The sequence below is a fragment of the Pan paniscus genome, chromosome 4, assembly GCF_029289425.2.
Source record: "Pan paniscus chromosome 4, NHGRI_mPanPan1-v2.0_pri, whole genome shotgun sequence".
Taxonomy (NCBI): Eukaryota; Metazoa; Chordata; class Mammalia; order Primates; family Hominidae; genus Pan; species Pan paniscus.
In genome coordinates, this window is record NC_073253.2 from 128,155,569 (window position 1) to 128,289,448 (window position 133,880).

Sequence of the window (133,880 nt, forward strand, 5' to 3'; positions counted from 1 at the left end):
TTCATAATAGACAAAAAGTGGAAACGACCTAAATGGCCACCAACAGATTAATGAATAAATAAAATCTGGTATATCTATACAATGGAATATTATTCAGCCATAAAAAGAAATGAAGTGCCGACATGTACTACAACGTGTGGACCTCGAGAACATTATGCTAAGTGAAAGAAAACAGACAAAACCCCACGTATTATTCCATGTATATGAAATGTCCAGAATGGGCAAATCCACAGAGAAAGAAGGGATGAGAAGTGACTATTAAATGGTACGAGGCCTCTTTGGGTGATGACAGAAATGTTCATCTCTAGGCCCCACCTCTAGATAGTGGGATAATTATAAAATCTTGTGACTAGGCTGGGTGTGGTGGCTCAAGCCTGAAATCCCAGCACTTTGGGAGGCTGAGGCATGAAGACTGCTTGAACACAGGAGTTTGAGACCAGCCTGGGCAACATAATGAGATGCTGTCCCTATTTAAAAAAATTTTTTTTAATCTTGTGACTATACTAAAGATAACTGAATTTACACTTTTTTTTTTTTTTTTGAGAGAGTTTCACCCTGTTGCCCAGGCTGGAGTGCAGTGGCACGGTCTCGGCTCACTGCAGCCTCTCCCTCCCAGGTTCAAGCGATTCTCCTCCCTCAGCCTCTGGAGTAGCTGGGATGACAGGTGCCTGCCACCATGCCCAGTTAATTTTTTTGTATTTTTAGTAGAGACTGGGTTTCACCATGCTGGCCAGGCTGGTCTTGAACTCCTGGCTTCAAGTGATGCGCCAGCCTCAGCCTCCCAAAGCGCCAGGATTACAGGTATGAGCCACCGTGCAGGGCCTACACTTTTTTTTTTAGATGGAGTTTTGCTCTTGTTGCCCAGGCTGGAGTGCAGTGGCGCGATCTCAGCTCACTGAAACCGCCTCTCGGGTTCAAGCAATTCAATTCAAGCAATACATATATACACACACACACACAAATATATGTATGTATACATGCATACACACACACACACACACACACACTTAAGAGTTGTCATTGACATTGGCCTATTCTTTATTTTTTTGGAGACAAAGTCTCACTCTGTCGCACAGGCTGGTGCAGTGGTGCGATCTCAGCTCACTACAACCTCCGCCTCCTGGGTTCAAGTAATTCTCGTGCCTCAACCTCCCAAGAAGCCAGGATTACAGGCACGTGCCACCACACCTGGCTAATTTTTGTATTTTTAGCAGAGATGGGATTTTGCCATGTTAACCAGGCTAGTCTCGAACTCCTGGCCTCAAGCAATCCACCCAACTCAGAGTGGTGGAATTACAGGTGTGAGCCACCACACCTGGCCTGACATTGGCCCATTCTTGCTCAAGGTCTTCACATACAAAGCAAGAGATGGCTTCTAAGGGTTCTAACCACTCTGATGTTTTAAGCATGTGTCTACAAATGCAGAAAGCAAGCTCAAGTACTCTTGCACTAAATTACTAATTCAGAGCACCTTCTGCCCATAGACCTAAAGGTATCTTGCAAGCCAGGTGATCTCAGGTTTATTTGTGGGCCACAGGCTCAGATGTTAATGTGCCTGCAGATCACATGACTTTTTAAAAATTACCATTGTGTGTAAATTAGTCTACTAACCATTAAAATTAAGAATCTTGGCCGGGCACTGTGGCTCACACCTGTAATCCCAGCACTTTGGGAGGCCAAGGCGGGAGGATCACCTGAGGCCAGGAGTCCAAGACCAGCCTGGCCAACATGATGAAACCCCGTCTCTACTAAAAATTCAAAAGTTAGCTGGGCGTGGGGGTGGGCTCCTGTAATCCCAGCTACTCAGGAGGCTGAGGCAGGAGAATTGCTTGAAACCAGGAGGTGGAGGCTGCAGTAAGCCAAGACTGTACCATTGCACTCCAGCCTGGACACCCAAGAGCGAAACTCCGTCAAAAAAAAAAAAAAAAAAGAATCTTTAGCAGTAATACAAAAGGAGTCTGTTCAAAAGTATATAGCCTAGTGCTACCTGTTAACCAACTCTAATCTGATTTGATCATATCATAATGAAAATATTTACATTATCCTCAAAACCTATCAGGTCAAGGCATGTCCCAATACTGACACCCCGTTTGTATTTACATGGTAGTTCTCAGCTTCATGTTAGCAGTTTCATGAAACAATAAGAACTTTGGCAGAACTAGGTCCAGGTCCTCTTGGTGGGCAGAGTAACATCTCCCTGTATTCTATCAGTTCCTTTGACTTGGATAGGACAGATATTAGACAGCTCTTGAGGACTGCATTCCAAAGGTAGCTGCAGAAAATCAACACATTTCACAGGTGTCTCAGACTGTGCCTCTCTCCCAAATTGTGCCCATTTTCACCAGGGAGAGCTGCAGTTTATCTTATACCATTCATGATTCCACCATGCTTAGGCAGTTCAGTAATGGGAAAGAAGTATATTTGGGTTCGAGACCAGAAAGCTATTTGGGCATGGTGGCATGCGCCTGTTAGGCCCAGCTACTAAGGAGCCCAAGGCAGAAGGATCACTTGAGCCCAGGACTTTAAGACCAGGCTGGACAACACAAGAAGATTCTGTTTCTCTTTAAAAAGAGAGACAGACAGACAGACAGACAGAGAAAGCCACTGCATAGGAGGAGGAAATATATTAAATAATAGGCTGGGCACAGTGGCTCATGCCTATAATCGCAGCATTTTGGGAGGCCAAGGTGGGTGGATTACTTGAGCTCAGGGGTTTGAGACCAGCCTGGGCAACATAGCAAGACCTCGCCTCAACTTTAAAAAAAAACCAAAAAAATCAGCTGGGCATGGTGGTGCATGCCTATAGTCCCAGCTACTTGGGAAGCTGAAGTGGGAGGATTGCTTGAGCTCAAGAGATCAAGGCTGCAGTGAGCTGTGATCATGCCACTTCGCTCCAGCTTGGGAGACAGAATGAGACTCTGTCTCAAAAAAAAAAAAAAAAAAAAGGATAATAAATATATAATGTGTATACATTAGAAGTATCATGAGCCCTACCTTGCGGCAGTATCAGGCAGAGTTTACAATAAAATCGTATAAGGAAGGGACTGTTGCACTGTTCAATAGAAATATGAGCCATATATGTAGTTTAAAGTCAGTTAATAGACATATTTAAAAAGTAGGCCGGGTACAGTGGCTCACGCCTGTAATCCCAGCACTTTGGGAGGCCGAGGCAGGTGGGACACCTGAGGTCAGGAGTTTGAGACCAACCTGGCCGACATGGTGAAACCCCATCTCTACTAAGAATACAAAAAAAAATTAGCTGGGCATGATGGCAGATGCCTGTAACCCCAGCTACTTGGGGGGCTGAGGCAGGAGAATTGCTTGAACCCAGAAGGCAGAGGTTGCAGTGAGATCATGCCACTGCACTCCAGCCTGGGCAACAGAGCTAGACCCCATCTTTAAAAAAATAGTAAAAAGGGCTGGGCACAGTGGCTCATGCCTGTAACCCCAGCACTTTGGGAGGCTGAGGCTGGCGCATCACTTGAAGCCAGGAGTTCAAGACCAGCCTGGCCAGCATGGTGAAACCCAGTCTCTACTAAAAATACAAAAAAATTAGCGGGGCGTGGTGGCTCATGCCTACAATACCAACTACTTGGGAGGCTGAGATGGGAGAATCACTTGAACTCAGAAGGCAAAAGTTGCAGTGAGCCAAGATTGTGCCACTGCACTCCAGCCTGAGCAACAGAGAGACACCCTGTCTCCAAATAAATACATACATAAACGAATAAGTAAATAAAGTAGGCCAGGAATGGTGGCTCACATCTATAATCCTAGCACTTTGGGAGGCCAAGGTAGGCGGATCACCTGAGGTCAGCAGTTCAAGACCAGCCTGGCCAACATGGTGAAACCCCATCTCTACTAAAAATAGAAAAAATTAGTCAGACGTGGTGGTGGATGTTTGTGACCCCAGCTACTCAGGAGGCTGAGGCAAGAGAATTGCTTCAACCCGGGAGGTGGAGGTTGCAGTGAGCCAAGATTGTGCCACTGCACTCCAGCCTGGGCAACAGAGTAAGATGCTGTCTCAAAACTAAATAGTAAAAAGAAACAGGGGAAACTAATTTATATATTAAATATATGTAACTATTTAATATATCCAAATAGACCCAATATATCAAAATATTATTTCACCATGTAATCGATAGAGATATTTTAATTTTTTGAGATAGAGTCTTGCTATGTCACCTAGAGTTCAGTGGTGAAAACACAGCTCACTACAGGCTCATGCCACCACACCTGGTTTATTTTTATTTTTATTGTTTTAGAGACAGGGTCTCACTATATTGCCCAGGGTGGTCTTGAACTCTTGGGCTCCAGCCATCCTCCTGCCTCAGCTTCCCAAAGTGCTGGGATTACAGGCGTGAGCCACCACGCCCAGCCTACATTATTTTCTTCATATTTCATCAGTCTTTTGCCACAAAGTAATTTTTATTATGCCACTGTGCAGGTAAGGAAACTAAGACTTAGAGAGGTCAAGTTCAGCATCTCAGAACTAATACGTGGTAGAGCCTGGACTCAGATCCAGATATCTCTGACTCCAAAATCCTTGCTTGCTCATAAACTCCCATTATACTTTTTTTTTTTTTGAGAGAGGGTCTTGCTTTGTCACCCAGCTTGGAGTACAGTGGGGCAATGATGGCTCATTGCAGTCCCAACCTTCTGGGCTCAAGCAATCCTCCCATCTCAGCCACCCAAGTAGCTGGGACTACAGGCACACTCCACCATGCCCAGCTAATTTTTGTATTTTTTGTAGAGACATGGTTTCACCATATTGCCCAGGCTGGTCTCCAACTCCTGGGCTCAAGCAATGCATCCGTCTTGGTGTCCCAAAATGTATCAACAAGACAAAAACCCATATGAATCTCTTGTCAAGCATTTAAAACACTCTTCCTTGGTAGGGAACAGTGGCTCATGCCTGTAATCCCAACACTTTGGGAGGCCGAAGTGGGCAGATCACAAGGTCAGGTGTTTGAGACCAGCCTGATCAACATGGTGAAACCCTGTCTCTACTTAAAAAAAAACAAAAACAAAAACAAAAATTAGCCGGGTGTGGTGGCACATGCCTGTAGTCCCAGCTACTCAGGAGGCTGAGGCAGGAGAATCGCTTGAACCTAGGAGACGGAGGTTGCAGTGAGCCAAGACCATGCCACTGCACTCCAGTCTGGGCGACAGAGACTCCGTCTCAAAAAAAAAAATAAAAAAATACATAAATAAACATTAAAAATTAAAAAAACACGGTTCCTCATGACGAAACCAGTAGCTTGTTGTGGGCTTACTTTGGTACGGGATTTCTCAAAACAGTTGGACACACTACCAAGGCTGATGTCTCTGTTGTGACAATTTCACTCCGGCACAGCATTTGTGGGGCATTCTTTGGAAAGAGATGGGACTGCCAAGGCTTTTACGAAAAAACCCTGTCTTCCATGAAAATTCTCAAATGTGGCAGTGAGCAGATATGTTCACAGAGCGTCTGAATTCATGCACAGACAGATGCTCTGCATAGAAATTGTGACAAAGTCTACAGCCATACTACCCTGAACACGCCCGATCTCATCTGATCTCAGAAACTAAGCAGAGTCGGGCCTGGTTAGTACTTGGATGGGAGAAATTATGAATAAACTTCACAATTGCAGAACATAAAGATCTTTTATTTGCAGGGGTCGGAGATTAAAATTTGAATGTGTGAAACTGCCAATAGTTTGGTAAATACATCAGCCCACCAGCAGCCTTCAAAGGGAATTGAAACCATTTGTAAAAATCAGTGAGGTGGGCAATGTGTGGGCATGTGGGTTTTCCATGGAGGGAATAGATTTATGCTATATGCATAAATCTTTGATAAAAGACTTCAACATCTTTGAAAACTGGTAATATTTTATAGTTACAGCTCATCTCAATTTTGACTACCCACATTTTAAATGCTCAGTAGCTACACGTGACTAGTGACAACTGTATTAGACAGCACAGCTTCAGAGCATCTTAGCTGTGGGAATAATAAAAGCAGCGCTTAGTGAGAATTGACTTTGGTAGGCATTGTTCTGAGCTCTTTACAGGTATTAACTTATTAATCCTCACAACTCTATGAAGTAGGTATTATCATCCTGTTTTACAGAGAAGGAAACTGAGTTTCAGAGAGGTGAGCTTATTTGCCCAAAGTCATAGCCAAGGTAGTTTCAGATCTTGTGCTTTTAACTATTCTTCTAAACTGCCTGGGGCCTGCCTACTATTTCTTTCTCTAGTATGGTCTTAATAAGTGGTAATAAACCAAGTGCTACTCTGTTGGGAATACTTTTTATTTTGTTGGAGAAGGATCTGATAAGGTGGAGTCATGAACTCTTCAGGTCCAGGAAGTACTAAATGTGGGGCATCAACTCAGTAAATCTCCAAGATTCCTTAATCTCTACAATCCTGTTTCAGCCCTTTACAAATATTTCACAAACTGGCAATGGTCAAGGGCACGAACACAATGAAAACTTGTGATGCTAATCACTTTCTTCTCTAATCAGGCAATGATTTGCAAAGTTCACAGCACAATTTTCCTGGAGAATGATGCAATAGAAGCTGAGCATACTAGCCTTTTGACTTCAATAAACTGTGAAAACTGTTTGTCCATTTTCTAAAGGTAAAATTGAAACCCATTTTCCTACACTTAGACAAAACTTCAGATTACTTATTCCAAGTAATTTAGCCCTGCTAGTTAATATTATCTAATGAGGTAGTTTTTAATGTCAAATATGATATACAGTCGAAATGTTGGATGTTCTCCTGCCTTAGGAATACTCCTACTTTCCTTACCCAAAACTGATAGAAGGATGAGATGGAGAAATTTAAGGATGTTATCAAAGAACATGCAGCAAATTATTTGTAGGTCACAAAGGGATTGCAAATTGCTATAGACTTTTCTTACTCATTTTCTCCAAGCAGAGGTTTGGACAAGGACTTTACATGGTACTTTAACGAGCACCTCTTTTTGACTTGGAGAAGTGAGCACTTGCATTTATCTCTACTTCTTCACACTAACGTTAGAGCAAGTGAACATCAAATATACCCATGAGGACAAAGAATAAGGGAGGAGAGAACAGCAGATGAGTGTGAACAGAGTTTCAGAAGTTAGAAACTGGCTAGAAGAGTGAGCAGTTAGGAAAAAGTGAAACCTAAACCTGCTGGGGATGGGAATGTCAATGAGAAGCAAATGAGTCAGGCCTCAGACGCTGGGGAAGCTCAGGATTCATGTACCATGTATCACGCCATGTATCATGGAAAGCAGGGGGCCAGCTGTGACTGTCAGCTGAATCTTTACATGGAACAATTGGGCCCCTATGTACACTCTCATCCCAAGCAGCTAGATGACCACCCCTCTCCCAACTACAAGAGACTGGGAGTTGATTCTGTGGGAGAGTTTTAATCAAAGAAGTTCCAGGCAAATAAACTCCAGGTATGGTGGATGTTGGGGGAAGCGATACAGTATTGGGGAAAAAAGGTGAACTGTTCACTGTGAATGATGAGATCTTAGCTTGCATTGCTGGGCTCTAAAGCCACCAGTAGCTAAGTGTGTATCTTTGCCCCATCTTTTTCCCACCAGAAGATTGGATAATTCTTCTGTGGAGAAACCTGTAGAAATTGATAGGAGCTTCAAACCACAGTGCACTAACACATCTCATCTTCTGACACAGAGCTTCCAATGGCTTTTCTAGGGCCTTATAAGTAGACAACAAAAGACTTTTGAAAAAAGCTTCTACCATGAAAGGTAAAGGCCAAAATAAATAAAAATTCAAATGAATAAATGCAAGAAGAAAATTTCAAAAAAGTTGTAATTAAGAAACACTTCATTTGGATGGAACTATAAAGCCAATGAATGGGATAAGTTGTATCCTTTCATTTCACTCAATAAACTTATGTTTCTTCTCTTATTAGAACATTGCCACCCTTTCACTTCAGAGATAAGCCAAATAAGAAAAAGCCATGAAAATAAATTCCAAGTTTTTTTCACTTCTCTGCACCCCCATCTCCACTGCCATAGTCCAAAGCAGCAGCATCTTTCACCTGAACCATAACAACAGCCCCTTCAATAGGTCTCCCTGCTTCAGACTAGTCCCTGCCAAACAATACTACATAGAACATTTAGAATGATTTTTTTTTTTTTTTTTGAGACTCTGTTGCCCAGACTGGAGTGCAGTGATGTGATCACAACTTACTGCAGCCTTGACTGCCTGGGCTCAAGCAATTCCCCTACCTCAGCCTCCCAAGTTGTTGGGACCACAGATGTGTACCACCCACCTGGGAATTTTTTTTTTTTTTTTGTAGAGATGAGGTCTCCCTGTGTTGCCCAAGCTGGTGTTGAACTCCTGGGCTCAAGCAATCCACCCACTTCAGCCTCCCAAAGTGTTGGGATGACAGGCATGAGCTACCGCACCAGGCCAGAATGATCTATTTAAAAAAAAAAAAAAAGAGGCCGGGCACGGTGGCTCACGCCTGTCAACCCAGCACTTTGGGAGGCTGAGGCAGGCCTTGACCTGGGAAGTCAAGGGTGCAGTGAGTCAAAATCATGCCACTGCCCTGTACTGGTCAGTTCAAAACCAGCCTGGTCAACATGGTGAAACCCCATCTCTACTAAACATACAAAAAAATTAGCTGGGCATGGTGGCACATGCCTGTTGTCCCAGCTGCTCGGGAGGCTGAGGTAGGAGAATTGCTTGAACCCAGGAGGTGGAGGTTGCAGTGAGCCCTTATTGCGCCACTGCACTCCAGCCTGGGTGACAGAATAAGACTCTGTCTCAAAAAAAAAAAAAAAAAAAGAAAAGAAAAGAAGAGAATCCAACCATTTCAGGCCCTTGATTAAACATTCTCAATGGCTTTCTTTAGAACTTGGAATACAAATCTAATGCCTGGCCAGGCGTGGTGGCTCATGCCTATAATCTTAGCACTTTGGGAAGCTGAGGCAGGTGGGTCACTTGAGCTCAGGAGTTCGAGGCCAACTTGGCCAACATGGCAAAACTCATCTCTGCTAAAAATACAAAAATTAGCTGGGCATGGTGGCATGTGCCTGTAGTCTCAGCTACTCAGGAGGCTGAGGCAGGAGAATCACTTGAACTCGGTAGGCAGAGGTTGCAATGAGCCGAGATTGAGCCACTGCACTCCAGCCTGGGTGACAGAGTGAGACTCCATATTAAAAAACAGAAACAAAACAAACAGAAAACAACTAATGCCTGGCCAGGCGCAGTGGCTCACACCTGTAATCCCAGTACTTTGGGAGGCCGAGGCGGGTGGATCACTTGAGGCCAGAAGTTTGAGACCAGCCTGGTCAACATGTTGAAACCCGCTTTCTACTAAAAATACAAAAATTAGCCGGGCATGGTGGTTCACGCCTGTAATCCCAGCTATTTTGGGGGCCGAGGTGGGAGGATCGCTTGAACCTGGGAGGTCATGTCTGCAGTGAGTCAAAATCATGCCACTGCACTCCAGCCTGGGTGACAAAGTGAGACCCTGCCTCAATAAATACATAAATAAATCTAATGCCCTTGTGCTGGCCAACAAGGTCTGGTATCATGAGGTCTGTGTGCTCCTTCAACCTCTCCCACTCCACTTGCCATTCCACCCATTCCTTCTCCCCCCTGACATGCCAGCCACATCCAGCTCTTTCTGTTCCTAGAACACAAGGTTGTTCTCCTCTCAGGCCTTAGCCTAGAGGTTCCTGAATATGACTGCTTTTTTTTTAATTGTCTGTGTCCCCACACTGTAACAAAAGCTCCATGTGAGCAAGTATCATGTCTACCTTATTTTCCATCAGACCATCTACAAGGGTACCTGACATGTAGTGTGTGCCCAATAAATATTGAATACATTAAATCATAGTACAGAAGCCTCAGAGTTTCAAGGGAGAGGTGAAACAATGTAAAATGAAAAAAATATTGAACCATTAAGCAAACTCCATCAGGGAATATAAAAACTCTATTGATGTTAGAATCAATATTTCCCTTGGACCAAGTAGGTTTCAATGTCAAAAATTCTATTTTATCAATGTCAATATCCTGGTTGTGATATTATGCTATAGTTTTGCAAGACTGAAGGAACTGGATAAGAGATACACAGGATCTCTCTATTATTTCTTATTTCATGTAAATTTATAGTTATCTGTTTTAGTATATTATTTGGTATCTAAATTTACTAAATTATTTATATTACTTAGTATGTTATTTTAATATCTCTGCTAAAATAAAAAGTTTAAACAATTCTAATCAAAGGTAAGATCATTTAGTATTCACCCAGCCTGCTTTTGCAGTGCCACCCCAAAATGTATTCCTCTATAGAATGTTCCGCAGAAACGAATGCTCACTGATGGAACTTAGGGTCATAGAGGAAGCCTCCATAGCTGGTAGCTGATATCCTTCTCTGGGAGCTAAAAACATCAGACTGTTCTTAACCACACACAGCGCCTGGCCCATAGTCAGTGTTCAATAAATATTTATTCAATGAGCTAATTATTTGAGAAAGCCAAAATGACATCCAGGCACAGGTTGTGAACTCTTATAACACTGACTGTTATTCCAGCATGGGAAGATACCAGCATCAAAGACAGGTCTATAAATGACTGTGTACTGTTCACAAAGCCCCTATTACTCTTAAAGGAGTAAGATTCCCAAAATGTACAGTTGACACTTATCCACCTATGTCTAGTTACTCAATTCTTTGATACACAAAAATTTTTAAAAATAAAATTCTTTGATACAAATTGCATTACATACTAAGGTAGGACAAGGAAATACTCTGGTAGGCCATGTTATAAAATCCTGCTCTTTAAATAGATACTGAAACAGTCCTGGTCTTATTAACAAGCCCTTTCCAAAAATCGACTAGTAAATGTGTGGTTTGGGAAGGACAACTGTATCAGGAAGTAGCTACCCACATGAAGAGGCCCTATTTGACTTCTCAATGATGGTAAAGGATGAAGTGCCTGCATCTCCTGGTTGTGTTTATATTTTGTTTCTATTTAGAGAACAGTTAATGGGTTAAGCAGCATATTGTCTATTGTTATCCATTTAGCTAATCTACATACCTAAAATATTTTTGGGTCTTACATCCTCTAAAAGAACATCTTAAAATTTTTAATTCACTTCATTTATTACTTTATAAGTTACAATCCTTACAAAGTTAAACATTAAAATTGACTACATAAAAATTTTTTGTTTTTTAAATTTTTATTTTTCATTAAAATTGACTACATAAAGTTTTATATAAACCAAGTTCTTCTGTCTGAACATTTTTCATTCCCCTCTACCCCATGAAAGAGCAATTTTTTTTCCCACAGACTGTCTAAACTGCACTCTAAACCAAGTCCAGTAGCTGCTGCCCTTGAAGCTGATTAGCAAAACACGAAGTATTCAACATAACACGGGAGCTGATTTAAACTGATAAAGGGCAGGAAATTCAGAGCTGAAGGTAAAACCAGCTCCTGACGTACTCCATTGTTTCTTGGCATACTAAGGCACTCATCACATTAAGTGACCTCATATCTCATCTGGACTAAATACCAAAGCTGAATGCATCTATTTAAGGCAGATGTAGCTTCATCCTTAAATTTCCAGATTTAAATCACTGTTGTCCTTTCTCATTTGTTTTCTAGAGTGGCAGCTTTTATAAGAGTAACTAAAGAAAATAGGTTTCATATGGGAGAGAGAGTTGAGTGATTAGTATACCCTTCTCAATAGTGTGTAAGAGAAACTTTGAAGTTTAAATTTAAAAGATCTATCAGCCTTGACACATTACAGGAATATTAACACTGTCCTATGAGTGAGACTAGATTTACAAATAAAGTCTATGAAAAAAAATTAAATGTCAAGCTATCATTACTCACCTGTAGCATCAAAACACTATGCAAAAAAAGTTTAGGTAAGTACATTTTAGAACTTACCTGTAAGAATGCCCAAAAATTTTTCTGCCCCTGAATTTTGGCATTGACCCTAATACTTAACTTCTATCAAAATTATCCCTTCATTTTCTTTTCCAACTCCCCTGCTTTCCTCTTTTCAAAATCTTCAGATTTCAGACCACATTCACACTCAAGCACAGAACGAGGTCATGCAAAAAATAAATGGACTTTCACTCGTTGCCCAGGCTGGAGTGCAATGACACCATCTCAGCTCACTGCAACCTCCACCTCCCAGGTTCAAGTGATTCTCCTGCCTCAGCCTCCCAAGTAGCTGAGATTACGGGCACACGCCACCACGCCTGGCTAATTTTTTGAATTTTTAGTAGAGATGGGGTTTCGCCATGTTGGTCAGGCTGGTCTCGAACTCCTGACCTCAAATGATCTGCCAACCTTGGCCTCCCAAATTGCTGGGATTACAGGCATGAGCCACTGTGCCTAGCCCATTCCGGATACTTTTTTACTTTTTTTATTTTTAGAGATTGGATCTCGCTCCATCCATCGCCCAGGCTGGAGTGCAACAGCACAATCATGGCTCACTGCAGCTTCCGTCTCCCAGGCTCGTGTAATTCACCCATATCAGCCTCCAGAAGAGCTGGGACTACAGGTTGGAGCCGTCACGCCCAGCTGATTTTTTGTTGTTGTTGTTGTTGTTAAAGACAGGGGTCTCACTATATTACCCAGACTGGTCTCAAACTCCTGAACTCAAGGGGTCCTCTCACCTCAGCTTCCTTAAGTGGTAGGATTAGGCGTGAGCCACCATGCCTGGCCTTTTTTTAACTCTTAAGAATGACATAATTGGCCAGGGATGGTGGCTCATGCCTGTAACCCTACCACTTTTTTTTTTCCTTCTTCTAGATGGAGTCTCACTCTTGCCCAGGCTGGGGTGCAGTGGTGCAATATCTCGGCTCACTGCAGCCTCTGTCTCCCAGGTTCAAGCAGTTCTCCTGCCTCAGCCTCCTGAGTAGCTGGGATTACAGGCACATGCCACCATGCCCGGTTAATTTTTGTATTTTTAGTAGAGTCGGGGTTTCACCACCTGCCTCGGCCTCCCAAAGTGCTAGGATTACAGGTATGAGCCACTGCACCTGGCCAGTAACCCTACTACTTTGGGAGGGAGGCGGGAGGATCACTTTAGCCCAGGAGTTTGTGACCAACCTGGACAACGTGGTGAGACCCCATCTCTACTAAAAGTACACAAAATTAGCCAGGAGTGGTGGCACTTGCCAATAGTCCAAGCTCCCTGGGAGGCTGAAGTGGGAGGATCACCTGAGCCTGGGAGGTGGAGGCTGCAGTAAGCCAAGATCACGCAACTGCACTCCAGCCTGGGCAAGAGAGCAAGACCCTGTCTCAAAAAAAAAGAAAGAAAGAGAAAAAGAAAAGAAAATTAAAGATTATTTAAACAAATGGAAAACATCTCATGTTCATGAACTGGAAGACAACATTGTTAAGACGGCAATTCTTCCGAAACTGATCTACAGATTCAATACAATCCCTATCAAAATCCTAGCTTTTTTGCAGAAATTAATGAACTGATTCTAAAATTCATATGGTTTTGGGCGGGCACGGTGGCTCATACGTGTAATCCCAGCACTATGGGAGGCCGAGGTGGGTACATCAGTTGAGGCCAGGAGTTGGAGACCAGCCTGGCCAACATGGCAAAACCCTGTCTCTACAAAAAATACAAAAATTAGCCAGGCGTGATGGCACCTGCCTGTAATGCCAGCTACTCCAGAGGCTGAGGTGCGAGAATCGCTTGAACCTGGGAAGTGGAGCCGAGATCATGCCACTGCACTCCAGCCTGGGTGACAGAGTGAGAGAGACTGGCTCTTTAAAAAAAAAAAAAAAAAAGTGTCTATCTATCTATCTATCTATCTATCTATCTATCTATCTATCTACCTACCTACCTACCTACCTATCTATCTATCTTGACAGGACCTTGCTGTCTGTCGCCCTGGAGTACAGGCACATAATCATAGCTCACCGCAGCCTCAACCTCCTGAGCTCAAGCAATCCTCCTGCCTCAGCCTCCTGAATAGCTGTAACTACAGGTGTGCACCACCACACCCAGCTAATTTTTTAAATTTTTTATTTTTTGTAGAGATGATGTCTTACTTTGTTGCCCAGACTGGTCTCAAACTCTTGGATTCAAGCAATCCTCCTGCCTCTGGCTCCCAAAGTGCTGGGATTACAGGTGTGAGTCACCGCTCCCAGCCTGGTCAACTATTTTTTGACACGAGTACCAAAATAACTCAACAGGAGAAAAAGTCATCTTAACAAATGGTACTGAAACAACCAGATAATCACATGCAAGAGTAAGAGTTGGACCTCTACCTCATAGAGTATATAAAAATTAACTCAAAATGGATTCGAGACTTAAGTAAAAGCTAAAACTGGAAAACTCTTAGAAGAAAACATAGGGGAAAAATCTTCATGACATTGATTTTACAACCCAAAATTGGATCTGGCAATGATTCCTTGGATATGACACCAAAAGCATAGTCAAAAAATTGAAAAATAGATGTTTTAGATTTAATCAAAATTGACTACTTTTGTGCAAAGGACTATCAAGAGAGCGAAAAGGGGCTGGGTGCAGTGGCTCACACTTGTAATCCCAGCACTTTGGGAGGCTGAGGAGGGCAGATTCCTTGAGCTGAGGAGTTCAAGACCGGCCTGGTTGGCCGGGCATGGTGGCTCATGCCTGTAATCCCAGCATTTTGGGAGGCCGAGGCAGGCAGATCACAAGGTCAGGAGATCGAGACCATCCTGGCTAACACAGTGAAACCCCATCTCTACTAAAAATACAAAAAAAAAATTAGCCAGGAGTGGTGGCACTTGCCCATAGTCCCAGCTCCCTGGGAGGCTGAAGTGGGAGGATCACCTGAGCCTGGGAGGTAGAGGCTGTAGTAAGTCGAGATCATGCAACTGCACTCCAGCCTGGGCGACAGAGTGAGACTCCGTCTCAAAAAAAAAAAAAAAAAAAACCCAGCCTGGCAACATGGTGAAACCCATCTCTACACACACGCGCGTGCACACACACACACACACACACACACAGTGAAAAGGTAACCCAAAGAATAAGAAAATATATTTAAAAGTGGACAAGGCTGGATGTGGTGTCTCCCACCTGTAATCCCAGCACTATGGGAGGCTGAGGCAGGCAGATTACTTGAGGTGAGGAGTTTGAGACCAGCCTGGCCAATGTGGTGAAATCCCATCTCTACCAAAAATACAAAAATTAGCCAGGCCTGGTGGCATGCACCTGTAATCCCAGCTACTCGGGAGGCTGAGACACGAGAATTGCTTGAACCCAGGAGGTGGGGGTTGCAGTGAGCCGAGATGGCGCCACTGCATTCCAGCCTGGGTGACAGACAGAGAATGAATAGACATTTCTCCAAAGACGATACACAAATGGTCGGTAAACACATGAAGAAATACTCATCATCATCAATTATCAGGGAAATGCAAATCCAAACCACAATGAAGCTACTCTGCCTATGGAGTAACTATTCTTTTACTTTTCTAAAAGTAATAAATAAACTAAACAAAAAACCACACACACAATGAGATGCCATTTCACGGCCATTAGGATAGCTATTTTATATAATATATATATATATATTTAAAAAGCAAATAAAATTACAAGTGCTGGCTATGAGGTAGAAAAATTAGAATACTTGTAAATTGCTGGTAGAAATGTAAAATGCCACAGCCACAAAGAATTACCATGTGATCCCGCAGTTCCATTTCTAGGAATAGATCCAAATGAACTGAAAGTAGAGATTCTAACAGATATTTGTAAACCAATGTTCATAGCAGCATTATTCACAATAGCTAAAAGGTAGAAACAATTCAAGTGTCCATTGATAAACAAAATGTGGTATGAATACAATGGATTATTCCGCCTTAATGAGGAATGAAATTCTGATATATGCTACCTGAAGGAGCCTTGAAAACATTATGCTAAGTGAAGTCAGAGATAAAAGGACAAATATTGAATGATTCACTTATAGGAAGTACCTAGAACAAGCAAATTTGTAGAGCTATAATAGAATAGTGGTTACTAGAAGAAAGAAATGAAGATTTTTAAATTAATTAATTTATTTCGAGATGGAATCTAGCTCTGTCGCCCAGGCTGGAGTGCAGTGGCACGATCTCGGCTCAACGCAAGCTCCGCCTCCCAGGTTCACGCCATTCTCCTGCCTCAGCCTCCCCAATAGCTGGGACTACAGCTCATGCCACCACACCCAGCTAATCTTTGTATTTTTTGTGGAGACAGAGTTTTGCAATGTTGCCCAGACTGGGATTTTTTTCATGGGTAACTGCAAAACCCTGTCTATTGCCCAGGCTGTGAATTTTTTTTTTTTTTTTTAACTCTACATGGGTAGAGTTTCAGATTGGAATGATGAAAAAGTTCAAGATAGTAGTGATGGTTGGAAATCAATGTGAATGTACTTAATGCCACTGACTTGTATACTTAAGAATAGTTAAGATAGTAAAATGTTTATATATTTTATAATAAAATAACAAAAAGGTAACCTATAGAATGAGAAAATAGTTGAAAATTGTGTAAGAAACTTATATCTAGAATATATAACTCTTACAACTCAATAAACATAACAATTAGAAAATGGGCAAAGGATCTTAATAGACATTCTTCAAAAAAGATACACAAATGGCTAATAAGCAAATGAAGAGATGCTTAACATCATTAATTATCAAGAGAATGCAAATCAAAACCACAATGAGATACCATTTCACACCCACTTGGATAGCTAGAATAAAACAGTAAGTTCATTATACATTGTATGCTTATACCAAAATATCACATGTACCCTATAAATATGTACAACTATTATGTACCCATAGAAAATAAAAACATCCCCCAAAAGTCAGATGAGTGTTGAAAGGATGCTGAGAAATCAGAACCCTCGTGCACTGCTGGTGGGAATGTAAAATGGTGCAGCTGGTTTGGAAAACAGTCTAGCAGTTCCTCAAATGATTAAATGTAGAGTTACCATATGACCTAGCAATTCCACTCTTAGGTATGTACCCCAAAGAAATAAAACTTCTACATGAATTTTATTAGCATTATTTGTAATAGCTAAAAAATGGAAACAGCCCAAATGTCCAACCACAAATGGATAAACAAAATTTGGTATAGCCATACAACGAAATATAGTCACTAGAAAGAAGTACTGATACATGCTACAACACAGATGAACCTTGAAAACATGCTAAGTGAAAGGAGTCAGTCTATTTTATGATTCCATTCATATGAAAGTCCTGAATCAGAAACCTATGAATAAGTTCGTAGTTGCTTAGGGCTGGGAGTGGGGCAGGACAGGAAATGGGAGTAATAGCTAAAGCATATAGGGTTTCTTTTTGAGGTGATGAACATGTTCTAAAATTGATGACGGTGATGGTGTTCCATGTTTATAAATATACTATAAACCACTGAATTGTACACTTTAAATGGGTAAATTATATGGTATGTGCATATTTAATGAAGCTAAAAATAGCACCAAGAAAAGATCATTTACAAGAATAAAAAGTACTTATTACATCTAGGAGTTACTTTTGGTTTATACATCAAGGTTTTAGAAACTCAAACACAAAATCACAATATCAACCCTACCTCTGTGCCTCCAGGGCTCTCTCAAAATAGATATATTGAAAACCTACATAAAAACCCTAGCATCCACATAAGACCCAGTCAGTAACATAACCAGTCACTACTGCAAGCTTAGTAGGAACAGTTCTAAATCTATCTGGAAAAAAACCTGTGGGGGTGGAGTGGAGGGAGCTAAGCAAATCAGCAAAAACCAAACCAAAACAAAAAACCTTCCCTGGCTGCCTTTCATAAGGTCAGAGGTTTTAAATATATAAAGAAAAAAATACACTTACAAAGTCTTGTACGTAGGTTTTCTTGGAAAAACATGCAAGGCAATTTCCTTTACATGAATGGGACAAATGTTATATTGTTCTGTGTGACTCGATTGATTTATATATGCTAGTTAACAAGGAGAATTAGTATACTGTTCACCAATCACACTAAAGCAACGGAAATGGGTTAGACTGCCTACTCTCTAGTCCTAGTGAGTCTTAACTTCATGAGAATTTCGGTGACATTAGCCTCCCTTTCACTCTGAAAAAGGATCAAAAGTCGAGCTATGGCCAGCTTTTAGACACTTCCTCTCCCCCGCTAAATGATCAGCTTAAAAGCAATATTTAATAAAACACACACAAAATTTATGCCATTGACAGAAATTTATTCTTCCATTAAGACTACAGCAATCTGAATTGCCTATTTATAGCTGCAAGTCCATCCAGGATTGATGCTAATTAAGGTTTTTTCCCTATCAAGAATAAGACTCCTATGAAAAGAAAAAAATCACTCAAGGAAAAAAATGTAAAGTTCTCCACAATAATTATATTTCATTTAAATTTGGAAATAAAAAAAGGCTCTGTAGCAACAATTGATGTTATCCCTTTATCCTGATAGATGCCATAGACGGTACTAACCTACACAGGCTCCTCTTTATATAACATATGCTACATTTAGAGACTTAATATATGAAGCTTTCTCTTGAAGGCACACATAGGCACACAGTAGTTACTTTGCCAAATAGGCTCAAGGTTTTAAGAGGACCATTTGTTAACGACAGGTGCACTTTGTAGCTATCATATCTTCGTACTCTTTATAGGCAATTGAGCCATCGGGCTCAATGGTCAAAACACTCAAGGGGCTGTATTTGGCAGGTACACATGACGGTCTTGGCACTGAGGAGTCCAGCTTCTCGTAGATGATGTTCTGTACCATGGTGTGAACTGGAGAGCCATACCGGTGTCCAACTGCCCTTGGACAGTCCCCTTTACAGTATCGAGGGTTGTACCTGTGCGGAGCCACAATCCAGTTGTCCCACTTCAGCTGACTAAAGCTAAGTCTAAAGTCGTGGAGCTCACACTCATTTTGGGGAAGAAGAAATTGTTTGAAGTATTCACTCAGATTGAAGGAAGCTGGGCCCAAGGGCTTCTTCAATTCAGAACTGACAGTTTCCTGACCTCTGCGGTGACGGTGATGGGAAGATCTCCCATCCTCAGCAGCCTCTTCTCCCACAGGATAGGCAGACAGACTTCTCTCCTGGTCAGGACCCTGGGAAGGCCTCCTTTTATAGTGAAGGGAATACCAGCTGTGATAAGCCTGAGCACTTGTGTCATTCAAATATAAGATCAGTGAGGGGGACACCAGAAGAGTCATGTTAAACAAACCATTCTGTGCTGAAGGATGCTCCAGCTGGTCTTTCATGCAAGTAAAATTTATAGACATGTGAATACTTCTCTTGTTGGAGGCCACTAAAGGTTGAAGGAGGCTGGTCACATCAATCTGAATCCATTTGTGTTTCTTTCCAAATTCAAACTGTGAGTTAAAGGTAAATGAGTATGGAGCTCTGCCGAGAGTCCTGCTAGAAGACTTTGACTCCTTTATCATTAGATTGCACACACATTTGACAGCAGAGGAAAAAGAAACTGAGTTGTTGATATTGTACAGCAAGACTGACTTGAGTAAGTGTTCAACGGTAGTAATGCGATCCAGGTTAAATAGCAGTTCCACTGATGGAAGGATTCCTAAGAAGAAAAAAAATCTACCAGTAGTGCTTGAAAATGAGTCAACACAACAGGCAGTCAAGTCAAAGAATTAGTACTTCATAATATGCTTTCTCCCTTCTCTTTTCCCCACTTTCTCAAGCCTCAAAAAAAAAATGGGGGTTAATATAGAAAAGGAAGGCAATTGGTATCATTACTAATTCCCAGCAACCTTACTGGACATTTTATCTCCAGAAAGTCAGATTTGGTGGTGAATCAAAGTAACAGGGAATCACTACATTCTGAAGTTTCATTTTTATTTTTTATTTTTTTGAGACAGGGTCTCACTGTTACCCAGGCTGGAGTGCAGTGGCACCATCATGGCTCACTGCAGCCTCAACCTCCCAGGTGCAACTGATCCTCCCACCTTAGCCTCCCAAGTAGCTGGGACTACAGGCATGAGCCACCATGCCCAGCTGATTTTTTGTTTTTGTAGAGGCAAGGTCTCGCCATGTTGCCCAGACTGGTCTTGAACTTCTGGGCTCAGGCGATCCTCTCACCTCAACCTCCCAAAGTGCTGGGATCACAGGCATGAGCCACTGTGCTCAGCCTGAAGCTTCATTCTGAGTAATTTGCTCCAAACACAGAAGCAGCTGAGCTGATAAGGAAAGTAGTATTTTTCTCTTGGATAATCTCTAGAGGGAAAACCATAATAGAAACACTTATCAAGACTTATTAAGATGACATTCTAAGCCCTAGTGAAGAAAGTCAATTTAAAACAATGTAATTGGTCCTAGTTAATTTAGAACACTTGAGATTAAAAACAGATGCTCTAAAACCACTATATTAAAATAGGATATTAAGGAAGCAGATACAACTGCCCTGTTGGGTTAGAATGGTTTTAAATCAAGAGCTGGTAGATATATACTTTTTTTTTTTTTTTTTTTTTTGAGACGGAGTCTCGCTCTGTTGCCGGGCTGGAGAGCAGTGGTGCGATCTTGGCTCACTGCAACCTCTGCCTCCTGGGTTCAAGCGATTCTCCTGCCTCATCCTCCCGAGTAGCTGGGACTACAGGTATGCACCACCACACCCAGCTAATTTTTGTATTTTTAGTAGAGACGGGGTTTCACCATGTTATAATTTTTTAAAGCACCACACCTAACTGCTGAGTCAAACTGTGGACTGATACTTTGTTCTTGTAAGGGCCAACTGTTCAAAACGGGAACTTTAAGCTTTTCTCTCACAGAAAGTAACAAACAAGAGAAAAATATCCTATTTAACACATCACACCAATAGCTGTAAGAGATGTTTAAGGTCCATTTCTGGGCCAAAAGCTTGGTGGAACAGAAAGAGATGCTAACATTCTCTAGCAGCACTTCCGCTCAGCCTTGAAAGCCATTAAGTCTCTGGTGTTGCTTTAAAATTCCATCATATTAGCCCACCTTAACCAATGAGAGCGTTAGGAATAAACAATAAGCTCAAGTCCCAGATTTGTTTCAACTGGATATTGAGTTTTATGCAAAATAAAATGCAATTCAAGGAACTAGGCTCAGCTCCTTTCTGTAATTGAAATGCAGAAGTGTCTATCATCTTCCCTCCACCCAGTTAACCAATCTGCTTTTACATACCTGTTACCTGGTCTCCAGGAGCCTGCTTGTGCCGGGTACAGGGGGTGAAGAGCCGAACAGTGTTGTAGAGGTGACTTCTATTGGATTTAGGAATCCCTTCCTTGGTAGCATATGTCTTATAGAGCTTCTTCATGTAGTGCAAAGCTCTGGAGTCTGGCTGCAGCCTAGGTGACCCACCTCGCCCAACAGATAGAACTTTGAAAAGCGCAGGAAGGAGGCCAGCTCTGTCTCTCTCATCTATATGCTGCAGCAAGGACCAAGGCATAGCCCCAGATTCCAACTCAGCACTAGCAGCAATCTGAGCTTCTCCCCCAGAAGCCTGAGAACCAAGGCTAATAGGAAAACACAGCCAGGCAAAGCAGCAAAACCAAAGGAGGAATTTGTTGGGAAGTGCCATGGCTTGGGAGAACTAGTGAGGAACATATTTCTCCATGCCAGTCCTCTTCCTAAAGGCCAGGAAGAGCCTAGCTTGGTCTCTTAAATAAATTTCAGGTGTGTGGGTGGACTACGGTCACTTCTGTAATCAGGCCTCAAGTATGCCTAGCTGAAGATTTTATCAGCTCTATATCAAGCAGCTGATAACACCTTATTTAGCCAATTTGTTAATTAGATACAGATTTACTTGGTTATTTAGCTTTCCTCTCTTTTCCCCTGGCATTTACGTAAAACCTGTTACTGTTACACTACCGGACTAACTATGTAGCTGAAAGTCTAAGATAAATTGAGGAATGATCTTAAATAAAATCTCTCATTTTTTGAGAAATTTGGATTAAGATGTTCGCTAGGTGCTTGCTGAAACTTCTAAGGCATGTGGAAAAGCTAACCAATTATTCATGACGATACTCAGATCTGCTGGTATGCAACTTATGGTATTAGCTTTACTCTTCCTCTCAATTTATCCTCACGGCCTTTTCCACTTCCAGGTGTTTACAATTGTAATTATTCGCTGCATGTTAATTTGCGAATTTACAAATTTGGGTGAGAAAGTCACAACTGGCATAGAAGTTCCAGAGAGCAGAAAACCATTAGGTCTCTCAGTCCTCCCAGGTGGCTGGGTACAGAATATGTACTTGGAGTACTGGAATTGTATTTGCGATGTTCTTAAAAGAGGACATCGCCTTTAACCTTGACTTATTTTTAAATGTAACATACTGATGTCCTTACTTTGGTCTGCACACTCATCTATACATATTTTGGTTGAAAGGTTTTGGGATGTTTGCAGATGCTATAAAATAAATGAATGTTTTATTATTATTCATCCAAATGGTGGTAGAATTTGCCACAATATTTCTGTCCTTACCTGTATTTCTGTTCTTGCCTTGGAGCTGAGACCAGGCTAGACATTATGGTTTAAAAAAATGAGGCAAAGGAGCACCATGAAAAGCTGAAATGAGGGGATATCCAGCGCCACCCCGAAGGAGACTATGCTGGAAGAGTCAGCCTACACTCATAGTGCAAGATACGAAGCCAGTTTGTGCAGTACCTACATGAGAAAACTAAGGTATGTCTGCAAAATACAAGTTGACTGCCTGCCGAGCCTCCGTGGTCCGTAAGTAGTGTTATAAAACACAGCCAACTGTTGAATGAGAGCTTAGTCCTAGATAAAATATGGCCAGCAATTCCATTAACAAAACACTGACAAGACACCTCAGGGCCAGCTGTACATTGACAACAGCATCGTCAAGCAGAATGCACTTCAGGGAAAACATAGTAAGACCTCTCACCCGACTTTCCTTGCTTCTCACGTGGGGAGAAGAAAGAACTGGGGCATCGTGATTCCCCCCACCCCACGCAAACCATCTGGGGAGGACGCTGGCTGCTGTCGAGGCGGCCTCAGCATTCATCAATTGACGATTATTTGATTATTTTTGTGGCTGAAACTGACGAAACGTTTGTATTATCTCTTGGGAACGTTAACAGCCTGCCAGTGGACTCTAAAACAGAGTCCAAGAGAAGCCTTCGATGTGTGTCCCTGATTTTGGTGCTGGGGTCGCTCACGGCCTGAAAATAACGAAGCCCCCTTTGAGCTACTGGCCAAGGCCAAATAAAACCTCGTGCTCCTCTGCTGTGGGGCGGCCCGGCCTCGGGGCTCAGAGGCGCTCTGTCTACAGCTGGGAAGACTCGCAGGCCCCAACCTCCTGGCCAGCGCTGCCCCGGAGGTCGGCAGGCCCCTTCCTCGTCACCTTTTTGTTCCCTCACCCGCCTCCCGCATTCGGCCGCTTCCTGACTGGGATTCCACAGAAAAGCCGAGGGCTGAGGAGAAGTGTGAGCGCCTCCGCCTGTCCACTGTCCCCCAAAGTCAGTTCAATCCCCGACGTCCTCCGCTAGGCTCCACCCCACCGGCCCGGGCAGGGCCTCCAAGGCACCTCCCACCTACGGGTCACCCAGTCAGCCCACTTCTTTCTGGGACAAAGGCGTCATCCCTTAGAGACAGTAGGAAAATGGTATCTCCCGGAAGTTACCTCACGACCTCCAAGAGCGGCTTCCAATCTTGCCGGAAATGACGAACGAGTCAACCGGATCGGTGACTGTGGAGGGCGAGCTGAGCCCTGTGCGTGAGTGGGGTCTGGTTGTGCAGTGTTGGTGGACCCTGGGAGGCTAGGGGCGCCCCGCTGGGCTGGGAAAGGATAAGGAGTGCAGGGGCAGGAGTCTGGGGTTGGGGATGGACCCCCGCGGGGACTGCGGCGCTTCGCGAAAGCGAGCCAAGCGCCTGTCCACCCTCGGTCCTGCAGGGCCGCCGCCACAATGGGCCGCGAGTTTGGGAATCTGACGCGGATGCGGCATGTGATCAGCTACAGCTTGTCACCTTTCGAGCAGCGCGCCTATCCGCACGTCTTCACTAAAGGAATCCCCAACGTTCTGCGCCGCATTCGGGAGTCTTTCTTTCGCGTGGTGCCGCGTGAGTGCCTTGGGCCCGCGGGAGCGGGAGGCTGGACCCCAGCAGCAGCAGCAGTCACTGCGCCTCCCCTCTGAGCGCTGGCGGCCGGGCAGGCGCTCTGTAACTTGCCGTACACACCTTTCTCATTGAATATTCCTGACCGCCCTTAAGCTGGTCATATTATCCTCCCCATCTTACATGGGGAAAACTGAGCTACAGAACTGAAATGACTGGCCCAAGGTCACTCGGGTGATTCCAGCATGTTCCTCTGAGGTCATCTTTATTTAGTTCTTACCAGTGGTGAAATGCTTTGTGTTAAACGTGCAGCAGATAGTGATGATAGTTGCATGGCCTTGGATATGCTAAGAACTACTGAAGTGTATACTTTAAAGAAGACAAGAGGACTGAGACCTTTTTTTTTCTTCTATATGTCTTATATGTGTGCTCTCTGTTTACTCTCTTAATTTTTAAAGAGTTTGTAGTGTTTTATCTTATCTACACATGGGGGACTGAAGAGTTCGAGAGATCCAAGAGGAAGAATCCAGCTGCCTATGAAAATGACAAATGAGCAACGCATCCGGATGACGGTTCCCTGTCTCTGAAAGACCTTTCTCTGGAAGAGGAGTCTGCATTGTAGTGTCTCAAAGACACAATAAACTTCCTATGGTCTGCACTGTTGTGATATTACATTTTTGTGAGTAGAATCCTGTGTGACCACTAATATTCAAGTTCATGAAGCGCCCCTCCTCAGCATGAGTCTTGAAGTTTTGCCTGGTCTCGGGTTTTGGTGAAAGAGCAGGGCTCCCCCTTTGTTCCATTATCTACAAGAAAGTAGCTGCAGGTACTCCTGCAGCTAACCATTTGTGGGTGACATGGGCTATGGCGAGTGCTGGTTCTTGGCCCTCTGCTCCCATAGCAACAATAAAGTCTACTAACTATATTGTAATTAGTATGTGTCAGGGACGCTTTTATTTTTTATTTTTTGAGATGGAGTCTTGCTCTCTCACCCAGGCTGGAGTGCAGTGGTGTGATCTCGGCTCACTGCCATCTCTGCCTCCTGGGTTCAAACGATTCTCCTGTCTCAGCCTCCGAGTAGCTGGGATTACAGGTGCAGGACACCACACCTGGCTAATTTTTTGTATTTTTAGTAGAGACAGGTTTCACCATGTTGGCCAGGCTGGTCTGGAACTCCTGACCTCAGATGATCTGCGCGCCTCAGCCTCCCAAAGTGCTGGGATTACAGGTGTAAGCCATGGTGCTCTGGGCCTCAAATACTCTTCTTAGCTACACAAATGAACTGTTAAACCTCACAAGCACCTTTAACGTATCCTCATTTGGCAGATGAGGAAATGGGCACAGAGAGATTAAGTAATTTGCCAGAAATTATACAGCAGTGAATGGTGGAGTCTTGCACTAAAGTGATGCTCTTAAAACTATGCTCTATTGCAGGGGTGTCCAATCTTTTGGTTTCCCTGGGCCACACATAAAATACACTAACATTACAATAGCTGATAAGCTTTAAAAAATGGCAAAAAAAACCCTCAGCGTTTTAAGAAAGTTTACAAATTTTTGTTGGGTCGGATTCAAAGCCATCCTGGGCCGCTTGCTGCCCAGGACTGCGGTTGGACAAGCTTGCTCTACTCTCTTTCCTCCTAAGGCAGGCCTTAGCCTGAGGGGATATCAGCTATAAAACGGATGAGGTGATCTCTTAGCCTCCACAGCAGTTTTCTGTTTCTGTGCCAGGAGGCCAACAATGTTTTCAACCATATGTGGTTCATAAAGCCTCAAAGATTTACTCTGGCCCTTTATGAATAAAGTTTACCCCTGATCTAAAGCCTTTAAATTATCTTTTTGGTATTAAAGATACCATTTTCCCTTCGCCCACCGAGAGATGGTGGGGGTAGGTGTGGTTGGCAGTTTTATGCCTCTAGTTCCTTAGAGAGGCTTCTCTCTAAGCTTCGGGACATGGATCTCACCTGTGGTAGCAGGTATGTGGAATATGATGAGTTGTCATAGCTCAGTCAGTACAGTATATGATATGGGATCTGAGATCCGTTTTTAGAAACTCTTCTAAGGACTCTTCCTGCTAGCAGCAACTTTGATTCTGGGTCAGACTGTTTTTTTTTTTTTTTGAGATGGGAGTCTTGCTCTGTCACCAGGCTGGAGTTTAGTGGTGCAATCTCAGCTTACTGCAACCTCCGCCTCCCGGGCTCAAGTGATTCTCCTGCCTCAGCCTCCCAAATAGCTGGGACTACAGGCGCATACCAACACAGCCAGCTAATTTTTGTATTTTTATTTTTTTTTTAGTAGAGACGGAGTTTCACCATGTTGGCCAGGATGGTCTTGATCTCTTGACCTCGTGATCCACCTGCCTCGACCTCCCAAAGTGCTGGGATTACAGGTGTGAGCCACCGTGCCTTGCCAGACTGTATCTTTATTATCCTAATTACTGCTATTGCCTTTTAAGAATCAAAAGTTAAGATACTTCAAAACATGGCTGGATGCAGTGGCTCACACCTGTAATCCCAGCACTTTGGGAGGCTGAAGTGGATGGATCACTTGAGGTCAGGAGTTTGAGACCAGCCTGGCCAACGTGGTGAAACCCTGTCTCTACTAAAAATATAAAAATTAGCTGAGTGTGGTGGCACATGCCTATAATCCCAGCTACTCAGGAGGCTGAGGCAGAATCGCTTGAACCTGGGAGGTGGAGGTTGCAGTGAGCCAAGATTGTGCCACTGCACTCCAGCCTGGGTGACAGAGCAAGACTTCAAAACAAAACCTAAAAGATAAACTACATTGTGAGGCAGGATACGGGGAGAAGGCTGAGTCTTACAGTCTTGGGCTCGTCCTCTTAGCCCGTCACTTCCTCATTATGTGATATAGGCAAGAAACCTACTTTCATGAGCCTTAAGCTTCTCACCCATAAAATAGAAATATTATAAAGTTCTTGGGTTGTGGTGATGGTGAAATGAGTGACAAGTGTCTGGCAAGATGGTACAGGCTTAACACAGGGCAACTAACTGAGGAACTCTTCTACCTCACCCCCAAAAGACAGTCTAATTTTCCCATTTGCCTCTTTGTCCAGATTTATTCCCAGGTCTTGCAACATATTTGGGTCATAGACTTGAGAATGATGAAAACTGTGGACCCATCCTTACCTTGCATAGCTTCAAAGAGTTCACAGCCCAGAGGAGGACCACTGCTTTGAGAGGCCGTTAATGTCTTTCTCCCTCTGGTGTTTGCCCCAACCCGCCGAAGTAGACGGCCACCCTCTCCCATCTTGCTCACCTTGTTCTACACTTAGACTTTCTCCCTGGTTCTTTGACTCCTTTGGAGTGACCAGCTCAAAAGATCCAAATCCCTTTTCTCAGCCCAAACCAGGCACCAAGCCTATTCTTTTTATTCCAGGAGTGCTCTACTGAGATGACTCTGCCATAAGCCCTGTGATGTGTGGAGCTTCTGCTTTGGATGAAATTAGTCTGCTTTAAGCCTGTGTCTCATCAAAGGGCTTCCCTCTCTAAGCTTGGGGAAATGGATCTCACCTGTGTGGCAGGAGTGCTGAGGTGGTGGGTGTGTGGAATGTGGTGAGTTTTAGTAGTTCAGTGCTCCTATACATGACCTGGGATCATTTTAGGGGACATTTGCAGAAATCCTCAGCGGAGGACCTGAGTAAAACCTTTGAAGGAAAGACAGCTGCTGTGGGCTTCAGTGCTGGTAACCCATCTGGAGCTTCCAGTCCTGGGTATGGATCCCTTACCTGCTACTCTGGCACAACCACTTGCTCCATTTAACCTTTCTTTTTCCAAATGCTCCTGCCCCCACAAGCGTTTTTATCTATGGGCTGCAGAGTCTGATGAAAGGAATGCCCTTGCTCTTTTAGTTTGCAGGCAGTCCTCAAAATGCAGGCCTAAGGTAGGCCCAAAAGTCTATGCCAGTTCCAGCTAGCAAAAAAGCAAATACACTTTGACCTTTTGTTGAAATTTTACCTGGTAAAGTTTTTCCATTTCAGAGTCTTTCATCTTTTATTATGCACCTCCTGCTTAGGGACAGCAAAAAGTTTCCAATTACTGCCAACTCCTAGTGATCGACCTGGAATGTGTTTCAAACAGCTGCTCATGTAGCTATACCCTCTTTCTCCCATTTCATCCTAAGCATTTGCCTCAGAAGCATAAAATCTCTTGAGAGTTGTATCCAGAGTTACCAAGCTCTCAGCTATCAAATCTGCTTCAGTCTCATTTTCTTCTTGTAAATTAGTCATTTGAACCCCCAAACTGACAGAATAGGAGACTAAAGCCCAAAAAGGGGAAGGGCTGGCCTATGGGCAGTTGCACTCTGTAGACCCCAGGCTACTGCTTACCAGCCAAGCATTCTACCTTCTTACGGCTGCAACTGTTAAAGGCTACTTAGGCCTTTCTATTGGATGAAGGAGCATGTAGTTACGTGTATATTCACTGAGCAAAATACTTGATTGTAGAATCCATGAAATTTTTTTTTTTTTTTGATTTCAAGAAGAGGCCTTCACAGTCTCTCAAGTATGGGATGGCTGTGGACAAATACTGCCAATTCAGCTAAGTGCTGCCTGGATGTTGCTTTGAGTTTGATTTTTGCTCCATACTTAACTAAAACAACTAGCATTCACGTAGACATATGTTAAAATACTTTCCCCTTCCCCAACAGTGGTTCCTTCCACAGACAGTGACTAATGGTTTTTTCTTTTGGGGAGAGGGTGGCATACAACATAGAGGCTTGAACCAAAGGCCTCTGCAATGTTGTCACACTCATGAGGATGAATGGTCCTTTCCCCCTACACACAGAGGGGCAAGGGCTTCAAGCTCTTTCTTTCCTTGACTGTGTTATCAGCTTTACAAATTAACACCATGCTAGTTTGATCCTGCTAGAAGTGCAGGAAGGCAGAAATGGAGGATTAGGAGAATTACTCATCTTTTGGATGAACAGTTTCCAAATCCCATTTGGCACATCACTCTAGACTGGTAAAGGGGAGGCTGACACTGAGGCCACAGACCCAACTGGCTCTAGGACATCACGTTGTTCAGTCCTTTGCTTATCTAATCATTTGTGTTCTTACCCAGTGCTCACTAGGTCACCCACATAGCCACTTCCCCTCCCAGCAAAAGTTCCCAGTTTAGGCGCCTGTCTGGGATCATCCAGTATCCAAGCTTAGGGGTGAAGGGAGGGAGCAGAGAACTAGTCTCAACTGGTTCGTTGGTATATAGGTCTCTTCTCAATGTTCCTAAAGTGCATGCAGTGGCATCCCCCTCAAGGCCTGGCTCCATGATTCTGAGAGGACTAGAATCAGGACAGTCAGATCTGTGGTCACATCCTGCCCAATTCCAGCTCTGAGGTCCATCAAACCATCTGCTTCTCCCTTGGCAAGAAGCTCCCTCTGTCTGACTGGCAGCAGGGTCAGTGGCCATCCTTTTCTACCTTCAGCTGTTGTGCATCTCCTCCACGTTTTCCTGGAGTAAAGGAACAAGCAGGTTCTTATCCAAATACCCAACCTGTGAAGATGAGACGGCCCTTGGGAAGAGGTATTAGCCAAGTTTTCAGTATGATGCCCGGCAGAAAGAATTGTCTTAAGCTTATTATCCTCCCAGGTCATAGGAAGATCTAAAGTCCAATGAATCTCCTTACTCGGAATTCACAGCTTTCCCCTCAAACTTAAAATGCCCATGTCATTTCACGAGTACCCATAACTACCCATCGTTTAGATACATGTCCTCCCTTGGCCTAGAAATCTGCAGCAGTTCCTACTTAAACTGATGGATGCTTTGGGCTTTGGAGGTATCTCATCCCTATGCCTGTTGCCCTGAAGCTGCCGGAAGGAAAGGCCCCACTCAACTACTGGGAAGAAAGCCCATAATTCAAGGCTTTTAATACAGTCACTACACAAGCTCTCCCTCTGATTTAGGAGATCTTGTTACCTCCTCATCTACATGTGCTTAAAGACAAAAAGAAACCTATACTTATTCAATTCACCTGTGGGCCAAATAAGTCTCACATCCAGCCATTCCCCTGAGAGGGCGGGAGGCCAGACTTTGAACTTTCCACAGCTGGGTCTTCATTTTACTAGTGAGATAAAGAGGTGCAGATTAGGGTGACAGTCCATCTAAGCAAGTGGACGATCTGGGGAACTGTAGGCCTTGCTGAAGCATCCTCCCACAGAAAGGAGATAAGGGCCTTATCCAATTGCCTGTACACAATAGATCAGTGCTTCTTTCCTAGACAAGGCTGAAAGGGGCCAACATTATTTCTGAAGACTTCATTATTGGAATTCTATGGGAGTGATCTCACTGAGCTATTTTGGAATAGAAATGTGGCTAGTTGCCTGACCTCCCTCAATGGTTTCACGTGGCTTTCAAAGGGAAGGAAGGGCAGTGCTGACTTTTGGTAAAATGGGCGAAAGGGTCCATGCCAGCAACACAATCACTCAAAGTCCAGATGAGGGATCAGTAAATACAACGTGCCTGAAAGGTGGCCCTTGAGCACATTCCTCCGGTAGACATTAACTTATTAAATTGATTCTGATTACAAATATAAACTTTGCCCCCATCTCACCCAGTAACAATGCAAGAGTTGATGTCAGTCTATAAAAGGAAGTAGGAACTGTCCCTGGCTTTCAGGCTCCAACATCCTCCCTCTGTCAAGATGTGGCACCTCAAACTTTGTGCAGTCCTCATGATCTTCCTGTTGCTGTTGGGCCAGGTAAGGAGGGAAGGATACTTATGTGTGTGTGTGTGGAGTGTGGAGATGATAGTGGTGGTGGAACTTGAAAGCTAGATTCAGTCCTGAGGAATGGTTCCTCTGTTCTGAGTCTACAGCATCTGCGGAATGGAATGATCACTCTTCCAAGGTGTGCAGCAGGGTGTCAACACTTTCATATCTGAATGTCTTTGCCCTTACAGATAGATGGCTCCCCAATACCAGAAGTGAGTTCAGCAAAGAGAAGGCCACGGAGAATGACCCCATTTTGGAGAGGGGTTTCCCTCAGGCCTATTGGAGCCTCCTGCCGGGATGATTCTGAGTGTATCACAAGGCTATGCAGGTACTCCCTGAACCTGGGAGCAGGGTTGGGCCAGAGAGCCCTGGGAAGCTGGGCAGAGGAGTGACAAGGGGACACATGAACCTAAGAATAAAGCTGGGATGGAGGAGTTCTAGACTGAGACTAGGAGCTCCATGGAAAATCCCTTAGGAGTTAGGAGCCAAGAACAGCTCTATGTGGGTACCATGAAAGAGTGGTGCCTTTCCATTCTTCAGTCTTTCCTGAGACTGGACAGATCAAGCAAAGAGGAAGGAAATGCAGCATAGGTGGCCCTGGTCATTCCTAGACCCAGTCTTAAAAAACTACCCTTTCTTTTCCCCTAGAAAAAGACGCTGTTCCTTAAGTGTGGCCCAGGAATGATGTACATACCAGGGAAAGAAAGGACAGCAGTCACCTCCGACAATGCTCCGTTCTATGGAATATTGATTAACTGCATTTTGGCTGGAGACACCCAAGTGAAGCAATCTTGTATTTTTAATATTTAAAGGCAGATGTATGCTTTAAATTGGTCTCCATTTCTTCTTAGTATGTTGATATATGGATAAGCATAACTAAACTTGTCAATTTAGAGTTTATTTTTCTATGGATACTATTAAATGTCTCAAATTGAAATTTTAGCAGTCTGGAATTCAAGCTTTGGAGGGAAAGAAGGATTCACTTTGTATACTAAAGAAAAAAACAGCATTGCCCAATAATGTGTTAACTTCTCAATCTGGAAAGTGTAGTGAGAGCTACATAATCAATAGCTACGTAATCAACTTCAGCAAGTTCCTAAGCTGTGGCCCTGGATCCCTTCACTCCATACTCTTCAGGGAGGTGTCAAAGGTGGTCAAGCTTGGGAGGCTGAGGCAGGAGAATCACTTGAACCTGGGAGGTGGAGGTTGCAGTGAGCCAAGATCATGCCACTGCACCCCAGCCTGGGTGACATAGAGAGACTCTGTCTCAAAAAAAAAAAAAAAAAAAAAAAAAAAAAAAAAAAAAAAAAACAGATGGTCAAGCACTTGCCATCTAATGAAGCACCCAGGTTTGTCTATGGCTGTCTGAAGATAAGGCAGAACAGAGAGAAAAATCTAGTTTAATAAAGCAATGAAAGCCCAAGCCACCAAAAGCACCAAAAGAGATTTAAGATTTCTGTTGGGACAAGGTGAATTTTGACATATGCACAAGGACCCATGGCCAGCAAGTTCAGAATTTCTGTAATCAGAAAATGAGACCTCAGCTGGTGGGAACAGACTTTTAAAGAGTAGTAATGGACCTTAAGACACAAAACAGGAATTGCATGAAAAGGGCTCAGAGTTGAAGAAATATAAAGAGTACAGTGTTCAGTAACTTTAATACAGAAAATCTATTTGATATTTATTAAACTTAGTTTCTCCAACTATGGTTTGGCATTGTACAAAGCATCTTAATGACACAGTAGAGTTAAAAAGATCTTTACAAATTGAAATGTGATACCCTTGTCTCCAAATATTTTAATTACCATAAATTTGTTTAAAAATACACATTAAACGCATGTTTGACACTCTAAACTTTCTATACTCTCAATACCACAAAATACATATAATATACTATACAGATGTGGAAAAATCTAGTTAGTATATAATACTTTGCTCACCATTAACAGCTTTATCGTGTGAAATGCACATACTGACTTAGAAATCCTAGCTTTTGAGCCCCAAAGTACCTCTGAAATTGTAATGTATTGCAACAAATAAAAATCACAGTATATAATTGAAATTCTGGTTGAAAATGTCAGATGCCTAAATATTTTGGATAAAAGAAATGTAAAACAAAGATTTGGTTCATGTACAAAACAAAGGCATCCTTATCAGTCACTAACAGTACCTTTCTGCAAAATCAACAGGCTTTTAATTTATCAGTGACATTATCTCCCCTCCAAAACCCTCCCCAAATATCAAACAATTATTTACCAAATAATTTTAATTTCAAATAAAAGGATTTTCAATAAATATATAAGCATTTCCATCCTCCATATACAAAATTTCTTAAAACCATTCAAAATGGAGGCTAGATAGAAATTTTCATAACTGTGCTTACCAACCCCACAACTGGCCCTTAAAGGTGGTGCCTTTTCAGGCAATGTCAACTGGCCAGTTCTGTTGGTGAGCCCCCTACCCCCACCCCACCCATCCCAGTACTGTTGAATGCTCATGTTAATGATTTGCCAGGTGTGTGCATAAAGTTGTAAAATGGGGACACTTCTGGAACACCAACAACAAACTCAACAATATGGATGATCATGGCATTGATTTGAAAGGCAGCATTTCCAAATTGATATTTTCCAGAGAGGAACATAGCAGGTAGAAAATTCCAATGGTTAAAAGCTGAAAAGAAGTCCCACATGGAAGCAGTAAGAGGTCAAAACTGAGTATCACTAGAGTTTCTGGGTGGGAGCTTTTTTATTTTTAAGAATGGCAAGTTATGTTTAGCTGAGTAACAGTGGCAAGGAGAGGTCAATGCTGACATTCCTGAAAGTCAACTTCTTTACATGATGACTACTTAGGCTGCTATTTTAGGATACTTAAAGATCTCTAAGACTTGGATTAGACTTAACTTGAATACCTTATTCTGTGACCAAATTACATGAAAAGAAGATACATAGTTATTCTTTCCATTCCCTTTTCTGGAGACAGCAAGTTCTTTCTAATTAACCATAGGGTTCATGTGAATAGGAGCTTTGTAAGACCAGCATCCACTTTACAGACTATTAATAATTTACTTTTTGTCACTTGCTAACTTGGTTTTGGGGTCTAGAGGTCTAAAGTGAATTTCTCCATTAGCGAGTATCTGAAAGACATGCTCACAAACATGAAAAATTTGGCCTCTTCTCACTACATATTCCAAGGTATTCAATAATTATCTCTTCTATTAGTTTTACTGAATAGCAACCTTAGATGTACAGTATTATTACTGGAAAAAAAAGCCTGCCTCTTCAATACATTAATGCATAAAGCTGAAATGAAATTTATGTTCCATGTATTAGGGGATATACAGGTATGATAGGTGTCTATATGGGTTTGAAATGCTCTGGCTCCCCAAGTTACTTAGGTTTTTTAAAAAACATCATCACAAGCTGCCTAACAGTCATCCCCAGTAGATGTTCCTGGGACCCAGACACAAACTCCTATAAATCAAAATATATAATGAGGCCATACTGTTCAATTAGCAACTGGAAAATTAAAATCTTTCCCACCCTGTAAGAGCCCTACGACACTACAGAAGGGCTCAAATACATTTTAAAAGTTAATTTACTACAAATCATAGTAATTAAGCTTTAACAATCTAAAGGAATACACATTGCACCCTTGAACATTAATATTCAAGGTGTCAACAAGAAAGTGTCTTAGATCAATTTAATAAATAATGTGGAAATAGTTGCACTAAGCTAAAATACTAAACACACACATATTTGACAAACTAATTTCATGTTTTCATACATACATACATATATATAAAGTGTGTATGTGTACAGAATTTTAAGATCCAAAGTTGCATACCCTTACACCTAGAAGAGTGCACAGTGTACTCCTCCTCTATATAACTAGGCATCACTGACTGGAACAATCACTGGCTGCTCTGAAACTCCAGAGTACTGGCCTCTAGAGCCAGAACTTTCATTTATAACAAGTGCCTTTTGTAGGCTCTTGCTTCAGAATGCAAGCTCATTCATGAAGAAATGTACCAATGTTTCTGTCATTAAATACAAAATTATGCTGTCTGATCTGTCTGATTAAACCTTTAATGAAAAGAAACGAACAACAATTTTTTAAAAACTAGTGAATCTAATAAAGCCAAGTGTGTCATTCAAAGTGCAGCCCAAGTGCCTATGAATCCGCCACTGCCAGAGCTCCCAGAAACACAGGTGTCTGTGGGCTCACGCACACTGCTCTCAATTGTTTTTACACTAGAGAATTAAATAAATGGTGGTCAACCTTCTCCACTCTTCGGCAGCTATAGCTGTAAGTTTATCTGAAGTACTCACTGCATATAAAGTCACTTCTTGGCTACTTGCCCAGAAAAAGGTGGCACTGAGGCAAGGAATGGGCTGGATGCTCCCTAGCCAGACTGGAGCCTGGGCTGAGCTGTGGAAACTCCCCTGAAGGGGAATGCTTCCCACAGCCCAGCCCAGTCTGGCCCAGGCAAGACTACTGTGACAACTGCAACCACTGCAGTTGGTTCGTTGGTTGCTTGTAAAGAGTCTAATGGTGTATAGGCTGCTGCCTCCTGGCATACAAGTGTAGTCATAAAGAGCAGTCAACAGAGTAACTGTTTAAAATAGTTGTTGTTTCTATAATTAACCATATACTAAGTACAAGTCTCAGACTAAGTTTTTAGCCACTTGTCAAATTCAGTTTTAAATGCTTAGAAAACACTGAGGACACCTATTGAGGAGGGAGGGGGGAAGGTCACCTGTAAAGGAGTCCAAAGTATGTGCTGGAGCAGATGATGACAAAGACAGAACATCTAAGAAGATAGACATGGAGGAAAGGGAGTAGTATTTCCACACACTATGACATTGAAAATTCAATCATTTATGATAGGATTTTGATCCATTGCCCATTACTACCTTGTGGGAAAAATCCTCCACAATGAAAAGGTTGAAAAATTCATTCTCCAAAAATTGACACAGTTTTAAAGAGAAAATATTAGAGCAGCACCATAAACCATGCAGGAAACTCTGCTTTAACAAAATATCAGTGTGACCCCAAAAATGCTCCTGCTGCCTTTCAGGACATACAAGAGACTAGAACACAAGAACTTAGAGGTATCCCATTGGCTGTTGTTGCTGAAAGTCTGAAAGCCCAGAGGATACTTTTTCCATTTCTAAGACATCACTGCAAATTAAGGAATCCAAGTCAGAAAAATCAGAGAAGGACAAGACATAACATGTACTTGATTAACAACCATTATTTCTTACTAAATAACTATCATGATCATTGAGAAGTTGTCCTCTTATGGAAAACTGTTCCTAGAACACACTAAGATTAAGTTAGAAAGATATCAGAGGCAATTTCTCCAAGAGAAACAGGTTAAATTCAACATAATTTGTACATCTCAATCTTCAATGATATCTAAAAACAATCTGAGGTACAAAACAGTTAAGAAGCTCTATAAATATGAGGCCACAAGGACAATGAAAGTTCACTAACTTCAGAAATAAGTGTAAAAAAGTCTCAAACACAAAGGATTCACTGCACTACTGGACTTGAAACTTTTCTATCCCTTCTTTCCCCTTTCCTATTTCAAGCCTTAGCAATCATCTACAAATAGTAGGATAATCTTTTTTTCTGACTGAATGGATTCATTTTTGGAATGGGGAGAGGGACAAACTATTTTTCAAAGCAGCATTACCCAGCTGGTTAGACTAAGTCATGTACCAAAGCAATAGCTTTTCTGAAAGAACTAATCTTTATATGACCCTAAAGAAAGATTTAAAACGAAAGAATTGAACATTATTATTGTAGAAGACCAATCATGTATGGACGATCTGGTCCTAGTGTAAAACTTCATTTGTAAACAATCCATAGAGTCTTCATTTAAAGGTAAGATTTAAGGCACACCAAACATGATAGGGGCATGAAAAATAAAGTATAGAGGGTACATTTCTTATCTTAGACTTCTATATGCACCTTGTAGCAAAAGGTACTTTGATATACAACTCTTACAGAGCCAGCTTCTTTAAGCTCTACCCCTGGCTCCCCTCCCTGTCCCAAGAGCTCACACTGAATCAAGTTAGGTACACTTTTCTAGTGTGAAATTTTCTGATTCCATCAGAAACATACATCATTGAAGAGGGCCTTCATAATACAAAAGGAGTAAACAGAAGATAGGTTTAAAAAGGAGAAATTCATCATCTCTACATCAGGCATTAGAACTGTAAGCTGTATAGCAAAAGCACACACCGAAGCTCCAGCCTATTTCTGTATCAGTCACTGCATGCTCATATCAGAGCATCACAATCCAGTATGAGGGGGAAAAATCTGAAAAATAACTCTAACCGTCAAAGATAATCAATTAAAGACACATAGGCGGCAATCCTCAGGAGTTGGATCATCCTTTTTTCCACAGTAACTTATTCTGTTTCGACTAAGTGTCAAATGATTAGCAACAAAAAATAACATATGGTTTTAATAAAATCCGTAACGTTCAGGATTGTCCTTTTATGAAACCCTTCAACACGAAATGCTTCTTCTAGAAAGTTTGTCCTCCCTCTTTTGTAATGCATTAAATGCAAGCTATAGTCACCGTGTGATTGCTGTAGTGTTATTAACACACATTCACAGTTTTTGAAATAATGCATACCAAATCAGACACATTTCATAGTACATACATGTAGAATGCCATTTTCTCATATTTAAGTGATTTTTTCATGTGTAGAAGAATATCCTTAATACTAACTGTAAATTCCACAATAATAAAATTGGAGTTAAGATTTCAAATATCAGGTCAGGTAGCAGGTGTAGAAAGAATATGTCCTTATTTTAGATGAACCAATTCTTACTCTTAGAACAGCTACCACAAAAAGATATTAGGTAATAAAGCTCCCAAGGTATATAAATAAAAATGTCTACATTAAATTTATGCTAAATATTCAACAGAGTAAATTTATAGGCAGAAATAACTAAGTCTTAAACTAGCCCCAATCTGGGAACTTAAAAAAATTAAAATAAATAAAATTTCAATTCATTAGTTATGAATTGCAACTGGAATTTCAATCTTATCATAGCTCACGGAAACCATCTTATCAATGTGCTGCAGATTTAAAAGCATTTAAATAATCTTTCACATTGGAAATATTAAAGGGCCAACTGACATGATCGCTTTGGATTATCAAAAACAACAACACATGAACCAACGAGGAGAAAACTATTCCTCATTCTTAGTGTCGACTAGGTGGTATGTTATGGCAGTTTTCCTTCGTGATGTGACACAGTGTTGTGGAGAAAATCAGAGGCAACGAGAATGTGTTCAGTTCAAGATATCAACTTGGCATCCTGGCGAAGCCAGTGCAGTCCCTGCCGGGTATAACGAACTAGATCTGTCATGATGCTTGCATTAAAGATGAGAGGGCCCATTACTTTATCCAGTTCAGCAAAGAATTCTAGAAAACCAAAAACATTCATTAAATGATATATACTCTTTTGAATCACTGCTTTAAAACTATGAGTAGAGATTATAAAACAGCATTCATAAACTCAAAAAATACCTCCTCCTACACTAAAATGCTTACTGTCCATGTTTTAGAGCAAATCATTCCACAGTCTCTCAAGTTACATTTGTTCCCTAAGTCATGCAACATTTTAAACAGAATGTATGGTCAGAAATTAAGTGTTATATATAAGCAGGATTCCATGAATGGAAATGATAAATTGCTATTATGCAGTAGATATTATTAAAATGAAGATTTAATGCCATAATGTGCTATTGATTACTCAAAACATTTTGTGCATTGCTTTTGTATAAGAAGCAAGTGACACAAAAAGGAGGACGTTCTTTGCCTGTTTCCTGTAACAGCCTCTGTGAGGTTAGACACTTAAGATTATATCAAACTTTTGGCTTACAATCATATGCCATGAACCAACTGATAACTAAATCCCATGTTTTTATTTATTTTCATTTATTTTTAGACAGTCTCCCTGTCGCCCAGGCTGGAGTGCAGTGGCGCGATCTCGGTTCACTGCAACCCCGGTCTCCTGGGTTCAAGCGATTCTGCTGCCTCAGCCAAATACATAATACAAAAAAGTTTTTTTTTTTTTTTTAGTAGAGATGGGGTTTCACCATGTTGGCCAGGCTGGTCTCGAACGCCTGACCTTGGGTGATCCACTCGCCTTGGCTTCCCGAAGTGCTGAGATTACAAGGTGTGAGCCACCACACCCGGCCACAAATTATGTTTTTATAAATACAGCTTTATGTTGAATGTTGGGATTCCTAGCCTGGGCAACATAATGAGACCTTATCTCTACAAAAAGTAGAAAAATTAGCCAGGTGTGGTGGCACACATCTGTAGTCCCAGATACTCAGGAGGCTGAGGCAGGAGGATCACTTGAGCCCAAGAGGTAGATGCTGCAGTGAACTGTGACTGTGCCACAGCCTGGGTGACAGAGTAAAACCCTGTCTCAAAAAAAAAAAAAAAAAAGTTGGGATTCCACTTTTACCTTTCACCATTGCCTCTCTTTAGGGACAGGAATCTTTCATTTTCATCTGATTACCTGTTCACGCTGTAAGTATTTAAATGTACTCTGTGACAAAATGACACTTGATTGGCTAATGTAGTGTTTCTCTGTAAAGGATCTGCCTAAAGAGAAGCTGCATGCACATATTTGCTAATAACATCTACTAAATAAAATGGTGGTTATACAGTACTTTCCACTAAGGTCTTCAAAGACTTTATAATTCTCAATGTCCTTGGTTTGGGAAATAATAAACTTTTAAAGGGCAAAGCCTCAAACAACCTAATTTTAAAGAATGTTAAGAATTCTGGCCGGACATGGTGGCTCACACCTGTAATCCCAGCACTTTGGGAGGCTGAGATGGGCACATCACGAGGTCAGCAGTTCAAGACCAGCCTGGTCCACATGGTGAAACCCCATCTCTACTAAAAATACAAAAATTAGCCGGGCATGGTGGCGGGCACCTGTAATCCCAGCTACTCAGGAGGCTGAGCAGGAGAATCGCTTGAAACCGGAAGGTGGAAGCTGCAGTGAGTCGAGATCGTGCCACTGTGCTCCAGCCTGGGCAACAAAAGCGAAACTCCATCTCAAAAAAAAAAAAAAAAAAAAAAAATTCTATTCATTCCCTAGTCTCCTTTATTTCACAGGTTTCTTCCAATATACCTAAAAATCCAGTATGAGCTTGCTTTCTTATACATTAACCTTCTCAGATGTACAGATGTTTGGATGTAATCTTATGCCTATTGCCAAATTTACTGTTAACCATCCTAGGGTAGGACATATATTTTATTACTTTTATGGTATGAGCTGCATTTAATGTGCCAGAATATAAGCACATTTGTCTTAGTCCAAGAACTATTTTCAGTTTAGTTTTGTCACCAGAATCATGAGAGGTATCTTTTGACCAAATTCAGTTTCATTTATTGTTTAACTGCTAAGCAATGAAGACTATTAACAAACAGATTATCATTAACTCTAAAGTAAATAATAAAACTAAATACAGACTAAACGCTTACTTAACTAAATTATAAAAGTTCCTTCTAACAATTCCATCCCTTGAAGTTTATCCAGAAACCTACCTACCTTTTTGCTCTTTGGAAAGCTGTTCAGCTTGGTCCCAAATTTCGGTGGCATAGAGGAAGTTGGATGTGACCTGAACATAGCTGGCTGCCATCTGGTGGATCTTCTGTGGAATGGTCACTGAAGAACCACTTGCAGAAGCACTACTGGCCCCAGATGAATAATTTCCTGAATTGCCTGGTGACAGCTTTGGAGAAACAGGGGAAGGCATCCCCACAGCTTTGCTACACAACAGAAATAGGAAGCTTGTTCATATGGACATGGTAAGCATTATAAAATCAAGTACTACTAGCTCTTTCTACATGAAAGCATTTAAAATGTAAAGATTCTCTTAAACTAGATGGGTTTTCAGAGAACTACAATTTCTTCTAAATAAGTACTATAATCTTGTAATTCATAATCTTGTTATCTTAGAATCTGTAGCCTTTGTTTTAATGAATAACAACAAAACAAGAGATGGACAATAACTGAAGAAGTCATGCACCTTGTTACAGTTCAAAGACTTAAAAGCCAGATCCCCTCACTCTCTGCTCAACACTTTCCATCTGTTCGGGCATATAATTACATATTTTTTATACTGTTTTGTAGAAAGTTTGGTGGAATTCACATTTAACCTAAAAAACTGTGGTAGAAGATGGGAACATCTTTTATTGAATTCCACAATTTCTGACACTTTCCTAGTTTAACCAAATTACTCAGAGGTGACAAAGAGGTACAGCTCTCTCAAGCAACTGTAATCACCCCAAGCTTCCTGCCAATTAAATATTTCTTAGAAAACATACATGTTGAAATCTGGCAGGTTCATTTCAGGAGTACTAAAATTTGTGAAATGTTCAAGACTATGATCACACACTAAAAGAAAGGAAAAATCAAAAGTTGGGGTAAAAATAAACTTGTGTATACACATATATACATATTTTGGAGACATGCTCTGTCACCCAAGCTGGAGTGCAGTGGCGCGACCTCGACTTACTGCAACCTCCACGCCTCCCTGGTTCCAATGATTCTCCTGCCTCAGCCTCCAGAGTAGCTAGGATTACAGGCGCGCACGACACCACACCCGGCTAATTTTTATATTTTTAGCACAGATGGGGTTTCACCATGTTGGTCAGGCTGGTCTTGAACTCCTGACCTTGTGATCTGCCCACCTTGGCCTCTCAAAGTGCTGGGATTACAGGCGTGAGCTACCATGCCCGGCTTGTTTGTATTTTTATCTGCACTTTTAACATTATAAACTTATGTAAGAAAATACACACAGGACAAAGAATGTCAATTCTTATAAACATAATAACTGAACAGATACAATTTAAAAGGTTCCATGGTGTTTTTTATCCTTTGGGAGATAGGTGGGATGAAAGTGACGTGGAGATGAAGGAGAAATCACAATCATGTCATTGTTACTAAATTCTGGCAGCGCCAAGATCTGACTAAAGATAAGCCTGCTGTGATAAGTCCAAGTAACTATGGAAATCAAACTGTGAAAAGGGTTGAGTGCTAGTAAAAACTCAGATTTCTTAACAGGTGAAACGTCTCATATCTAATCTTTATGATTATGTTCATTTATATTTTCAATTCCTAAAAAATACAGAGAAAAAATTATAACTTCTAAAAATATTTTATCAGAGATGGTTTTACTTATTTAAAAAGTAGTCATCTTTCCATTTTTGGAAATTGGACCATACTCATTTCACTTTTATTGCCACAATAATATTTTACATAAAAAAATTTTACCTACCTTCCCAAGCCAGGCGATGGTGCTTGAGAATTATTGTAAGAATTCTGTGGAAAAAGTAAAATGTACTTAACAACAACAAAAACCACCACTACTTTAAGAAGTTCTAAATATATTTAAAAGCATTGGGCAAGAGCTGATCATGAGCAGCTGTAAATATTTAAGACACCAAAATACGTGTGTGTGTGTGTGTGTAAAAGTACAAAAGAAATAAATTATTAGGTGAGAGCTGGGTGTTCTGGAAGACTTCACAGAAGAGGCAAGGAAAGAATGAGTAACACATGGATAAAGGGAAGGGGGATACATCCCAGCTACTCCCAGCTACCTGGGAGTAGCTGCAGTGAGCCATGATCGTTTTTTTAAAAAACTCCCTCTTAAAAAAGGGGTGGGTGGGTGGGTAGGTGGGTGGGGAGAGGGGAGAGATGAATCATACTATGCACAAAGGCTGCAGAAAAGACAATGTATGTGCCCCATGCAGTTTGCCTAAAGCAGAGGTTTAGACAAGGAACAAGAGACCCCTTGGGGCCAGGGTAAGGAGTTTAAACTTGACCCAGCAGGCAACTACTGAAGGGTTCCAAGTCATAATCAGAGGCAGATTTTAGGAGGATTTATGTGGTACTGGCCTGAAGAAACATAGGAAAATCTTTTAGGAAACTAAGATAGTAGTCAGAAAAGGATGGTATGAAAACAAAAGACTTTTTGTTTGTTTTTGAGACAGAGTCTCTCTCTCTGTCACCAGGCTGGAGTGCAGTGGCATGACCTCGGCTCACTGCAGCCTCCGCCTCCAGGGTTCAAGCGATTCTCCTGCCTCAGCCTCCCAAGTAGCTGGGACTACAGGCGTGTGGCACCACGCCTGGCTAATTTTTGTATATTTAGTAGAGATGGGGTTTCACCATGTTGGCCAAGATGGTCTCAATCTCTTGACCTCATGATCTGCCTGCCTCAGCCTCCCAAAGTGCTGAGATTACAGGCGTGAGCCACCGAACCCGGCCGAAAACAAAAGATCATTTAAAAAGTAAATACAGCCGCTGCACATGGCTATAAGAGTTCTACAATCAGATACACGTAGATTAAAAAACTCGAAGAAACCTCAAACTTATTTGAAAAGTCCCAAACAGTAGCTCCTCCCCTGGTGTGTTTTGCATAAACATGAGGGCAGTTCTCAGATGGGGATGGGAGACTACAAATTCTGTCTCCTAGGAAACGGACCTTGTGCTTTTGCATACTTACCTTCAGGTGCTCTGTCAGTGTCTTTGAGTACTTCAGAGCATTTTCCTTCTTCAGTTTGAACAGCCTCAGGTACAGCAAAGACTCGCATCGCAGGCTAGCCAATGGAAAAGGGCGGCTTATTTACCAGGACAGCAAACTCTGGCCAGATTTGCACAGACAGCCTTTGCATTGTGCAGGAGACTGGCTCATGTGACCATGGCATAGGCCACAACATTAACCGTTAGGCAAAACCAACAGATGCGTTCTTATTGTGGTACACATCCTAGGGAGGGGAAGATGGCTAAGAAGCCTAGGACTAGGCTCTCATTATTTGCTGACATTCCAAAATCCAAACCTTATCCATAGGACACCAGCATGTCATGAAGTTTTAAAAATTACGAAGGGGTAGAATTTCCAAACCAAAGTGTAAACAATCTAAAATTAAAAAACAAAAACTAGGAAACTGAACTGCAAATATTACAAACCACAACATAGCTTATAAAGACCGTGCAGGATCATCCCTGCCTATCTCTCCAGTCACACCCACTTCTCGCTGGTCTTCTTTTAGTTCCTTGAAAGTTTCCCATTCCTTTCCACCATCCAGCCCTTGTACATGTTGTTCCCTCTAAATAGAGTAGGTCTCCCTACCCTCTACTGTTACAGTTACATATACTTTTCTTTCAAAATACTTAATTCATATGGACTTGTATGATGATTTGATTTCTGTCTTCTCACACTAGACTATATTCCATGATGAACAGGGCTGTGTTAGTCTTCTTCTTAGCTGCATTCCCAGTGTTAAACACAGTGCCAGGTAAAGTAAAGACCTGTAACAATCGAACTGATAATATCTCACTGGGATGAAGCAAACAAGTCACATCCTTTATTCTGAACAAACTATATGCTTGCTCCCTAAGGAAAAGTATATGTGAATGGAGAGAGCGGGTACCAAATGAAGAGTGTGGAAAAGTGATTATTCAAGACCATGGAGGTTTCTACTATCAGTCTCACAAAGCCAAGGCTTTCATCAAGAGGGAAATGGATCAGAGACTGACAACAACTCAAACCTTTCAGTAGGAATTTTGAGTTACTTCCTGCTTGACCCATCAGGAACAGATTTAAGACAGGATTACAGAAGTCTGATTCAAGGAAAACATTCAGAAGAGCACACACAGCACTATTTATTATAGAACTTCCTGTATCTAGCAGAGGCTAGAACACAGAAAACTCACCAAAGTACTGTGAGTCGTTTATCTGCAGCTGTAGCATCTGGTGCCAAGTAATTCTTTAGCTTCATAGTGTATCTGTTGAGTTACAATAACAAACAAATGACAAACAGAATACTTCACCTTGATCTTATGATTTCACTTGTCCTCAAAACATTAGAATTTCAAACCTAAATAAAAGCAAAAATACTCATTGAAGTATCTACTTCTCCTTTATCCAAGGACATTAAAGGATTATACACCCTCTTCAGTTTACTATATATCAGCCTCTTCCTTGATGGACCAGAGAAATAATGTTATTGCCAATGATCTGCCAAGTTTTTCCACTTACTTGATGAGATCCACCGTCTCTGAATACATAGGGAATGGGGATTTGGATTCCTGAGCATTCTTCTCTAATGCATTCCCACATTCAATGAAAGATACCACAGCATCAAGATAGTATACAGCTTTCTCAAACCTATCAGACTGAAGAAAGGAGAATGCAAGTAATGAGTAATGATCTACTATGGCTACAAACATCAGAAGATCACTTAAGTTAATTTGATTAAATACGTAAGTGTAAGGAGAATATCTACATACCAATGCATCTGCATTGTGCTTTAGCTTTTTTGCTTCTTGTAAATAATGGTCTGCTGAATAATTTCTGCAAGATAAATTTTCATTATAAATAGAATAGTAAATATTTTCATAATACTAGTTCATTTCAGTATCTAGTATCCCTCAGTTTTTATGTCCTCAAGCAAAGAAAATGAGCTGTTACTAAGAATTTGTTTCAGTATTTTCTGACAAATGTTTATATCAGGTTAAAAGCATAAGTTGTTTTGACCAACTCATGGCAAACCTAATTAGGAAAACAGAAATCAAGCTCCCTAGTATCAAATACTAAGTTACTCAAGTTGATTGTAAGATTAAGCATAAATAAAATGTGAGTAGGAGAAATTACCTTTTATTAAAATAGAGGAAAAAACAATATTGCTCTTCCTCATTTAAGAAACCCTCCATTTTAACAGTGATATCAGCAGTAGTAAGATTCTTCTACTGGAAGGCAGATCATTCACATCCCTCATGGGAGTCATGGAGTTAAGCTAAAGGAGCCGTACTTGGACTAGTGGGTACTTTTCAAATTGAAACCTGAATATTCTGCAGATCATACATAAGTATACATCCTTCTGATCAATGATAGATTTTTTTTTTTTTTTTGAGACGGAGTCTCGCTCTGTTGCCCAGGCGGGAGTACAGTGGCGCAATCTCGGCTCACTGCAACCTCTGCCTCCCGGGTTCAAGCAGTTCTCCTGCCTCAGCCTCCTGAATAGCTGCGATTACAGGTGTGTACCACCACGCCCAGCTAATTTTTGTATTTTTAGTACAGACAGGGTTTCTCTATGTTGGTCAGGCTGGTCTCAAACTCCTGACCTCGTGATCTGCCTGCCTGGGCCTCCAAAAGAGCTGGGATTACAAGCGTGAGCCACCGCGCCCGGCCAATGATAGAAATGAAAATGAGTTTCTTATATGCTGACTGGAATCATTTCTTAAATACAGATACAAAAAATCATATTATCTCACCTGTCATCAAAGACAAGCTTTGTTCTCCGAGGCTTAGAAGAATCAAGAGTTGGTGCAGATGGAGGACAGTTAGAGGAGCTACTTGGAGCCTTTTCCTGACCAAAAAAATATATAACTACAATGAAAACTGTAAGGAGATTAAAAATGAAACTAATAGCATTTCTTCAGCCACTGGTAAAAAGGAAACAAAATTTCATTGCCTTTCATAATGAATTTCCTTGTTACAAAACTTTTATAAACTTCATAATGTAAACTTTAAAAAAAAAAGGGTCCATTTTATATAACTGAAATATTCATTCTAATATTTATATAAGGGTCTACTATATGCCAGGCACTGGCCTAGGCAGTTGTTAAAACATAAGGAAGACAAAAGCCTAGTATGAAAATGGCAGCACTACTTACGGCAACATTTATTGGTAGTTACTGGTCAATGAAAACAGCAATAATATTAATAGCATCTAATATTTATTATGTGCTTACTACTTACCAGGCACTAAGTTAACTAAGTACTTAGCATTATTGTTAATCCTTTAACAAACCTATGAAATAAGTACTGCTATTAAGATAAAATGAAAAAGCAGTCTCAAGGAGGTTGAGTAACTTGCCTAAGTTCAAACAGGTTTTAAATGGCATTCTTGGAATTTGAGTTTCAAATTCAGAATTGCCAGACTTCAAAAGCCTAGTTACTTTCTTAAACTTTACTCTGCCTCTCATCCACATGTCTTTTTTTTATTTTAAGAGATGGGAGTCTTGCTATGTTGCCCAGGTTGATCTTAAACTCCTAGGCTCAAGTGATCCTCCCACCTCAGCCTCCTGAGTAGCCAGGACCATGGGCATGTACTACTGCACCTGGCTATATGTCTATTCTGCCTCCTATCAATATAGCCCTTTATGAAAGAGCTATGACTCTCTCTCAACTGCCTTCCATCCAGCCCTATCTTTAATAAAACGAATATACATTTTTCCATAATAAAACACCATAAACAAGTGGAATTTATTCCAGGAATGCATGGATGTTTCAACATTAGAAAACTCAATAATATATAATTTTACTTTACCTATTTACCCAATATAAAATTTTTTATATTTATATAAAAAATATAAAAATTTTAAATATATAATTATACTTTGAAATGGCTTTCTGAATATTATGTTGTACTGTAACATTACTAGGATAGCTTTTCCTCTGTTTTATTTATTTATTTGTTTGAGAAAGGGTCTCACTCTGTCGCCTAGGTTGGAGTGCAGTGGTGCAATCATGGCTCACTGTGGCTTCAACCTCCTGGGCTCAAGCGATCCTCCAGCCAGCCTCCCAAAGTGTTGGAATTACAGGCCGTGAGCCACCATGCCTGGCCCGCTCTATGTTTTATAAATAGACCCATAAGGACCTACATTCAGATTTGCTTTTCAGAGGATTTCTGAAAATAAGTTTCCAAATATTTAAACAGTTTTCTTATATAAAAACTATGTGCAATGTTGATTTTCCAGATCTAATATTTTCTTTAGTTGATAGAATAAAAAATAGCATATTTCCTAACTAAATTACAGATTGTTCTCTAATAAACTCAAATGTCACTGCCTAACTTGGAAATTGTCAAGACTAACAAATACTAACTTCAGTAACTGTTAAGTGCCAAGAGCTATTGAAATCAAAGTGGTAAGGCCCTATTCCATATTTTGTTGAAAACAACAGAGTACCAAATGACTACATTTGATCCAACAAATATTTCCTCATTACCCAGCAAGTTAAGCACCGGATAAAACACAAAATAAGACACAAATGCCTGCTTTCAAGAAGCTGACGAACTTCTTGAAGAAACTCCTTTCTTACGTGTGATAGAAGCATACACAGTGATTTTTACCCACGAGATAGCAGAATCCAAATGAGCAGGAGAGCTCACTTATTTAAAAGCAAATTAATTAATTAATTAATAATTAAAAAAGCAATAGCAGGTTTCAAGAAGCAAGCACAGAGGCCTCAAATCCTACAGTTAAAGGATGGGAAATGGAGAAAAACCATCAGCAGGCAGATGGAGAACTGGAGCAATAAAGCAGGCCAATATAAGAGTCAAGGTCCTAAGCACCTTGTGCTAACACTAAACTACTAAAGAAAGAGGTTGTTCAGCTAGAGAAAAAGCTTTCTGTGTATTTTAATTTGAGAAGTTCTTAATTAAAATAATCTCAATTTAAAAAATTTAAATTTTACCAGTTAATAAATATAATAGCTTTAAGGAGTCTTATTTTTCAACTCTCAAACCTTTGCTTACTAAATAATAGGTATTTTCTGATTTAAGTAAATTTGCTCCTGATCAGAACAGTTTAGAAAGCAAACAACCTGGTAAACAAATTGAGGTTGAGTGACTATTAAAGTACAGCCTTGAAAAAGCTCCTTTGATCCAAATCTCCAACTATAAACATGAAGAATACTCCCCTGCATTGTGAGTATCCTAGGAATAATAATTAGAAATAATTTCAGTGCTAGCTTAGCTAAAGATTTCTTTTTCTATTTCATGAATCAAAGTCAAATGATTGCTTTGTCACTTTACGTAATATAACTTGTTTGTAAAGTATAATTCTGAGAAACTCAAAGCCTATTTCAAACAATATACAACAACTCAATCTTAGCAACTGGAACCACTTAGTTCTTATTTTAAAAGCTTCCATAACCAACTTTTCCAATGACTGGTTTCTATCTTTTTTTTTTTTTTTTTTTTAATTCTAAAGTTCTTTTACAGACAGGGTCTCACCACATTGCCCAGGCTGGACTCAAATTCCTCAAATGATCCTTCCATCTTAGCCTCCCAAATAGCTGGGACTACAGGTATGAGCCACTGTACCCAAGGGTTTTTCTTTCAATATGTATGTGACCAGCTGACTTACTGCCTTCACAGTCTTATATCACTATATTCATTTATCAGGATTATTACATATAGAGGGTAAAAGACATAGGCCTATATATTTACTGAGATGTTACAATAATTTCAAAGCACAGTGTCACCCTGGAAAAGTCACATGGCAAGTTGAGTGATTTTCAAAAGCCCCAGGCCCCCAACACTTTACCTTAACCTCCTTGGAGCTACTGGAAGTCTTCCCTTCGGTCTTCTTCTGCTTTGATGTGGAGGAACTGTTTTTGCTGCTGCCACTCGTCTCCTTGGTGCTGTTACTGCTTGACTTTAAGGAAGAAGACTGACTAATAGTCCTCTTCCGAGAGCCATGCTCTGTTTTTGGATCTTTTGAAGGAACAGGCCCAGCGGGAGAAGGCAACAAATCCTTTTCTTTTGCAGCACTCTGCTTAGATGACCTGCCAAACCAAACGAATGCCTTCATTTCTCCACACAGTAATACAGGGGTAATTGATTTTTCCATTTCTCTTTGTCTGCTTTCAAGACAAATCTGTTTTTCCCCATTTGATTACTAGGACACATGATTTCTATAAAACAAAATAAGACTGTAAATTCCATGAAGGTAGGCATCTTCTCTGTTTTTATTCCCGTGGTTGTAAATCCAGGGCCAAAAACTGACCTACCACTCAGTAGTACTCAATAAATATTGGCTGAATGATTGAACAAATTGATGAATGGTGAATGAAGAGATTACCACTTTTAAGTTGGCAACCAGTCTCTTGGAAATTACAGATAAGTTTGCCATCGAACCAGAAAGTGGCATAGCTTTACTTTAATTCTCCCTCCATACTCACCCCTACCCCAATAAAAAATGAATAAAGGAAGAACTAATTAAATGTTAAATGTTTTCCATCCCTATTAGCTAAAAGTGAAAGCTCCCACTATTTGGCATATGTTATGTGTATGCATTTATATAACACTTGCTTACTAAAAGGAACACTCAGAGCATGTCAGAAAGTACCCACTATCAAATGATATACATATATTAACAACACTGGCATGCAACATGTTTTGGGAACGTACTCTCTGTTGCTAGATGGCTTATGGCCTGCTGAATTCTTGTCCTCCGTTTTGGGTTTCTTGCTCTCACTGGCTCGGTTATCATCTTCATTCTAGATGAAAAATAGAAACCGTGGTCTGATTTTTATTCAACTAACTTCAGCTTCCAGCACTAGCTACGCACAAAGAGTTTATCCATGATTAGGCATCAGAAAGAAGATAAAAGAGAAGTACTAAAATTCATTTAAATAATATTCAAGAAGATGAGGTTTTAAGGCTGAGGTCGCCTATTTTAGATACACAAAACCCAAAGACTGAAACACATTTCCTACAGTCTCTAAGATGGCATCTTTTCAATGTAATGATTTGGGAGGTAGTATCTGTGAAATTAAGATATAATTTACATAACATAAAATTCACTCTTTAGAAGTGCACAATTCCATAACATTTGGTATATTCAGAGTTGTACAACCATTACCACAATGAAATTTTAATTTTATTTATTTATTTATTTACTTTTCAGACGGAGTCTTGTTCTGTCGCCCAGGCTGGAATGCAGTGGCACGATCTCAGCTCACTGCAACCTCTACCTCCCAGGTTCAAGCGATTCTCCTGCCTCAGCCTCCCAGCTAATTTTTTGTATTTTTAGTAGAGACGGGGTTTCACCATGGCCAGGATGGTCTCAATCTCCTGACCTCATGATCCGCCCGCCTTGGCCTCCCAAAGTGCTGGGATTACAGGTGTGAGCCACTGCACCCGGCTTAATGAATTTTAAAATATTTTCATTATCCTGAAAACACACTCTATACCCATTAGTAGTCACTCCCTATCTCTTCCTGCCCCAGACACTGGCAATCACATTTCATCTTTATAGATTTGCCTATTCTAGACATTTCAGGAAAATGGATCATTCAATATATGTGGCCTTTGTGGCTCCTTTCATTTAGTGTAACATTTTTAAGGTTCATCTATGTTGCAGCATGGATTAGTACTGCATTCTCATTTATGGCTGAATAGTATTCACTGCATAGAATTTATTCATTTCGTTTAGTCATTCATCAGGTGATGGCCATTTGGGTTGTCTCCACTTTTTGGCTAATATGAATAATGCTACTATGAACATTCAAGTACAAGTTTTTGTGTGGACATGTTTTCATTTCTCTTGGATATATAACTAGCAGTACAACTGCAGATCAAAAGGTAACTCTATGTTTAACTTTTTCAGTAACTACCAAACTATGTTCCAAAGCAGTGGTATCATTTCTATTCTCATCAGCATCATATCAAAGTTCCAACTTTTTCACAACTTTGCCAACATTTTTTATGGTCCATACTTTTGATCATAGCACAGCCTAGTGACTCAAAAAACTTTCTGATGGAAAACACAAGTGGTGGGCCCATCCACTGCCAATGTTACTTTTCTAAGTGAATCTAAGTTTTCCTTTTGCTTCAAATATCAGGGCACGAGAATGCAAATATTCTACCATAACAAAAGAATCTGTTCCCCTATACAAATGAATAAAGACAGACAAATGAAAACATGAGAAAAAGAAATCTACATCCTTTATTACCCTTAACTGGGTCTTCTCTTAGTACTACCTGCTTTACCTCCAGGTACTGCCCTTGACACTTTATATTTTAAATGTCTGAATACCTTATAAAAGGGCCAGGTGTGGTGGCTGACACCTGTAATGCCAGTGCTTTGGGAGGCTGAGGTGGGAGGACTGCTTGATTCCAGGAGTTTGAGACCAGTTTGAGCAATATAGCAAGACACCATCTCTATAAAAAATTAGCCAGGTGTGGGGTCGCATGCCTGTAGTCCTAGCTACTCGGGAGGCTGAGGAGGGAGGATCACTTGAACCCGGCAGTTTGAGGTTGCAGTGAGCTATGAATGCCATGGCACTCCAGCCTAGGTGACAGAGTAATACCCTGTCTCTAAAAGTAAGAAAAATAAAATAAAATCTTACCAAAAAAGTAACACTTTTTAAGCACAAAAGGACCATTTTTTAAAATTCCATAGAAAAAGTCCTAGCTTCCTAAAGAGCAGAGTCTATCATACACAAGCTCTTATTCCACATAATTCTATGAATTAAATCCCACAGCCAAGTCCAGCGATCTGAGGCTGTCGGCTACAGGGGCCAGCAGCCCTAAACAGCTTACTAGTTGAGCAAAACATCTCTATACTATGATAATGGAAACTCATTAGGTATAGTATAGAGAGTAGTAAGCTTTGGTTTTCTAAAAATTTAAATAATGTGGACAATTTCAATTTTTAAAGATTCAAAAAAGAAGTCATGTATTATTCTAATTTGTCTGAATATATATCATCTGCACATGGCACTGTGGTTTTATGAAAAGGAGAGAGGAAAATATCTCACTCCATTTTAAGAAAGTGCTCTATTCTCCCTGTAGTATATGTGATTCTCAGGTCAACTGGAGTGGTGTTTGTGTTCTAAGTTTACTTACTTGGTAAGGCCATTCTGGTACCTATCTGTTCACCTACTCAAGCTTAACTTCTGGTCTTTCACAATCATAGACATGTATCGGAAGAAATTATAGTATTCTTTGATATAGACTACTTAAAACTTTACATTCTCCTGTAAATTCCTCACTAGAGCTGAAAAGATCAGGCTGTTTTTCCCACAGTCTCTATATATGTAGTGATTCAGATCTCTTCATTGTATGATTATTATCCTCCAATCATAGACATGCGTGAGTTTTCACATTTCCTCAGTCTAAGAAAAGCAGACCTTAAATATACAAATTTTGCTTCTATATCCAAAATTATCTTGGAAGTATTTAGGGATGACAGCTGGCTATGAGCCAGCAATATTTTCAGTTCTGACCTTTGTTAAGGAAAATAAGCTGGGGCATAGAGGTGCATAGCAGATTAGTTATTTAAAGTGTGACTTGGTCTGGGTGTACATCAGAAGAGAATGGTAGGGATTATAACAATACGGGGAGTACATATCCAAACTAAAAACACCTAAAACCAAAATGTTGAGAATGTTGCAAATGCCTATTTGCAAGCTGCTGCTCTCTAACCTCTACACTGGCCAGCACATGCTGAAAAGCACTGACTCATTTTTTATTTCATTAGCAACTATTCTGCTTTACTGAAGGACACAGGCAGAAGCACAGAAATCCTCAAGAGACTGTTCCACATGTAGCCTCGCCTGGGCCTTGGGTTTACCCACTATTTTCCTTCACAGCTTATGACCCACCTTGTTACTTTGTGGCTTACTGAGATTTCCACCGCATTTCAGATTCTGATGTTTCAAAACAAACAACAAAAACCCTTCACAAACCTTATGCTTCCTCTTGCCTTTGTTGGAAACTTTTTCTGAGGCTTGTTTCTGAGCCTCTCTCGTGTGCTTTTCTGGCACATTTTTCTTTTCCCCCTTGGGCGGCTCTGTTTCTTTGTAAGGCTTTCCTGGTATTCTAGTCAAAAGATTCAGGTCAATCTTCACAATAAGTGGGTACCTGTCATCAGGCTCACTGAGGGGTGAAAGAAGTTCCTTCTCTTCCATAGGAGAGAACATTCGTTGCCGAAAAAAGCTATCTTCTTCCTCCACTGAGGAGGGTTTAACAGGAGTCCTATTGCTCTCGGGGTACTTAGGAGTTTGTGAGGAAGGAGGAAGGCTCTCACTTTCATCTGAATCTGAGGATGAGGTATCTGTTTCTATGATTTCCCTTGATTTCTGGGAAGATTTACTTGTTGACTTATATTTCTTTTTCTCTGCTGTAGGTCGAGGGGAAGACTTAGACTCCTTCTTTATATTGGGTTTCCTTGAGCCTTTGGTGGCTGCTTTGTGTCTGCTGGAGGGCATGCTGCTAGCCAAGTCTACAGGGGTTTCACTTTCTATCTTCAGGCCTCCACGAGGCTCTTCAGCAGCTGCCTTCTCAGCCTTTTTGGGTTGTTTTTTGCCTACAGTTCTTCTCTGTGTTGTGCTGTCACTCTGTGCAGGAGATTTCTGCCTCCCACGCCCACTTTCTGATCCCTTTTGGATGGTTTTGGAGTCTCGTCCCGGAGTAGCGGAACTCGTTTCTTTAGGTCCACTTGTATCAGTGTAGCTATTCCCAGTGCCCTGCTCTCGGCCTTCCTTTTTGTAGCCTTGAGATGATGGGATGTTACTGTCCACTGAAGAGGCGGGTGACACTTTATGTGGGTTCACTTTATTCAGCCAATTATCAAGTTGCCATTTGTTTGTTGGCGGGGGTTCAGGCTGAAAAACAGAGAAATATGTATGCTTTTTTCGATACTGAATGCTTTTTTCGTTCTCCCTCCTTTACAACCTCAAAGAAGAGGAAAAACCACAATGCCTAATGCAACAAAAGCAAATGGCTCTCTATGAACCAAAGCAAAGGGCTGAGTATTGACTATTAGCTCTTATCATCTGAATAAGAAGATAAGTGGCCAGGCACGGTGGCTCACACCTGTAATCCCAGCACTTTGGGAGGCTGAGGTGGGCGGATCATGAGATCAGGAGTTTGAGACTAGTCTGACCAACATGGTGAAATCCCGTCTCTATTAAAAATACAAAAATTAGTCAGATGCGGTGGCGCACGCCTGTAATCCCAGCTACTCAGGAGGCTGAGGCAGGACAATCACTTGAACCCGGGAGGCGGAGGTTGCAGTGAGCCAAAACTGAGCCACTGCACTCCAGCCTGGGTGACAGAGTAAGACTCCGTCTTAAAAAAAAAAAAAAGATAAGCTTAATGTTATATATGACCTTTAAATAGCAAATATTCCTATTCAAGAATCCAATTTCAAAGGCATAATTACAAATTACCGTACAGAATATTTAATTCTAGAAAGTAAACAAATGATGTAGGTACAAAGAGATTTTTAACTGCAATTTAACAAGCTATACCAAAATTGTATTACATAAGACTCTTTTTATCAACAACATGATGTTCTTTGTAACCACAGAACATCAATTACCATGTTGAGTCATAAAAATAAAAGACCAAACTAAAGGTACACAGTATTTTAGTGACCTGTAATATGCCAAGCAGTTCCTAATCTAGACCGAATTTGTTCAAACAACAAGGAACCATCTAGATTTCCTCCAACGTACACACTACAATTTCTTTTTGTCAGACTACGGAACCTTCTTTCCTTCTCCTTTTATATTTGGATCAGGTTTTAAATGGACATCACCAAGGACCCTGAGAGGGCCTGTGGAAGGTACCCCACCGCCTCTGTCTCACCTCGGGAGATGCACTCTGGGATGGCTCATTTGCCTCACTGTCACTGGAACTACTTTCACTCTCTGAGTCAGATCCAGAGCTGCTTTCAGATCCACTGTGGCTACTAGAATCATCCCTGGAGTTATCTGCTCCTTCACTATTATGGTGTGAAGGTTCAGAGTTACTAAAAGAGATGAAATATACAAATGTCCAAAGTTTATTTTACATTGACAACAGGAAAACATCCAAATCGGACAACCAACTTTCTTTTTTTCTTCTTGTCTTTTTTTTTTTTAGACGGAGTCTTGCTCTGTGGCCCAGGCTGGAATGCAGTGGCACGATCTCAGCTCACTGCAACCTCCGCCTTCCAGGTTCAAGCAATTCTCCTGTCTCAGCCTCCCAAGTAGCTGGGACTACAGGCGTCCACCACCACGCCCGGCTAATTTTTGTACTTTTAGTAGAGACGGGGTTTCACCATATTGGTCAGGTGGGTCTCAAACTCCTGGCCTCAGGTGATCCACCCGCCTTGGCCTCCCAAAGTGCTGGGATTACAGGCGTGAGCCACCGCGCCCGGCTGCAACTTTCTTTAAAATGTTTACTATGTGTTAGACTGCTATAATTCTATGAATCCAGAACTTCACTGTAAATGAAATGAGTAATTCTTTTTAAAGTTTCTGATGTGCTACTTAGCTATTAATACTCACCTTTTAAAAACAGTTTGAGGTATAATACACAAAACACCCACTTTAAGTGTATAATTCAATGACTTAATTTACAGAATTGTACAACCATTATCAAAATTGATATTTACTTATAAGGCCACTTATTATATCCCTGCAATGTTATCAGGCTGACCCAACTCTTACCAATAAAACAGAAAAGAAAAGGATGCCCACCTTCCTGGTGTACTCCTCGGCATTGTCTTATCACAATCCTAAAATTAAAACATAAGAAAGAATCTGTGAATGAATAAACAGTATTCTATTTGCTTAGTGTGAATAATATCTGAACTCTTAACAGAAAAAACTGGATTCTCTAATGTATGCAACAATGTTTAGCACTTATACTGTTTTTACCTAAAGAGTAACTGAATTGCCAGAATAAGATCAAAAGCTTTGTTAATAGTTATTATTGTCAATAATCTACTGCTTCATGAGTATGTTTTGATCCATAATAAATGTTGAGGAAAACCCAATTTTTTAAAAAAATAAGAAAAAAATGGAGATTTAAAAACAGAGAAGAAAACTACAACATTTCAGTGTCAGAAAGCTTATAAGAAACTTATTTTAAGTAATAAATGCATTATTCCATTATCATTTTTATAAAATACAATGAAAATACTATATGAGACTGGCAAAATAATACAACAGTAGACACACCTGTTCCCCATCACTGTCTTCACTGCTGCTTAGTTTTAAGTCATCTTTTAACATACTAGAGGGAAAAGACAAAGAATTATTATTTTTGGAACAGTTTACATGGTATGCCAGAGTACTAAATATCTACTAAAAATTCTAGAAATAATCACTGTGGTAGCCAAAAATTTAACCAAAAAACAAAACACCAGTAAGTCTTATTCTACCTGGTTTGGTTCAAAATCTCAAAATTGAGAATGGAGGAATTTAACCATTCCTAAGCTCTATCCTTCCCATGAATAAAATATTCACCTTTTCTAATTAAACAAAAGCTACTTTCTATAAACTCTCATAATTCAGTTCTGTAATCTCTAACTTTTCCCTAGTTGCACACACACATTCATTATTAAAAATTAACAAAGTCATACCCAACAATCCACTAGAGAGATATAATTCCTAAAAAGAAGGAAGATAAAATGAAAGCATCAAGCAATTCTTCCTTTGTCCCCCATGTTCCATAAAGAGAGGTTAGTATAACTGTTGACAACTGGGTAACTGTGAAAACCAGAACGGTTTCCTAAGCCAAAGTTCTAGTTCATAAATGCCTTGCTATGAAACAAAGTGCCCTCTGCAGAAATAAATATTTTGGGTAAAAGTCCTGGCTATATAGCAGAAATGGCTATGTATATATTTTTAAAACTTTGAAGTTCTGGCTGGGTGCGGTGGCTTATGCCTGTAATCCCACTACTTTGGGAGGCTGAGGTTGGCGGATCACCTGAAGTCATGAGTTCGAGACCAGCCAGGCCAACAGGGTGAAACCCTGTCTCTACTAAAAATACAAAAATTAGCCTGGCGTGGTGGTGGGCACCTGTAATCCTAGCTACCCAGGAGGATGAGGTAGGAGGAGAATTGCTTGAACCCGGGAGCTGGAGGTTGCAGTGAGCCGACATCCCATCACTGCACTCCAGCCTAGGCGACAGAGCGAGACTCTGTCTCAAAAAAACAAAACAAAACAAAAAAAACTCCCAAGTTCCAAAATCTCCGTTGATCAAAATTCAAATCAATTAAAACACATACACACAAATACTATAAGCTTACAGTTTCTGGAATTTGTTTTTGAAAGCAAAATTAAAGATGTAAATTTTCTCTTAAGGCCATAAAATCAAAACCATTAAACTTAAAATTTTCTATGTAACAGTCCACAAAACATTCCTTGTCTTTTTACATGGGAGGAAAAATTAATACAAAGCTTAGGGAGAACTACAACTAGGAAAATGTCTAATTTCTCATTATCAGTAATTCCATTACCTTTCTTAAAATTTCATTACAATCTCCAATCAGTGAGAAGGAAATCTTCTTTCACTCTATTAACTACTTGTACTTTTCCTCCTCAAAGTTTAACCAACATTTCTATATCTGACCCTAAGTTCAAAATATTACATATTAAACACCACCTTGAAATAAAGTAACCAGATGATTTTTAAGACTGGCCCAATTAAACAGAACAGGGAAAAAAGAGTTTTCTTTCAGACAGGGGCTTAGTGCATCTATCTCTATGACTGATTTTCCTCTAAGGAAATGTACTTAGTCTGAATTCTCTCGGCCTTTATGATTTAACAATGGCAGCTCAATGAACTTGTTTACACATGTGAATATGTCAAAGCTTTTACCAGACTGCTCAGGGCCCTGCACGCTTTTGTTCCCTCACAACCAAAGTGATAGGTATATATATGGTAAGACCACATCCGTTCTTTACATATAAATAAGTATGATGAATAGGAGTATAATTTGAATTTTTCAGCAGTGAAGGGGGTACTTCTTGTGTTCATGTATTTTCATTCTTAGTTCTTATATTCAGCTGAAGTGCTACCAGGCTAGGGTCATCACAGTATAGTCTGTGACTATGGCATAGAAAGCTGGCACTGTAGTCACTGCTTCTTTAGAACTTTGCTTTAATCACTGAGTTAACTTGTGGTCTCAGGAGTTCATTCTTTAAGTTGGAATTTATTTTCATCCAATACATTACCCTGTTACATTTTTATATATATTCCTGCTTCTACCAACAAAATAAAAATAAGAAAACTTAAAGACAGTACAAACTATGTATGTTACTTAATCTAGTGGTTAAATGAAGGGCTTGGCCTAAAGAAGAATCCTGTCTTTATTTTATGACTTATTAAATATAAATTAGGAATATACACACAAAAACATACACATACAACTCTCAGATGAGAAAAAACCATGATCTCAGAGCAAAGGTAGGCAAACTGTGGCCCACAAGCCAAATCCAACCTACCACATTGTTTTAAAGAGTGTGGCTGGAATACTGCCATACTTAGGGTCTACAGCTGCTTTCATACTACAGATGGCAGAGCTGAGCAGTCAAAACACAGACTATGTGGCTCTGAAAGCCTAAATATTTCACTATCTGATCCTTTACATAAAAATTTGCATGCTCATGCCTTAAATATTTCTTTTATTTTTTAATTTTTCTGAGATCAAGTCTCGCTCTGTGGCCCAGGCTGGAGTGAAGTGGCACGATCTCGGCTCCCTACAACCTCCACCTCCCAGGTTCAAGTAATTCTCCTGCCTCAGCCTTCCAAGTAGCTGGGATTACAGGCGCTCGCCACCACGCCTGGCTAATTTTTTTATTTTTAGTAGAGAAGGGGTTTCACCACGTTGGCCAGGCTGGTCTCGAACTCCTGACCTCACGTGATCTGCCTGCCTTGGCCTCCCAAAGTGCTAGGATTACAGGTGTGAGCCACCCTGCCCAGCCTCAATATTTCTAAATACTGTTCAAAATACCTAGATATTACAGGTAACTTTTAGCAAAAATGATAAATATTAAACTCATTAAGCAATAAACTTACGATTTAGACTGGTGCCCATTTGAAGTTTTAGAAGGATTATATCTTTCTGGAACAAAAAGAATGAAGTGAGCAACTAAAGGATGGCTATTTAGACTGTAAAATGTCTATGTAAAATACCCTCAAATAAATGTAAATCAAACAATGAAATATAATTCTTCAACCACCAAACTGGTAACACCTTCAAGCCCAATAATATGAGATACTGGTGACTACAGGGGAAATAAGCATGTGCACATGTTGCTGGTAGGACTATAAACTCATACGATCTTCTTGAAGAGCAATCTGGTAATACCTTCTCAGTACTGTAATTATATTGCTAAGTGACTTAATAATTCCAATGAAAGGAATTTACATTACAGGTATAATCTTGAGGAATACATGAACACACAAGCACACACTTGGGAATGTTTATTATAGCCTGGTTTGTAATGGCAAAAACTGGAAAAAAATGTCCATCGATAGGGGACTAGTGAAATAAATTAAGATATTTTCATATTATAACATAATTTTAAGGTTAAACAATGAGCTAGAGCTTTATGCTGATATAGAAATAGCTCTAAAACAAAGTGAAAAACACAAATAATGAGTAGAGGCAGCTTATGATCCCATTTGTGAACAGCTTTCAGAAAAGAGAATGAGAGAAGAGTAGAAGGATGAAGCATTCTTAAAAGATGACGACTAGGGAAAACAAGCTGAGAAAAAAAGGAAACAAAAAGGAGAGAAAATGTAAATTCTCTGGCCTATAGTTAGCTATTGTCTGCATTTTAACATTTTCTGCATAATTAACAATGTCAAATCCCTTTTTCCTGTAGCTACGGCCTTTAAGGTGGAACTAAGAAATTGATAGACAGATAAAGAAAGCATAACATCAAAAGAGGTATTCTTCTAGTTTTATCCCTGCATTAAGATCACTGAAGATAAACTAAGGATCAAAAAGTTCCACATTTTCATTTCCAAAATACCTTATGACTAGTACAAATCTACCTTAATTAAGAAGTTACTGCTCTTGGCAAAAAGAATACCTGTTTTGTTACAGAGGTATATGGTGAAGCCCAGACATTTGCAATGGTTCCTGATCTTACCACTCTCAATCTACACAACCACAATCTCTTGGGACCATAAGACTATCTTCCCTAGAATTCTTCTGACAGGCCAAGAGAGTAAGGGTGAAGGTGAGGGTATAGCAGGCAGCAGACTTTCTACCCAGATCAGAAAACCAAGGAAGAATAAACAGGGACTGTACAAATATAAGAAGAAAAGGGCCATGGTCAGCTAAATAAAATGACCCTTCTTGTGCGGAGTTTTATCATCATAGAGCCAAGTATCTTCATGAAGTAAGTTAAAAGAAAGAAGAATAACTCTTGAGTTTATGAGGTGCCCATCAAATTGTATTCATGAACTATTAGTTCAAATGCTTAATAAAAGTAGTGTATTTTGATCTCCAATGACTTACAGTTCTTGAATTTTTTAAAGCATAACAATTTTTCAGCTCAACCCACTACTACCCATTAGATCATAAAAATTAGGATACGAGGGCATGGTGGCTCACACCAGTAATCCCAACACTTTGGGAGGCGAGGCAGGTGGATCACTTGAGCTCAGGAGTTCGAGACCAGCCTGGGCAACATAGTGAGACCCTATCTCTACTAAAAATTTAAAAAATCAGCCAGGCATAGTGGCATGTGCCCATAGTCCCAGCTACTCAGTAGGCTGAGGCAGGAGGATCACTTGAGCCCTGGAGATCGAGGCTGCAGTGAGCTACGACCACACCACTACACTCCAGAAAAAAAAAAAAAAAGAAAAGAAAAATGAAAAAGGATATGACATGTAAAGGTATTACTAAAGTTATATATGGTGTGACCATGAAAATTGAATGTTCAATAAATAGCTTAATTTGAAAACAAAGAGGGAAAGAAATACTCACTTTGTTCTCCAGTGCCAAAATTGGACTGCTGAGACTCCTAAGAAAAAGGAACATAAAATTATACAAAGTTACACTAAAAAAGAAAGGTTAATTAGTGAAAAATGCTTAAATTACATAAAAACACTTCAAGTACTTGAAAAAGCACAGAAAGAATGTAATGATCCTGTCTGATCAGCCTTGGCAATTTTGTGATCAATAATGGACTTTCCCAGAGATTAATACAAAAAGCATTAAGCCACCTAATAATCTTTATCATTCAATTCTTTCAGCAGCATCCATTGTAGTCATATCCTTATTTAGAGCCCTTTATAAAATAACTAATTTCAATTTAAAATTCTTGGTCTTAAGAAAACACTTCATTTAAAACTAAAGGTAATACCGAAGACAGTGTACCAGGTGAAGATAGCTGTATAACCTTTATCCATTAGAAGTATACCACTTTTTTGGGAGGCCGAGGCTGGCGGATCATGAGGTCAGGAGATCAAGACCATCCTGGCCAACATGGTGAAACCCCGTCTCTACGAAAAATACAAAAATTAGTTGGGCGTGGTGGCGTGCACCTGTAGTCCCAGCTACTCGGGAGGCTGAGGCAGGAGAATCACTTGAACCCTGGGAGGCGGAGGTTGCAGTGAGCCGAGATCGCGCCACTGCACTCCAGCCTGGCAACAGGGTGAGACTCCATCTCAAAAAAAAAAAAAAAAAAAAAGTATACCACTTTTATGGACTAAAAAAATCCCATATGGATATTTCCATGTCATTTTACTCCCTCCTTCTCCCTGCTCCCAATATTTTATATACATTAGCAACGTGAGGAAGAGATGGTCATTTACTTCCATGTAAGCCCTATAACAGCATAGTGTCCAGCACTCAGGAAGCACCAATAGAAAGAAGCCAGAATGTCACCCTTAGTGAAACATGGCTTTCCAAACTCAGTTTTCATGACCAGAACAGCTGTTCCATATGTGCAAACTATGCATTTCTCAAAATTAAATCTGGGTACAAGATGTAGCACTAAAATTATACAAATATTCCTAAAAGCTTACTTAAAAATAAGCATAATCTTCCTTTAGTTACAGAATTGTCTGTGAAAGAACAATCCAAATAGTTAGAAAGCTAAAATATAGTTTTGCGGTTAAAAAACATTAAAAACCTATTTCTACACTCAACTGATTTTCCAAGAGGATGCCAAGACCATTATATGGGGAAGAATAGTCAGTTTGCTGGGCAAACTGAATATCCATGGGCAAAATAAAGCTGGGCCTTTATATCACATCATATTAAAAACAAAACAAAACAAAACAAAAAACGCAAGATGGATCAAAGACCTATAAATGTAAAAGCTAGAGCTATAAAATCTTTAGAAAAAAACACAGTGCCAAATCTAAATGACCTGGGATTTGGCAAGATAAACTTGACTTAATCAAAATTAAGAACTTCTGTGCTTCAAAGATTGTTATCAAAAAAGTGAAAAGACAACTCACAGAATAGGAGAAAATATTTGCAAATGATGTATCTGATAAGGGGCTGGTATCCACAATATACTACAAAGAGCTCTTACAATTCAATAACAAGACAAGCCAATTAAAAAACAGGAAAAGGGCCTGAATAAACATTTACCCAAGGAAGACATATAAATGGCCAATAAGCAGATGAAAAGATTTCTCACACCTGTCATCACGGAAATACAAATCTACAATGAGATACCACTTCTCAACCACTAGGATGACTAGAATCAAAAAGACAGATGTAACAAGTGTTGACAAGTATGTGAAGAAATCAGAACCCTGGTAAGAATGCGAAATGGTACAGCTGCTTTGGAAACATTCTGGCAGTTCCTCAAATAAGTAAACACAGAGTTACCACATGACCCAGCCATTCCACTCTTAGGTACACAACCAAACAAAATGTAAACATATGTCCACACAAACACTTCTACATAAGTGTTTATAGCAATATTATTCATAACAGCCAAAAAGTGGAAACAACTCAAATGTCCATCAGCTGATGAATGTATAAACAAAATGTGATATATACTTATACACTGGAATATTATTTGGCCATAAAAAGGAATGAAGTACTGTTACATGCTACAACTTAGATGAATCTTAAAAACATAATGTTAAGTGAAAGAATATAGTCACAAAAGACCACATACTACATTATTCTATTTATATAAAATGTTTAGAACAGGGAGATCTATAGAGATAGAGTAGATTAGTGGTTGCTTAAGGCTAGGAAGGTAGAGGGAAAGAGGGATAACAGCTAAAGGGTACAGTTTCTTTTTGAGTTGATGATTTATAAATAAACTCAGAACTACTGAACTCTACACTTGAAGTAGGTGAATTACATGGTAAGTGAATCACATCTCAGTACTGCTGTTAAAAAACTGTATATAGAGCAGTGGGCAAGAGGTCACTTTTGTGACTTTTGTTTAAAATGAAGATTCCAGGATGGGTGTGGTGGCTTATGCAGGTAATCCCAATACTTTGGGAGGCTAAGCAATGAGGATAGCTTGAGGCCAGGAGTTCAAGACCAGACTGGGCAACATACCAAGATCCTATCTGTACAAATAATAAAAATAAAATAAAATGAAGATTCCTTTACCCCCTCAAATTGTTTATTGTCTTATATTCATTTACTTGGTAAATGGCATAAAAGTTAATAGCCCCATATTCCAAATAATCTGATTTATTTGTCTTATATCTGACAATAGTCAGCAGGTCCACAAATACTACTGGATTCTGTCTCTTAAACATCCACCAAAGGCGAGACCATCTGAACCGGAAAGACTTCAGGTCTTCATCTTGTTTACCTACAATGGCCTTCTAATGGATCTTCCTAGCTCTAGTTTATCTCCTTTACTCAGCTATAGCCTCCCTTCTACAGCCTGTAGAAGTTTACCCTTCTACAGCCCAAGTCTTAGTATGCGTCATCACTGCTCTCCTATTTTTCGTAGAACTTCCCAATGACTCTTTGTTTTTTCCTAAGGATGAAACCCAAACTCTCTGGCAACACACTTACTCATGTATCAAAGTACTGAGAAAACAATGATAAGCAAAAACTGACAAGGGCCCTGCCCCCATGGAGCTTAACACCTATTTGAATGTCAATAATTACTACCTTTGCAAGTACTCACGCAAATCAAAGTAAAATGGCAACTGTAATAAACACAATGAAGGGCAAATACACATAATTATATTGAGTTTGTAATTGTGCATGCATGTGTACCTGTGTGCTTGTATGCATGTGTGCATGTGTGTGTGTGTGTGTGTGTGTGTGTGTGAGTGTATGATCTAGCCAAGAAGATGAGCAAAGGCTTCCCTGAGGAACTGCCATTCAGATTGAAATTTGAAGGATATATAGGAAATAAACTGGGAAAGGAAGAGATAGGCTAAGTGCCATAGGGAGAGAGAAAACATGTGTAAAGTCCAGCTTAAAGGGAAGAGCATGGCTTGGACAAGGAACTTAAAGGCAGCCCACAGAGAGGAAAAAGTAAAGGTGGAAGAGTGGTGAGATATGAGACTGAAGACCTAAAATGCTAGATCACACAGTTTACAGACTTATAGACCATATTAAAGACCTGTGTGTGTGCAGCTTATTAAGTAGGAGAGTTACACAACTACATCTGCACATTGTGAAGACCATCTCACCTACTAAGTGGAGAACAGTTTTAAGAAAGCTAGAATGGAGTTAAGGATACAAAATGAGGTTACTGGAGTAGTACCAGTAGGAGATAACTACAGCTTAAACAAGTTTGTCTTCCAGCTTTTTTTTTATCATATACTCCATTACTAAGAAATTTTTCCATTTGTATCTCCAAAATATGTATAGAATATGCATTACTACTTAACATATGTATAAGATTAAAATACTGCAATTTCAAAGGCATAACAAAAATTAAATACCATTTTTAGAGTAATTTTTAAATATATTTATGAATGACAACAAAACCTTTCTTACACACAAAAATATAATGCTTCAAAGGTATGACGCTAAGATGGACTTATTTTTGATATCTGGTTTCACTGGATGCCACAAAGATATAGTTATACTCATGGAAGAAATACCATGCTTATTAAATCACAGTAACAAAATTTCAGTCCTATACATTAATTATGTAAAGAATTCTATTGAAGTTGAATTAGATTTCCATGTTCCCTGTTGTAAATCATTTAGGAAAATAAATTAGAAGGATGCATTTTATTATTTTTAGCAAATAGGTTCAAACCACTGATTAGAAATTTTTTTTCAGCTCTTTAAAGTATTCATATTAGAACTGTGGTTTTTTGGTAACAAAAAACTAAAAATACATAAACAATGACAATATTATTGTTATTTTCCTAGCTTGAGTGTATGTATATGTATATACACACACACTCATGTATAATCTATACACTATATATATACATATATATATATATTTTTTTTTTTTTGAGACGGAATCTACCTCTGTCACCCAGACTGGAGTGCAGTGGTGCGATTTCGGCTCTCTGCCACCTCCAGCTCCCAGGTTCAAGCGATTCTCCTGCCTCAGCCTTCCAAGTAGCTGGGATTACAGGCACCTGCCACCACGCCCAGTTAATTTTTATATTTTTAGTAGAGACAGGGTTTCACTGTGTTGGCCACGCTGATCTCGAACTCCTGACCTCGTGATCCACCCACCTTGGCCTCTCAAAGTGCTGGGATTATAAGCGTGAGGCACCGCACCCAGCCGCTCAAGCATATTTTTTAGGGAAGCGGTTACTTCATTCATTGTTAAAACATCATCTTTTTTTTTTTTTTTTTTTTTTTTTTTTGAGATGGAGTTTCACACTCCTGTAGGATGTTTCATACTTGTTGCTCAGGCTGGAGTGCAATGGCATGATCTCTGCTCACTGCAACCTCCATCTCTTGGGCTCAAATGACTCTCCAGCTCAGCCTCCCAAGTAGCTGGGATTATAGGTGCATGCCACCACGCCCAGCTAATTTCTGTATTTTTAGTAGAGATGGGGCCACCATGGTGGCCAGGCTGGTCTTGAACTCCTGATCTCAGGTGATCCACCCGCCTCGGCCTCCCCAGGTGCTGGGATTACAGGCATGAGCCACCACGATAGGCCAACATCATCTTTACTCTGAAGAGAGAAGGGGGTTTAATTATTTTTTAAAAATACATTATGAAAAGATACATATAGCATATTTCGTGGTGGTGTGCGTGTGTGTGTGTATCTGTGTGTGAGATAGATTAAAAAGAGAGAGGTGTCTAACTCATTTTTAAGTGGGATAACTGATATCATGAAACAATTTCTATGTTAGTGTAAAAAAATTCAGATTCACTCCTCATTTCATTACAGAAAATATTGTACAGAGCATGATTCTATAACTGAGTTGAAGATATTCACAGTTCCAGACATTTCTGGCTTCAACATCATTGTTCCAACACTGCAACTGTGCATAAACTGCACTTTTGCCATTACTCTTGCCTTGTCCTGGGTTCCTTTTTGTAATTCCTGTTAAAGCAGCTACTGTATCAACAGTGGCAGGTGGAAGGGGAAGGTAAAGAGGGAAGGAGATGGGGAGGAGAAGATAAGATTTGTGAAGCACCTAGGTAAAGAGGTTCTAGGTAAAGAACAGAATACAAAGAGAAGACAACTTACGTCTAAGTGTGATGCACACAACTACACATCCAATTAAACACTAATAAATAATTCCTATTGCTTTCTTTTGTATTATTGATTTCTATAACCAAATGTTTGGTACAGGCAAAACACATTTCTTGTTTCACACTTCCTTATAACACCCAGCAAAATACCAGGGAAAAATAGCAAATATGAATCAATCTTTAGTAAGTTTTATTCTAAACAAAAGGAGTGACTGATGAATCACATGGAACAGAGGGATTGAATTGTTTTTGTTTTTAAATGGGACCAATTCAAGGAGAGAGATGAATATACTAAACCAGCTCCCCAATATGATCCTAAACTTAGCACCATTTGCCGCCTGTGAACTGCTCTTTCAGACTCATCAATGGTGTGAAGTGCTTTCTGATGTGTTCCTTATCATCCCACATCTTGCTAGCACTCCTATACTTCTCCTTCAAACTCTAATTGGTGTCACCTCCTGTAGGATGCTAACCCCAAATTCCCTAGGTATAACAACTTTCTCCCTTCTCTGTCCTCTCATTGGACTTGGTACATATAGTTAGTGCACATGGAGAGTAAGTACCTATTAAAGTATCACACAGAGCTTTTAGGTATATTACACATGAAGTTGTACCCACTTAAATTTTGAGAATGAGATAAGCTATCAGTAAGAAGCAACCCACCTTAGCAACAGTCAGTCAGTAGCTGAGGTGTCTCACAAACACCAAAATCTAAACACTGTTACTTGAATATATACATCCAAATTCAGTTAACAAACATTCATTGAACAGCTACTTTGTGCCAGAACTATTCTAAGCATTGGCACAGCATTTTCCTATGTTCTTTAAATACCCATCTTAGAGCAAGAACATTTAAATTGTACAGCGTTCTATCTCCAGTGTCAAGAACACTGCTGGAGGTTGTTCCAAACATGGTGAGTAAGTGCAAAGGCAATCGAAATCTTTAATATTCTCCAAACTATCACTGGAAAATCTCCCAAGCTATCCCCAACTATACCCATATTCTCTGCTTCCCTCTGGTGCCAATGAAGTAGTGGTGTTCTATTCTAAAGCTACTGTCCTCTACTTGGGCACTGAATCTCAATCACTCTTGTGAAGATTTCCTAAGGTTACCTCTTCTCTTTCCCATGGATCATTTGTTTTTCCCTTTCTACTAAGCCATCAGCATTATAAAAATAACAAAATATCTTCATCTTATAAAAACACTCCCCGACATCACCATACAGTTCTTGGTATCACATTCTCTGTTTGCTTCAAAAGACACTCTGATATCTTTTGAGACTAGTACAACTAGTCTTTTACCCTCATCTTTCTACTAAAAATCTTTTTCATTAATAAAGAACAAGTTGTCAAATCTCATGCCAGGAACATAGTAAGAAGTTAATAAATATCTGTTTAATTAATAAATATATAAGCACTATCAAATTTTTATCGATAACATGTCTGACATAAAAATATGTATTAAATGTCTAACAGCAGATTAGACATCGCAGAACAACAGATTAGTGAACCTAAAGACACAGCAATACAAACCATGCAAAATGGAGCAATACAGTATAAGATCTCCCACAAAAAAAAAAGAAAAAAAAGAAAGAACAGAACATCAGTGAACTCTGGGACAACTTTAAGGGGCCTAATATACATGTAATTGGAGTCCTTGACGAAAAAAGGGGAGAAGAGGGTAAAAAAAAAAATTGAGTAATAGCAAGTTTCCCAAATTTGATGGAAACTGTAAGACCAAAGTTTCAAGAAGCTGAACAAACCTCAAGCACAAGAAAGATAAAGAGAACTACAGGAGAACGTATCATAACTGAACAGATTAAAAGCAATGATTAAAAAAAAACTTAAAGACCGCCAAAAAAAAAAAAAGGACATTTTATATACAAAAAAAAGAATGACAACAATGTACATATCAAAAACAATGCAAGCTGGCAGATAGTTGCAAGGGGGCAAGGTCCTCAATCTAGAATTCTATAGCTGGCAAAAACACTTTAAAAATAAAAATGGAAAGGCAAAATAAAGATTTTTTCAAAGTACTAAAAGAAATATTAAAGAAAGTCCTCCAGATAATAGTAAAATGGGCCAGGTGCGGTGGCTCACACCTGTAATCCCAGCACTTTGGGAGGTGGAGGTTGGCGGATCACCTGACGTCAGGAGTTCGAGATTGTCTCTACTAAAAATACAAAAAAACCCACAAAAAAACAAAAAAAAACATTTAGCAGGGCGTGGTGGCAGCACTTGTAATCCCAGCTACTCCAGAGACTGAGGCAGAATTGCTTGAACCAGGGAGGTGGAGGTTGCAGTGAGCCAAGATTGCACCACTGCACTCCAGCCTGGGTGACAGAGCAATACTCTGTCTCAAAAAAAAGTAAAGATAGCAAACTGTGTTTATTTATTTTGAGACAGGGTCTCACTACCACCCAGACTGGAGTGCAGTGGAGTGATGATGGCTCACTGCAGCCAAGACCTCCGGGGCTCAAGCTATTTTCCCACCTCAGCCTCCTGAGCAGCTGGGACCACAGGTACGTATCACCACACTCAGGTAATTTTTTAATTTTTTGTAGAGACAGAGTCTCACTATGTTGCCAAGGCTGGTCTCAAACTCCTGGACTCAAGTGATCCTCCTTCCTCGGACTCCCAAAGTGCTAGGATTATAGGTGTGAGCCATTGCGCCCAGCCTAAAAGATAATATATTGTTTAAATAAAAAATAGTAACAATATTGTGCCATTTATACTTTATGTGGAAGTAAAACATAAACAATCATACAGATTCTACGACGGGAGAAATGCAAGTATAATGACAATAGGGTCTTATACAGCAGAAAAGGATGGTATAAAATCACTTGAAGATAGAGGCTGACACACACACACACACACACACACACACACAAAAGGGCTGATGAGACAGAGAAATCAAAAAGCAAGATAGTAGATTTAAGCCCAACTGTATAAATAATCACATTAAATGTAAGTGGTCTGAACACCCTAATTAAAGAGCAGAGTGTCAGATTATATTTAAAAAGCACAACAAAATCATATACTACCTACAAGAAATGCATTTTAAGTATAAGAACATAAACAGGTTAAAAGCAAAAGGTTGGAAAAAACTATACCATGCTAACATTAAATAAAAGAAAGTTGGAGCTGATCATATTAATATAAAAGTAAATTTTACAGCAAAGAATATTATAAGATTTAAAAGGGGTTGTTTCATAGTAATAAAGACTCAACTCATTAAGAGGTAACAATCCTAAATGTTTATGCACCTAAAAACAGAGTTTGAGAAAGCATGAAGAAACAAAGCAAGAACATATATACAAATCCAAAATTATAGTTGGAGTTAACTCTCAATAATAGATAATTGATAGAATTAAAATGAGTAAGGATATAGAAGATTAGTATAACACTATAAGCCAACTTGACCTAACAGGACACTCCACTCAACAACAGCAGAATACGCTTCTTTTTGAGAAAGGGTCTTTCTCTGTCACCCAGGCTGGAGTACAGTGGCATGATCATGGCTCACTGTAGCCTTGACCTCTTGTGCTCAGGCAATCCTCGTTTCAGCCTCCTGAGTAGGTGCGACTGCAGGTGCCCACCACCGTGCCTGGCTGATTTTTAAATTTTTGGCAGACATGAGGTCTGGCTGTTGCTCAGGCTGGTCTCAAACTTCTGGCCTCCAGGGATCCTCCCACCTCAGCCTTCTAAAGTGTTGGGATTACAAGCGTGTGCCACCACACTGGCTGGAATACACATTATTTTCAAGTGTACACAAAACATTAGCAAAAAAAGACAATAATCTGGGACATGAAATAAGTCTCAATCTCATACAATGTATGCTTCATGACCACAATGGAATTAAATCACAAATCAAAACAGAAAATATGCAGAAAATCTCCAAATATTTGGGAACCAACACAATTAGATATAATCCAAAAAACAAGAAATTAGCCCAGACACAGAGGCTCACCCCTGTAATCCCAGCACTTTGGGACACCGAGGTGGGTGGATCGCTTGAGTCCAGGAGTTTGAGACCAGCCTGACCAACATGGTGAAACCCAGTCTCTACTAAAAATACAAAAATTAGTCAGGTATGGTAGTGTATGCTTGTAATCCCAGCTACTTGGGAGCCTGAGGCAGGAGAATCCTTTGAACCGGTGAGGTGGAGGTTACAATGATTCGAGATCACACCACTGCACTCCAGCCTGGGCAACGGAGCAAGACTCCATCTAAAAATAAATAAATAAATAAAATAAGAAAATAAGAAAAATCTCAATTAAATGACCTTAGCTTCCACCTCAAGAAATCTGTTAAAAAGATGAGCAAGCCGGGCGCAGCGGCTCACGCCTGTAATCCCAGCATTTTGGGAGGCTGAGGCGGGCAGATCATGAGGTCAGGAGTTCGAGACCAGCCTGACCAACATGGTGAAACCCCGTCTCTAATCAAAATACAAAAATTAGCCAGGCATGGTGGCACGTGCCTGTAATCCCAGCTACTCAGGAGGCTGAGGCAGGAGAATCGCTTGAACCCGGGAGGTGGAGGTTGCAGTGAGCCGAGATCACGCCACTGCACTCCAGCCTGGGAGACAGAGCAAGACTCCATTTCAAAAAAAAAAAAAGAAGAAGAACAAATTAAACCATAAGAAAGCAGAAAAGTAAAAGATCAGGGTGGAAATCAGTGCAATAAAAAACAAAAACAACAGAGAAAGAAAAAACAGCTATCAAGAAAACTGACAATCTCCAGCCAGGACACTCAAGAAAAAGACAAGAAAACAAATTACCAGAATAGGGAATAAGAGAAGTGCTATCATAATAGAATATGTTATATGTATAAGGGAATATTATAAAAAACTTACAGCAATTTGTTAACTTTGGTAATTCATAGATAAAATGGACAAATTCCTTGAAAGATATAAACAACGAAAGATCATTCAAGGAGAAATAGATAACATGAGTAGCCCTATAGCTACTAAAGAAGTCTAATTTTTGCTTAAAAACCATCTTACAAAGAAAGCTTATAACCAGAGATAAATTCTAACAAACACTTAAAAAAAAATACCATTTCTGGCCAGGCACAGTGGCTCATGCCTATAATCCCAGCACTTTGGGAGGCCGAGGCAGGTGGATCACGAGGTCAGGAGATGGTCTAGACCATCCTGGCTAACACAGTGAAACCCTGTCTCTACTAAAAATACAAAAAATTAGCCGGGCGTGGTGGCGCATGCCTGTAGTCCCAGCTACTCAGGAGGCTGAGGCAGGAGAATGGCATGAACCTGGGAGGCGGAGCTTGCAGTGAGCCGAGATCACACCACTGCACTCCAGCCTGGGTGACAGAGCAAGACTGTCTCAGAAAAAGAAAAAAGAAAAAATACCATTTCTATGCACACTATTCCAGAAAATGGAAGGGGAAGCAATTATTTCCCAATCCATTCTATAAGGCCATCATTACTCAGATACCAAAACAAGGCAAGGATATGAAACCACCCTCACAGGGTTAAACAGAATTCTGGACAGAAATATAATTATAATTAAGCATTAATTATACTACACTTTGACCCACTTCTTTTTTTTTTGGGTTTTTTTTTTTTTTTTTTTGAGATGGAGTCTCGTTCTGTCACTCAGGCTGGAGTGCAGTGGTACGATCTCAGATCACTGCAACCTCCACCTCCCAGGTTCAAGCGATTCTCCTGCCTCAGCCTCCTGGGTAGCTGGGACTACAAGCACCCACCACCATGCTCGGCTAATTTTTGTATTTTTAGTAGGGATGGGGGTTTCACCATATTGGCCAGGCTGGTCTTGAACTCCTGACCCTGTGATCCCCCCACCTCAGCTTCCCAGAGTGCTGGGATTACAGAAGTGAGCCACTACGCCCGGCTGACTCACTTCTTTGTAACAGGAAGTCACTAACACTAGATACTGACCATCAGCATCCCCAATGTTCTTATAGATAGAATTTCTGACATTAGAAACTTAAGGCTTTTGTTTAAGAATTGCTTAAGGCCAGGTGTGGTGGCTCACATCTGTAACCCCAGTACTTTGGGAGGGTGAGGCAGGTGGATCACGAGCTCAGGACCAGCCTGGGCAACACTGGGAAACCCTGTCTCTACTAAAAAATTATGTGGGCGTGGTGGCGGGCACCTGTAATCCCAGCTACTCAGGAGGCTGAGACAGGGAGAATCACTTGAGCTTGGGAAGCAGAGGTTGCAATGAGCTGATATCATGCCACTGCACTCTAGCCTGGGTGACAGAGTAAGATGCTGTCTCAAAAAAAAAAAAAAAAAAAAAAAAAGAATCACTTAAGCAGGACAGTCTCAATAGCTCATGCTTATCAACCCAGTGCTTTGAGAGGCTTAGACAGGAGGATTGCTTTAGCCCAGGAGTTTGAGACCAGCGTGGGCAACATCATGAGACCCTGTTTCCATAAATTTTTTTTTTTTTTAAATCAAGAGTTGCTTAAGCACAGTGGAACAGCTGAAGCCAACCAGTTTAAAGATCTCCACAGGGGAACAGAATCAGCATGAGAATACTGCTTGTACATCTTCCTATCCCATGATTTCACCTAGCATTCTTTGACAAATCAATGATCCTAATACTTCAGCCCACTCCAAAATCCTTAAAAGCCATGGTCTCAACTCCTTGGGAAGACAGATTTGAGGTTTCCTCTCATCTCTTTGTTTGGAGGCCCTATAATTAAACTCCTTCTCTGCAGCAACCCAGTGTCTCTGTTATTGACTTGCTGTGTGCATCAGACAACAGACCTGTTATGGTTACAGATTTAAGAAGGGAACAATACAGACCAAGATAGCCCAGGAATACAGACGCAAAAATTAGAAAAAACTTTTAAAATCAAATTCAGCACTATAAAAAAATACATCATGACCAAGTAGAGTTTATATCAGGAATGTAATATTGATTTAACATTTAAAATTTAACCAATGTTTTTTGGTTTTTTTTGTTTTTTTGAGATAGAGTTTCGCTCTTGTTGCCCAGGCTGGAGTGCAATGGGGTGATCTTGGCTCACCGCAACCTCCACCTCCTGGGTTCAAGCAGTTCTCCTGCCTCAGCCTCCCGAGTAGCTGGGATTACAGCCATGTGCCACCGCGCCCAGCTAATTTTGTATTTTTAGTAGAGACGGGGTTTCTCCATGTTGGTCAGGCTGGTCTTGAACTCCTGACCTCAGGTGATCCTCTTCAGCCTCCCAAAGTGCTGGGATTACAGGCATGAGCCACCGCATCCAGCCCATGAAATGTATTTCTATAAATTAGCAAGGAAAAATCAAATACTGAAATTTTTATAAAATTCCATTTATAATAGCACTAAAAAAATCAAACAGGGCCGGGTACTGTGGCTCATGCCTGTAATCCCAGCACTTTGGGAGGCCAAGGTGGGCAGACCACTTGAGGCCAGGAGTTCGAGACTATCCTGGCCAACATGGTGAAAAGCCGTCTTTACTAAGAGTATAAAGATTAGCTGGGTGTGGTGGCACTGGTCTGTAATCCCACCTACTTAGAAGGCTGAGGCTACAGTGAGCCAAGATCGTGCCACTGCACTCCAGCCTGGGTGACAGAGCAAGACTCTGTCTCACACACACACAAAAAAATCAGCCAGGCACAGTGGCTCATGCCTGTAATCCCAGCACTTTGGGAGGCCGAGGCAGGTGGATCAGTTGAGGTCAGGAGTTGGAAACCACCCTCGTCAACATGGTAAAACCTCGTCTCTACTAAAAATATAAAAATTAACTGGGCATCATGGTGGGCGCCTGTAATCCCAGCTACCTGGGAGGCTGAGGCAGGAGAATCACTCGAACCCAGGAGGCGGAGGTTGCACTGAGCACCACCGTACTCCAGCCTGGGTGACAGAGTGACACTCTTTCAAAAAACAAAAAGATAACTTTAACAAAAGATGTCCAAAATCTACAGATTGAAAACTACAAAACAATACTGAAAGAAATTAAATTAGACCAAAATAGAGAGAAATAAGGACTCATGGGTCAGAAGATTCAATATTGCTAAGACGTCAATTCTCCCCAAATTGATCTATAGATCCAACACAATCCCTGTCAAAATCCCACAAGACTTTTATGTTGAAATTGACAAGGTGTTGTTTGTTTGTTTGTTTTTTGAGACAGAGTCTTGCTCGGTCACGCAGGCTGGAGCACACGCAGTGGCATCATCTTAGCTGACTGCAACCTCTGCCTCCCAGAGACTCCTGCCTCAGCCTCCTGAGTAGCTGGGATTACAGGTGTGCACCACCATGCCCCGCGCCCAACTAATTTTTGTGTTTTTAGTAGAGACGGGGTTTCACCATGTTGGCCAGGCTAGACTCAAACTCCTTCTTAGGTGATCCACCCACCTCGGCCTCCCAAATTGCTGGGATTACAGGTGTGAGCCACTGTGCCCAGCCTAAAATTCTTATGAAAATGCAAAGAGCCTAGAAAAGTCAAATCTACTTTGAAAAACACCAATATAATTTGAGGATTTACATTGTAGTGACTTTACAGTAAGTCTCAAAGTCAAATCATCAAGACAGGCTCATATTGGCACCATGACAGACAAACAGGTTAATGAAACATAAAATGTCAGAAATGCATCACACATACAGAGTCAACTACAACTGCAAAGGCAATTCAATGGAAAGAGAAGGCTTTTAAATAAAGATGCTAATTGGATATGTACATACAAGAGGATAAAACTTCATTCCATATATTGTAACAATATAGAAAAATTAGCTTAAGATAAATCATAGATCTAAATGTAAAACCTAAAACTATAAAAAAACTAGGAAAGGCTGGGAACAGTGGCTCATGCTTATAACTGTAGCACTTTGGGAGGCCAAGGCAGGTGGATCATTTAAGCTTAGGAGTTCGAGACCAGGCTGGGCAACATGGCAAAACCCCATCTCTACCAGAAATACAAAAATTAGCTGGGTGTGGTGGCACACACTTGTAATTCCAGCTATTCGGGAGACCAAGGCATGAGAATCGCTTGAGCCCAGGAGTCAGATGTTGCAGTGAGCCAAGATCACACCACTGCACTCCAGCCTGGGTGACAGAGTGAGACTCTTTCAAAAACAGAAAAGAAAGTCCAGGATAACTGAGAGCAGAGTCCCAGCTATGCAGGAAGCAGAGGAGGTGGGATGGTCACCTGAGCCCACAAGTTCAAGACTAGCCAGGGCAACACAGAGAGACCTGGTCTCTTATTTAAAAGGAAAAAAAAAAAGTCTAGGAAACAACATAGGAGGATTTGGGTTAGGCAAAGATTTTTCTTTTTCTTTTTTTCTTTTTTTTTCAGATGGAGTCTTGCTCTGTTGCCCAGGCTGGAGTGCACTGGCGCAATCTTGGCTCACTGCAACCTCCGCCTCCTGAGTTCATGTGATTCCCCTGCCTCGGTCTCCTGAGTAGCTGGGATTACAGATGCCCGCCACCATGTCTGGCTAATTTTTATATTTTTAGTGGAGTCGGAGTTTCACCATGTTGGCCAGGCTGGTCTCGAACTCCTGACCTCAAGTGATCTGCCCACCTCAGCCTCCCAAAGTGCTGGGATTACAGGTGTGAGCCACCAGCCCAGCGGGCAAACATTTTTTTTTTTTTTTTTGAGACAAGGTCTCACTCTGTCACCTAGGCTGGAGTGCAGTGGCATAATCATGACTCACTGCAGCCTCAACCTCCCAAGCTCAAATGATCCCCCACCTCATCCTCCCAAGTAGCTGGGACTATAGGTCATGCCACCACGCCTGGCTAATATTTACATTTTTTGTAGAGGTGGGGTCTTGCCTTGTTGACCAGGCTAGTCTCACACTCCTGACCTCAAGTGATCTACCCACCTTGGCCTCCCAAATTGCTAGGATTACAGGCAAGAGCCACCTCACCCAGCCAGGCAAAGATTTCATAGACACCAAAATCATGACCCGTAAAAGAAAACACTGAAGAAGTGGACTTTATAAAAATTAACATGTGTTCTTAGAGGGACACTATTAAGAGAATGAAAAGGTAGTCCACAGAGCAAGAAAACAAAATTTTCAAATCACATATATGATAATGGCAGTAAGAATCTTAGCCCATTTCAGGCCGGGCGCAGTGGCTCACACCTGTAATCCCAGCACTTTGGGAGGCCGGGGTGGGCAGATCATAAGGTCAGGAGATCGAGACCATCCTGGCTAACACGGTGAAATCCCGTCTCTACTAAAAATATAAAAAATTAGTCAGGCATGGTGGCAGGCGCCTGCAGTCCCAGCTACTCGAGAGGCGGAGGCAGGAGAATGGTGTGAACTCGGGAGGCGGAGCTTGCAGTGAGCCGAGATCGCGCCACTGCACTCTAGCCTGAGCGACAGAGCGAGAGTCTGTCACAAAAAAAAAAAAAAAAAAGAATCTTAGCCCATTTAAAAATGGGCAAAATATTCAGACACTGCACCAAAGAAGATGGGCAAAATATTCAGACACTGCACCAAAGAAGATGGGCAAAATATTCAGACACTGCACCAAAGAAGATAAGCAAATGGCAAATCAGTACATGAAAAGATGCTCAAGATACTCTGTCTCTAGAGAAATGTAAATTGAAATCACAATGAGGTACCACTATAATACTGCTAGAAGGCTAAAGTTTTAAAAGACTGACAATATCAAGTGTTAGTAAGGACATGGAACAAGTGGAACTCTCATATACCATTGGCAGGAATATAAAATGGTTCAACCACTTTGGAAAACAGTATGACAGTTGTTTTCTCTTTTTTTTTTTTTTTTTTTTTTGAGACAGTTTCGCTCTTGTTGCCCAGGCTGCAGTGCAATGACGCGATCTCGGCTCACTGCAACCTCCACCTCCCAGCTTCAAGTGATTCTCCTGCCTTAGCCTCCAAGTACCTGGGATTATAGGCATGCGCCACCATGCCTGGCTAATTTTGTATTTTTAGTAGAGATGGGGTTTCTCCATGTTGGTCAGGCTGGTCTCAAATCCCAACCTCAGGTGATCCACCCACCTTGGCCTCCCAAAGTGCTGGGATTACAGGCGTGAGCCACTGCGCCCAGCATGACAGTTGTTTTCTAATTTTTTTTTCCCCCCCAGAGAGGGTCAGTCTCTGTGACCCAGGCTAGAGAGTAGTGGCATGATCTCTGCTCACTGCAGCCTCAACCAGCTGCAGTCAAGCAATCCTCCCAGCTTAGCATCCTGAGTAGCTGAGACTACAGGCCTGTGCCACCATGCCTGGGTAATTTTTTTAAAATTTTTTGTGGAGACAGAGTCTCATTATGTTGCCTACACTGGTCTCAAACTCCTGGACTCAAGTGATCCTCCCACATCAACCTCTCAAAGTACTAGGACTACAGGTGTGAGGCATAGACACCTACCATATACCTAACCACCCCACTAATAGGCATTTATAATACAGACATAAAAACAGGCCAGGTGTAGTGGCTCACGCCTGTAATCTCAGCACTTTAAGAGGCCAAGGCAGGAGGACTGCTTGAGCCCAGGAGTTCAAGAGCAGCCTGAGCAATGTGGCAAAACCTCGTCTCTACAAAAAAAATACAAAAATCAGCCAGACATAGTGGCATGCACCTGTAGTCCCAGCTACTTGGGAGGCTGAGGTGAGAGACTGCTTGAGTCCGGGAGTTCGTGAGTGCAATGAGCCATGATCATGCCACTGCACTCTAGCCTGGATAACAGAGACCTTGTCTTAAAAAAAAAAAAAAAAAAGAAAGAAATAAAAGTATACATTTATACAAAGATTTATACACAAATATTCACATCAGCTTTATTTTTAATAACCAAAAACGAGATTGGGCTCAGTGGTTCATGCCTGTAATCCCAGCACTTTGGGAGGCCGAGGCAGGCGGCTCACGAGGTCAAGAGATCAAGACCATCCTGGCCAACATGGTGAAACCCCGTCTCTACTAAAAATACAAAAATTAGCTAGGCGTGGTGGCACGTGCCTGTAGTCCCAGCTACTTGGGAGGCTGAAGCAGGAGAATTGCTTGAAACCAGGAGGTGGAGGTTGCAGTGAGCCGAGATCGCGCCACTGCACTCCAGTCTGGCGGCAGAGCGAGACTCCATCTCAAAAAAAAAAATAATAACCAAAAACTAGAAGCAACCCAAATGTCCATTAGTAGATAATTAGGTAAATTATGATGCCACATAACTGAATATTACCTTAGTAATTAAAAAGAATGGGGGCCGGGCACAGTGGCTCACATCTGTAATCCCAGCACTTTGGGAGGCCGAGGCGGGCAGATCAGGAGGTAAGGAGATTGAGACCATCCTGGCCAACATGGTGAAACTTCGCCTCTACTAAAAACACAAAAAAGTAGCCGGGCGTGGTGGTGCGTACCTGTAGTCCCAGCTACTCAGGAGGCTGAGGCAGGAGAATCACTTGAACCTGGTAGGCAGAGGCTGCAGTGGGCCAAGATTGCACCACTGCACTCCAGCCTGGGCAACAGAGCAAAACTTTGTCTCAAAAAAATAATAACAATTTTTTAAAGTCAGCCAGGCATGGTGGTGCATGCCTGTAGTCCCCGCTACTCAGGAGGCTGAGGCAGGAGGATCACTTGAGCCTGGGAGGTCGAGGCTGCAATGAGCCATGATCCCGCCACTGCACTGCAGCCTGGATGACAAAGTGAGACCCTGTCGCAAAGAAAGAAAGGAAAGAAAGGAGAGAGAGAGAGAGAGAGAAAGCAAGGAAGGAAGGAGGGAGGGAGTCAGTGAGTGAGTTAGTTTTCAGTTTACTATAAATTTAGTGGTGGGCACAGTAGCTTGTGCTTGGGACACTGAAACAGAAGGATGGCTTGAAGTCAGGAGTTTGAGACCAGCCTGAGCAGTAGAGTGAGACCCCCGTCTCTATGTAAGTCTGGCATGGTGGTAAGCACCTGTGTAGTGCGTGGTAGTCAAGAGGCTGAAATGAGAGGATTGCTAGAGCTCAGGAGTTCAAGGGTATAGTGAGCTATATGATCACACCACTGTACTCCAGCCTAGGTAAGACCAGCCTAGGCAAGACCTCAGTCTCTAAAAAATTAAAATAAAATAAATAAGTAAAATTTAACATGCACTTACCCTATGAACCAGCAATTCTACTTTTTACTATGTGACCCAGTATTTACCCAGGATAAAAGAAAACATGAATGTTTATAGATGCTTTATTCTTAACAGTCTAAATCTGGAAATAACCAAAATGCTCATCAACAGGAAGCAAATTTTGGTGTTTCCATATAATAAAATACTGATTGGGAATAAAAAAAGAAAAACTGGGCCAGGCGTGGTGGCTCACGCCTGTGATCCCAGCACTTTGGGAGGCTAACGCAGGTGGATCACGAGGTTGGGAGTTTGAGACCAGCCTGACCAGCATGATGAAACCCCGTCTCTACTAAAAATACAAAAATCAGCCAGGCGTGGTGGTGCATGCCTGTAATCCCAGCTACTTAGGAGGCTGAGGCAGGAGAATCGCTTGAACCCAGGAGGCGGAGGTTGCAGTGAGCCGAGATCATGCCACTGCACTCTGGCCTGGGCAACAGACTGAGACTCTGTCTCAAAAAAAAGAAAAAGAAAAAGAGAAACCATGGATATAATCAAGAACATGGAAGAATTACAAAACTAAATACTGAGCAAAAGAAAGTAAATATATAAAAGAAGCACATGATGTACTGATTCCATTTACATGAAATTCTAGAAAAAGCAAAACTTATCTAGAGTGACATAAAATAGATCAGAAATTGCATAGGGACAGTGGTGGAGGCGAGGGAGACTACAAAGGAACATGAAGAAGTTTGGGGGTGATGGAAATGTTCTAATTCCTAATTATGGTGGTGATTATACAGGTGCACATATCTATCAAAACTCAAACTGCAGGCTGGGCGCGGTGGCTCACGCCTGTTAATCCCAGCACTTTGGGAGGCAAAGGAAAGTGGATAACCTGAGGTCAGGAGTTCGAGACCAGCCTGGTCAACATGGTGAAACCCTGTCTCCACTAAAAATACAAAAAATTAGCCAGGCGTGGTGGCGTGTGCCTGTAATCTCAGCTACTCAAGAAGATGAGGCAGGAAAATCGCTTGAACCCAGGAGGCGGAGGTTGCAGTGAGTCGAGATCGCACCAGGTGACACAGCAAGACTCCATCTCAAAACAAACTAACAAACAAAAAACAAAACTCAAACTGCACATTAAATAACAGTGCATTGGCCAGGTGCGTTGGCTCACACCTGTAATCCTAGCACTTTGGGAGGCCAAGGCGGGTGGATCACCTGACATCAGGAGTTCAAGACCAGCCTGGCCAACATGGTGAAACCCTGTCTCTACTAAAACTACAAAAATTAGCTGGGCGTGGTGGCGGGCACCTGTAGTCCCAGCTACTCGGGAGGCTGAGACAGGAGAATCGCTTGAACCCAAGAGGCAGAGGTTGCAGTGAGCCAAGATCACACCATTGCACTCCAGCCTGGGTGACAAAGGGAGACTCCATCTCAGAAAAATAAATAAATAAATAAATAAATAAATAAATACTGGTGCATTTTGTATATGTAAACAAAGATATAAAAGGTAAGAGTGATACGGCACACATATAGACAGAAAATTTTTAAATCTACCTGACATCATTCACAAAGGTAAACATAAAAAATAAAACTAAAAACCACATTAAAATAAAAATAAGAGGGTATGTTTATGATCCTAGAGAAAGAAAAGTCTTCTTTAACAAGACATTAAAAGCAAAAACTATAAAGGAAGAGAAAGATATATTTTATTCATCAAAAATTAAAAACTTTAGACAATAAAAAGACAAGAATCTAACTGGTAGATAAATTTTCAGCATGTATAAGAAATTATTAGAATCCACAATTCAAACAAAACAACACAAAACAAAAAAGGAAGACCACCTAAAACTCAACAGGTAAAAAATGCAACCCAAAGGACAGTGAGAATAAGCAAATTTACCCACAAAGAAACCAAATGGATAACAAATATGTAAAGATGATGAACCTCCCTAGCAATCAAGCAAATGGAATGCCATTTTTACTCAAAACACTGCTGTTTAATAATATCAAATGGTGGTGTGCATGTGTGAAACAACAGGTAATACAAGTGGGAATACTGGCTGGTACAAATCCTGTAATAGAACTATGGAAGGAATTTGTGAGTGTATGTATTAAATATATACTCTCAACACTCAGCAATTCTACTTTTTGCTTTCTACCCTAAAGAAAATCACATGCACACAGAAGGCACCAACAAAGATACCAACTGAAGAAACATTTATAGAAATGAAAACTTGCTATCAGCTTAAATGCCAAAGAGAAATGGCTAAATAAACTAGGATATATTAACACTACAGATGCAATAAAAAGAAACGAAATACCTCTACATGCAGTAACATGGACAGGTCCCCAAGACCTACTGCTGACTGATGAAAGATACAGAACAATATATTTGCGTAGAAATAAATGAGAAAATGCTTACATGTAATGATTATATATGTACTACATGAATATAAAAAAGACTTGCAAAGGTACTTATGAAAGGAGCTCTGTTGGGATGAAGCGGACGGAATTGGGGAAAGGCTATTATTAGGGGGACTGGTGAAACTTTCACAAGGAGAATGTATTTCTGTATTATTTGTTTTAAGTGTAAATTAATACTGTTAAGTATAAGTTAAAAAAAAAGTCAATCTGCTGATTTTAAACAACCTTGGAATTGTTATCTGAGGAACCTCTTTCCACGGGACAAGTATGGTTGCTATGTCTTATGGAAACAGGTTCTTAAAACAACAGTTTGAGAAGCCCTTACCACCTCTGGCCTACAATACCATAATAGTCTGCAATAAATATCACTGTCTTTTTTTTTTTTTTTTTTAGATAGAATTTTGCTCTGTTTCCCAGGCTGGCGTGCTGTGGTGCAATCACAGCTCACTGCAGCCTTGACCTCCCAGGCTCAAGTGATCCTCCCATCTCAGCCTCCCGAGTAACTGGGACCACAGGCCTGTGCCACTATGCCAAGCTTTTTTTTTTTTTTTTTTTTTTTTCAATTTTTGGTAGAGACAGGGTCTTGCTATGTTGACCAGGCTGGTCGCAAACTCCTGGCCTCAAGAGAGTCTCTTGGCTCAGCCTTCCAAAGTGCTGGGATTACAGGAGTGAGCCACCGTGTCCGGCTGTATTAATGTCTTTTAAATCTCTCTCGCATATTGCCTTCAAAGCTTTCTTAATACCTCTTGATCCAAGATGCTCTCAATTCCATTACCCTGCTAATTATCTTCATAACAGTTGTCACTATCTGAATTTATCTATTTATTCACTTATTTACTGTCTGTCTCCCACTAGAATAGGAATGGCAAGACAATTTTTAATCCATATGATTTTAGTCAAGCCATTTAGAGTTTTCTTACATTATGAAAGATACATTTTATTTACTTACCTTAGTTGGAAAAGGAAATTTGGAAGGTTCTGTTTTGCATGGTGTATGAATAGCCGTTAGAGGGGGAGGCCATGAATGCGTCATCTCCTGAAATGTAATTATTACAGTTTGTTTTCAACCAGGTCAAGGATAAAAATTATACAGCTAAAAACCAGATTTGTATTTATAAATACTGGTTTCATGACAGCTCCTCCAAAATTCTACATACTTAGTCAATAAATATTAAGCACAATTGTGTGCTAGGCACTATGGTGTAGGTAATAAGAAGATTAATAAATGCTCCCTGGCTTTGAGGAGTTTACAATTCAAATTATGAAACCTGTGAATAGTTACAGAAATCAGCCTGTAATCAAATACAAGGCACATAATAAAACGCTAATCAGGAAGAGCTTGCTAGGAGAGTGGGAGGAAGGGACAATGATAAGGAAAACAGCTAACATTTACTGTGTACCTTGAATGGGCCAGACACTGTGCTAAGTGTTTTACATGTTTATTACTCATTCAGTACTCACAATGACATTATGAGGTAGATACCATTATTATCCTACCTCTATTTAGGATGAAACTGAAGCACAAAAGTTATTTATTCAAGGCCATACACTTAGTAAATAATGAACATTATATTTCATCCTCAAAAGTCTGGCTATAGAGCCTATATACTCGTAGAAAAATTTTGTCAGGGGAAGAAATCACAAGAGAAATTTCAAAAGCACATGAGGAGGAAAACAGAAAAGCAAGACCCTAAGTTTGATTTCATTCAATGCCTTCTGCCTAATCTTAATGCCAAATATGTCTGGGTGAGGTCTGGTAAGATTACAATGTGTATGTTAGATAAGCCAAGGAGACAGAAGTATCAGAATAAGGAGAGAGTATATTATTTCTGGCATTTAGTTCAAAGTAAGCCATCAGGTAAATTAAGGAAATGCAACAAATTAACAGTGGTGTAACACCTAGGAATTTATCCCATAGCAATATCCACACAGTTTTGTAAAGATATATGTATAAGGGGCTCACACTTCAAAAACTGAAACAACCTAGGTAGTCAATGTGAAAGTTGTGAGAATAAAAATGGAGTCACTAATGTTTATATATTTAAAAAAAACAAAAAAACAAACAAACAAAAAAAACCAAAACACCCTGAGCTGGGAAAGACCATGAAGAAAGGCTTCTCATGCTTGTATGCCTGATAAACAAAAAAATCTACAAAAACCACAACCTTGCACAAAGGTCATCAAAACCTTAAACCAAAAAAATATTTCCACAAGGACATCTGTCCAGCTTGTCCGACCTCAGACTGGTGTCATCCTTACTACTGATCTTTGTAGCCAAGGATAATTACTTCAAAAACAATTATGTAATCTTCCTCATTTTTTCCTTCAAAAACCTTTGTCTCTCTTTACCTCTTTGAATATGACCACAGACTACTATGGCACATGTATTTCCACTGCAATGCTCTATTCCCATCATCTTTTCTTTCAGAGAGCCTCTGTTATTTAGGTTGACACCAACACAGTACTGATTAAATAAATTACCAGACATCTATAAAATAGAACACCAAGCAGATATTAAAATGAGAAATTTAACTGTTGATATGTAATGATGTCCACAGTATTTTATTAAGTGACAAAGACAAATCAGTCTACGTCCTAGTTAATGTTTAGCTTTGGGCAACAGAATGACAGAAGGAAGAGACAAGGGCACTTGATATATTACTACTTGAACCTCTTAAAACAGCCACCTGCACATAATTGCTCTTTATTCCCTTAAAATGCTTTTTTAATAGAATTTCACTTCCTGAAATAATATTATGTAATAGATTGCTTCCTACATCCAGCTCTAGAATATCAGCTCAAAGGCATAACATTATGACCACTGTATTCCCAGTGGTTGACACAAAGTAGGTGCTTAATGAGCATGCCTTGAATAAATCATTTTTTCAATAAATATACATTTAGAGTAAATTTTTTTTAAGTTCATGATGGGGTTCCTAAAAATGATATGACTACAAATACAAAGAAAACATGAAGGGAACACACACCTGAAGTTCCTTGCATACTACAGACAGGAAAGGGAAAAGGAAACAAAAATTCATAAACTCAGGTTTTTAGCATTGGCATTTTATATCTCAAGTATCAAAACTCTCCATTGAAAATTTGATTTAATTCTCCAATTATCATCGAATGACTGAGCACCTATTAACTAAAGGCCAAGTGCCAAGCCCCTGCACATATAAAATATGGATGTCAATAACATTAAAGAGATCATTAAATGTAAGAAAATCTTCCACATACTAATAATTCTATGCACTGTTGAGGATTCAGAGGAAAATATTTATGCTCCCTTACACTTTTTATATACATGGCAACTAAGAAATGAATGAGATTCAAATGAAAGAGCTATCACTGTGGTCTCACAATCTGATACGGGGGAAGAAGTATTTCATTGGGATTACAGGGAAAAAAAATCTATATATAACTGAAGAGGGAGGAGAAATACATTCCAAGCTTACTTTATTTAAGGAGGTAAAAGAGCAAGAATGTATGTGGCTTAGGGAAACCAGTTTAGCAAAAGCGGTCAGTCAGTAATGAGAGAGGTTAGGATTGGCCTGCGGATATTAAATTTGGATACTATTCTTTCTATAATCTTAGAGAGCCACTGAAAATTTTTAGGGAAAAATTAATTTATGAAGACCACAGGGCCTGAAGTAAAGAATCAGGTAGCAATGCAAAAGACATATGAGTAGGGAGATTCTGGAGGCAGAAAGGCTGAATGAGGACTCTGTTATAATTACTGAAGCTCAAGGCAGCAGAAACGGGAAGAAAGGAATGGATATTTAAAAAGCAAAAATTTTAAAGTCTACATCTAGTTTTGCAACTACATAGAACATGAGGAAGAAATTAGAGATATTTAGGATTCTACAGTTACAAGCATGGGAAAATGGTGTACTACTAATCCAAGGAAGTCTGATAAGTATGGCTTTAGACATGTTGAGTCTAAAGAGGCAAAGAGAAATAAATCCAAATGGAAACTCAGCTAAGAAGCAATTAAGAGACAAACCAAAACCCAAAGGCCAGTGTAGGACAGAAAGACTAAATAGCTGTCTAAGAGATAAAGCCAAGAATGGTGGAAAAGGCAAGTCAAAGAGCAGAGGCTAGAAGAATGCACCTGCACTTAAGAAATAAGAGAAGGCACAAGGGTTCCAAAAAGGGCAAAGAAAGAGAGGCAAGAAAGGTGGAAGGCAAATAAAAACAATGAAGCATAAAAACAGTCAAGGAAAGAAGAATGTCTGCAGAAGGAAAAAATACATAGCAGAAAGAATAAAAAAGAACTCAAATGATGCCTCTGGATGGAGGGAGAAAGATAATGACCATAGAGAAACAGGTTCAGCAAAATGGCAGAGGTAAAAGGGAGATTATAGTGGGCTAAAGGAAGGAATGGGAAAGAAAAGAGTGGAAGCAACCAATGCAGGTAGTCTTTCAAAGGTGTTCACAGTGAATTTAAGTATAGACACAAATTCAGGAGCTCACAAAAAAAAAATAAAAAAGAAAATACAAGTAATATGTGACTGACAGTTTTCTCTACTAAGCAAAAAGTAGTCATTGTCATTCACTAATTCACTGGACTTTCTCTTTTTCCAATAGAGTAATGTACTTTTTGGTCATGTGTCAATTTTAAACATGTGTCCTTAAATACCCAAAATGTTGGCTGGGCGTGGTGGCTCATACCTATAATCCCAGCACTTTGGGAGGCCAAGGCAGGCAGACAGGAGTTCCAGACCAGCCTGGCCAACATGGTGAAACCCTGTCTCTACTACAAAAAAAAAAAAAAAAAAATTAGCCAGGCATGGTGGCAGATGCCTATTATCCCAGCTACTCAGGAGGCTGAGGCAGAAGAATCACTTGAACCTGAGAGGCGGAGGTTGCAGTGAGCTGAGATCACGCCACTGCACTCCAACCTGGGTGACAGAGTAAAACTCTGGCTCAAAAAAAAAAAAAAAAAATGTGTAAAGCAGCCGGGTGCAGTGGCTCAGGCTATAATCCCAGCACTTTGGGAGGCCGGGCAGGAGGATGGGGGAGTGGGGAGTAACAGGAGGTCAGAAGTTCAAGACCAGCCCGGACAAAGTGGTGAAACCCCATCTCTACTAAAAATACAAAAATTAGCTGGACATGGTGGTGGGCACCTGTAATCCCAGCTACTCAGGAGGCTGAGGCACAAGAATTGCTTGAACCCAGGAGGCAGAGGTAGCAGTGAGCCTAGATAATGCCACTGTACTCCAGACTGGACAACAGAGTGAGACTCCATATCAAGAAAAAATAAATGTGCAAAACTGGAAGGAAATCTATTACTGTAAGATTTGACCAGTATGTACAAGATGAACCAAAGCAAGGTATTTTGATCATAATGGTTTGACTGATAACTACTTTTTTGCACTTCAAATTATTAACAGTTAAGCATGAGAAAGTACAGTTATAATTGGCTTGTTAATGTTTTCCAGGCAAAGTAAGTGTTAAGATTAAAATTTATTTTACTTAAAAGCAAAGAACGCGGCCAGGCGCGGTGACTCACACCTGTAATCCCAGCACTCTGGGAGGCCGAAGCAGGTGGATCACCTGAGGTCAGGAGTTCCAGGCCAGCCTGGCCACCCCAACTCCGCAAAAATACAAAAATCAGCCGGGCATGATGGCGGGAGCCTGTAATCCCACCTACTCAGGAGGCTAAGGTTAAAGAATTGCTTGAACCTGGGAGGTGGAGGTTGCAGTGAGCCAAGATCGCGCCACTGCACTCCAGCCTGGGCGACAGAGTGAGACTTCATCTCAAAAAACAAACAAACAACAACAACAAAAAAAACACAAAGAACAAAACTAGCTCTCTGAAGGCAAATGGTAAACAAAGAAGAGAGTAAATTATTTATGATGGACATAATCAAGTTACAAATATAAGCAATCTGTTGCTTCAGATCCTTTGTGAAATACAGGTAGAAAGAGGGTAAGAAGGTGGCAGAGCATAAAAAATTAAAGAAATTGAAATGATTTTTTTTTTAAAAACTTACTTTTAGGATTTCATCCACACAGCTCACATCACCAGAAGCTGATGCCTTGAAAGAAAAAGCAGCACACATTAGATTTTTATCAGTAGATTTTTAGTATTTGCTTCACAGATTTAAAAACATTATTAAAAGTATTTATGACCCCACTACTCTAAATCAGTACACTGGTTAGAATCTTTGGGTTAATTTCCTTAAATATAAATTTTTCAAGCACCAGAAAATTTTAATCACCAAACTATACAAAGCTGGGGGAACTTTATAGTTTTCAAAGGTTTTAAGTTTTTTATCCTATATTTTAGATTAGAAATAATTTTTAGAATGTAATTTTTCAGGTGTGCAGCTTGTCTAAAAATTTAACCTTATCTATATATAAAATATATCATGATACTGAGATACATCATTTCACATAAACAAAGTTAACCCATTTATGCCAGAGGTTGCAAATTTTTTGTGTGAAAAATCGTACCTTAGCGATGACCTTGAGCAGTAGGATGTAAGTAACTCCTACGAGCTTAGCATTCCAATAATGGAACACCAAGCATAAATGGGTTAAACAAGTATTACTGAAAGATTACTAGTCTGGAACATGGACATTTTACATAGTCTTTCTAAGTCACAAAAACCAAATTGCTTATTCTAAGGCACAAACAGGAATTAGAGAGCCGAACTCAAGTCAAACTCTAAAGATCATGTTGTTTAAAGAAAGAACAAATTACCATTTTACTGTTCTCTTGAGAGGAGTAATCAGATAACAAATGCCACTCAAAATGAGTTTCCCAAGGCCACTGGAAAGATGTTTTAAATGTTTGCAAAACAGCATTTTACATTACGCAGATTCTTCCTTCCACCATTTTGAGCTAAGAGTTGTAATTTTTTGGCTACTGACGTCACTTTCCAAATTTTTTTTTATTGCACAAACTACATTAAAAGATAAAATTTGGGGCCAGGCGCGGTGGCTCACGCCTGTAATCCCAGCACTTTGCGAGGCCGAGGCGGGCGGATCACATGAGGTCAGGAGTTCAAGACCAGCCTGACCAACATGGTGAAACCCCATCTCTACTAAAAATACAAAATTAGCCGGGCATGGTGGCACATGCCTGTAATCCCAGCTACTCGGGAGGCTGAAGCAGGAGAATCGCTTGAACCTGGGAGGTAGAGGTTGCAGTGAGCCGAAATCGTGCCGTTGCACTCTAGCATGGGCAATAAGAGTGAAACTCCAACTCAAAAAAAAAAAAAGAGAGAGATAAAATTTGAGCCAGGCATGATGGTCATGTCTGTAACCTCAGCACTTTGGAAGGCCAAGATGAGAGGATCGCTTGAGGCCAGGAGTTCCAGACCAGCCTGGGCAACATTATGAGACACCCATCTTGAAAAAAAAAGATATAATTTCAGCTATTTCACAATGAAATGTTCCAAAATGCTTTGGTAAGCAATTCAATTTAAATTTCAAACCATCACTATGAACCTGGAGCAGCTGTCTTAATCCTTTAAGTATAACCAGAGAAAAGGATCATAGCATTCAAAGTATACAATATTACCATTTCCACAGACCCAAAAGTCCCATTTATCATAACCATAAACCATCACCTGCATCTCATTCATTTGTATCAATCTAAGCATAGAAAAGTTAATTTTGTTTTTAAACAACAACAAAGGTATATTGTTCTATAAAATCAAAATGCAGAAATCTAAGATATCAATTAGTCATTCTTTTATTCTATAACTGACTTGTCATCTAAGTATTTGAAAACTGTGAATGACATTTTCTCCATTTCCCAAGAGGACGAGTTAACAGATCTACGGATCCACTTGGGAGTAATTCACAAGTCTGTCTTTACATTTTTTTTCATCTTTCAACTTTTACATTCCTTACTTTTAAGGCAAGGAAGCAGTGTTCAAGTTCAATCGTAATTTCATGATCAGTCAATTGCTTCACATAGTCACAATGTTAAAAGCTCTAAATGTGTGACTTACATCCAGTGGTTGGGAAGGTATTTTCAGCTTGGTGAGATGTGCTTTGCTGCTGGGCTTCAGTTCAGTCATGCTGTTGCCATGGGATTGGCTGCTGTAGTGCTCAGAGGACAGCTTTGGTTCCATGGACTCCTGTCCGTCCATGGGCCGCACATAGGCAGTGGGTTTCTGTAACATTGAATTGGACTTTGACATCAATGAGGGTGGGAAAGATTGAGTTGAGTGCTGCCCACTTGAAAAAGGTACACGGGAAGGAGAATCCCAGTTTGCATCAGGGTCCCGAGGTGATTTGGAGCGTTGATGTTCCTTGCTATGGTGATCATTCCCATGAGACCTGGAATGACTAGAGCTTAATGAAGAAACAGCCTGGGGTTTTCCAGGGCTGGAAGAACGTGATTTGGAGTGTTCTGATCCATGCTGGCCTTTTTTCCGGCTACTGCTCCCACTATTGTTATATGACTCACGGTCGTGCCTCTGACCACTACTGTTAGTGCCACTACTGCTACCTGCGCTGGTCCGCTGGCTACTATGTCCACTCTGTAAGCCTGAGGACCGTTTCTGAGACTGAGAAGTGCTGGGTGCGGGTCCTACTGGAGTCCATTTGCTACTCTGATGAGAGCCTCCATGTCTCTGTTCAAAGAAATTTGGGTTAGATTTTTCATCTGCTGATGGTGGTACTGTAGGCTTGGGAATTGCAACAAGCTTTGGTATAGATCTGTCTCCTATGAAATCCTTCATTTCATCGTAGTTTCCAAGCATACTCTGAATACGACTTGATAACTTATCTTCTTTGCTAGTCTACAAAAAAATAAAATAAAATAAAATTATAAAATGAGCATAATCAGAAATAAAATATAATTCTGAACTAATTTTCCAAACTTCGAATGGAAAGGGGCTTTTCAAAGGGAGGCTTTACCTCATATCTTAACGTTAATACCTTGAAGCAAACTCCAAATATATCATTTCTGTAGTGAAAAAAAAAAATCATTGAAAAGTGCCTAAAAATAACCATAGTAAAATATAATCCGAGCACAGTGGCACGTGCCTGTACTCCCAGCTACTCTGGGCAGCTGAGGCAGGTTTGCTCAATTCCAAGATTTTGAGGCTCCAGTGCACTATGATTTCACCTGTGAAGAGCAACTGCACTCCAGCATGGGTAACATAGCAAGACTGTCTTTTAAATACACAAAGTATTTTGAAGGGCCAGGTGCAGTGGCTCACACCTGTAATCCCAGCACTTGGGGAGGCCAAGACGGACAGATCACCTGATGTCAGGAGTTCCAGACCAGCCTGGCCAACATGGTGAAAACCCATTTCTAGTAAAAATACAAACGTTAGCCGGGTGTGGCCGGACATGGTGGCTCACACCTATAATTCCAGCACTTTGGGAGGCCAAGGTGGGCGGATCACCTGACATCAGGAGTTGGAGACCAGCCTGGCCAACATGGTGAAACCCCGTTTCTACTAAAAATACAAAAATAAGCTAGGCGTGGTGGCGGGTGTCTGTAATCCCAGCTACTCAGGAGGCTGAGGCAGGAGAATCGCTTGAACCCGGGAAGCAGAGGTTGCAGTGAGCAGAGATTGCGTCATTGCACTCCAGTAAGACTCCATCTCCGAAAAAAAAAAAAAAAACTAGCCCGGCAAGGTGGTGCACGCCTGTAATCCCAGCTACTCGAGAGGCTGAGGCAGGAGAATCACTTGAACCCAGAAGTCAGTGGTGGCAATGAGCCGAGATCATGACATGGCACTCCAGCGTAGACTAAAGAACAAGATTCTGTCTCATAAAAAAAAAAAAATCTTTTGAACAGAAAAGTAATCTGCCTTTATAAAATTAAGTTCCGGCTGGGCACAGTGGCTCAGGCCTGTAATCCCAGCACTTTGGGAGGCTGAGGCGGGCGGATCACGAGGTCAAGAGATCGAGACCATCCTGGCTAACATGGTGAAACCCTGTCTCTACTAAAAATACAAAAAATTAGCCGGGCATGGTGGCAGGAGCCTGTAGTCCCAGCTACTCAGGAGGCTTAGGCAGGAGAATGGCGTGAACCTGGGAGGCGGAGCTTGCAGTGAGCCCAGATCGCGCCACTGCACTCCAACCTGGGCGACAGAGCAAGACTCCGTCTCAAAAAAAAAAAAAAAAAAAAATTAACTTCCACAGTCCAGCAGATTAGCTAACATTCGTATTTTGGCAGTTTATGAAAATATTATATTCCTCATAACTCAATGTTATAGTTAGAAGCAGAAACAAAAATTTAATGAAACAAGTGATACCCAAATGACTGTCTATAACAACAGAAAAAGAAATCAGACTGATACTGAAGACACATTTATTCAAACATACTAATAATCTCTGAAACTTTGTAAACTAAGTAGCAAATGGCAGTGAGAAGAAACAAAACCATCTACGAAATATTCATTTTTTATTGATATCACACTTAACACCTAGGAAAAATCAAACAATGCAAATTGAGTTACAAAATTCTAATTTAATTCAAAATTCAGAATGGTGAAGTACCCGCCCATGGTTAGTAGCACAACTAGGAAAATAGAGGTAAATGTATGAGCCAACTCAGACCACATTTTTAAGAACACAGGACAGCAATAGGAGGTGGGCTGGAAAACGACTTTTAGGGTGCTGGTAATGCTCTATTTCTTGATCTGAGTTGTATGAAGCTGCTGATGCTGTGAAAATTCTTCAAGCCATAATACCTATGTTGTGTATTTTTCTGTAAGCATAATATACTCCAAAGAAAAGTTTATCCCCAAAAAATATCTTCTATGTAAAGGACAGGAAAAAAATGTTAAGTGGTATTCATAGTAATTCTTTTCTAATATAAACATTCAAGTGTGAAACATTTTAAAAGCAAAAATGTCATGCTAATGGGAAAAAAACATTCACAGAAGGGCAACTTACAACTTTGTATGGCTCTGCAAAGAGAGGAGAGCTAGGTGGGAAGGCGTCTTCACCCTGCTGAATTTCCTGATTCCGCCTTTCCCGTTCTTTCATACGCAGCACATTCCGGTCTTCACGGTTCATGTTGCTATGAAAAGAAACACAATCTTTGTATCACAGAAATAAAAGGAAAAATTAAATATTCTGTACAGATTTTGTCAGCTTAACACTTCAATCACAGATTCCCTTTTGACCTCCAAGTAATAACAGGCATTAGTGCTGAAGCTGGGTTTTGGTAATGGTTTTATCAACAAATACCAATAGTGTCTTCCACAACTATTCCAAGGAAACACTAGCCCAGAATATTAGAACCCACCCCAACAAAACACTTAACCTTATCAATGTTTGAAGTACTCTGTTAGCTAAAAGCAAAAACTTGTACATTCAGAGGGAACGTAGTATTTGAACACAAATCCTCAGTATTTCCTTTTGGACCCTCCTCTTCAGAAATCTGCCTATTCTTTGCCCTTAGAAGCATATAACCCACTCCCAACTACCACCCTTCCCCCCAGGGTCCAGTTCTTTTCTCTACTTTGCATCTACCTTATCTTGATTTCTTTTTGTCCCAAACACAGCTTCCTTGGTGTCCATCCTTACGGTAGTTTGACCTCAGCTTTGCTGTTGCTCTAGATTCCCTAAAAAACGACATTTCTGCTCTAAATATATTAATATTTCAATTAACACCTCAATAAATGGCAAAACCCAGGTTTTCAGTGATAGAATCAAAAATTAACTTGGATTAGTAACAGTAACTAAACTTGTATTGAAAAAGGAAGTCTTTGGAGTGAGGGAAAAATGGAAGTCCCATCTCTATAATCAGGACAGTTTGTCTTATTTTCACTAGAACAAACCAAGAGAAATACAGCCAATTTATAGCAGCAAGGATTTTGGTTAAATAGACAATGGTAGTAAAGGCTGGCAAACTCTGGCACTAGGGATTACCAGGGAATCTGCAACACTCTTCCCTGGAGACAGATTAAATAATCAGACCTGGTTTTGTTTTTTTTTTAAAAAAAAAAGGCTCACTGGAGCCCAGAAAGAAACAATCAGGTTATATGTGTGGAGCATTTCTGGCCTATAATTCATAAATCAAATCAGAAAATTAAAGTTCATCAGAAACTATAATTATAAAATTAGAATTAGTAACAAAGCAGTATTATACTTTTTTTTTTTTTTTTGAAACAGAGTCTTGCTCTATCATCCAGGCTGGAGTGCGGTGGTGCGATCTCCCAGCTCACCACAACCTATGCCTCCCGGGTTCAAGCGATTCTCCTACCTCAGCCTCCTGAGTAGCTGGGATTACAGGTGCATGCCAATGGCTGGCTAATTTTTTTATTTTTAGTAGAGACAGGATTTCACCATGTTGGCCAGGCCAGGCTGGACTCCTGACCTCAAGTGATCCTCCCACCTTGGCCTCCCAAAGTGCTGGGATTACAGGCATGAGAGCCACCAAGTACTTTTGAGGACTTTAATCAGTGGTTAGAACTAGTGAAAGCAAACATTTAAAATTAAAACCTCCTGATTTGCATACTAAGTGTCATGCAATAAAAGCAATTTAACGGCCTGAGCGGCTCACGCCTGTAAACCCAGCACTTTGGGAGGCCGAGGTGGGCAGATCACAAGGTCAGGAGATCGAGACCATCCTGGCTAACACGGTGAAACCCCGTCTCTACTAAAAATACAAAAAATTAGCCAGGCGCAGTGGCAGGCGCCTGTAGTCCCGGCTATTCAGGAGGCTGAGGCAGGAGAATGGCGTGAACCCGGGAGGCGGAGATTGCAGTGAGCGGAGATGGCACCACTGCACTCCAGCCTGGGCGACAGCGCGCGACTCTGTCTCAAAAAAAACAAAAACAAAAACAAAAAAAAACAGAGGATAAGGCCAGAAGGTCAGGCACGGTGGTTCACACCTGTAATCCCAGCACTTTGGAAGCCATGGCAGGAGAATCACTCGAGCTCAGGAGTTTGAGACCACCCTGGGCAACATGGTGAAACTCCATCTCTACAAAAAACACAAAAAACTAGCTGGGTGTGGTGGCATGCGTCTGTGGTCCCAGCTACTCAGGAAACTGAGGTCTGGGGAATGCTTGAGCCTGAGAGGTAGAAGTTCAAATGAGTCAAGATAGTATCACTGCACTCCAGCCTGAGTGACAGAGTGAGACTCTCTCTCAAAAAATTTAAAATTGGCTCACGCCCGTAATCCCAGCACTTTGGAGGCTGAGGCAGGCGGACAACCTGAGGTCAGGAGTTCAAGACCAGTCTGGCCAACAGAGTGAAACCCCATCTCTACTAAAAATACAAAAATTAGCCAAGCATGGTGGCAGGCGCCTGTAATCCCAGCTACTTGAGAGGCTGAGGCAGGAGAATCACTTGAACACGGGAGGTGGAGGTTGCAGTGAGCCGTGACCATGTCATTGCACTCCACCCTGGGCAACAAGAGTGAAACTCCATCTCAAAAAAAAAAAAAGAAAAAAAAATTTTTTTTAATTAAAAAAAAAAAACAAACAGTGGACAAGAAGGCTCCTGGACCTGGCAATATCATCGAGTCTGCCCAGAAAGCTCGGAAGACTAAATGAATATCATCCCTAATACCTGCCACCCCAGTCTCAATCAATGGTAGAAGAACAGTCTCAGAATTGTTTGTTTCGATTGGCCATTTAAGTTTAACAGTAAAAGACTGGTTAATGATAACAGTGCATGGTGAAATCTTCAGAAGGAAAAGATGACTGTTTTGTGATCCATTTTGAGTTTTTTTCATGTGGCAGTTTTAAATTACTAGTTTTTAAAATCAGTACTGTTTAATGGAAGCGACTTAACCAAGAATCTGTCTCAGAATTTTGAGACCCATGAAACAAAGTTTAATGAGAGGCTGGTTCGAAGGTAGTCAGTTATCTCAACTGATTGTTCACAGTCAAGTTATAGACTGAACCCCTTGCTCTAGTCTTTGACCCCTTCTCACTCCCACACTTGACTGCCTACTTTTAAAAACAAACAACACTGGGCACGGTGGGTCACGCCTGTAAACCCAGCACTTTGGGAGGCCAAGGCGGGAGGATCACCTGAGATCAGGAGTTCGAGACCAGCCTGGCCAACATAGTGAAACTCCGTCTCCACTAAAAATACAAAAATTAGCTGGGCATGGTGGTGGGCACCTGTAATCCCAGCTACTTGGGAGGCTGAGACAGGAGAATTGCTTGAACCTGGGAGGTGGAGGTTGCAGTGAGCCAACATTGCACCACTGCACTGCACTCCAGCCTGGGCGACAGAACAAGACTCCATCTCAAAATAAAAATAAAAATAAACAGGCCGGGCACGGTGGCTCGCGCCTGTAATCCTAGCACTTTCGGAGGCTGAGGCAGGCGGATCATCTGAGGTCAGGAGTTTGAGACTAGCCTGACCAACATGGAAAAACCCCGTCTCTACTAAAAATACAAAATTAGCCAGGCGTGGTGGCGCAAGCCTGTAATTCCAGCTACTCGGGAGGATGAGGCAGGAGAATTGCTTGAACCCGGGATGCGGAGGTTGTGGTGAGCCACGATTGCACCATTGCACTCCAGCCTGGGCAACAAGAGCAAAACTCTGTCTCAAAAAAAATAAATTAATAAACAAGTAAAGTTTAGTGAAAGAAAAAAACCCACAATATCACTCCACACCCATTAGGATGGCTATGATAAAAACAAAAACACAAAATAACACGTGTTGGTGAGGATGCAGACAAATTGTAACCTTTGTGCACTGCTGGTGGGAATGTGCAATGGTGCAGCTGCTATGGATTGGCAGTTCCTCAAAAACTTTAACAAATAATTACCATAGGATCCAGCAATTTTACTCCTAGGAATATATCCAAAAGAACCGAAAGCAGAGACTCAAACAGATCCATGTACACCAATGTTCATAGCAGCACTGTTCACAATAGCGAAAAGATGGAAACAACCCAAGTGTCCATCAACAGATGACGATCCATCAACACGGATAAGCAAAATGTGGTATATATACATACATACATAATGGAATACTATTTACCCATAAGGAATGAAATTCTGATACATGCTACAACATAGATGAACCTTGAAACGTTATGCTATGTGAAATAAGTCAGACACAAAAGGACACATATTGTATGATTCTACTTAATATGAGGCACCTGGAATAGGCAAATTCATAGAGACCGAAAATAGAATAGAGGTGGGGAGGTTCTGTTTGGGATGATGAAAAAGTTCTGGAAACAGACAGTATTGATGATTGTACAACACTGTGAATGTACTTAATGCCACTGAATTGTATATGTAAAATTATTAAAATAGTAAATTTTATGTTATATTTTGCCACAATAAAAAAATTAGTACACCGTAAAAATAAAAATTTAAATGTGTATTCCTAGGAATTAAATGCATTCTATAATTTTTTTATAAACACATACATTAGTTATAAAACATTTTAGGTCAGGCGTGGTGGCATGCTCCTGTAGTCCCAGCTACTTGGGAGGTGGAGGCACGAGAATTGCTTGAACCCGGGAGGCAGAGGTTGCAGTGAGCCGAGATCATGCCACTGCACTTTGTGGCGACTGAGTGAGACTCTGTCTCAAATAAATTAAATAAGTATATAAAACACTTTATGACTTTTTGCAAGTTTAATTTTAAAAAATTTAAAACAACCGAGCGTTGTGGCTGGCATCTGTAATCCCAGCACTTTGGGAGACTAAGGCAGTGGATCACGTGAGGTCAGGAGTTCAAGACCAGCCTGGCCAACACGGCCAAACCCCATCTCTACTAAAACTACAAAAATTAGCCGGGTGTGGTAACGTGCACCTGTAGTCCCAGCTACTCGGGAGGCTGAGGCAAGAGAATCATTTGAATCTGGGAGGCAAAAATTGCAGTGAGCCGAGATTGTGCCACTCCACTCCAGCCTGCACAACAGAGTGAGACTCTGCCTCAAAAACAAAAAATTAAAACTATTTAGTGTAAAATGTGTATTCTAACATCCCCCATTCAAGGGAGGTCAGAATTTGTTACAATGTTTTTTGTTTTTTGTTTTTTTCACTTAGTGTCTTAAAATAACTATCCTACTGAAAAACAGAGTCATTCAACTATAAGATTATTGAGTGATTTAAACTCTGAAAGTCAAAATGAGATTTGAGCTAATATTTCAATTATTTTCAAACCCAGTATATTACAACTGCTATTAAACTGTAACTTTACCACAATGCACTATGCTAAAGCACAAAGCCTCAACAGTACATAAATCCCTCTTGGCCTCATTTGGTAGAATTTCTCTACCCATGAGACAGTCTGAAGAGGTCACTTCCTACATGTCAGGGAAACAAAGGTTGTACACCTACAGATCAAAGCCAATAACAAAACATCAGGTCCCAAGACAATATTTAGCACAGAAGGACCTTTGCCCCAAAGTTAGTCATGAGACTTCTATAGCCTTCAGGTTTAAAATAATGTAGTGAAAAACGTGAAAACAAAGATAACAATTCCACACATTTTTGCTTTCTTCATCACATCCTTATGTATTATGTGAATTTCTTACTGTATTTCATAAATCATTCTCAACTCGTCCCTCAAAGTTTCCCAGAAATTGTGCTTTTTTTTTTGAGATGGAGTCTTGCTCTGTCGCCAGGCTGGAATGCAGTGGCACGATCTCGGCTCACTGCAACCTCCGCCTCCTGGGTTCAAGCAATTCTCGTGCCTCAGCCTCCCAAACAGCTGGGACTACAGGCACCCGCCAACACGTCTGGCTAATCTTTTGTATTTTAGTAGAGACAGGGTTTCACCATGTTGGCCAAGATGGTCTCAATCTCCTGACCTCATGATCCGCCCACCTCAGCCTCCCAAAGTGAAATTGTACTGTTTTTCTCTGATGAATGTTCTTTCCCATTCCTCACAAGTATTTCACGAAGTTCTGGGACTCCCCACAATCCTAATTTTCATTCACAAATAACCTTGTCTTAATGGACAAAGATTAAAAAACAATACTAAAAATCAGAGAGAGGCAGCTCCAGCAGCAAACACAGCGTTATCATGGCCTCACAGTGACGAGCATGTTCTGGGGCTTTGTTGGCTTCTTTGTGCCCTAGTTCGTCCCTAAGCGGCCTAACTGGGGAGTTATCATCACCATGATGGTGACCTGTTCAGTTTGCCACTCTCTTTTGGCTGATTGCAATTTTGGCCCAATGCAACCCTCTCTATAGACCATGACTGAAAGATGAAACCACCTGGTATCTGAAGCATCATTGGCCTTGAGGAAGAAGACATGTTTTACAGTGTTCAGTCATTGAAATCAAGAAAGCGAATTCCTTTTTGGATGCAAAATCACCTCCAAATGCAGGCCACCTTCTTCGACTTTGCCTGTTTGGGGCATCAGCTGCCTTAAATGTTCATACATTTGAATTTTTTTTCACAATGCAGTACTTTTTCCTTGACCTTATTTACACTTTGATGAATTATGTGTGTACTTAACCTAAACTGTGCTGATTCCACACAATGTTTATGGACTCTTCTAAGACAGAAGATGCTCTCTTCTGAGAAATATATTAATCTATCCCTTGGAATTTATAGATTTGAAGATGGCTCTTGCCTTATCAAAACATGGGACTCAGTGACGGGTCTAAAAACTGCTACTAGACAAAAAAGACTCCAGTGGGGCAATCAGTAGGAAGGCATGTTGAGAGGGAAGATCCCAACAAAACTACACCAAATTACATTTTCAGGATGAAAATCTTATTTCTGCCGTCTTTTTTTTTTTTTTTTTTTTTGAGATGGGGTCTTGCCATATTGCTCAGGCTTGTTTCAAATTCTTTGGCTCAAGCAATCCCCCTGCCACAGCCTTCAGAGTAGCTGAGACTACAGGCATAAGCCATCATACCTGGCTCTCTGCCATCTTTTGGAATAAATTATTTTTCTGCTTTAAGAAACAATGGGCCAGGCCCAGTGGCTCATACCTGCAATCCCCGCACTTTGGGAGGCCAAGGTGGAAGGACTGCTTGAGCCCAGGAGTTCCAGACCAGCCTGGGCAACAAAGTGAGACCTCATCTCTTAAAAAATGTAAAAATTAGGCCAGGCACGGTGGCTCAAGCCTGTAATCCCAGCACTTTGGGAGGCTGAGGCGGGTGGATCACAAGGCCAGGAGACTGAGACCATCCTGCGGGTGGATCACGAGGCCAGGAGATTGAGACTATCCTGGCTAACACGGTGAAACCCCATGTGTACCACACACACACACGCACGCGCGCCCACGCCAGGCGTGATGGTGAGTGCCTGCAGTCCCGGCTACTCGGGAGGCTGAGGCGGGAGAATGGCGCGAACCCGGGAGGCAGAGCTAGCACTGAGCAGAGATCGCGCCACTGCACTAGAGCGAGACTCTGTCTCAAAAAAAAAAAAAAAAAAGTAAAAATTAGCCAGGAAAGGTGGTGCATGCCTGTAGTCCTCGCTACTTGGAGACTGACGCAGAAGGATCACTGGAGCCCAGGAGTTTGAGGCTGCAGTGAGCTATGTTTGTGCCACTGCACTCCAGCATGGCCAACAGAGCAAGACCTGGTCTCAAAAATAAATAAATGAAAATGAAAAGCAGCCAGGCATGGTGGCTCACGCCTGTAATCCCAGCACTCTGGGAGGCCGAGGCGGGCGGATCACGAGGTCAGGAGTTCAAGACCAGCCTGGCCAACATGGTGAAACCCCATCTCAACTAAAAATACAAAAAATAAGCCGTGCCTGGCCGGGCGCGATGGCTCACGCCTGTAATTCCAGCACCTTGGGAGGCCGAGGCAGACGGATCACCTGAGGTTGGGAGTTCAAGACCAGCCTGACCAACATGGAGAAACCCCGTCTCTACTAAAAATACAAAATTAGCCAGGAATGGTGGCACATGCCTGTAATCCCAGCTACCTGGGAGGCTGAGGCAGGAGAATCACTTGAACGGGAGACAGAGGTTGCAGTGAGCCAAGATCGTGCCATTGCACTCTAGCCTGGGCAATAAGAGCGAAACTCCATCTCAATAAATAAATAAATAAATAAATAAATAAATAAATAAACAAGCAAGCAAGCTAGGCATGGTGGTGGGCGCCTGTAATCCTAGCTACTCGGGAGGCTGAGGTAGGACAATCGCTTGAACCCAGGAGGCAGAGGTTGCAGTGAGCCAAGATTGCGCCACTGCACTCCAGCCCAGGCGACGGTGCGAGACTCCATCTCAAAAATAAAATAAAATAAAAATAAAAAAAATGGAAGAAAAATATTTTTATCAATCAACCATCAACTTTCAAACTATCAGCGTCTACATCTATTCTCTTCCCTCCCAGTGACAAAGGAAAAAAACTCGAATCTTCCTAACAAAGAACAATTATCCTCATTTTGCTATCTTCTAGACCTTTAGCAGTTGCGATTTTTTCTCCAACAACTTCAACTTCTCCATCTCTAGTGAATCCTACGAATCCTTTCCATCAGCATTCAAACATATTCTTCTTAAAAAAAATTTTTAAAAAGGCCAGGCATGGTGGCTCATGTCTGCTGTAATCCCAGCACTCTGGGAGGCTAAGACGGGCAGATCACTTGAGGCCAGGAGTTCAAGACCAGCCTGGCCAACATGGCAAAACCCTGTCTCTACTAAAATTACAAAAATTAGCCAGGCGTGGTGGTGCAAACCTGTAGTCCTAGCTACTCAGGAAGCTGAAGCAGGAGAATCGCTTGAACCAGGAGGCAGAGGTTGCAGCGAGCAGAGATCGCCACACTGCACTCCAGCCTGGGCAACAAAGCAAGACTCCGTCTCAAAAAAAAAAAAAAAAGTCTTCATTGGCCCCACATCTCTCTCCAGCCAAGCTTCTCAAAAGGACTTTTGGTGATTCTCCACCTCCTCAGCAACCACTCATTTTATAAAATATTACCCTAAAAGATAAGGACCAATACAGTGAACAGTTGTGCTACCCATCAAACAACCACCTTAGGAAATAAAAGCATTACCAACATAGTTGAAGGCTGCTGTGTACTTCTCCTGATCACATCTCCAAGTACTCTCTCCCCCTGTAAGCAGTAGACACTATTCTGATTTTGGTGTCAACCATTCTCAGGAATTTCTTTTCTTTTTCTTTTTTTTTCAGACAGAGTCTCACTTGGTTCCCCAGGCTGGAGTGCAGTGGCACGATCTCGGCTCATTGCAACCTCCACATCCCAGGTTCAAGCAATTCTCCTGCCTCAGCCTCCCAAGTAGCTGGGACTACAGGCACCTGCCACAACACCAGGCTAATTTTTGTATTTTCAGTAGAGATGGGGTTTCACCATATTGCCTAGGCTGGTCTCAAACTCCTGACCTCAAGTGATCGGCCCACCTCGGCCTCCCAAAGTGCTGGGATTATTGGCATGAGCCACCACACCCAGGTAGGAATTTTCTTTGTACTTTTACTACATATGTATATATCTCTAAATAAGAAACTGAATTGTTTTGCATATTTTTTCAACATTATTAAAAAGGTATACTCTTAACAACTCAGTTTTTTGAATCCTCGCATTATGAGGTTAATCCATTGCTGTAGTTCATTTATTTTCACTGTGTATCCACACAGTTTACTTATCTACTCTCCAGATGACACATATTTAGGTAGTTTCCCCTTTCTCTGCCATTACAAACAATGCTAAATGATCATTTTTATGCACATCTCTTTGTACCAATGAGTGAGAGTTCTTCTAGAATAGACAGCTAGAAGTGGAACTACTGCAGAGGATGAACATTTTCAACTTTAGTAGATACAGCCAAATTACTAATACTTTCCAAAATGCCGTCCGTAACCAATCACTATTCAACATTCTACTGTTTCCAATTTCCCAACATTCTGTTTCCAATTTCCCAACATTCTGTTTCCGATTTCCCACATCATATTTCTTTGCCAAGATCATTAGCAACTTCCATATTGCTAAATTCAACAGATATTTTATCATTTTACTTGACTTACCATTCAATACATTCAGCCACTTATCTCTCCTTGATATACTCTTTGGCTTCTGTAACACTTAGCCTTCCCAGCTTCCCCAGTTCCTCTGGCTCTTCCCATCCTACCTACCAGATGTCTTCAAAAGTGGTGCTCCACTGTGCTCAGACATGGGTCTTATTCTCGTTCATTTTATATCCTCTCCTTACATTCCCAAAGCTTAAAATATCTCTATGTGGCCAGGCGCGGTGGCTCACACCTGTAATCCCAGCATTTTGGGAGGCCAAGGCAGGCAGATCACTTGAGGTCAGGAGTTCAAGACCAGCCTAGCCAACATGGTGAAACTCCATCTCTGCTAAAAATAACAAAAAAAATTAACTGGGCATAGTGGTGCATGCCTGTAATTCCACCTACTCGAGAGGCTGTGGCATGAGAATCACTTGAACCTGGGAGGCAGAGGTTGCAGTGAGCCAAGATCGTACCACTGCATTCTAGTTTAAGTGACGGAGTGAGACTGTCTCAAACAAAAAACAAAAAACAACAAAAAAAACAACTCTATGCCTACAACCAGAACGCCCACATATGCTCCCCATGACACTTTCTCTTCTGAAATACAAAACCACACATCCAGGAACCTGTTTGACAATGCCCTTTGGCTATCTAAGAAATCTAAATCAGGGCTAGGCACTACATCTCATGCCTGTAATCTCAGCACTTTGGGAGGGCAAGGTGAGAGGACTGCTTGAGCTCAGGAATTCAAGACCAGCCTAGGCAACATAGGGAGAATCTGTCTCTATTAAAAAAAAAAAAAATTGTATTATCTTTTTTTTTAATCCCAAAGGCTTCAAAACTAAGAAATCTCTGTTTTTTTTAATTTCGATTTTTTATTTTTTAGAGACAGGGTCTCAGTCTGTCACCCAGGCTGGAGTGCAGTGGTGCAATCATAGTTCACTGTAACCTCAAACTCCTTAGGTAAGTGCTCCTCCCACCTCAGCCTCCTGAGTAGCTGGGACTAAAGGATGCATGACACCACACCTGGGTAATTTTTTTTTCTTTTTAATTTTTTGTAGAGACAAGATCTCACTATGTTGCCCAGGCTGGTCTAAAACTCCTGGCCTCAAGTAATCCTACCACCCCAGCCTCCCAAAGTGCTGGGATTACAAGAACTTTGTAATGAGTCACCATGCCCAATCCCAAAAATCTCAATCTTAATACATCTAAAATTAATTTTCTGATCTGCTTTCCCTTATCACCAACCACTCCTCCTCCAGTGATCCTCATCCTAATAGTAATGCATCCAGCCAGCCAACTGCTTTTGCTGAATTCTTCCTTCAACCTCTCTTCAAATCTAATCCATCACCATAACTGCCAAAATATATTTTGAATCTCCCTCCTCACTTCTTTTTCCACTGCCACCGTTCAAAACACACCACATTTTATCTTCGGCTTGAATAAACGCTACAGCCTTTCTAATTGGACTTCTACTTCCCTCGGTCTCTCTTTATATGCCATACGGCAGCCAAAGTAATCTTTCTAAGACAAAAGTCAGGTCAGATTGCCTAACTCCTGCTTAAAATTTTTAAATAAGCTTTCCGTTTACTTTAAGATAAACTTTAAAGTCCTCAACATGGCTTACAATATTCTACTTGATCTGACTCTTGTCTCCTCATCAGATTAATCTCATACTTTCTACCAGTCCCTTCCAGTTCTTGAACACAGTGTGCATTCCAGATTCAGGAAAGTCATGCAGATGAGCAGTTCCCAATCTTTTTGGCACCAGGGACCAGTTTCACAGACGACAATTTTTCCATGGATGGACAGGGGTTGCGGGGAGATGATTTTGAAAGAAAACCATTTCACCTCAGATCATCAGGCATTAGTTAGATTCTCAGAAGGAGTATGCAACCTAGATCCCTTGCATGTGCAGTTCACAACAGGGTTCGAGCTCCTATTGACACGGCAGAGTTCCCTCGACCCCATCACGTGACTTGTGACAGGGGTGGCTCACTTGCTTACCCGCCATGCTCAAACCCCTTGTGGGAGGGGAAGCACACAGGGTGAGTGGGTGCAGAAGCTTTTGGGTGCCAGCAGGAATTAACCCCATACCGGCCCATGGCAGCATCTAGGGGTGGTTGCCCACGACCTCTGGAGCCCCAGAGGGTGTGTGTTACAAACAATGCTCTTTTATCATTTGCTGTCCACGGATGGCTAAGTGTTAAGCTCACTGGAAGGTCAGGGTGATAGCCTTTCACATCCTGCCCTCTTGGTACCCAGGTTCTTCTCCGGTATCCAGGAAGAATCAGGTCACATGAACTTGAAGGATGCTGAATGCAGAGATTGTATTGAGTGGTGGAAGTGGCTCTCAGCAGGATGGGGAGCTGGAAAAGGGATGGAGTGGGAAGATAACCTTCCCCTGGAGCTCAGCTGTCCCCAGCTGAAATCCTCTCCAACCCATAGTCTCCGGTGTCCAGCTGCTGCTTCTCCTCTGTGCTTCTTCTCTTCTCTCCTCTGCCATACCACTCTGTTCCTCTGCTAGTGGAGCTTGGAGTTTTTATGGGTACAGGGTGGAGGGGCGTGGTGGGCCAGAGTGGTTATGGAAAAGGAAACATTCAGGCAGGAAAACAGGGATGTGAAGTTCTTATTTAGGGTTATGGGTCCAAGCTTGAGGGGCCCTCACCAGGTACCCCACCCACTTCTAGCCAGTATTTCCCTGCCTCCTGTCTGTATCACTATGAGAATCTGATCTGATAGGAAGCAAAGCTCAGACGGTAATGCTCACTTGCATAGTATACGACATAATAGCGTACATACAACTATACAGGTCAGGTGTAGCGACTTATGCCTGTAATCTGAACACTTTGGGAGGCCAAGGCGGGCAGATCACGAGGTCAGGAGTTCAAGACCAGCCTGATCAACATGGTGAAACCCCCATCTCTACTAAAAATACAAAAAGTAGCCGGGCGTGGTGGCGAGCGCCTGTAATCCCAGCTACTCAGGAGGCTGAGGCAGGAGAATCGCTTGAACCCGGAAGGCAGAGGTTGCAGTGAGCCAAGATCATGCCACTGCACTCCAGCCTGGGTGACAGAGTGAGATTCCATCTCAAAAAAAAAAAAAAAAAAAAAAAATATATATATATATATATATATACACACACACACACACAAAATATATACATGTATTACACAGATTATATAGTATATAATATACATCAGAGTATATTATATATGCTACATATATTATATACTATACTTACTATATAATATATACTATACTATATAGTATAGTATATATAATATAATGCACAAGATGTGTAATATATAAATATATAATACACGTAATACATGTAAATATATGTGTATTATACTCATATGTATTACACAAATATACATATTCTACAAACAAAAAACCCTAACAGCCACCAAGTAAATGGGGACCTTGTAACTAACTGCTCAACCCTAAAGAAATCCTCAAACCCAAGTATCCACTAAGGCTGGATTCAACAAATGTTTTTAGGGCCACAGTAAATATTTCAGGTTTGGCAGGCCATATAGTCACAATTACTAAATTCTGCCATCACAGCAGCAAAAGCAGCCACAGACAATACATAAACAAAAAACAAACGGGTGTGCTGCCTGTGTTCCAGTAAAACTTTATTTATGGACACTGAAATCTGAGTTTCCTGGCCGGGCCCAGTGGCTCATGCTTGTAATCCCAGCACCTTGGAAGGCTAAGGCAGGTGGATTACCAGAGGTCAGAAGTTCAAGACCAGCCTGGCCAACCTGGCGAAACCCCATCTCTACTAAAACTACAAAAATTAGCTAGGTGTGGTGGCGCACACCTGTAATCCCAGCTACTCGGGAGGCTGAAGCAGGGAGAATCACTTGAACCTGGGAGGCGGAGGCTGCAGTGAGCCGAGATCATGCCACTGCACTCCAGCCTGGGCAACAGAGCAAGACTCCATCTCAGGAAAAAAAAAAAAAGAGAGCGAGAGAGAGAAATCTGAGTTTCCTAAAATATTGACTTGCTAAAAAAAATGATTTTTCTCCCACCATTTAAAAATGTAAACATGGGCCAGGCAAGGTGGCTCACACCTGTAATCCCAGCACTTTGGGAGGCTGAGGCAGGCAGATCATGAGGTCAGGAGTTCAAGACCAGCCTGACCAACATAGTGAAACCCCATCTCTACTAAAAATACAAAAATTAGCCAGGCATGGTGGCAGGTGCCTGTAATCCCAGCTACTCAGGAGGCTGAGGCAGGAGAATCAGTTGAATCTGGGAGGTGAAGGTTGTGGTGAGCCAAGATTGCACCATTGCACTCCAGCCTGGGTGACAGTGTGAGACTTCGTCTCAAAAAAAAAAAAAAAAAAAAAAAAAACGGAAAAATGGCCAGGTGCAGTAACTCATGCCTGGAATCTCAGCACACTGAGTGGCTGAGGTGGGAGGACTACCTGAGGCCAGGAATTTGTAACCAGCCCAGGCAATACAGCAAGACCCCATCTTTGCAAAAACCAAAAAATTTAGCCAGGTATGGTGGCTCGTGCCTGTAGTCCTAGCTACTTGGAAGGCTGAGGCAGGAGGATCACATATGTGCAGCAGATCAAGGCTGCAGTGAGCCGTGACTGCCCCATGCACTCCAGCCTGGGTAACCGAGTGCAGTCCTGTCCAAAAAAATAATAATTATTATTATTATTTAAAATGTCACTATTTAAAATGTTATTTTATTTAATGCTAAATCAGATCAGACTTCTAGATGTTAACTATTAAAATTTACAGAAAGGACGGGTGCAGTGGCTCATACGTATAATCCCAGCACTTTGGGAGGCCGAGGCAGGCAGATCACCTGAGGTCAGGAGTTCGAGATCAGCCTGGTCAACATAGCAAAACCCTGTCTCTACTAAAAATACAAAAATTGGCTGGGCATGGTGGCAGGCGCCTGTAGACCCAGCTACTCAGGAGGCTGGGGCAGGACTGCTTGAAATCCAGGAAGCGGAGGTTGCAGTGAGTTCAGATCATGCCACTGTACTCTAGCCTGGGTGACAGTGCAAGACTCCATCTCAAATAATAGAAATAAAAAAAATAAAATAAATAAAATTTACAGAAAATACAAGGGACAAAAGAACGTATTACATGAAACCACTGGGATCTCATCAACACAATCTAGATTCTGAGAAGTATCATAGGGCAAAGACCTGGCTTCTTCAACAAACCAATTGTATGGGAATAACCACAATAAAAAGATAGAGGAAAACTTATAGATTAGAAGAAAAAAGTATCGATTACCTAAACCCAATGTAATATATACAGACCTTATTTGGATCCTAATTCACAAAAATTGTAAAAACAATACAAAAACTATAATCAGGGAAATGTGAACACTTGATATTGATGATATTAAGGAATGAGTGTTACTTTTTTTAGTGTATAATATTGGGATTGTTTTAATCTTTATATTTTAGAAACACATAATGAAATATTACAACACTTACAGTCCTTCTTTTACTAGTGTCTTCCCTAATACATTTTTCGTGATGTTACTCAGCAGGCTATAGTCCCATAGTAGCTGCATAACAAATAATTAAAAGAGGTACACCAGCCTGGACAACAGGGCGAAACCCCATTTCTACAAAAAATACAAAAAAAATTAGCAGGGCATGGTGGTGCACACCTGTAGTCCTAGCTACTCGGGAGGCTGAGTTATGAAAATTGCTTGAGCCTGGGAAGCAGAGGTTGCAGTGAGCCAAGATCACATCACTGCACTCCAGCCTGGATGACAGAGTGAGACCCTGTCTCAAAAAAAAAAAAAAAAAAAAAAAAAAAAAAAAAAAAAAAAAGGAGCTACAAAGTGATGCAGAGATTGAAAGGAAGTAGATCACAACTGGAGTGGGGTGAAGAATTAACCAAAACTTCAAGAACGCAATGAAACGTAAATCAGGCCTTTAAAAACGGTGAAATTTTAACAGGTAAGAAACAAGTTAGAAGAAATAATATTCCAATTGGAAGAAATGGAAGCAACTGCAAAAAGGTGAGAAGGTGTGTCTCTGCAGAGTATTGGCTGGTACTCATCTCTCCATAAAACTGTCCCTTCCCTAATGATGACATGAAAAGGAAAAGTCATAACCCACTAGGCAACTCCAAACTGACAAAATCCTGGGAGAGCTATTAGGCCCAAAGCAACTCTAGGCAGCCCTGTCCCCGAACAGATCTCTGGATAATCAAACCATACTGGCTTTCCAGTGCAGTCTATTCATGTCAGACCCTGATTCCTCCTACCCAACAACCTTGGGAAAAGAATACATGAAGTTCTTTTACCTGTCCTAGGAAATGATTATTGAAGTAATTAGTTTAAAACAGTATCCACTAATAAGCTATGTTTCCTTGCCTAAAAGCCACCAACACAGTTCATTAAGAACTCCAAGAGAGAAAAAGTTACATAAAATGCCTTCTGTCAGAACATTCCTCAGGTTACAGATTTTTTTTTTTTTTTTTTTGAGATGGAGTCTTGCTGTGTTGCCAGGCTGGAGTGCAGTGGTGCGATCTCAGCTCACTGCAACCTCCGCCTCCCAGGTTCAAGCGATTCTCCTGCCTCAGCCTCCCAAGTAGCTGGGACTACAGGCGCCACCATGCCCAGCTAATTTTTGTATTTTTAGTAAAGACGGGGTTTCACCATATTGTCCAGGATTGTCTTGATCTCTCGACCTCGTGATCCGCCCACCTTGGCCTCCCAAAGTGCTGGGATTACAGGCATGAGCCACCGGGCCCAGCAAGGTTACAGATTTTTAAAAATAAAGAATAGCTGATAAAGCAGGCAGCTAAGATTTTTTTTTCTTCAAAAATAGAATAGATAGTTCTAGTATTAAAATGTTTTGGAATACTCTGGAATTGAATTTGGAGGTTCTAATATTTTCTGTGCCCCAGTATCGTTAAAACTTTCAAGATATGATACCAGCGAAAATGAACATCAAGACAAATAGGAATGCAGATGATGTGCCAAAACTCAGTAACTGGAACATGTATTACTGCCCTCTTCCGTGTACTAGAGTATTACTTCAAATAACCAAGAAGGGTATGTATAGGGAGTTAACAACAAGTAGGAGTGCTTTTCTTTTTTTCTTTTTTTTGAGACGGAGTCTCGCTCTGTTGCCCAGGCTGGAGTGCAGTGGTGCGATCTCGACTCACTGCAAGCTCCGCCTCCTGGGTTCACGCCATTCTGCTGCCTCAGCCTCCCAAGTAGCTGGGACTACAGGCGCCTGCCACCACACCCAGCTAATGTTTTGTATTCTTTTAGTGTTAGCCAGGATGGTCTCGATCTCCTGACCTCGTGATCCGCCCGCCTCAGCCTCCCAAAGTGCTGGGATTACAGGCATGAGCCACTGCACCTGGCCAGTAGGAGCGCTTTTCTTAAACCAAAGGAAAAAGCAGCAAGGTAACAGGTCAGGTTAGCTTTATGCAGTCTTTAGTCACTACACCTTCTTTCACAATAACTGAGACTAGCTAACACCCTCCCAGAAATCAAATAGAATTGTTCCAACTTATCAGAGGAAATGAATAAGGGAATGGGTAAAACATAATAAGGATGCAGGAGAGCTGGGAACCTTTATATCGTATAGAAAAGTCTTCATAGTGAGATATCTGTAGAATAAAGCTAAAGTAAAAAAAAATCTAAGTCATCAATTTTTTATAGTACATGCTGTACTTCTGGGTCATTGTCCAGGTGTGCTCTCAATACTTAAGAATACCTCTTTGATTTTATTAAAAATACCACAAAGAAAAGTCCTCATAGATTTTGAACTCCATTCTAAACCAGTGGATGGCCACAAAGGAAGAAATACCTGTTTTATTTGTTCCTCTCAGGTACACATAAAACTACAGCATTTACCTTACCTTCTCAAAAAAGGCAAAATATATAACTTTCAGAAAGCTTCATCTTCTGTCTCATCTTCTGAAACTGACAGGTTTTTCCCTTTCAAATACTGATCCTTTGCTCATACAGCTTTCTTTACATTACCTTTTTGTGAAATCTTAGATAAGTTGATAGAACAACAATTTCAAGTTCAAAATATTATCACATTCAAATTCAATCTAGTAATTGTGTAAAATACTGAGGAAGATAAAAAGAGGAATAAATATAGTACTTCCTCAAAGACCCTGTAACAGATCTGTAAGAAAATTATTATGCATCCCTCAATATCTGCAAGAGACAGGGAAAAAAAGAAAATTACAGTGCAAAATATATAGTAGGCTTCTGCTTGTTTGAGACATCGCCTAGGTTGGCCGGGCGCAGTGCTCATGCCTGTAATCCCAACACTTTGGGGAGGCCGAGGCGTGTGGATCACGAGGTCAGGAGTTCGAGACCAGTCTGACCAACCTGCTGAAACCCCGTCTCTACTAAAAATACAAAAAACATTAGCTGGGAATGGTAGTGTGTACCTGCAATCCCAACTACTCAGGAGGCTGAGGCAGGAGAATCGCTTGAACCCAGGAGGCAGAGGTTGCAGTGAGCAGAGATGGAGCCACTGCACTCCAGTGGTGTGATCTCGGCTTACTGCAACCTTCGCCTCCCAGTTCAAGCGATTCTCAAGCGATTCTCTTGCCTCAGCCTCTGGAGTAGCTGGGACTACAGGCATGTACCACCATGTCTGGCTAATTTGGTTCTCATGCCTCAGCCTCTCAAGTAGCTAGAACTACAGGTGTGCACCACCACACCTGGCTAATTCTTGTATTTTTAGTAGAGACGGGGTTTCATTATGTTGGCCAGGCTGGTCTAGAACTCCTGACCTCAGGTGATCCGCCCACCTCGGCCTCTCAAAGTGCTAAAGTGCTAGGATTACAGGCGTGAACCACCAGGCCCAGCTGCAGAATATATTGCTACAAAAAGGGTACAATAACTCAAGAGTACACAGAAGAGAATGTATCAACCTGAATGTGAGAATCTGACAAGTAGAAAGTGACTCAGAACAAAAATATTCAATCTTTAAGAATTCTTAATTACACAGCTTCACCTTACACTCCCAAATTGTAGATCATGTTCCAATTAACACAGCTAGGCTCTTTTTTCAGACACCCCATCTTGTCCCCACTTGAAGCAAAATTTTATTTAAAGTAAAATTTGCCTACTGTTTCTAGAGAGTTAACAAAAATCAAAGTACCAGCCTGCAAACCACCGCAAATTGAATGAAACTGCTGGTAATAAAAAAAGAAAAATTTGACTGCTTCCAGGTTTTTAGTAAGTTAACTCTGAAAGATAACTTAAAACTTACTGGGAATTTTTCTTATGTTTAGGAGCTGAAAGATGCAGTGATAATAAGGAAAACGAATCTGAGAAATTTAAAGAAGCCAGCTTTGTTGAAAACCAAGTGGCCACTTGCCAACACTTCTTTATGCACGTATGACCAAAGATGATTCTAGGCAGACTCACAGACCACAAAGGCTCTTTATCAAATCCCAAATTAAGAAAGTTCTCATAAATATTTCAATTTTGATAAGTTAAAGGCCAGTTAAGTTTTAAAAAGCACTTTATGAAGTGCAGAATCAATACAGAAACGAAGCTTTGCGCTTTTCATATCTGAGCCCGAAAAACAGCACACATTTTATGTTACATTTACAGTCTATTCACAGACACCTATAGCTTAGATTCCATCAAGAAAAACACTGGTCAATGGAAAAGTGACTGGCCTTAGTATAAAATTTCCATGTGGCCAGCAGGGAAGAAACCGCAAAATTCTGAATTACAACTGACAAAACTACGAGAACCCTAAATCGAACTCTTCGCCTTGAACTCCATATACAAACATTTCAGATTCGTACTTCCACTTCCTGAAAATAATACTGTTTGTAAACGAAAAGGCAATAAGGTTACTCCCAAAACTCCTGTACTCCATGATCCATCCTCAAAGAGTGGAAGGAACAGCAAAGTAGAAGGAACAAAGCACTGACGTCAATTACGAGATTAACCCCAAGAAACAGGCAGCTGGAGGAAAGGCCTAAACATCAATATCCACGCACAAGCTACTGGGATAACTAGGTAACAGACCGATTCAGAAGTTGTAGGGGGGAGTATTCGAGTATTATACCCCCACGTTCCCATTTTTAGTCAATCCCCTTCGCAAGTCGAAGGCGGAAATTTTTCCTTTTTTTTTTTTTTTTGCGGGGGTGGGGGTGTGGGAGAGGTGCGCAGGATCGCGAGAAGGAAAGCGAGAACTAGCTGGGTAATGTTAGCCAGAATCTGGGCCTATTTTCTCTTTAATTAGACATAATTTGAAATTGAGGAGGATATGAAAAAGTAACAAATCAGCCGATGGAACGTCTGAGGAAAGAAAGAGGAAAGGAGAAACACTAAACGGATGGATTTCTGGGAATTTTTGTTAGGATTGGGTTAGCTTTTTTATTTTCTTATTATTGCGGGAAGGTGGTGGGGTGGGACGCGCAGATGAGAGGAGGGGTGACGCCTGATTGAGCAGCCCCAGCCCGGAGGGTCTCCCCGAGGCTCCCCGCAGAACTTGCGGGCCCCCACCCCCACCCGGCCCCGGCCACAACCCCCGCGGCCCGGCCCGGCCCTGGGTCAGTCTGTCGGCCCTTCTTACCTCCAGTCCCGGCTCCGCTAGGCCCGAACCATCTCCTGGCTGCGGCAGTGGCGGCGCCGGGCCTGCACCTTCACCGGACGCGCATTCGAGCCCGCCCAGGGGGCGGTGACAGGCTGCCAAGGGCGAGGGGCTCCGGGAGGCGGCGGGGGTTCCGGAGGCCTCGACAAACGAAGGCGGCGGCGGCGGCGGCAGCTATGCGCCTCACACGGAACAGGCGTAGGCCCCGCACCGCTCCATGACGGTCGGGCCCGGGCTGGGACAGCTGACTGAGGCGGCGGGGGCGGGTTAACGAAGACCTGGCACCAGGATCCCCGCCCCGTCCGCTGGCGGCGGCGACGGCAGCTGGACTCCTGCAGCCAGGGCTGTGACTGACGCAGCGGCCGTGCCACCATGTGACCAAGACCGGGCGGGTGCGGGGCGTCACGTGATGCCTCTGCGCCCCTCCCCGCTGGGGGAGTAGGGGGCGGGGGTCTGTGGGCCGGCTGGGCCGGGAGGCGACGCCCGGGGTGGTGACGTGCCCGGCTGTGGGGTCCGATGACCCGGGCCAGGCAAAGGACCCGCCCGAGCGGTATAGGCCTGAGCCTCTGGGCACTGCGGCCGCGTCGGGCAGGGCTGCCAGGGCAGGACAGGGCCTGCACATCCGGGAGCTCACGCCCTCCTGCGCGTAGCCCGCTAGTGAGGTTCCGAAGGGCGGGGCCGGGCCGAACCGGATATGCCGGTTCTGGGGCTCAGGTGACAAACCCAGGCCTTCCGCCCCTCGCCCCTGGTGGGGATCCGGCCCAACCCGGAGCTTCCTAGACTTGCTTCCAGGTGTCGAAGCCTCGAGCCCTCAAGAGGTCCGGCAAAAAGGCAAAGGACGCAGGAGGCTGTTCGGTATTTCCAGTAAACTTACCCTAAGAAGCCAAACCGCCCCTCTTTCTTCGTCATTCAAACATCTTCTGCCACTAATGTTTTCCTTTTCATTTATTTATTGAGATAGATCTCGCTGTTGTCGCCCAGGCTGGAGTACAATGGCGGGATCTCGGCTCACTGCAACCTCCGCCTCCCGAGTTCAAGCGATTCTAGTACCTCAGCCTCCGGAGTAGCTGGGATTAAAGGCGGGAGCCACCACCTACGGCTAATTTTTGTATTTTTAATATAGACACGGTTTCACCATGTTGGCCAGGCTGGTCTCGAACTCCTGACCTCAACCAATCCACCCGCCTCGGCTTCCCAAAGTGTTGGGATTACAGGCGTGAGCCACCGCACCCGGCCCACTAATGTTTTTCTTCAGCATATCATTCTGAACACTTCTTTCACCTCTAAACATCTACTATTTCTTTTAAGCTTCACTCTTTATATGCATTTTCTCTATAGAGCTATATAAATTAGGAAATGTCTTAATAGAAAACTCAAAACATGACAGAATAAAAAATAATTGATTCTCCCATCTCTGTCTGTTAGCTGTTTCAGTCCTGGAAGGCAATCACTTAGCATTTAATAATGTATCTTTCCCTACATATTTGTAAGTAATACATTAAAATATAGGGATACTTCTTTTTACACAAAAGGTAACACACTGTATACGCTGTTCAGTCCTTTTTTTCTCACTTCAAATATCTTGGATAGGCTGGGCACAGTGGCTCAGGCCTATGATCCCAACACTTTAGGAGGCCGAGGGGGGCTGATCGCTTGAGACCAGGAGTTTGAGACCAACCCCGGCAACATGGCAAAACCCCATCCCTATGAAAAATACAAAAATTAGCCGGGCGTGGTGGTGCATGCATATAGTCCCACCTACTCTGGAGACTAAGGTGGGAGGATCACTTGAGCCTAGGAGGTCGGTGCTGCAGTGAGCCGGGAGCTTGCCATCCAGCCTGGATGAGAGTGAGACCCTGTCTCAAAAAAAGAAAAAAGAAAAAAAGAAAAAAATGTCTTGGACATCCTGCCATATCAGTATATAATGAACTACCTTTTTCTTCCTAGAGGCAGAATAATATTCCACTTATGCAAACATCCTAATTTATTTAACCAATCCCCTACAGGTGGATATTCCGCTTGTTGCCAAGCCATTACTATTACATGCTAAGCTGCAATGAATAACCTCATACAAGACAGGGCAACATAGTGAGACCCCATCTCTACAAAAAATAAAAAATTAGCCATTTGTGGTGGCACAGGCTTGTGGTCCTAACTACTAGAGAGGCTGAGGTGGGAGAATCGTTTGTACCCAGGAGGCGAAGGCTGCAATGAGCCCTAATCGCACCACTGCACTCCAGTCTCAGTGACAGAGCAAGACCCTGTCTCAAAAAAGTTAAAATAATTAAAAACAAAAAACAACTCCATATAATGAGCAAATTATACCTGTATGATAAATCCTTAGCCTGGAATCTTTAGATCAAAAGGATTTTTAATTTTGATAGATATTACCAAATTATCCTACACAGAAATTGTGCCTATTTCATTTACTTGCTTTCAAATTCTGCTTAAGAAGATTTACAAGGCTGTATAGGTTGGAGGGTTGAGGGGATGGAGAGTGGCAAAAGAAAAGAGTATTTGTCACTTTACACCGTAATAATTTTTTTTTTTTTTGAGACAGAGTCTCGCTCTGTCGCCCAGGCTGGAGTGCAGTGGCACCATCTCGGCTCACTGCAAGCTCTGCCTCCCAGGTTCACGCCATTCTCCTGCCTCAGCCTCCCCAGTAGCTGGGACTACAGGTGCCCGCCACTATGCCCGGCTAATTTTTTTGTATTTTTAGTAGAGATGGGGTTTCACCGTGTTAGCCAGGATGGTCTCGATCTTCTGACCTCATGATCCACCCGCCTCGGGCTACCAAAGTGCTGGGATTACAGGCGTGAGCCACCACTCCCGGCCACACCATAATAATTTTGATTAAAGATGAGTATTAAGGTGCAAATTGAAAATATGTAACAAACTTTAAGTTTCCTTGCTTATTCTGAAGTAAATGTTATTTGGCTAACGCAAATAATAATATGCTTTTGTTCCGTAAAGGATAGTGATACTTTTTCAATACAAAATGAAACCTTATTTAAAAACCAAAAAGGGGAGGAATGGCCAGTATAGCCTTTTATTTGGCATTATTCTGCAAATAAGAAGTTTCCGGCCAGGTGTGGTGGCTCATGCTTGTAATCCCAGCACTTTGGGAGGCCAAGGCAGGCAGATCACCTGAGGTCGGGAGTTCCAGACCAGCCTGACCAACATGGGGAAACCCAGTCTCTACTAAAAATACTAAAATTAGCTGGGCATGGTGGCCAGTGCCTATAATCCCAGCTACTCAGGAGGCTGAGGCAGGAGAATCACTTGAATCCAGGAGGCCGAGGTTGTGGTGAGCCAAAACCTTGCTGTTGCACTCCACCGTGGGCAGCAAGAGCAAAACTCCATCTCAGAAAAAAAGTTTCCTCTGTTTCAGCAAATAAAAGAAAAAGTTCCTAAAATTATTTCTAAGTTTTTAATATTTTAATATTGTATCATTTTGTTTAAGAAGTTACATCTGTTTTAACAAAGTGAATGTTCTGTCTCTAACTTCATGTTCTAGAACAGTGTAAGACTACTATGCAGAATGGAGAAATTGCAGAAAATGACGTACCATAAAACTAAAAGAGAAACAAAGGCCGGGCACGGTGGTTCATGCCTGTAATCCCAGCACTTTGGGAGGCTGAGGTACGTGGATCACAAGGTCAGGAGTTCAAAACCAGCCTGGCCAAGATGGTGAAGCCCTGTCTCTACTAAAAATACAAAAATTAGCTGGGGGCAGTGGCAGGCGCCTGTAATCCCAGCTACTCAGGAGGCTGAGGTAGGAGAATTGCTTGAATTTGGGCTTCAGAGGTTGCAGCGAGCCAAGATCGTGCCACTGCACTCCAGCCTGGGCGACAGAGTGAGACTCCATCTGAAAAAAAAAAAAAAAAAAAAGAAACAAAAATCTCAAAGCAAAATATGATTGTTTTACTAGCATGCAAGATTTTAACGAAGGATTTAGGCCAGGCACGGTGGCTCATGCCTGTAATCTCAGCACTTTGGGAGGCCACAGCAGGTGAATCATCTGAGGTCAGGAGTTCGAGACCAGCCTGGCCAACATTGCAAAATTCTGTGTCTACTAAAATACAAAAATTAGCTGGGCACAGTGGTGTGCACCTATAATCCCAGCTATTTGGGAGGCTGAGACAGGAGAACTGCTTGAACCCGGGAGGCAGATGTTGCAGTGAGCCAAGATTGTGCCATTTACAGTCCAGCCTGGGCAACAGAGCAAGACTCTGTCTCAAAAAAAAAAAATAAAGATTTAATGTATATTGTTAGAGTAGCAATACTTAGTAACTGAGTACTGTTTTTAAGTTAGGTTTTTGAAGGTAAAATTTACATATCATAAAATTCATCCTTGGCTGGGCGTGGTGGCTCATCCCTGTAATCCCAGCACTTTGGGAGGCAGAGGTGGGCAGATCACTTGAGGTCAGGAGTTTCAGACCAGCCTGGACAACATGATGAAACCCATTCTCTACTAAAAATACAAAAATTAGCCAGGCATGGTGGCGCACACCTGTGATCCCAGCTACTCAGGAGGCTGAGGCAGGAGAATCACTTGAACCTGGCAAGTGGAGGTTGCGGTGAGCCGAGATCTTCCCACTGCACTCCAGCCTGGGCAACAGAGTGAGAATCCGTCGCAAAAAAAAAAAAAAAAAAGTATATAATGTACAGTTTTATGAGTTCTGACAAATGCATACAGTTGTGTAACTACCACCACAGTCAAGATATAGAACATTTCAATCACCACAAAATATTCCCTCTTGCCCCTTCGTAATGAACCCTTCATTTCAACCCCAGTTCCTGGAAAACATAGATCTACTTTTTGTCCTTATACCATTACCTTTTCCAGAATATCAAACAAATGGAATCATGCAGTATATAGCCTTTCAAGTCTGGCTTCTTTCACTTGGTATAATGCTTGTGAAATTTATCCATTGTTGTTTTCATGTATCAGTACTTTATTTCTTTTTTTTTAATCACTGAATAGTGTTCCATTGTGTGGCTATAACATAGCTTGTTTAGCCATTAATCAGTTGAAGAACATTTGGGTTGTTTCCATTAACAAAAAACAATTAGAAGTCATTGTAGAAGTCCAAAAATAAAATAAAATAAAATAAAATAAAATAAAAATTATGAATAAAGCTACTATAAATATCCATGTACAAGGTTTCATTTGGGCCTTAAATGATCTCCACCAATATTTCCTGAAAATCACATCTAGATATAGGAACTACCAAGTCACAACTACAGCTACGTAAACATTATTCCATATTATTTTAGAAACTCAGATAATTTATTCATTATTTATCAAATATTTATTAAACATCTACTATATAGCAGGTATTGTTCTAAGCACATGGATAAGACAATTGTCAGATACTAGCTCCCCCAAAATACCACCAAGACAACCCATTGGCGAAACCCTGTCTCTACTAAAAATACAAAAAAATTAGCCAGGCGTGGTGGCGGATGCCTGTAATCCCAGCTACTTGGGAGGCTGAGGCAGGAGAATTGCTTGAACCCGGGAGGTGGAAGTTGCAGTGAGCCGAGACTGCACCATTGCACTCCAGCCTGGGTGACAGAATGAGACTCTGTCTCAAGCAAAAAGAAAGCAAAACTGAGTTATTGTTCACTTCAATAAAAAAGATCACTACCTTAACACAGTCTCAGTAACATCTTTAAGGGGGAAAGCAAAGTTGGAATATTTATAAGGTTTGGGGATCTGATTTAAGAGAGTTTTTCAATTCAAGGGGCTTGATTACAACTGGGTAAGAATCATGATACATTGGGATTTGTGGACATAGTAAGGAAAGGTTTTTTTTGAGACAGAGTTCTGCTCTTGTCACCCAGGCTGCAGTGCAGTGGCGAGATCTCTCGGCTCACTGCAACCTCCGCCTCCCAGGTTCAAGTGATTCTCTGGCCTCAGCATCCTGAGTAGCTGGGATTACAGGCGCCCACCACCACGCCCAGCTAATTTTTGTATTTTTAGTAGAGACGGGGTTTCGCCATGTTGGCCAGACTGGTCTCGAACTCCTGACCTCGGGTAATCCACCTACCTCAGCCTCCCAAAGTGCTGGGATTATAGGCGTGAACCACCGCACCCGGCCAGGAAAGGGTTTTAAAGAGTCTGGGATAGTGTATTAGTTTTCTACTGCTGCAGTAATGAATTACCACAAATTTAGGGGCTTCAAACACCACAAATGTGTTATCTTACAATTGTGTCAATAGAAGTCTGACACCAGTCTCACTTGATTAAGACAATGTATTGGCAAGACTGTTGCTTTCTACAAGCTCTAAGGGAGAGTCCTTCCCTTTTCCAGCTTCTAGAGACTGCCCTCATTCATTGGCTTGTGACCCTTTCCTCTGTCTTCAAAGCCAGCAGTGGCTGGTTGTGTTCTTTTAAAATCACATCACTTTGACTTTCTATTCCATCTCCATTATTTATTTTATATATATAAAAATATATATTTGGCTGGGCGCAGTGGCTCACACCTGTAATCTCAGCACTTTGGAAGGCCGAGGCGGGTGGATCACGAGGTCAGGAGATCGAGACCATCCTGGCGAACACAGTGAAACCCTGTCTCTACTAAAAATGCAAAAAATTAGCCGGGCGTGGTAGCACATGCCTATAGTCCCAGCTACTCGGGAGGCTTAGGCAGGAGAATGGCGTGAACCCAGGAAGCGGAGCTTGCAGTGAGCGGAGATGGAGCCACTGCACTCCAGCCTGGGTGACTGAGCGAGACTCTGTCTCAAAAAAAAAAAAAAAAAATTAGCCAGGCGTGGTGGCAGGTGCCTGTAGTCCCAGCTACTCGGGAGGGTGAGGCAGGAGAATGGCGTCAACCTGGGAGGCGGAGCTTGCAGTGAGCCAAGATCACATCACTGCATTCCAGCCTGGGCGACAGAGTGAGACTCCATCTCAAAAACAATAACAAAAACAAAAACATATATATATATATATATATGTATATACACACACACACATACACACACACACATATATATGTATTATATAAAAGTAAAGGACACTTCTTATTATTTTGGGCCAACTCAGATCATTCAGAATCTCATCTACTTGTTTTAAGGTCAACTAAATAAACAACCTTAATTTCATCTGCCACCTCAATTCCCCTATGCCATATAAAATAGCATATTAGGGCCGGGCGCGGTGGCTCATGCCTGTAATCCCAGCACTTTGGGAGGCCAAGGCAGGTGGATCACAAGGTCAGGAATTCGAGACCAGGCTGGCCAATGTGGCGAGACTCCATCTCTACTAAAAATACAAAAATTAGCAGGGCATGGTGGCATGGTGTTGGGTGCCTGTAATCCCAACTACTCAGGAGGCTGAGGCAGGAGAATCACTTGAACTTGGGAGGCAGAGGGTTGCAGTGAGCTGAGATTGCACCATTGCACTCCAGCCTGGGTGATAAGAGTGAAACTTCATCTCAAAATAAAATAAAATAAAATAAATAATAAAATAGCATATTAGGTTGGGTGGGTTGGCTCATGCATGTAATCCCAGCACATTGGGAGGCTTAGGCAAAAGGATCACTTGAGCCCAGGAGTTCAAGACCAGCCTGAGCAACACAGTGAGACCCCATCTCTTAAAAAATTGAAAAATTAGCCAGATGTGGTGGTGCACGCCTGCAATCCCAGGTACTTGGGAGGCTGAGGTAGAAGGATAAATTGAGCCTGGGAGGTGGAGGCTACAATGATCCATGATCCTGCCGCTGGGTGACAGGGAGAGATCCTGTCTCAAAAAAAAAAAGCATATTAGTATATTCACAGGTTCACAAGTTCTAAGGATTAGTACATGAACATCTTTGGGGAAGAATTATTCTGCCTACCACAGAGCATAAAGTCACTTGAAGTCATCTATTGAAAAGCTGAGCAGTTAGATGTTCTTTTAAACATTTATATGGTTTGGATCTGTGTTCCCGCCAAAATCTCAAGTAAAATTGTAATTCCCAATGTTGGAGGTGGGGCCTGATGTGAGGTGATTGGATCATGGAGGTGTTTCTCATGAATAATTTAGCACCATCCTCTTAGTTCTGGTCTCATGATAGTGAGTTCTCATAAGATCTGGTTGACTAAAAGTGTGTGGCACAGCTGGGCATGGTGGCTCATGCCTGTAACCCTAGCACTTTGGGAGGCCAAGGTGGGCAGATCAATTGAGGTCAGGAATTTGAGACCAGCCTGGCCAACATGGCAAAACCCCATCTCTACAAAAATACAAAAATTAGCCAGGTGCAGTGGTGTGCACGTGTAGTCTCAGCTACTTGGGAGGCTAAGGCAGGAGACTTGCTTCAACTGAAGAGGCGGAGGTTGCAGTGAGCCAAGCTCACGCCACTGCATTCCAGCCTGGGCAACAGAATGAGACTCTGTCTCAGAAAAAAAAAAAAAGTTTGTGGCACCTCCCCCATTATGCTCTCTTGTTGCTACTCTGGCCTCGTGATGTGTGTGGTCCCTCTTCACATTCCGCGATGATTGTAAGTTTCCTGAGGCCTCCCCATTAGCCGAGAAGATGCTAGTATCATGCTTCTTGTACAACCTGCATAACTGTGAGCCAATTAAACCTCTTATCTTTATAAATTACGCAGCCTCAGGTATTTCTTTATGGCAATGCAAGAACGGACTAATGCCTGTCATTCCAGCTACTCGGGAGGCTGAGGCAGGAGAATCACTTGAACCTGGGAAGCAGAGGTTGCAGTCAGCCAAGACCCCGCCATTGCACTCCAGCCTGTGCAATAGAGTGAGACTCTGTCTGAAAAAACAAACAAACAGACTAATACAAACACGATTTTGAAAAGTTGCTGAAATTGTTAGAGGTGTTCCAACAGAGAGACTCCATCTTGACTACGGGCTAGGTGAAACAAGGCTGAGACCTACTGGGCTGCATTCCCAGGAGGTTAGGCATTCTTAGTCACAGGATGGGATAGGAGGTCGGCACAAGATACAGGTCACAAAGACCTTGCTGATAAAACAGATTGTAGTAACGAAGCTGGCTAAAACCCACCAAAACCAAGATGGTGATGAAAGTGACCTCTGATCGTCCTCATTGCTCATTATTCCTTAATCATAAATCATTAGCATGCTAAAGACACTCCCACCAGCACAATGATAGTGTACAAATGCCATAGCAATGTCCTGAAGTTACCCTATATGGTCTAAAGGGGGGAGGAATGCTTAGTTCTGGGAAATCCCTGCCCCTTTCCTGGAAAACTCATGAATAATCCACTCCTTATTTAGCATATGATCAAGAAATAACTATAAGTATACTTAGTCAAGCGGCCCATGTCACTGTTCTGTCTATGGAGTATCATTCTTTTGTTTCTTCTGTAATAAACGTGCTTTTACTCTACCCTATTGATGGACTCCCCTGAATTCTTTTTCTTTTTCGTTTTTTTTTTTTTTTTTTTGAGAGGGAGTCTTGCTCTGTGGCCCAGGCTGGAGTTCAGTGGTGCGATCTCAGCTTGCTGCAACCTCTGCATCCCGGGTTCAAGCTATTCTCCTGCCTTGGCCTCCCAAGTAGGTGGGATTGCAGGCACATGCCACCACGCCCAGCTAATGTTTTTTGTATTTTTAGTAGACACGGGGTTTCACCATGTTGGCCAGGATGGTCTCCAACTCCTGACCTCAAGTGATCCACCCGCCTTGGCCTCCCAAAGTGCTGGGATTACAGGCGTGAGCCACCATGCCCGGCCTAGCAAACTTTCTATGTAAGAAACAGATAGTAAAATATTTTAGGCTTTACAGGTCAAGTGGCAAAATCAAAGATTTTTTTTTTTTTTTGAGATAAGATCTCACTCTATCACCCAGGCTGGAGTGCAGTGGTGCAATCTCAGGTCACTGCAGCCTCCATCTCTCAGGTTCAAGTGATTTTCCTGCCTCAGCCACCCAAGTAGCTGAGATTACAGGCACCCGCCACCACACCCTGCTAATTTTTGTATTTTTAGTATACAATTTGGTTTAACCAAATTGGCCAGGCTGGTCTTGAACTCCCGACCTCAAGAGACCTACCCACCTTGGCCTCTCAAAGTGCTGGGATTCCAGGTGTGAGCCACCATACCCGGCTAAATCAATGATTTCATCGAGGTACTTATATAATAATATAAAAGTTTCCATAAATATTTTATTGGTAACATTTACACTTTTTATGTGTGTGTGTGTGGAAAACACAGTCTCACTCTATTGCCCTGGCAGGTTTCGAACTCCTGGGCTCAAGCTGTCCTCCTACCTCTGCCTCCTTAAGAGCTGGGATTACAGGGTTGAGCCACCACGCCTAGCTTATTGATAAAATTTAAAATATAGTAGTTAAGTTTTCAGGCCTGTTAATAAGAATAAAGCAATTTTGGCTAGATGCAGTGACTCACGCCTGTAAACTCAGCACTGCTGGAGGCCAAGGCAGGAGGATCACTTGAGGTCAGAAGTTTGAGAGCAGCCTGGCCAACATGGTGAAACCCCATCTCTACTGAAAATACAAAAATTAGCTGGGCATGGTTGTGCGTGCCTGTGATCCCAGCTACTTGGGAGGCTGAGGTAGGAGAATAGCTTGAGCCTGGGAGTCGGAGGTTGCGGTGAGCAGAGATCGATCACACCATTGCACTCCATCCTGGGCTACAGAATGAGTCTCTGTCTCAAAAAAAGAAAGAGAAGAAAAAGAAAATATCTTTTCACACAGATAGGTACTCTTAAATATGTTATCAATCCACTGTCATATGATATTATTTTAGAATAATCATTGCTGGAGAGAAATTTATAAAATTTTATTAGAGGTTGGGCCCAGTGCCTCATGCCTAAATCCCAGGACTTTGGGAGGCCAAGGCGGGGAGATCACTTGAGGTCAGGGGTTCGACACCAGCCTGGCCAACATGGTGAAACCCCGTCTCTATTAAAAATACAAAAATTAGCCAGGCGTGGTAGTGCTTACCTGTAATCCCAGCTACTCAGGAGGCTGAGGCAGGAGAATCGTTTGAACCAAGGAAGTGGAGGTTGCAGTAAGCTGAGATCTTGCCACTGCACTCCAGCCTGGGTGACAGAGTGAAACTGTCTCAAAAAAAATAAATAAGTACACTGTATTAGACTGTTCTCTTAATATATGCCTTTGAGCATATCATTACATTGAAAAGTAATCACCTCCAATTGAAGATTAGATGGGAGATCCTCAATTGTACATTTAAACTGATTTTGAAATATGGAAATTTCCAGCCGGGAATGGTGGCTCACACCTGTAATCCCAGCACTTTGGGAGGCTGAGGCAGGCAGATCATGAGGCCAAGAGATCGAGACCAGTCTGGCCAACATGGTGAAACCTCATCTCTACTAAGAATACAAAAATTAGCTGGGTGTGGTGGCATGCACCTGTAGTCCCAGCTGCTCAGGAGGCTGAGGCAGGAGAATCGCTTGAACCAGGGAGGTGGAGGTTGCAGTGAGCCGAGATCATGCCACTGCACTCCAGCCTGGTGACAGAGTGAGACTCCGTCTCAAAAAAAAAAAAAAGAATAAGAAATACAGAAATTTACTTTATATGTGAGAGCCAAAACATGCTGTAGGCACTGTAGTTCAAATCACAGAAAAGATGTATGCTGCAAACTTGTGCGATAATGGACATCTCAGGTCTTCTTTTAACTTTGACACCAGGCCAGGCACAGTGGCTCACACCTGTAATGCCAGTACTTTGGTAGGCCAATGCGGGCAAATCACCTGAGGTCAGGAGTTCCAGACCAGCCTGGCCAACATGGTGAAACCCTGTCTCTTTTAAAAATACAAAAATTAGCCAGGTGTGGTAGCGCTCACCTGTAGTCTCAGCTACTCTGGAGGCTCAGGTAGGAGAATCGCTTGAACTTGGAAGGTGGAGGGTTCAGTGAGCTGAGATCATGCCACTGCAATCCAGCCTGGGCAACAGTGAGACTCTGTCTCAAAAAAAAAAAAAAAAAAAAAAAAAAATTGACACCATAGGACGTGTGTAAATCAACCTGACATTTCTTGTGATTCAAACAACGTTATGTATTGCCCAAAACAACTTTATCCCAGTAAGAGTTTCACATATCAATACCATTTTAACTGATAATTTTAGGTTGAACGTATTAAGAAACGTTATCACATCTTCAGCAAAAGCTAATCTCTAAAACCACTTAGTATTCAATAAAACTGGTTGAGGGCAATTCTCATTCATAAGAATTTCCATCTCACAGAATTATTCATCATAGCCAAAGGTAAAAGCAACTGACTGTTCAACAATGAATGAATGGATAAGCAAAATGGGGTATAGATGTATATACAATGAAATATTATTCAAACTCCAAAAGGAAGAACAGCTGGGCACAGTGGCTCACGCCTGTAATCCCAGCACTTTGGGAGGCTAAGGCAGGCAGATTACTTGAGGTTAGGAGTTCGAGACCACCCTGGCCGACACGGTGAAACCCCATCTCTACTAAAAATACAAAAATTAGCCAGGTGTGTTGGCGCATACCTATAATCTCAGCTACTTGGGTGGCTGAGGCAGAAGAATCCCTTGAACCTGAGAGGCAGAGTTTGCAGTGAGCCGAGATTATATCAGTGCACTCCAGCCTGGGCAACAGAGCGAGACTCTGCCTCAAAAAAAAAAAAAAAAAGGAAGGACAAGTGCTAAAACTTGGATGTACCTTGAGGATATTATGCAAGATGAAATAAGACAATCAAAAAAGACAAATACTGGCCGGGCGCGGTGGCTCACGCCTGTAATCCCAGCACTTTGGGAGGCCGAGGTGGGCGGATCACGAGGTCAGGAGATCGAGACCATCCTGGCTAACACGGTGAAACCCCGTCTCTACTAAAAATACAAAAAATTAGCCGGGCGTGGTGGCGGGCGCCTGTGGTCCCAGCTACTCGGGAGGCTGAGGCAGGAGAATGGCGTGAACCCAGGAGGCGGAGCTTGCAGTGAGCCGAGATCGCGCCACTGCACTCCAGCCTGGGCGACAGAGCGAGACTCCGCCTCAAAAAAAAAAAAAAGACAAATACTATATGATTCCACTTGCATAAGGTACCAAGAGCTGTCGAATTCACAAAGACATAAAGTAGAATGGCAGTTCCTAGGGGTTGGGAGTAGGGAGGTAATGAGGAATTATTATTTAATGGGTATAGAGCTTGAGTTTTGCAATATGAAAAGTTCTAGAGATGGATGGTGGTAATGGTGGCCATGGTTTCACAACATTGTCAATATACTTAATACCATTGAACTGTACACTTAAAAATTGTTAGGATGGTATAATGTTATGTGTATTTTACCACAAGTTTTAAAAATTTCCTTCTCAGCTGGGCACGGTAGCTCATGCCTATAATCCCAATACTTTGGGAGGCCGAGGCAGGTGGATCACCTGAGGTCGGGAGTTCGAGACCAGCCTGACCTACATGGAGAAACCCCATCTCTACTAAAAATACAAAAAATTAGCTGGGCGTGGTGGTGCATGCCTGTACTCCCAGCTACTCAGGAGGCTGAGGCAGGAGAATTGCTTGAACCCGGGAGGTGGAGGTTGCGGTGAGCTGAGATTGTGCCATCGCACTCCAGCTTGGGCAACAAAAGTGAAATTCCATCTCAAAAAAAAAAAAATTTTCCTTCTCAGCCCTGAGCTTAAATAAAATAGTAAGTTACAACTGCTAAGCCATCAAACTGCTGTATAGTAGATCAAGTCAGATATTCAGCTTCATTACTGAAAAAAATCCTGGAATTCATAATGATTAAGTCCAGAAGAGCAAATAAAGTTCACTGTTGACACTGTTGGCTCAATAACACATGATAAATTCAAATATTTCCTGCAAGGGTTTTTTTTTTTTTTTTTTGAGATGGAGTCTTGCTCTGTCACCCTGGCTGGAGTGCAGTGGTGCAATCTCAGCTCACTGCAACCTCTGCCTCCTGGGTTCAAGAGATTCTCCTGCCTCAGCCTCCTGAGTAGCTGGGACCACAGGTGCACGCCACCACACCCAGATAATTTTTGTATTTTCAGTAGAGATGGGGTTTCACCATGTTGGCCAAGCTAGTCTCGATCTCCTGACCTCGTGATCCACATGCCTTGGCCTCCCGAAGTGCTGGAATTACAGGCATGAGCCACTGTGCCCAGCCCCCTGCAAGGATTTAAACATCTTACATTGTCACAAGCTTAGTGAATCTGCCCAGCTAAGTTTCTTCTGTCCCACAAATATTGGTAACCCCATAAATTATAACACATCTTAGCAGATTCCACTTCAGGTTGTACTGAATTTCAAATTCTTTGAAAATATTCTCACATGTACTTATTCCATAGAGACTACTCTTTGAAGCTAATTCTTCAGTCACTTCCAACTTAACATTGCTCACTGAATAAACAACTGAACAGTTTTGCTAACATCCATCACCTTTTTAACAGTGAAAGACATACAGATGAAAAAGAAGAAAAGTCTCCAGAAATAAACACCTCTCATTTATAAGTAGTTGATATTGAACAAGAATTTTTTTTTTTTCGGAGACAGAGTCTTGCTCTGTCACCCAGGCTAGAATGCAATGGTGTGATCTTGACTCACTGCAACCTCCGCCTCCCATGTTCAAGCGATTATCCTGCCTCAGCTTCCTGAGTAGCTGGGATTACAGGTGCCTGCCACCACACCTGGCTAATTTTTGTATTTTTAGTAGCAACAGGGTTTCACCATGTTGGCCAGGCTGGTCTCGAACTCCTGACCTCAGGTAGTCTACCTGCCTTGGCCTCCCAAAGTGTTCAGATTACAGCATGAGACACCTCGCCCGGCCCAATGTTCAACAAAATTTCTAAGACAATTTAATCCAATCGCCACTGCACCCAATGACAATTTAGTTCGTTTGTTTGTTTGTTTTTGCAACAGAGTCTTGCTCTGTCGCCCAGGCTAGAGTGCAGCGGTGTGATCTCGGCTCACTGCAAGCTCCACCTCCCAGGTTCACGCCATTCTCCTGCCTCAGCCTTCCAAGTACCTGGGACTACAGGCACCCGCCACTGCTCTCCCGGCTAATTTTTTGTATTTTTAGTAGAGACGGGGTTTCACCGTGTTAGCCAGGATGGTCTCAATCTCCTGACCTTGTGATCCACCCACCTTGGCCTCCCAAAGTGCTGGGATTACAGGCGTGAGCCACCACGCCCGGCCCCTGACAATCCAGTTTTTAAAAAATGGTCGCTGGGCACAGTGGCTCATGCCTGTAATCCCAGCACTTTGGGAGGCTGAGGCTGGCGGATCACCTGAGGTTGGGAGTTCGAGACCAACCTGACCGACCAAGATGGTGAAACCCCGTCTCTACTAAAAATACAAAAATTAGGTGGGCGCCGTGGTGGGCGCCTGTAATCCCAGCTACCCAGGAGGCTGAGACATGAGAATAGCTTGAATCCGAGAGGCGGAGGTTGCAGTGAGCCGAGATCATGCCATTGCGCTCTAGCCTGGGCAACAGAGTGAGACTGTCTCAACAACAACAACAACAACAACAGCAAAATAAAAAATAAAAAAATTTTTTAAAAAAATGGTCAAAGGGGCCAGGCGCAGTGGCTCACGCCTGTGATCCCAGCTCTTTGGGAAGCCGAGGCCAGTGGATCACGAGGTCAGGAGTTTGAGACCAGCCTGGCCAACACAGTGAAACCCCATCTCTACTAAAAATACAAAAATTAGCCAGGTGTGTTGTTACGCCTGCAGTCCCAGCTACTCAGGAGGCTGAGGCAGGGAAATCACTTGAACCCAGGCAGTGGAGGTTGCAGTGAGCCAAGACTGTGCCATTACACTCCAGCCTGGCTGACAGAGCGAGACTCCATCTCAAAAAAAAAGGTCAAAGGGCCACAGCACTTTGAGAGCTGAGGTGGGTGGATCACCTGAGGTCAGGAGTTCAAGACCAGCCTGGCCAACATGGTGAAACCCATCTCTACTAAAAATACACAAATTAGCTAGGCGTGGTGGTGCACGCCTGTCATCCCAGCTACTTGGGAGGCTGAAGCAGGAATTCGCTTGAACCTAGGAGATGGAGGTTGCAGTAAGCTGAGATCACGCCACTGCACTCCAGCCTGGGCGACAGAGCAGGGCTCCATCTCAAAAAATAAAAATGAAAATAAATAAAAAATGGCCAGAGGATCTCAAAAGACATCTTTCTTTTCTTTCTTCTTTTTTTTTTCTTTTCAGACAGAGTCTTCTCACTCTGTTACCCAGGATGCAGTGCAAGTGGCATGATCTTGGCTCACTGCAGCCTCCATCTCCTAGCTTCAAGTGATTCTTGTGCCTCAGCCTCCAGAGTAGCTGTGACTACAGGCGTGCACCACCACGACCAGCTAATTTTTACATTTTTAGTAGAGATGGAGTTTCACCATGTTGGCCAGGCTGGTCTCAAACTCCTGACCTCAAGTGATCCTCTCGCCTTGGCCTCCTAAACTGCTGGGATTACAGGGGTGAGCCATGGTGTCTGGCCCTCAGTAGGCATCTTTCCAAAGAAGGTATACAAATACAAATGACCACTAAGCACATAAGAAGATACTCAACATTATTAACCATCAGAGAAATGCATATCAAAACAGTGAGGTATCACTTTATGCCCCCTAGGATGACTACGATCAAAATGACAGATACTTGATTTTGATTATAGTACTAGTGTCTTAGTCTGTTTGTATTGCTATAAAGGAATATCTGAGGCTAGGCAATTTATAAAGAAAAGAGGTTTATTTTGCTCACAGTTTTACAGGCTGTACAGGAGGCATGCTGCTGGCATCTGTTAGGCTTTTGGTGGGGTCCAAAGGCTGTTTCCATTCATGACAGAAGGCAAAGGGGAACCAATGTGTGCAGAGATCACATGTTAAGAGAGGAATCAAGGGAGCAGGGGAAGTGCCAGGCTCTTTTAGAAACCAGCTCTTGTGTAAACTAATAGAGTAAGAACTCACTCACTCCCTGACCAGTGAGGTGATTAATTTATTCATAAGGGATCCACCCCTATGACCCAAACACCTCCCAGTAGGCCCTACATCCAACATTGGGGATCAAATTTCAATATGAGGCTTGGGGATACAAGCATCCAAACTATACCAGTTGTGAAGATGTGGAGAAATTGGAATGCTTATAGATTGCTAGTGGGTTTACACTGTAAAATGGTATAGCTGCTTTGGAAAAGAGTCAGTTCCTCAAAACACTAGATCCAGAAATTCCACTCCTGATAATATACCTAAGTTAACATGTGATCCAGAAATTCCACTTCTGAGTATACACCTAAGAAAATTCAAAACATATTTTCACACAAAAACTTGTACATGAATGTTAACTGCAGCATTATTCAAAAAACCAAAACATAGAAAACAACCCAAATGTCCTTCAACTGATGAATCCATAATGAAATTGGTATGTACATACGAAATATTATTTGGTAATAAAAAGAAATGAATTACTGATATATGCTACAATATGAACAAACCTTGAAAACATTATGCTGAGTGAAAAAAGCCAGCCACAAAGGAAAATATATTTTATGATTCCCTTTGTATGAAATGTCCACAATAGGCAAATCTATAGAGACACAAAGTAGATTAGTGGTTGCCTATGGCTGGGTGGTTGGGGGGTGGACACTGGAAATGGGTAATGACTGCTAATGGGTACAGGGTTTTGTTGTTGTTGTTGTTGTTGTTTTGAAACAGAGTTTTGCTCTTGTCGCCCAGGCTAGAGTGCAATGGTGCAATCTCAACTCGCTGCAACCTCCGCCTCCAGGGTTCAAACGATTCTCCTGCCTCAGCCTCCCGAGTAGCTGGGATTACAGACATCCACCACCACGCCCAGCTAATTTTTGTATTTTTTAGTAGAGACAGGGTTTCTCCATGTTGGTCAGGTGATCCACCCGCCTTGGACTCCCAAAGTGCTGGGATTACAGGCATGAGGCACTGCACCCAGCTAGGGTTTCTTTTCATGGTGATCAGAATATTCTAAGATTTATTCTGGTGGGCCAGGCACGTTGGCGTACACCTGTCATCGCAGCGCTTTGGGAGGCCAATGCAGAAGGATCCCTTGAGCCCAAGAGTTCCCGAGCAGCGTGAGCAATACAGCAAGACACTATTGCTACAAAAAAAAAAAAAAATTAGGCCAGGCACGGTGGCTCACACCTGTAATCCCAGCACTTTGGGAGGCCGAGGTGGGTGGATCACCTGAGGTAAGGAGTTCAAGACCAGCCTGACCAACATGGTTAAAACCCATCTCTACTAAAAATACAAAATTAGCCATGCATGGTGGCACATGCCTGTAATCCCAGCTACTTGGGAGGCTGGGGAAGGAGAACTGTTTGAACCCAGGAGGCAGAGGTTGCAATGAGCCAAGATCACGCCATTGTACTCCAGCCTGGGCAACAAGAGCGAAACTCTGTCTCAAAAAAAAAAAAAGATTAGTCGGGCATGGTGGTGCGTGCCTGTGATCCCAGCTACATAAGAGGCTAGGGTAGAAGATCTCCTGGGCTTAGGGAGGTCGCAGCTGCAGTGAGCCATGATCATGCCACTGCACTCCAGCCTGGGCAACAGAACGAGTCCTTGTGAGTGTTTCAAGAGACAAAGCAGAAGCTGTAATGCCTCTTATGACCTCACCTCTGAAGTCACACACTGTTATTCTTGTACTATTCTATTGGTCACATAGGTTATCTCTGATTCCATATGGAAAGGGACTATATAAGGTCATAAGTAACTGGAAATTATTATCATTGGGAACCATCTTAAAGGCTGGTTATAACAATCCAAACCATAATTTTAAGCAATTTACACAGGAAAAAAATGTTAATGAACACTAAAGTCTAATTTTTAAAATATTGACTCAATTTTATTTCCAGTTCGTATCTATATGTATACCCTACATATACATTGCTCACTGTTTGAAGTTTATTCCCTTTAGGTGTATAAATTTATTTGTTTGCTTGTTTTTTCTTTTTATTTTGAGACCGAGTCTTGCTTTGTCACCCAGGCTGGAGAGCAGTGGCACAATCTCGGCTCACTGCCACTTCCGCCTCCCAGGTTCAAGCGATTCTCCTGCTTCAGCCTCCAGAGTACTTGGGATTACAGGTGTGCGCCACCACGCCCAGCTGATTTTTTTATTTTTAGTAGAGACAGGTTTTCACCATGTTGGCCAGGATGGTCTCGAACTCCTGACCTCAAGTGACTCACCCACCTCAGCCTCCCAAAGTGCTGGGATTATAGGAGTGAGCCACCACACCTGGCCTGTTTGTTTGTTGTTTGTGTTTTTTGTTTGTTTTTGTTTTTTGAGACGGAGTCCCAGTCGGTTGCCCAGGCTGGAGTGCAGTGGTGCGATCTCAGCTCACTGCAACCCCTGCTTCCTGGGTTCAAGGGATTCTCCTGCCTCAGCCTCCCGAGTACCTGGGACTGCAGGCGCACGCCACCACGCCCAGCTAATTTTTGTATTTTTAGTAGAGACAGGTTTTCACCAAGTTGGCCAGGATGGTCTCGATCTCTTAACCTTGTGACCTGCCCGCCTCAGCCTCCCAAAGTGCTAGGATTACAGATGTGAGCCACAGTACCTGGCCTTGTTTTTTTTTTTTTTTAAATTGATCATTCTTGGGTGTTTCTCGGAGAGGGGGATTTGGCAGGGTCATAGGACAATAGTGGAGGGAAGGTCAGGAGATAAACAAGTGAACAAAGGTCTCTGGTTTTCCTAGGCAGAGGACCCTGCGGCCTTCTGCAGTGTTTGTGTCCCTGGGTACTTGAGATTAGGGAGTGGTGATGACTCTTAACGAGCATGCTGCCTTCAAGCATCTGTTTAACAAAGCACATCTTGGACCACCCTTAATCCATTTAACCCTGAGTGGACACAGCACATGTTTCAGAGAGCACAGGGTTGGGGGTAAGGTCATAGATCAACAGGATCCCAAGGCAGAAGAATTTTTCTTAGTACAGAACAAAATGAAAAGTCTCCCATGTCTACTTCTTTCTACACAGACACAGCAACCATCCGATTTCTCAATCTTTTCCCCACCTTTCCCCCTTTTCTATTCCACAAAACCGCCATTGTCATCATGGCCCGTTCTCAATGAGCTGTTGGGTACACCTCCCAGACGGGGTGGTGGCCGGGCAGAGGGGCTCCT

At 41.6% G+C, this 133,880-nt stretch overlaps 5 protein-coding genes across 14 annotated transcripts; 2 read left to right on the plus strand and 3 right to left on the minus strand.

Moving 5' to 3' along the window:
* Positions 1-15,588: 15,588 nt before the first annotated feature.
* GDF9 (growth differentiation factor 9) lies at positions 15,589-23,578 on the minus strand. Of its 3 annotated transcripts, none has more exons than XM_063604624.1 (4): positions 23,332-23,578; positions 22,433-22,468; positions 21,133-21,376; positions 15,589-19,546 (listed from the first exon to the last, which is right to left on the minus strand). In XM_063604624.1, exons 3-4 carry the CDS (start codon positions 21,263-21,265, stop codon positions 18,576-18,578), a joined length of 1,104 nt encoding a protein of 367 aa, XP_063460694.1. In that variant the 5' UTR covers positions 21,266-21,376; positions 22,433-22,468; positions 23,332-23,578; the 3' UTR covers positions 15,589-18,575. The 3 variants fall into 3 exon arrangements, with proteins under 3 accessions (XP_063460694.1, XP_063460693.1, XP_063460692.1); XM_063604623.1 differs by having other exon boundaries at positions 21,133-22,357; positions 23,332-23,567; XM_063604622.1 differs by having other exon boundaries at positions 21,133-22,357; positions 22,433-23,558.
* A 299-nt stretch (positions 23,579-23,877) lies between these two features.
* LOC100987427 (cytochrome b-c1 complex subunit 8) lies at positions 23,878-24,683 on the plus strand. The gene is made up of 2 exons (XM_003829294.6): positions 23,878-24,031; positions 24,484-24,683. The coding sequence occupies exons 1-2, from the start codon at positions 23,878-23,880 to the stop codon at positions 24,576-24,578; spliced, it is 249 nt and encodes an 82-aa protein (XP_003829342.1). The 3' UTR covers positions 24,579-24,683.
* A 140-nt stretch (positions 24,684-24,823) lies between these two features.
* On the plus strand, positions 24,824-33,657 carry LEAP2 (liver enriched antimicrobial peptide 2). The gene is made up of 3 exons (XM_003829292.5): positions 24,824-30,733; positions 30,934-31,073; positions 31,394-33,657. The coding sequence occupies exons 1-3, from the start codon at positions 30,677-30,679 to the stop codon at positions 31,428-31,430; spliced, it is 234 nt and encodes a 77-aa protein (XP_003829340.1). The 5' UTR covers positions 24,824-30,676; the 3' UTR covers positions 31,431-33,657.
* Positions 32,397-114,782, minus strand: AFF4 (ALF transcription elongation factor 4). 8 transcript variants are annotated; one of them, XM_055112641.2, is made up of 23 exons: positions 102,958-106,318; positions 99,519-99,541; positions 93,845-93,936; positions 93,263-93,389; positions 90,355-91,149; positions 88,384-88,428; positions 83,334-83,420; positions 61,320-61,356; positions 59,396-59,441; positions 56,550-56,604; positions 56,067-56,104; positions 55,192-55,354; positions 53,286-54,203; positions 50,002-50,090; positions 49,136-49,376; positions 46,076-46,170; positions 45,092-45,155; positions 44,841-44,977; positions 44,516-44,587; positions 43,305-43,398; positions 42,078-42,121; positions 40,346-40,566; positions 32,397-38,193 (listed from the first exon to the last, which is right to left on the minus strand). In XM_055112641.2, exons 4-23 carry the CDS (start codon positions 93,383-93,385, stop codon positions 38,066-38,068), a joined length of 3,492 nt encoding a protein of 1,163 aa, XP_054968616.1. In that variant the 5' UTR covers positions 93,386-93,389; positions 93,845-93,936; positions 99,519-99,541; positions 102,958-106,318; the 3' UTR covers positions 32,397-38,065. The 8 variants fall into 8 exon arrangements, with proteins under 8 accessions (XP_054968616.1, XP_063460689.1, XP_034816389.1 ...); XM_063604619.1 differs by lacking the exons at positions 99,519-99,541; positions 102,958-106,318 and adding an exon at positions 113,798-114,469; XM_034960498.3 differs by lacking the exons at positions 99,519-99,541; positions 102,958-106,318 and adding an exon at positions 113,022-113,753.
* LOC103783402 (uncharacterized) lies at positions 106,566-111,958 on the minus strand. The gene has a single exon (XM_055112646.2). It carries the CDS (start codon positions 111,839-111,841, stop codon positions 111,269-111,271), a length of 573 nt encoding a protein of 190 aa, XP_054968621.1. The 5' UTR covers positions 111,842-111,958; the 3' UTR covers positions 106,566-111,268.
* Positions 114,783-133,880: the final 19,098 nt, after the last annotated feature.

Excerpts from the sequence above, each read along its gene's own strand:
- LOC100987427 (XM_003829294.6), top strand. The coding sequence starts at position 23,878 with ATGGGCCGCGAGTTTGGGAATCTGACGCGGATGCGGCATGTGATCAGC. Across the intron at positions 24,032-24,483 it reads TTTCTTTCGCGTGGTGCCGC|AGTTTGTAGTGTTTTATCTT; the intron begins GTGAGTGCCTTG and ends TAATTTTTAAAG.
- LOC103783402 (XM_055112646.2), bottom strand. The coding sequence starts at position 111,841 with ATGCCTGTAGTCCCAGCTACTCCAGAGGCTGAGGCAAGAGAATCGCTT.
- AFF4 (XM_003829291.7), bottom strand. The coding sequence starts at position 93,385 with ATGAACCGTGAAGACCGGAATGTGCTGCGTATGAAAGAACGGGAAAGG. Across the intron at positions 49,377-50,001 it reads AAGCCATCTAGCAACAGAGA|GTCATCTAAGCAGAGTGCTG; the intron begins GTACGTTCCCAA and ends TTGGTTTGGCAG. Across the intron at positions 38,194-40,345 it reads GCTTTCCAAAGAGCAAAAAG|AATTCTTTGCTGAACTGGAT; the intron begins GTAGGTAGGTTT and ends TTGGTTTTCTAG.
- LEAP2 (XM_003829292.5), top strand. The coding sequence starts at position 30,677 with ATGTGGCACCTCAAACTTTGTGCAGTCCTCATGATCTTCCTGTTGCTG. Across the intron at positions 30,734-30,933 it reads TCCTGTTGCTGTTGGGCCAG|ATAGATGGCTCCCCAATACC; the intron begins GTAAGGAGGGAA and ends TTGCCCTTACAG. Across the intron at positions 31,074-31,393 it reads TGTATCACAAGGCTATGCAG|AAAAAGACGCTGTTCCTTAA; the intron begins GTACTCCCTGAA and ends CTTTTCCCCTAG.
- GDF9 (XM_063604623.1), bottom strand. The coding sequence starts at position 21,529 with ATGGCACTTCCCAACAAATTCCTCCTTTGGTTTTGCTGCTTTGCCTGG. Across the intron at positions 19,547-21,132 it reads TCCTGGAGACCAGGTAACAG|GAATCCTTCCATCAGTGGAA; the intron begins GTATGTAAAAGC and ends TTTTCTTCTTAG.